The sequence below is a fragment of the Halichoeres trimaculatus genome, unplaced genomic scaffold (genome assembly GCF_033239565.1).
Source record: "Halichoeres trimaculatus isolate MK-OKI-2021-1 unplaced genomic scaffold, fHalTri1.1 fHalTri1_scaffold_16, whole genome shotgun sequence".
Classification (NCBI taxonomy): Eukaryota; Metazoa; Chordata; class Actinopteri; order Labriformes; family Labridae; genus Halichoeres; species Halichoeres trimaculatus.
In genome coordinates, this window is record NW_027437194.1 from 5189214 (window position 1) to 5312299 (window position 123086).

The 123086-nt window shown below is 39.3% G+C and overlaps 1 protein-coding gene across 22 annotated transcripts; it reads right to left on the reverse strand.

The window, feature by feature from the left end:
• Positions 1 to 9249: 9249 nt before the first annotated feature.
• Positions 9250 to 116054, reverse strand: fnbp1b (formin binding protein 1b). Of its 22 annotated transcripts, XM_074689768.1 has the most exons (21): positions 115744 to 116053; positions 84307 to 84422; positions 75252 to 75308; positions 73093 to 73240; positions 61177 to 61239; positions 58476 to 58580; positions 53193 to 53207; positions 47517 to 47645; positions 44319 to 44465; positions 38284 to 38469; positions 36792 to 36980; positions 30898 to 30990; positions 27359 to 27373; positions 27047 to 27082; positions 23567 to 23676; positions 21399 to 21531; positions 19320 to 19438; positions 19022 to 19191; positions 16730 to 16888; positions 15924 to 15974; positions 9250 to 13308 (listed from the first exon to the last, which is right to left on the reverse strand). In XM_074689768.1, the coding sequence occupies exons 1-20, from the start codon at positions 115765 to 115767 to the stop codon at positions 15964 to 15966; spliced, it is 2025 nt and encodes a 674-aa protein (XP_074545869.1). In that variant the 5' UTR covers positions 115768 to 116053; the 3' UTR covers positions 9250 to 13308; positions 15924 to 15963. The 22 variants fall into 22 exon arrangements, with proteins under 22 accessions (XP_074545869.1, XP_074545870.1, XP_074545872.1 ...); XM_074689769.1 differs by lacking the exon at positions 15924 to 15974 and having other exon boundaries at positions 115744 to 116052; XM_074689771.1 differs by lacking the exons at positions 9250 to 13308; positions 15924 to 15974 and having other exon boundaries at positions 16211 to 16888; positions 36792 to 36950; positions 115744 to 116054.
• Positions 116055 to 123086: the final 7032 nt, after the last annotated feature.

Sequence of the window (123086 nt, forward strand, 5' to 3'; positions counted from 1 at the left end):
ATACCACAGTTTAAGAGTACGCTACATAAAATATTTTTTAGGTGCATTAAGTCTTCGGGAATATAAACATTTATCTGGACCTAACTAACTGGTCATGTGTCCTTCCGCGCAGAGCTAGTGCGCTCCGCCCCCCCTCCTCCTTTCAGCTGTAAGGAATGTAAACAAGCTATGCTTCGGCACCGGTTGTAGCCTCATGAAAGTTTGATCAAGTATTGTAATTATTAATTTTTACTTTATTATTACTTTTTGATTTTAGTTCTTGTAGGCAGAGAAAATAGCCTTTGAATTTGGTACAGTCTCTCCCTGTTAGCGTCTATTTCCTCGTCACCATCGATTACAGTTTGTATCTTACTGAGGGAGAGGAGACAACTTTCTACTGTATCTAATGTCCTTAGTTGTCACATAGAGCTCATACAACCCCACTTCAAAAAAACTGAACTATCCCTTTAAACAAAGACTAAAATAGATGAATTAAATAAATAATTAAAAAAAAATCCTGAACAAAAAATTGCAATGTGAAATTGTGAAACAAAAAACCTGATACTCCAATAAAACTTTAATTTCAATCCCTAATAAATCGCCTATTTACTGTCATAACTCTAGTTTATTTAAGTTCCATGAAAAAACACTAAAGCAAAATTTCAATGTGTTTCCTCTCAGAAAAGGGGGAAAAATGTATCAAAAATCAGGATCACTAAGCGGCTGTTTTTATGACAGTGATTTTAGGAAGGAAAGCAAACGTTTTGTTTGGCCTCTTAATTACATGGAAACAGCGTTTCAGCTGACCTAAAACGCAAACTTTTGAAAACAGCCTCCAAAGTGGATTTTTTCTGGAACCCTGCTGCCACCGTTGCCGTGTAAACATAAGCCTGCGTTTTCAGTGAAAATGCTGACATCATGCTCCACTTTGTGCAGACTACCGTGTTGTGCTTGTGCTGCTCAATCTGCTGAATCTGCTGACTGTCTTTCAACAAAATGAGCATCTGTTGCTCCACTTCTGCTCTCAGCATTCACCAATACACCAGATGATCGGCCCAACTCTACGTCAGTGGACATCTACCAAAAGCTGCTCCTGGACAAAACAGTTATAGTGCCAACTACAGGTCTGGCATGCTTACTACAGCGTTTCCAGTCCCCCAGAGTTTCCACGTAAACACAGATTATTTTCACTCCAATTCAGCATTTTTGGATGAAAGTTGTTGTGTAAACGGGGGCCAAAGATTGCTGAAGATTGCAGGAGGGAATGAAAAAAGTCAAAACAATGATAAGCCAAAACAAACAGACCAAGAGTCTACAACTCTCTTCTTCCTGGAAGACACCAAAAAAAAAGACACAGATACCCACACAATCTGTCACTGCTGGACCATACAGAGTATATTTAGGATTTTGTTGAAATCTTTAAATGAAAGACCAATGTTTTATTTATGTTGTCCAGTAGGAAGAAGGGGGTAAAAGGAAAAAAGGAGACAAACAAAGGGATACTTTACTTCTGCATATGCTCTGTTTTACTACCTATTGAAATTTGGCTTTTAAAAGAAATACGTGTTTCTTGACACGTCGATGTTACTGATGTCTGGAAATCAAAGATGAAGCTGTAACAAGCCAGTCCAAAGATGTATTCCAGGCTTAGTTTGACATTTCCATCACAAGGACTGAACCATATTGTTTCTTAATTTAATTACTCATACTTTATTTGTGCTACAAGGACTGGGCAAGAGATCATCAGTGAGGGAGTTTGATCCAGGGTCCTGGCAGCCCAACGTGACTCTAAATCAGCTTCAGAAATTCAATTACACTGCAAAATCAAATTCAGTCCAGGAGAAAAAGAAGTTGTGAACAAACCTTTTGTCCCTTAAAACACATTTAGGGCATGAAGTTGAACCTGTTGATGCATTTCACAGGCGGACACCCAACCCCCCTTCCAGGTTCCTTAATGACGGGGCAAACTGGGCCGACCTCCAGAGGTGTGCTTTCCCCATCAACCGCCTGCTCTGCCTCACACCACACCAGATAGGAACACACCGTAATGGAACAGACTGAAACCAGCAGGTAGAACACATCACTGAGACCTGCCAAAGAAAAAAACTCTTCCAACCTGAAAACAGGGCGCTGGATTTTTACCAGCAGTTTTATCGACTGACTGAAAAAGACAAACGAACTGAAAGCAGCAGTTTAAATTCAATATTCGAGTCTTTAACACACATTTTAGTGATTCCTCCTCTTTTATCTTTGAGGAAAAGTTGGTTGAGAAAAACATTTTTCAGGAACTTTCCAAGAACTCTGCCAGGTCAGCCAAGATCTTTCTGATCTTGGCTTCAGGAGCAGCTCAAATCTCCGTCATCAGACCAAGTCCAAGGAAAGAGTCGTCCTCAGGGAGTTTGTATGATTCATTTCCAAGTGAGGTATACTTACATCACGAGTTTGGTATAATTAGGCGTAATAATTTTTTAAGTGTGGACGCTTTGACTGTAAGCCAGGAAGCTAAAGGAAGGCCCCAGCTCCACCTCTTTGCCTCATCGAAGGTCGATTCTGAAGTCAGGTGGAGTCGACCTTTCCATTATGACAACCTGCTCTGCCCATATATGGGCATATGGGTGGCCTAATAGCGGAGTTGTAAAAGTGTTTATTTAGGTACCTTGAGGGAAAATGGGGCTTGCTGAAAAGTTTGGGGATGGAGACCCTCCCTTTTTCTTAGTGTTTGTACAACACATACTAAAAACTGCCATTCCAAATCCCTAGTAATGCGTTTGGGGATTTACAAAACTTTGATTTTGACTGTCCATACAAAAATGACAAAACAGGGATTTAGGTGACACCTGCCCATCTCCCAGAGACATCTACCAGTCTCTCACAGATACCTTCCAACCGCTCACTGACACCTGCCAATCTCCCAGAGATATTTGCAAGTCTCTCAGCAACAAGTGCCAATCTCTAACCAGTACCTGCCAATTTCCAAGAGACATCTGCCAGTCCCTGAGCGACACGTGCCAATCTCTCACAGATATCTGCCAATTTCTCAGCAACCAGTATCCCAGCAACTCCCGCTAAATGCACACCAACACCTGCCAGCCAATCTGCTAGAGGCATATGCCAATCTCTCAGCGATACCTGTAAATCTCTCACCAATACCAGCCAATCCATCCCTGACACCTGCCAATCTCCCATAGATATCTGCCAATCTCTCAGCAACCAGTACCCCAGCAACCCCCGCTGGATGCCAGTCGACACCTGCCAATCTCTCACAGACACAGGCCAATCTTAAAAGAGGCATCTGCCAATCTCTCGGCGATGTCTATAAATCTCTAACCAATACCTGCTGATGTCTCACAAGCACCTGCCCATCTCTTAACAACACCTGACAGTCTCTTACCGACACCAGCCAATCTCCAAGAGGTATCTACCAATCTCTCTGCGATACCTGTAAACTTTTCACTAATTCCTGCCAATATCTCACTTTTACCTGCCAATCTGTCACTGGCACCTTCCCATATCTGAGCAACATCAACTAATATTTCAGTAACTCCTGCTAAAAGCTCAGCAACACCTGCCACTCCCTGACTGATATCTACCAATCTCCCTGGGTTTCCTCTTAGTCTCTGAGAAACACCTGCCAATCTCTCACCAATATCAGTCAATCCCTTACCAACACCTGCCAATTTTCCATCCCCCAATCTCTCAGCAGTATCTGCCAATCTCTCCCCGATACCTGTCAATGTCTTACCAATACCAGCCGATCCCTCAGTGACACCTGCCAATCTCCCACAGATATCTGCCAATCTCTCAGCAACCAGTATCCCAGCAACTACTGCTAAATGCTCACCAACACCAGCCAATCTCCAAGAGGCATCTGACAATCTCTCAGCGATAACTGCCAATCCCTCTGCAATACCTGTAAATCTCTCACACATACCTACCAATGTTTCAACAGCACCTGCCCATCTCCTAGAGACATCTACCAATCCCTCACTGGAACCTACTTATATCCAAGCAACATCAACCGATATTTCAGTAACTCCTAAAAATAGCTCAGCAACACCTGCCACCCCCTGACTGATATCTACCAATCTCCCAGGGTTTCCTCCTAGTCTCTGAGAAACACCAGCCAATCTCTCACCAATACCAGTCAATCCCTCACCAACACCTGCCAATTTTCCAGAGATATCAGCCAATCTCTGAACACCTGCCAGTTTCCCAGCAACTCCCGATAAATGCTCACAGACACCTGCCAATCTCCAAGAGGCATCTGCCAGTCTCTGAGCAATACCAGCCAGTCTCTCGGCAATGCCTTTAAATCTCTCACTAATACCTGCCAATGTCTCACCAGCACCTGCCCATCTTTCAGAAACATCTACCAATCTCCCACTGGCACCTTCATATATCTGGGCAACATCAACTCCAATTTAGTAACTTTAGCCAATCCGTAACCAATATCTACCAATCTCCCAGAGATTTCTGCCAGTCTCTGAGCAACACCTGCCAGTCTCTCACCGGCACCTGCCAATCTCCAAGAGATATCTGCCAATCTCCCAGAGATAAATCTGTCAATCTCTCAGCAACCAGTATCCCAGCAACTCCCGCTAAATGCCCACCGACACCTGCCAATCTCTCACCGACATCTACCAATCTCTCTGCGATACCTGCCAATCCCTCACCAATACCAGCCAATCGCTCAAGGACACCTGCCAATCTCCCAGCAACCAGTATCCCAGCAACCTCAGCTAAATGCTCACCGACACCAGCCAATCTCCTAGAGACATCAACCAATCCCTCACCGGTACCTGCCAATCTGTAACTGGCACCTTCCCCTATCCAGGCAACATCAACCAATACTTCATTGCTCAGCGACACCTGCCAGTCTCTCACTGGTACCTGTCAATCTCTTACTGACACCTGCTTATCTATCACCATCTACCATTCTCTCGGTGACTCCCGCTTATCGATCAGCAAAATCTTTGCTTTTGCACGTTCAAACACCTCAGTTTTTAGTGATCTTTACGTTTATATGTGTCTGAAAGGCCAAAGCAGAGAATTACCCAAATACTTGTTTGCGTGTTCCCAGGCTGTGTCCATGTTTTTACCAGTCAAAAGTAAATATTGAACCAGATTTGTGTTACTGTGGTTACTGTAATGACATCAAACTCTGCTTTGTAGAACAAGCTTCTGCTTCACTCAGCTCTGCTTGGTTTATTTATGAAGCCGCTGACTGTGGAATCAGAAATATAACATGAATTAATAAATAAAACTGGTAAAAAAAAGCTGAGCACATTAGTTATCTCTGCCTGTAAAGAACAATACCCAGTGGAGGAGGCAGCTGTTTAAGAGTGCAGCCACATCGTGAAGCTGAAGGCAGAGATCATTAGTCTGATCTGTGTGTGCCTCGAGTTACAAAGAGCAAATCATTTTAATGAAAACGATGAGCATCTCAACAGGTGAAACAGGCTTAAAAGACTTCCTGCGAAGGTGTGAATGATCTGTCAGCGGCTGGACCTCGCTCATGAGTCTGCAGGGATTCTTCTCAGACGGATCTGGGGCCTGAGGATGGATCAGTCTGAAGTGGGTTTAATCAGACGGGCGCTCTCTGAGAGAGTTTGCTGCTTCGTGATGACCTGTTCATCTGCAGAACAGATGAAGAAAATGGCTTTAGGTGTGGGACGATGAAAATGTCTCAATCAGGCTTTGATTTCATTACCAGTCTGCTTGTTCTTGTGGTGTTTTGTCTTCTGCAGCCCTCTTACTCATGTCTGCTCGTCTCTTTCATCCCTCTGGTGTTTATTGCAGCACTTCAAAGATGCTGCACATGTTTGCAAACGTCCCCACAAAGTTTAAATACTGCAAGAAAATTTAAATATTCATTCTGCCCTTGTTTGATTTAATAAAAGATGAGGGATGACAGAGGAAATTTGCCATTCTCAGCTCACTTTTGCAAATAATTTAAATTGATGAGTCGACAGCCGTTGCCAAGTAAACCAATTTAGAAAGCAAAAGTGAAAGTAGCTCAAGAAGAAACCGGCCCCTCAGGATTCACAGAGGCATTTCGTTTGCTTTTGCTGTTTCCAAACTGTAGAACAAACAGCGCAGATTGTTGGGTCCAAGGGAGCAAAGGCCAATTAGGCTGTTTGAGAGCGTGCTGGAGGAGGTGAGCGCCGCATCTGCAACACAGCATGCGCCTGCATATTTCTGTGGGGCAACTGGGACTGATCACAGCTGCAGCTCAGTGGGCCAGAATCAATTGGCAACCCAGATCTGTCGGCAGTCCGGATCGATACTATGTGACCGCTGCGCCGTGTGCAATCTAACGACTGTAAAGCGGTCAGTGAGAAAAATGACAAGAAGGATATCTCCAGGGAGGCTTTTATTGAGGCTAAGAGATGCATTAAAACGCCAGGAGGGAGACGCAAATAAAGGCCATCAGAATCCAAACACTCAGAGAGCTATTTCAGTGTGTGTGTGAGTTTAAGTGTGTGTGTGTTTGGGGGGGAAATGTTGGAGTTCTGCATAATTAATCGCCTCTGGAAGTTTTTCGTGTCAGTCCCTAAAAAGTGCTGCATTGTCAGAGAAAAAAAAAAGGATGAAAAGAAAAAAAGGAACAGAAGCAAGAACTGGATACTTTCCTGAAAGAGGCGAAGCAAGAACTTGAGTGGAATGTGACTGCCACCTAATGGCCAGGAGAGGAACTACAGGCCGTTCACATGAAGTCACAACCTGCCTCAAAAGTAGATCCAACTCCAGATCAAGGTAAACTTTGTGTTTTTATTTTGCTGAACACTTGTTTTTCTTTTTGTGGCAACCTGCCCTGATCACATAAGACAAAAATATATCACCCTAAAATCTATAAATCGTAAATTTTCTCTTCTTTCTTTTCTTTGTGCTTTTCTTTGCATTGATCAAACTATGGTGAGTAAAGTTTGAAGTTTCACAAAATAGTTCTTAAAAATTCTGAGACACTGTCTTTAATGAGCAAAAGGTGGAAGGAGTAAGAAATAAACATCGGATAGTCCAGCAAAAATCTAGTGATGCTTTAGTTTCTTTTGAAGATCATAAAGTAGAAATTGTTCCATGTAATCTCAATTTTAATCCCTGTTTTAAGATTTTTTTTTTAATCTTTCTTTTACCTCCTTTACACAGATATACTATAAAATGTGAGCTTTTCAAAAATGAAATTAAAACCCTGTAATTATCTTTTTTTTTTTTGTATAAGTTCATTGGTTCAGTTGGATAAACCCTGGATGTGTTCTTCAGAACTATATTGCAAACCTGCAGTAAGAAAAAAAAAAGTTTGATTTATGGCCCTTTGTACAAACTTAAAGCAACTAACGTACTGATGACTCCCAAAAAGTAACACTGAGGTAAACTACAAACCAAGAGTATTAAAAAATTTGTGTGACAAAGACCATGACAGTTGTTATGACGTAGATAAAAACAACAAGAAGTCTGTACTCCTTTTTTTCCCCAAAAAATGTTGATTGTGCTTGAGTATGAGAGTAGGGATCAAACTTTAAAAACTTTAAAAAATGCTATTCTTAAATTCTGAGAAATGCATTGTTTATGATATTCAACATATATCTGAAATAAACAAATATTTAACAGTTCCAGTGTGGTACGCAAAAAGAACAAGATAACTGATGACTCACTGATGTCCAGAACCATTAGTCATATGTACCGTTATGGAACAGCCCATTCCGCCAAAGAGTTAGCCAAATACCTCCTGCAAAAAATTCAGCCAATTGACTAATTGCACCATTTCAGTAGGTGCATCAGGTGCAGAACAACATATATGTGAGGGGACTGAACATGCATACTCCTCAGAAACAGAGGTAAAATAAAATAATCTGTCTCCTAAGTCTAAATTTTCTGTGTAAATTTAAAACATGGTCATACTTTTCCAAAGGGTTCATTTGATCCCTACAGTCTGTTTTCTTTGGATATTTTTTCTTCAATTGTAAGGCATGACCATGACACCCGCCACCTTTTTTCCTCCCCACACTTTTTTAATTTAATTTTTGGCTTTAAATTTGAAGTCATACATGTTTATATAGATGAAATAAAAGAGACATTAAAATAATAAATAAATAGTGAAAAGCTAACAAAATAAAATGAAAAAAAAAACAATAATAATTTATCATAAGAAAAAAAGCAATTATTTTATTACTAAATTATTATATAGATTTATTTAAAAAAAATAATGATAATAACAATGATAATTTAATAATAATTTAACAATAAAACTAAAGATTAAAAAATAAAGTAACAATAAACAAAAAAAACATGTAAAAAAAATAAATAAATAAGACACATACCATCTTTAAAATAGTGTAACAGGTGCAGTAAATCTGCCCTTTAGAGCCTGTGGTGGTGGGGGTCTGCTGCCATTAAATTCAATGCTCTGTTGGAGTTTTAACCTGGCTCATGACTGCTCAACAACTTCTTTTGTTGTTTTGCTATGTTTTATTATTTTGATGGCATTACTACAAAATTTTGTTTAATCCCAAATTGGCTGGACGCATATGTGGGCCTTGGTATTCCCGCTTGGAGAAACATTATTTGCACTTTTCAGTTTGTTTTGATGTTGTTTCCCTGCTTTTATTTTATTTATTTACATTTTTTTTTTACAGGGCCTGGTTGTGAAAAACTCTTATCCATAAGGGTGACGCATGATTGGTTAATTTTGCCTACCTAGAGATCGGTTTCATGCTCCAAAATAAAGCTGTGCAGACTTCGATGATGACGTGGTCACTGACTGACATCAGTTTAAAAAGTTGCGCCTGTATGCTTAGCTCTTAGGTGGTTGCTTAGGTACCTTCGTGATATTTTAAAGTGCATGTCAACTAATTCTTGTGAGGTGTAATTTGCAAAGTAGTGTTAACATTTTCCATCACAGCAGCTACAGAAGCTTCACTATGTATAGTGTACTGGAAGGGTCAAAAAAGGCACTGGATTAGAAGTAATAACGTGTTTATTCCAGATCTGATTAATATTAGTCATTGAAGAAAACTGGAGGATTACCAGTAATAAAATTAACATACCACTCAAATATATGCCGAAGAGATGGGAAATCTTTTTAATTAAATTTGTTTGATTAAATCACACGACATGATCAGTCTTCATGCATTTTTCACCCTCATAAACGTAGAATTAATAATCGTGTGTAATAACTCCTGCAGCTACTAATGATAGATGCTGTGGGATCCTGGCTCTTTATCCCGTCTAAATTCCCAGGAGAAGGAAAACAAAGACACAAATAGCTGCTCATTAACTTTCAGGCATATTTAATTGGCACAGTAAACACAATACAAAGTATTCAGTGCTCCAAAAACACAAGCATGGGCTACCAAATGGAACACAAACAAAAAAGTGCAAAAAACACACCATTTGGTAGACCTTTACAAAGGAAAGGAAGTCTTACTTTGCAAAGCAGATAAAGTAATGGTAAGACTCTCAATAGTTAAAATAGATGCTTTTCCTTTTTAAACTTTATTTATATATTCATATATACTCTCTCTAATTCCAACGTGCCATTTTCCTCTGTACAGGCAGGTTAATCCGGGGCATCAACTAAAAGGTTTGTGGTGTTTGAAATTACATACACTGCCTTTAAAGTGTTGACCTGAGCCTCATTGGGCTCGTCGACTGAATAAAACAAGGGGCGTATCAAAGCAAAGGTGGTACTAATGAGCTTGATTTAACTGGGGTATGATCATTCCTTCCATCAAAAGTCCAAAGTCATTTACTCCATCGTTCCTCCACATTCATACAAATGCTGCATCAGATGGATATTTAAAAATGGCTTCATCCACACGTGTCATTGTTACTCATATTTGCATTCAAGCAGAATAAGCTACAACACAGATCTCCAGCTTTAAAATACTAGTAAATAAAAAGCAAAGGAAGCTGAAAGTCAACTCATCATCATCAAAAGTATAAAACAGAAATGTTAAAATCACGTACATTATGTGCCGTTGAGCAGGAAAAAGGGGATCAGTGGACACAATTTCTATCTTTGATTACAAAAAAATCTCAAATTTGCCCCCAAACTTTTGAGATAATCACATCTTAATCCTTTCACCAGCGTCATTCTTTTTCTTTGAGAACCCAGTTAAGGCCCACAACAGGTGATTCTGGGTCACATCTCAGTCACAAACTCACAGGTAAAACGTAGATCACAGTATATTTTCATATACAGTAGACAGTTAAAGTGGACCATCCTTAAAACATCAGGTGTAAAATAGTCATACACACATGGAGGCCATTTTTCTCTCAGGGTGGGAGGTGTAAATGCTTACAAAGTCAGACTGCATTCTAAGTTGTACTTTTATAATAACCAAGAAGTGGCTAAATGCTAATGTTAGCTAATAACTCACTCCCAAGTACCAAAAGCAAAATCACAGCTATCATTCATTGCTAACATTATAACTGTCAAGGAATTGAAGCTGTTCCTATTTCAGTATATTACATTAGCTTACTATGATGTTAGCCAGGAAGTGAATGCTATGCTAGGCTAATGTCGAAATGATAAGCTTGGGAAAGTATTTCATATTAGCTACTTAAAAAGTGCTAGCATTAGCATTCAAAGAATTTCTGACAAAAACTGCTAGCTAGCTGGCTGTCACAACATTAACATCACCAAACTGTAATGTTAGCTAGGTAGCAGTTTAATGCTAACATCATATTGCAGTATATTACATTAGCTCACTATGATGTTAGCCAGGAAGTGAATGCTATGCCAGGCTAATGTTGAAAAAATAATAATAAAATTAAATAATGACCATATCTAAGCTTGGCAAAGTATTTCATGTTAGCTACTTAAAACGTGCTAGCATTAGCATTCAAAGAATTTTTGTCAAAAACTGCTAAAAAACTGTAATGTTAGCTAGGTAGCAGTTTATTGCTAACATCTGCAGATGACTCCTTGAGCACACACAGCAAGGCTCAACAAAGCTCGCAGCTAACATTAGCATACAAGCTACTACAAGCCAAAAAAGTTAAAACAGAAATTTATAGCAGTGGTTAACAGGGATCCCAGTGAACAAATAAGTTAGCTTTACCATAAGCTAGCTACTCCTAATTTACACAGGGAAACTAACCATCAAAAATCGAATTAATATAAAACTGTAAGGTAAAAAAAAAAAAGCTTAGATTTAAAAAAAATAAAAAAAATCTCAGAAAAAGTGGTAGTTTCAAGCTAAACAACAAATTTGATGAGTCATTGTGTAATGACTACTACTAACTGCAAAGCTGAATCATATTTTGCTATGAGTTTCACTTCATGGGTTAAATGCGTAACACTAAACAGGTGAGTTAGCTTAGCAGTTGTTAGCAAACATCAGAAATTATCTGAAAATAGGGCCAATTCGTAAAACCCCAAAAAAATCCACGACTCGTTTTACGTCATAACTGTTAGTTCAATTCCTGGCTAACATTACTAACATATTATTGACACTAAGCTAAGCTATTGTCTGAAAATGCTGTAGCACAGGTAAATTTGTAAGCTACAAACAGCTAAGTCACAAGCGCTAATGTTAGCACTAGAGTAATTTTGTGCTACTATTTCAGCTAGCTAGGTTACATTACTGTTAAACAGGTCTTAATTTATCTTATTGCATTGTGAAAAGTTGTAATGTTAGCAAGGAAGTAGCTTGATCTTTAGGCTAGCCGAGTTACAAATGCTAATGTTAGCATTTAACCAATTTTGGCTGATTTCTCTCAGATTTACTTTTGTTTGAAGAAACAGCAGCATAAAATAAAAAGCTAAGCTAATGAGTTCAAACCCCCACCCTGAGAAAAATGGCTTCCATGTGGATAAGTGATAAGTTTTACATTTTTTGCTGAACTGTTGCTGCTTGAAATGAGTGTAGGCGTCTCCACAGGGTGATTAACGGTAAACTAACAACTTGCATTAGACACTCTGATGAAAAACATACAATACTAACATTTTTACTTACATACTGTACTGTGTATTTAACAGTAAAACAAACGCACAAGACCTACCTATGCAAAAAAAAAAAAAAAGTCATTCAGAAAAACAACATTTCAGGTCCCTATTGTCCTTTTCTGACAGTTCAGAGATTAAACCGGGGAACACTGGGGGGAGGAGATCACTCACTCGCTGTTAAAAACAGGACAACATGCTTTCTGAGACAGAAAAAAAAAAAGATAAAATAAAATGAACCACAGGCACTGAACCCAAACAGTAGCATTCAGGTTAATTCAAACAGTGAGACCAGGCAATGAGGGTTAACGTAACAGAAAGGCTGGACGAAGCTGACCACACATCCCCCCTAAACAACACCTCCACCGGGTTGTTAGCAGAGGGGGGCGAGGAGGAAGACAGGGCAAGCATGCAGCACACCGCAACGCTGAGAGGCCCCCCCGCACCCTGAGCTAAAGCAGCACAAGGAGCTGCTAGAGGAAGGGGGGAGGGACTGTGGAGGTGAGGAAAGGGGGGTGGTCAGAGAGAGGAACAGACAGACAAGAAGTCACAGGACAAGCAATGGATCCATCTGTTTTCCTCTGGGCTGGTTCAGGATATGTGAAAGGGGGTGTGGACTTTAAACACAAACAGGCATTCACATAAAAACACATGAAACAGAAGCATGTAGCCTTTAGATAAATGAGTAGCACCTCACTTCTTCATTATCCAGTTGGTTGAAACCTGTAAATATGTATTTCAGAGGAAGGTGAAGATGAGGGTTTCAGAGCTCCAGATGAAGGAAGGGTTAATGTCTCTTTCACACACACACTGCTGCATGAAAGGTGTTTGAGGGTGGCTCCTGCTGGTCCCCGTCCTGTCTCTGACCACACCCTTCGCCTTGTGTGTGTGTGAGCGTGTGTGTGTGTGGGTAAAAAGTGAGGATAAAGAGAAGTGGCACAGCCAGAAGGGGGAGGAAGGGGGCACGTTCAGAGCGAGGAAGCCGACAGCCGCAGTCAAAGCTGAGCGCGGTGCAAGCGGAGTTAGTTCCATTAAGAAGCAAAAGCTTTGCTGAGAAACAACAAAAAAGCAAATTGAATACTGTGGTTGTGACTGCTGTATGGGTGTTAAGAATGGAAAAAGGTTATGAGCTCTAAATTTAGATGGATTTCTCCCAACTGTTGCTTCACGTTGCAGAGTTTCTGCACAGGGAAAGCAACAACTCTGATGAGTGTTCTAAAAATCGGCCGTCTATGTTTTTTTTGTTGATTTTTTGTTTAAAGTTTGGGGTCATCTTTCACTTTCTCTCTCTGACTCTGTGAGCGCGCGAGGAACGTGGTGGTGTTTTCTCCGAGGCTGCTTGCCCTGCCATTCCTCAGCCAGCCTCTCACACTTTTAGGAATCTGCAAGTCAAAAAAAAGGGGAAAACAAACAAAAAAAGTGAAAGGAATTAAAGTTAGAAAGTTCTTACATTGCAGGAATTTCAGTTAAAGACAGACAGAGGAAGACAGAACCCATTGTAACCCATGTATGTATGAAATAACTTCAAAGGAATTAATCTGTCTAACCAATAAATAAACTTGGATTCAGCTAGGGCTGCAACAACGAATTAATAAAATCAATAAAAATGGTTAAAAGTGTCGCTAAACAAGTCGTTAAAAGTGTCGTTTAAAGTCTTCAGTTTCTTTGTCTTCTTCCTTTTTGTCAGATTTTTTAGCGGTTAGCAACTAGCTGAAGGTGCATTACCGCCACCTACTGGACTGGAGTGTAGATTACCTTAGCTGCATGAGGGAAACAAGTAAACACCCAAATGCTGGCAGAGCCGGAGAAGTTGTTTGTCCAAAAAATACCAGAGTTTGGAAGTATCTCACGAGTGATTCTATAATTAGGGGAACATTTCAGGTATACAAAAAGGTGAAAAAAAATGTGTGTGTGTTTTTTTTTTTTACTTAATTCATTAGTAAGCGAGCTTAAGCTCCAATGATTTTTAAAATATTTAAGTAACCAAAAAAAATTTGGATCCTAATTTTGTCAACTGTGTGGTGGACAAAAAACGTGGCTCCCTAGAAACGTTCCTCATCATTTATATCACAGTTAAGCCAAATTTAAAAGAATATAATAACATAATTATTAAAATTGCGGTTGACAATTTCTCCATTTTTAATCATGCTTGCCCAGACATCTATAATAAGAACAGCAGAAAATGTTGGTAACGAACAGTTAATGCGCCCCATGTACAGAAAATCATCCTGATGAAATATTGATGAGGAGGAGCTGAAACATGACACACTTTCTTCAAGGTTCACACCAAAAAGGATGAGACCTCAGCTGATTTAAGTCATGTGACTTTGGAGCAAACCATTGCCGATTTATAGGGTTTTTTTCAATGGGTAACATGGTTGACGCTCATTTCTCGGACACACATAAAATAAATCTTTTCTCTCCCACTCTCTCTCCTCTATCTGTCTTTCTAACCCCAACACAGTCGAGGCAGATGTCTTTCTAACATGAGTCTGGTTCTGTCCGAGGTTTCTGCCTGTTAAAGGGAAGTTTTTCCTCTCCATTGTAACTTGCTAAATATTTCAAAGTCCTGTACTCATGGTGGATTAAGATAAGATAAGACTCCTTATCTTGACTTGATGTTGGGTCACTGCTAATAAAATTTTATTTACATTTACAGGTCTAGACCTGAAAATGTTTTTGTAAAGTGTCTTGAGATAACGTTTGTTAAGCTTTAGCGCTATACAAATAAAGACTGACTGATTGATTGATTGATTGATTGAATTATTTTATCTGTATCTAAATTCTTTGTCATATTCTAATGATTATTTTAAACAACTAATACTGACAATAATTTTCAGGAATATGTATTCTAGTGATAATTTTGAAGAACAAACTTGACATTTGAGACATCGGGAAGCACAAAAACTGCAAATTCCAACACATAATTTCTATTTTTAGCCAAACTAATGAGGAACCTGTCAACTTTTTGTACTAAATGAAAGTGAATTTTCACCCAAATGACCCACTGTAAAATTGGTTATTGCTTTAAATTAATAATAAGTAAAATTGACAAGTTTACCCTATAGACACGAAATGTACCCTTTTATTATAGAATCACTTTTACTCTGAGTAAAAGCACAAAGCGTGTTAACTGCAACATTTGCAAAAATGACCTTGCATGTCATGGCAGTAAAATGCAAACATGTTGGGCTCGTGCATGGTTTATCTTTTAGGACTCGTTTTGTCTTTTTATCATATCGAGAGAGGAGGAGAGTTCATTAAACTTATGTTAGCATTAGCGTTAGCAGCTACAGACAGTGTTAGGGCCCACCAAGTTTTTAATCTGATGACATAACTGTGCTTTATTCCTATTATTTTGCCCAAACAGTTGATTTTGTAAGTGACAATACATTTATGTCATTTGTTATGCTTTATAAATGTAGCATCTGGTCAGTTTAATCATGTTCAAATATGTTGTTTCTTTGTATATATCTTTAAGCAAACAACAGTCATCAACTAAATAACAACACACGTTTGGTTTTACTAACTTTCCAATCATGCATTCTTATCCTGTTTTTTCGATTAATTGATTAATCGTAAAAATAATCGTCAAAATAATCGATTACTTAAATAATCATTAGTTGCAGCCCTAGATTCAGCCTCTCATTTGTCACATGCCACATCATAATATTCTCTCAAAACCTGATTTGAACCTCTCTTTTTCAAAGCTACAAGATGCACAAAGTGTATTTACATCCTCGAATGAACAACCCCATGCTGTGCCAACAACAAGCCGTCAAAGCTGATTAAAAGGAAGCTAAACAAAGGCTTATGTAATGAGTTATGAAAGAAATGATTTCTGAGTCGAAGCCAGTCTTTAAAAGTAGCACAGAATGTCTCGTTGTTGTCGTAGCCAGGTGGAATGACACACCATGCTTTCACGGTTCAGACACCCATGCAGAAAAACAACCACAAATCTTTTCAAGTCCAGCTCGGTGTGTCAGCCGATTCTCACCATCGAGCTCAGTACAGACAACTCTCACTCCTGTATTCCTCTACCACAGGGCTGGAGAAACAAAAGGACCACAATATCCCAACACTATCATTATCGAAAAGTGGATAAAAAAGAAAGAAATCATTTAAAGAAGGTTTGGAGTCACGAGTTGATCAATCGTCTAATCAGAGATTATCACAAGTTTTCTTGAAACAGCACTACGATTACTCTACTGCAAGCAACTTTAGGGAAACAGGGGGAGTGTTTTTGTTTTATTTTTTACTTTTTCCCTACAAAAATATTTGTATTTATATATATACACACTAAGCATGCTTTGTTTTCAGGTACAACAAAAACACACAAGCTCCTGAATCTGATGATTCAAGTTGTTGCTTGATGATTACACATTCTGCTTTTCCCGCCCAAATATATTATTAATCCAGCTACTGATTGAAAGCAGACAGTAATTTAAAATATAAACAAAAGAAAAAGTATAAAAAAGATCAAATACTGTGTCTCAGTGTTTGAAATGTACATGTGATCATTGTCAAATAATGCTAAGCGCAAAATGACCACTAGGTGGCACAAGAGTGACTAAAAAGTGAGGATCCAGAAACTTCCTTCCACATTTTTTCAACCCATATTTTTTGTTCAGAGCTCAGAAATAAAAGCACATTTTCACACATCATCTGCCCGACGGTCAGAGGCACGATGGACCAGAAACAATGAGTGTGTATCTTTTCTGAGCTAACAGCGACATCCATTTTTTTGTTTTTAAACCACTGTCACAAACGCACAGCTGCTCAGTTAAATGTATGTCATAGCACCTTTGGCATTTGTTTCCAAAAAGACCTCGACGTAGGACGTGGGGACGTATCCCTCCTCGTCTTCGTTCCTGCGCACTCGTGTCCAGCCGTCTCCTTTGTCTTCCTCTATGACGTACAACAGCTCGCCTTCTGCCACGGCGATGGTGCCCTCGTTATGACCTGAGGAGGGAAACACAGGAAGGAAAACACAGGCTGGATCATAATCTACTATTAACAGATTATTTTTAATCATTTCTGTCATGTATAGTCCTGAAAAACCTGAAGAATGAGGCTGTTTCCCATTTCAAACATCATTAAAGCTGAGTGAAACATTGCTTGTTTCAACATGCAACTCCTCAGTAAGGAAAGTCACTATTGGCTGTCCCGGAAGTCACCAAAAGCCACTAAATTTTGCTGCTGTTTGGGCTCCGTAGGAGAGAGAAATAACCTGGGAGATACAGAAAGCAGGTAAAACACAACATCATAAATATGTTTACAACTACAAATTAACTTTCTTCTGTCCATTCTTGTTTTATCAGTGTCTAAATATCAACCCTCCTCCTTTATCTGAGCTGGGGACTGGCAGAAGTGACCATAATGAGACACACACTTGCGTGACTGCCTGTGTTTTGGGTAGGGGAGGAATTCACACACGCTGACCATTGAGGAGATCAAAACGCGCTTTAACCTCAGATTCTCCAAACTCCAGAAGAGTTGCAAGAGTTGTCGTCTTAAAAAAAAAAAACTCGCTAGAGGGGTCTGAAAAGTCATAAAACGTAGCAGCAAAGTCTCTTAGTTGGCAACAATCAGTCGTGGTTTAATCCTCCACTTTCTTACCCTTACACTGGATCTAAAGTAGGGCTGCAACGACGAATCCATAAAATCGATAAAAATCAATTAGTAACAACATTTTTCCATAATTGATGCTCTGTGCTGCACCTTTGCTGTTTTAGTTTGTCTTCTGTTTATTTGTCTTCTTCCTTTTTGTTGGATTATTAAGCAGTTGGACACTAGCTGAAGGTGCATTACCGCCACCTACTGGACAGGAGTGTAGATTACAGAAAATTCCAGAGTTTGGGAGAATTTCACACTGAGTAAAAGTACACAGCATGGTAATTGACAAAAATAACCTTGGATGGCTCGGCAGTACGACTGCAATGACCCAACACTTAAAACGCAAACATGATGGACTCATCGATAACAAGCCAGGAGCTCACTGTGAGATTAGTAGCTAAAAAATCCCACATACACTCCTTTTATATGTTGTGAAATGCATGGTATGTCTTCTAGAACTCGTTTCGTCTTTTTTTTTTAAATCATCTCCTCATTTGAAAACCACCAGGAGTTCATTAAACCAATGTTAGCATTAGCATTAGATGCTACAGACAGTGGTAGGGCAGAGGGGGTGAACTGTTTGACCTGAAGGTGAAAAGACTGAGGACACATTTTTATTTATTTGCCTTTTTTGGCCCACTTAATTTTTAATCAGATGATATAACAATATGTTTTCTGTTATTTTGCCCAGACTGTTGATTCTTTACGTGACAATACATTCATGTCATTTGTTACACTTTATAAATGTAGCATCTGGTCTGCTTAATAATGTTCAAATATGTTGTTTCTTTGTATATATCTTTAAGCAAACAATAGTCATCAAATTAAATCACAACTCGATTAATCGTAAATCTTATCATCAGAGTAATCGATTACTAAAATAATCGTTAGTCGCAGCTCTAATCTAAAGTGCTCCCAGACAGCAGAACGCAACAACGCCACTGGTAAACCCTCCAACTCAATCTTCTCTGCTCGTCATGTAAATAACACAGACGCTTCCCCACAAAGTGTCCTGCTTTACTCCTTCTCCTCGAGGAACACATGCTTACGATCCGAGCTACATACTCGCTTTAAACTGAGTAACAAAATGAAGAAAAGAGAATAACATTTCTACATTTAATGTTTGATTTTTTAGGATAAGAGAGTAGGGAATCCCCGAGTTTCCTCCACTCTGCATTTAGCTGCTCTAGTCCATCTTAATAATTTGTGTCCAGCACTTGAATCATCAGGGAAACTCTTATTATTACTTTAAAATCATCCACCAGAGGAATATTCTTCCATCCATCCATCCTCCACCTCTGCACATTTCTCTTCTTAGAGGTCACGACCCTCCTCCTCCTCATCAGGAGCAATCAAACTCCTCCACCCTGCATCTGGGGAATCATCAGCTCCCTGTTCAGCACATTTCCAGATTGAACTCAGCAGCTGCTGCACATCAATAAAAGCCTTTAATATGTGTTCATGTGTGGTTGATGTTACCTTCGAATGGATACAAGGCTTTGCAGGTCCCGATGGTGGGCAGGGTCTCCTCATCGTCAAACTCGTCATCGAACTCCGGCGTGGTGGACGTGGGGGGATTGGGAGCGGGGTTGATGTTGGCTTTGACCTGAGTCTCTGAATTCTGCTCCTCGGTGTAGCTGCCATCCGGGCTGCTCAAAGGCCAACACACACACAGTAAATACACTGTGAAAACATACATAGTCTTCTTCCAAAGACGCAGAGTGTGTGGTGTCTCTGTGCGGAGGCGTTTGGTTGTTTTCATCCGAGTATAACATACCTCTCTCTGTCCTGTGCACAGTTGTTGCTCACTGCTGTGTTGTTCTGGGTCTCGTAGATACTTCGACGCTGTGTGTCACTCTTTGATGGCATCCGCTCCTCCACTTCTGCTAACCAGCCCTGAAACACACACACGAACACACACACAGAGCTCAGTGTAACAGCTCAGTTGTTTCAGTTGATTCTGATTGGCTGCTGTGAGTCAGCTACTTCCTGATAAATCATTTGTTTGTCTTTCTGAGTTCCCATGCCAGCAACATCAGCCTGAAACGACTCATGGCTACAGACGTGTGCAGACTGTTGGTTTACAATGTCCTGCATCATGTTAACGTCTGGGTACAACTGTCGGGTTATGCTCGACTTATTGGTTGAATATAAAGATGGACGACAAGGCAGCTCCTCAAATAGAAGCTAAAGCATTTGAAGCTTCCGGACTGACTTTGTCAAATAGTTTATGTCAAGTTTTTGCATGATTTTATCTCTGGTTTATGTTCAGATGTTCATTTTTTAGTCAAGTGTAGCTTGAATTTGTTATTTTTATGCTAAATAATTAGTCCAACACTCTGATTGACAAAGAAGGAACAGAAAGGTTAAAGAGGCATCAACTCCAAGAATCTGTTATGCTGTGGAACCTGACCCTGGTCTTGGGAATTTGTTATCTTAACGATAAAAAAAGTCAACTTTTAAAGAAATAATCCTGCTAAATTGTCTCCCACGTGCCTCTATACATGTGTGTCAGTGTCTGTGTCTACCTCAAACCCCCTCCTCTGCCTGAATGTTGATTTTTTTGGTTGTATCAGGACGTTTCTGGGCAGAGATTAAGCATGTTTATATCAGCCAATCGCAGCGCACCCAGTGAACAAGTGACTTTGCGTGTTGATTAGCGAGTGGAAGAAGCTAATCAGAGCACCTACGTTAGTGGACGTAGCACGGAGAAAGAAAAACAACCAAAGTGAAACGAAACGCCGAACAGATTAAGCTTTTTCCAAAACGAGGGTGAAGCTTGGCTCGGCTTTCACTTGCTTTCAGGAACTTGGAGAGCAAAACAGGATGAACAGCAACACAAGTTAGCTTTCTGCTAACCAGGTTTGTGTCAAATACCGTGATTAGCGTGTGCTAACATGCTAAGTCTGGTGCGCGGCTCTTGAGTTTCTCCCACAAAGAAATGAGATGCTACATGTGGTTTCTGGGCTAGTGAGTATGTTCATGTAGTCATGGTCAGAGGCTGTGGGTGTGGGCTGCTGCTGGCACTGAGCCAAGGAGGAGGAGCCCAGTTTGAATGTTGTGTTTGCTAACAATTAACAAAAATTTCAGCAGACCCTAACTTTAACTTGTAAATAATGTAAAATAACTACCTTTTGTCAACAAAATGCCATGCTATTGACTTTAAATCTTACCAGTATACTGTTAGCGTTCTAAACCTATAACAAAAAGTAAGATAATGGTTGTCTAGCAGATTATTTCTTTGTTGTAACAATGCTTTATGAGGATAAATCATATAGGAAAGTCTGTTTATTCCCTTTTAAATGAAGCCTCATTTGTAAAGAACATACATTTGTGGGGTGAGCAGCAGAGCTGAGTTGGGGGTTGCACCTATGAAATTTTGCCAAATCTTCTCTTTGCCAATGCAAAACTGTTCAAACCAAATTGAAATGTGGCAGATGTTTAAATTGTTGAGTACCAAAAATTAATTCCCTTGCATCTACTTGTAATAATTCCAGGTATTCGTCAAACCTCTTTGTCAAAACACAGAGAAACTGATCAGTGGTCTTATTTTTGCTGTTAGTCGAAAATTTTGGTATTGGAGTCTCAGAGCTCTACTAGGTGTGAATTTTCAGGAAGTTAGCTTATAGCTGACTTTCTAACAGCCTGTGTCTTTGTTCGCCTTCTCCCTGCACAGAGCTGCAGTCAGCTCTCTTCTCCTAATATGGACGAGACGCAGATTTCTTTGGAGCTTCCCCAGCTGGAGATGTGTGTTTGAGCTCCTCATTATTTACCATCTCATATAAACCAAACAAAAACGCTCCGCCAACACTAACACTGGCTCCAAAGCGAGAGCTCGCACAGGCCACAAACTCACCTCAAATTTCTGAACTTCTAACTGCAGCTTTTCAATGGTCTGACTGATTTCCGAAAGCCGGGGGTCGACACTGGCCGGGTCTCCCATCTGAGGGTTCTTCACGTACACGTCTTTCATCTTGGTCAGAGCATCTCTGGGGAAACAAATCAAAAAAGTTAGATCAAATCCAGAAAGGAAACCTCCAATTTAACTTCTGTTGAAATGAGAAAAAGCTCCAAAAAGCAAAAAGATGAAGACAAAGATTTAGAAAACTGGCTTCTTTACAACAATCTCTGATAAAATGTTTTTGCAGCAGAACGCAAAGGCATCATCACATCTTCTGTTTGTTGATGACGTCAGTGTAACATTTTTTTCTACGAATACATGCAGGTGTCACAATAAATTGGATATCAAGTTATTCAAACAATAGGTGTCAGTTTGTAAAAATCAATAATATGGTGTCATATTTGAGAAATTAACTTGTGGTGTTCCACAAGGTCCAGTTTTGGGACCTAAGTCATTGAGACTTTATTCAAATGTTATTTGTTAAGTATTTAACAAATTGAAAATTACAATTTTTGCAGATGACACGAATTTATTTTGCTCAGGAGCAGCCCGCTTGTGAAAGATGCCTTGTGCTCTCAGCCCAGCGTGGCTCCAAATCTCTAGCCAGACTCTTCTCCTCTGTTGTTCCCAAATGGTGGAATGAATTACCTAAGTCTATACGATCCACAGAGTCCCTTTCTACTTTAAGAGATGTCTGAAGACTCATCTGTTCAGGGAACACTTAGGCCCTTAATCTGAGCCTTCTCCTACATTATTCTACATTATTAAAAAAAAGGATTCTTGCACTTGATGGCAGCACCTGCAGCTAAATAACTTGTAGCACTTTTGTCCCACTAACTAGGTTTTCCCTCTGTCTAGATTCTTGCTTGTGTTGTACATCGCTTTGGACAAAAGCGTCTGCTTAATGAAACTGTAGAACTGTAGAACATTAAAGAATTGTTGGCAACAGTAGAAAAGGAGTTGCTCATGTTAAAAGAATGGTTTGATATGAATAAGGTAGTAAATGAAAATGAAAAAAAAAATGTATGGTGTTTGGTGGTATTTGGACTAACTGTAAAATGAAATCAACACTAAATGAATTTGAAATTAAAAGAGTATGTGAAACTAAATTCTTGGGAGTAATTTTAGGTCATAAACTTGGTTAGAAGACAAATATAGAATATATAAATAAGAAATCATATAAATCTATTGTTATTATCTTTAACCTCCTAGGACCCAGCGTCCACATATGTGGACATTACATTTCTGCCTCTCAGACCCATGATACTTCATTTTTTAAAACTTTGACCGATTAGCCACATTTAGGGAGACTGCCCACATCACAACATTACACCTATTTTAGGGAAAAAACTATGTATTTACATACAGTAACACCACTTACAAACAACTAATAGAGAACTCATAACACAAATAATCAAATTTCCCGTAAAAAGACCCAATTTAGTTGTTGTCCTTATTAGGTCTTACTTATCCCAAATAGCAAGGTGAATTAAAAATTGCACTCGAGATAAAAGCTTGCGTCTTAAGAGGATAAAACAAGAGATATATTGAATAAGAAATGTCAGCATCTATTGTATCTATCACTTATAATGCCCTATATGTCATATTTAGGGCTGCACCAATCCCAATTTTCCGGCCAATACCGATCTTTAAAAAGCCTGACCTGCTGATACCGATATATATTTTTTATTTTTCATAATTGACAGCATATACCTTCAATGTTGCAATCTTATTTTAATGAAAATCAGTCCTGAGTTTTAGTTCTCACAGCAAAACACAACAATGGCTGGCTGTCAGACCTTCCTGGAGGTTTAAAGGTTCAGTTTTTTCCAGTTTCATATGTAAGGATGGGCCAATCACTGATCCCCCAAAATTAAGGAAATCTCCATGGATCCATCGGCCAACAGATTGATTGGTGCATGTCTAGTCATATTGTGTTGAGTTTTGGGGGAATACATACATAACATTTATAGATCCTACAAGTAGACTCCAGAAAACAGTTATAAGAATAATATATAAAGCTTCCTATCATGAAACTACCAATAAATTGTTTATAGAGTCTCGCTCCTTCAAATTCTTAAACTTAACATCATTAGACATACTATTTTTGAGCAAAAATCTACCTCTGGTCCATTTCTTTCTGAATATCTCTGTTGAGCTCGTCCAGCTTGCCCTGCAGCTTCTTCCTCCTCTGCTCTGGTGGAAGGTGGCTGAAGTCCTCAGGTCCAGAGCCCTGAGGCAACAACAAGGAAGGAGAGGAAAGAGCAAACAAAATCAGATGAAGAGATGTGCCCTAAGATGAACCAAAGCTTCTTTCATTATCCAGTATTTGTTGTGCTGCTGGTTTCATAGGGATGTTGTCTAGTCAGGTGCAGTATCTCCCTGTTTCCTCAGACCCTGTGAGGTAAGACTCATAAGACTCAGGGATAAATGAGTTAGAAGTTGTATTGAGCTCCAATGATTCACTTGAAGAAGATACTGCAGCCGCTTTCTAACACAATGAGAGTTTGGATCTGTCTGCGTGTAGACACTTGAGGCCTTTCACCTATTCAGTTACTTCCTCTAATCTGGTGCGCTCTATGACTTTATCATAAATGTAATACAGTATATGATGCTAATGCTCAGATCCTGTTTCAGAGCGAGCTGACTAATGGGTGTTGGAGCTGTCTGTACTGTGCGTTCTCGAGAGTTGAAGCTCGTTGATCCTGCCAGGTGTCATATTTCCTGGTGAGGAGGTTTTCAGTCTGAGCTGATGACTCATGCTTCTCGGCAGGCTTTCAAACCTTCTGTGGACATGATGGATCAGGGTGTCGAATCTGTAGCTTTGCTAGCTGCTAGCTTGCGCGTGGGGGGTCTAAAAGTGTTCAAAACAAAACATATGATCCCTCTCGTCATTAGTTTTATATAATTAAGTTCCACATCTACAAGTTTTAACTTAAGACTTACTCATAAAACAATGGATGATGTGACTGCTCCAAAAAGTGAAGCCAAAATCCATGAATCATTATTTACTGATAAAACTTGTTTTTCATGACTTTTAACATGGAAGTTAATCACGTGTGTGGAATAATTTGATATATAATAATAATAATAAATATAATAAAAGCATAAGGAGGAAATCAAGGAATAAAATTAAAACTTCTCACCACAGGGGGGCGCCAATGTGCTTTAATAAAATGGATAGCAGTTACGAGGGTCTCTTTTGTGGGAATTTGATTTAAAAGTGGTATTTAGCAAATTTTAGTTTATTTTTTAAGTAAAACAGAACAAAAAAAAGGGGGAAACTGTGTTTTTGTACTCTGGTCCTATCACTAGACTGAACAGGTGAAGGCCTGATTGGATCTTTTCGAGCTGGGTTACAGCGGCACCACAGGATGTAAAAACTGCTGGAGCTAAGGGGACTGGACTGGACTGGACTGGACTGGACTGGAGGTCAGGATTCACTGCACATGAAGCCAGGTCAAACACAGCAGCTAGGTTACCATGGCAACCTTACCCCTTCTCCCTGCACCATGGCGCAACACTTACCGGGCATGCAAGATAACAAAAACGGTGTAAATCATCATGCAGAGTCATGCGGCTCTCTCAGAGCAGACATCGTGTATTAGTGATCACACATGCTTCAATTTTCTATTCAACCCAGTACAATAAAAACACTAAAAACTAGACGACCCAACTAAAACTACACACATTCATTCATTTTGTTTATCTGATTCATTAGAGAGGATGCTAATTTATTGAATGCTTCTGTCTGGATTCAGATATTGATTGATAAAATTTATTAGAAGAATTTTTTTTTTTAATTATTATTATTATCATTATTATTGTTATTATTATTATTATTATTATTATTATTATTATTACTATTATTATAAAAATATTTATTTAATTAATTTAATTTATTTTATTTTCCTTCTTAAGTTTAGTTTTGAGTTTACTGCTCACGTCTTAATGACAAAAAATCAAGCTAGTAGGTGGTTAGCTTAACTTAGCTCAACACTGTGACTTGCAACTGGAGGAAAAGGCTTAAACACCCCTTTCAGAAGATTTTTTAAGGGTTTTTTAAAGATTTTTTTTGGCAAAAAAAGTCAGTTGGGTTTCAGAGACAGTGTTAGAGATGCTTTGGAAACACATTTCTCTCTTTAATTTAGCAAATTTTCTTGGTAGTTTTAAGTTTTATTTTTTAAAAAAAGGACTGAAATGTGAAACATATTAAAATTAATAATTGGTAACATTTTTGTCCACAGAAGGCGCCAAAATTATACCATACTGAAAGATTTTCAGAGAAGCTTTAAGATGAAGTTTTTATCTTTTTTACTCTTAAAGTGTTTCCAGACACAATGCTAGATCAAAATCAGTTGTTTTTCTTGTTTTCTTGATACTTTTTATTTTATTCCCTTATGTTTTTGTTTTTAAACTTCTATTGTTTATAATAGATGCCAGTCTTCAATAGGAAATTTAGCACACTCATTCTGGTCATGCAGTAAGCTGTAAGTGTTTTGAAAAACATCTTTTGTTTTTTGTCTAAGGCTTTTGGAAAATGTTGGAAACCTTGGAGCTGCTAGCTCCTTCCCTTTTACGGACATGTATGAAAAAAGCTGTTTTGTTTTGAATGGTGGTTGCAAAATAACTGATACTACGAGTGTGGAGGACGGACAGTGTCCACCTTTGAACTGTAGCTGCGAGAAATAGTGAACATTTGCTCAAGTTTCTTAAGGAAAATAATTTTATCATGTGTCTTAACTGTGACATCTTACAGAGGGTTAGTGCCTTAGTGTTTTTCTGTTTTTTTTTTTTTTTTTTTTTTTTTTTCAAATACATGCTTTCTTTGTTTCTTATGGTTTTTTTTAATTCCCTTCTGGGTGGGGGTGGAAAGGCTTCTTTTTTTAGTTTTGCTTTTTTTGTAGTTTTTTTATATATATATTTTAAAATATATATATATATATATATATAAATATATCTTCTAAAAAATCCATAAATATGTGTTTTCTTTGTTCCTTAGGTTTTTTTTAATTACCTTCTGGGTGGGGTTGGAAAGGCTTCTTCTTTTAGTTTTGCTGTTTTTTTGTGTAGGTTTTTTTTTTTCTATATTTGAAAAAAATAAAAAAATAAATATGTCTTCCAAAAAAAGTCTATTTAAAAAAAAAAATTACATTTCTATACTTAATTGTTTTTTAAATCTACACTGTAGGAAGAGAGGAACAGTATTTTAATTTTTCTGCATGTCCTTCTATGTTTAGAAAATTGACAATAAAAACCTTTGACTCTTGAATCTGCGAGCTCAAGTGTCATATTTAGCATTTAAATTTGACATTGATATGGAACTCTAAGCAGGAAAATTAATACATTAATTGATTCAATTTATTTCTGTATCAGAGTTGATTGATTTAATATTCAGTGGAGATCTGCAATCAGCTCAGGTCTCTCACAGTAACTTCTTTCAACATCATAAAACTAGCATGCAGTGTAAAGAAATCAGTGATCAATCACTACATAACGTCAGGTTAGTATTATGTTAAAGTTTCACATTTATCCAGACAGACAGGAGGACTACCAGACAGACTAAGAGACAGACGGATCAAACATGGAGTAAATCGGATCACCTCAATGAGATTCCGGACGTGGGAATTGAGTGTGATCTGCACCACAGAGACCAAAGACACAGTTGGGGAGAGACGTGAACACAACCACGACATAAAAATAAAACAAAAAATTAAAACACAAATGAGACAAAGACATGAGTCTGGGGTTCATCGTTGTGTCACAGCGAAAAAATTACAAACTCAAAATCCCAAATGAACAAAACAAGGTCAAACGGCGTACACAACGTTATTGACACAGTGTTACACGGGAGGACGTGACATGCGTGATATGGTCATGCCGCTACGGTCATGCAGCTACACGGTCATGCTTACCAGCTTGAGAGAAAGCTTCATGTGGGAGGGGGAGAGGAGGAGAGAGAAATGGCGATGAGCAGGAGAGAAAAGAGACAACAGATAAAAGTCAGCATCAGGAGAAAACTGCAGCCATTGGTTTCATTTTCCTTTAAAAACAATTTGTTCAAACGCTGATTGTGTCAACTCTGCCAAACTTCACCATGCAAGGAAAAGAGCGTAAACACGCAGAAGCTCAAGATGTTTGTCTTGTGTCAGTTATTTAAAGAAAGCTTCAGCACTCTTTATCCAATAAAGTGAAGTTTAACATTTCTAGTCGGATGGATTAATGAAGAATGAGTCGGCAAAAACACCAACCTACTGCACAAGCATGAAGTAAAGAAAGAGGGAGAGGGATGAAGGGAAAGGTGGAGAAAGAAGTAGAGGAAGAGTGGGTGCAACAGGGATAAATGTGCCCTTTACTTCTTCATCTTCCTTTTTGCTGCCAGTACAGGGAAAGTGACAGCAGAGGGCGCTAAAAGCATGTGTCAGCAGATCCAAACGTTGACATGGAGGCAGATACAGACAAGCTAAAGAGACGCTTTAAAACCAGACAAAGAAAATCTTCATTTAGAAATAAGAGGCTAAACGAAGGCTGAGAATCATTAACTGAAAAGGCAAAAAGAGGGAAAGAAGGAAAGGCGTAAAACTATTTTTCTCAAAGATTTCTGTGAGGATTCAGTTAACTCCTGATCACAGGGGAAAGAGTAAAGAGCAGTTCAACAACCGGGGGCTGGTAGAGCTGCAGCAGATGACTGGTAATCCTGTTAGAGGCTCACAGGCTGGTGCACTGAGGTGCTCGGCTCACTCAGTCCACTAATCGAGTCATCCACCTGGAACGGCCTGTTGCTGTCTGTGACACCCTGTGATCCTCACTCTCACCACTGAGTTATTCTCACAAACAAAACACCAAGACAGACGGCTCTGACGGAGAGGAAGGGTACGATCTGTGGAGCTTCCTCTTTGACTCTGAGATCCAGCTCAGGCCTTTACAGCATTTTTACAGTTTGATGCAGCTTTGGCAGCACTATGACAAAAGTATCCTCAGCAATAAAAGTCACAATAAAACTCCAAAGAACTTTAACTTAATCGTCAACAATTCAACTGCCTTTGTTTCCCACAGAGTCTTATAGATTTTAAAACAAACTGTGGCACCAAGCTCTTGTTAAGTCGAGATAAGTTTACAGAGAAAAGGCCTGGGAGATTTCTGTTAGCACAAACATACTAAACAGTAACGAGCTGAGGGATTTGACATGATTTTATTGATACCAGTGCAATGACTGATCAAACTCTACATGGATACCCTTCACTGCTCTGCTTAGCCAACAAAAACCTCATTGACCTGTGGCGTACAGCGTCAAACATAAACTGTTTTAATATTGAATGAAACATTGTAAGCTTGAATGTCAGTTAAACTCAATTTAAAAACAAAACGAAACATGATTTTTTTCACGTAACTTGACTTCATTGTTTGAGCTTAGGGAGCAAACATCATCAGCGCTGAGGTCGAGAGCCAAAAGATCTGATACTTGCTGAAGAGCATCCTCACCCACTGTTGTATTGCTGCGTTCCATTTGTACTCAGAAGATCGGAACTTCCAAGTTCCGAATAGGAACGCCCCCCAAGGTTGGAATTTCCGACTTGTAAGTCGGAGCACCTACACTATCCCTGAGTTCCCAGTAGGAAATTCCGAGTTCAGAAGTAAACAGTTATTAAGCTCCTGTTATATTCTTTGTATTTTAAAATTCCTGACTAGTGTTTGTCGCAAAAAGTCAGCGGTATAGTTTAATACAATGTTTAGAAATACTGCTGTTAAAGCAAGTTTTTCCAACTTGCCAACTGAACGCTGAACTCGGAGATGATGTCACTCCTACTCTAGACTTCTGAGTACAAATGGAACACAGCGTAAGGACGTGACTTTTACCAAGATGTAGGTTTGTTTTAGAAGCAACCAAATGGAGAATGGGTCTTCAACTCTACTATTCTGTGTTTGAGACAACTTTTTTTAAGAATACCAAATGACAAGGGAAAGTATTTATTTATTTAAATAAAATACAAAGAGGCATGATTCCTCAAAAGTGATCCATCCATTATCTTGTGTTTCGTTAGCTGTGCTTTGTCTCTTTTTGTACTTCCTGTCTGTAACTTTGTGTTTTTGCCGCTGCCTGTCTTGGCCAGGTCTCCCTTGAAAAAGAGGTTTTTAATCTCAATGGGACATTACTGGTTAAATAAAGGTCAAATAAATAAATAAATAAAAATCAATATTTATAAGTAGGTAGAGCTATTATTTGAAACATGACGTGTTTACGTGCTACTCCTGGTTATGTCCTACCAGCGCTCATCTACCAGCTACAACCTCACCAAGCAGAGCTAACGCAACCTCCCTTCATATTATCTATTTTTGACTGACAAATTATAGTTACCAACTTATGTTCCTGAACAAAAAAGTGGGTTGTTTGTCATTTTTGATAAAGATTTTTAGTTTTCTGGCTCAAGTTTGGGTCCAAAAACATAGAATTAGCTTGAAACTCCTCACTTTGGTTCAGAACGGTGAAGCATAGGAAATCTGAAGGGGAAAGAGATCCTGGGTAGTTTCCTGATCTTTCATGGCAGCACTGTATGAAAAAGTTAGACTCTTAAATATCACTTATAAAGTCATCACAGTGCCACTAATGTTAAGGGAACAGTTAGGCATTTCGTTTTAACTGGTTCTGGATTCTTTTCCCTAAATGAGATATCTCACGACACCAAGGTTGAAACTATCAGATAAATTCTGAGTCAGGAAACCAAAATTAAAATCTGGTTCTTGAAAGTTCAAGCTGTCGTCCTCAGATGTACAGGAACTAAGCCAGACACACACAGATATACAGGTATATATTTCAGCCCAACAAACATTGCACACCAGCACAAAGAAAGCCCTGCAGGGGTGAATTCTGGGAACTGTAGGCCGAACCCAGACCCAAAGTGTGACCAACACCTCCTGTTGAACTGAACCAGGAGGAGGTGATGGCTGTGTCAGAGGAATCCTCACACCCATAATCCTCCTCTGCCTCAGGTGCTTGTGACACTTTGTGAATTGACCCCTTGTAGATGCTCAGTAGACGGGGGAAGGAGGGAGGGGGGGCAGGGGGCGGGGCTTAATCAGCTGCAGGGATGACAAGCAACAAATCTCAAGCTGATACATGTGATGTTGGATGAAGTCATCACCTCGTCCGCTCATTCGTCCTGAATCTACACGTGGTAAAGCCATGTGACCAGCTCCCGGAAAACCACACACACACTCAGTCACACACACACACACACACATTAGCCTCCTTTGTGGGAAAATTTGCCTCGTTAATTCTGAAGAACATCCTCATCAGACGAATCGACGTCCCCCACAATTGAGTTATCGTTAATGAGGCTACTGCGTGTGCTAATCACACACACACACCCAAACACATTCAGTATGCTCCCCTCCAACACACACCTGCTCACACACAATCCTACCACCCCGTTAAATCCGTCACTCACACACTTACAACATATTGCCTTGCTTCGAAAGCATATGTGGGTCGACCCAGAGTCCTCTTCATGAGCTCTTTGTGCCGACTGAGCGAGCGCGGGGATTGCTGCTGTGGTGGTTATCAGAGAGAATACAGCTTCGTCAGTGACTCTCTTACAGATCTTAAACTCTACACGTTCTTAATTAACTCCCTATACATGGATGCTTTCGGCTCGAGCAGACAACACACACGAACAGCTGCTGTGGATGGATGAGACAGCTAAAGTGCACCGCTGAAAGGTTCTCCTGCAGGGGGTCGACATGCCTCCACTGAGCGCCGAGACACGGGACACCACCTCCTCTGGCACGACTGATCTAATCCTTAACGTGATACTGTGTTCGCTTTGCAGGAGGTGGGAGGGTATAACATCAGATTTATTTCATCAAAGCAGTTTTATGAATGTGGAATAATTACCAATCAAAAGCAGGGTTTTAGAAAGACTTAAAATTCAAGTTTCCTCTGGGGAAATGCGGAAAAATAAAACAACAACCTGGGCTCAAAGCTCTTAAAGCTCCAGTGAGAGGCTTTTATCTTTTTATGACGGACTGAAATAAATACTGATTTCCCATTTTAACCTATGAAAGTAACCAAGGTATGCAGAAAGATTGACTATTACTGCATTATTAATTTAATGCATGTGAACGCTGCCACCTGTAGGTGTCAGGTGAGGCGACAGCCGCCTTTTTTTACATTGTTAACGGGAAATACTCCTAGTTCTTGAATGTTTTTATTGATAAAAGAGCAGGATGAGATTTTTAGGTGGAAAAATGTACAAGTTAAAGTACAAGATCAGTTTAGGGATCAAGTTCATTGCTTCGGCCACAGGGTGGCACCAAAATCAATGCATACAAAAAATCTCTTACAGGAGCTGTCATACTGTTTTAGCAAATTTTTGGTCTTTCCTGCAAGTAAATGAGCTTCCAAAAATACCCAGGTCTTATATTTTAGACCAGGAGTCTGCAACCTTTACTTACACAAGAGCCATTTTGGCTCAGCTTAAAGTCTTGTGGATAATTGTTAAAATAATAAGTTTTTTAATTATAAAAATGTACATTTGATGTCTTTGTTTTTCATTTCAATAAATGCCCAAATATTTTTTAAGAAATTGAAAATTTGAGCTTTTATAAATGTTTTAAATTTGCAAAATTTATGAAGTTTCAATTAGTTCAACTTCAAGTATTTGCAATATCAAAAAATTTATATATATAAAAAATGTGCAAAAATTCTAAAAAAAATGCCAAAAAATATAAATTATAAAAATTTGCAAAATTTAAACAAAGTATTTTCAAAATTTTTCTTTATTCTTGAATAATTGTAAAAATGTAAAAATAAATAATTAAATAAAATTTGCATTTTTTTATTTCAAAAAATTGAATTTAAATAAATTAAAAAATGCAAAAAAAATAATAATAATAAAAAAATGACATTTGGAAATTCTTCAAAAAGAGTTTTAGGGGAAAAAAATTCTAAAAAAAAGCCAAAAAAAATGAAATAAAAAAAAAACTGCAAAAATTGATTAAAAATATAAAAGTTTTTAAATAATATGCAAAAAAATCTCAAAAAGAATATGAAAGCTCTATTGCAAGTTGTGATGCATATTCAGTTCAACACAATTTTAAGGCATATTTTTATGAAGTGACAAAATCTTTAATCATCAATACCCTCTCTAAAAAAACGAAAATTCTTTATTTTAGTCATGTTTCTTTTAAAGCTGCAAGGAGCCAAAGAACTGCATGAGGCTCTGGAGCTGCAGGTTGCAGACCCTTGCTTCAGACCAACAAAGAAGCCCTTCTGCTCTATCAAATGTACACTAAGCACACGCTTCATATAAGAGTTTTCTGTAGCAGCCAAAAAAACAAGGCATGTGTTATTTACATCTCAGGCTTTTGTTATTAAAATTAAATACACTCTTGTTTGTTTCATTTCATCTAAAAAGGGAGACTCCTGCATTAAAATGAGCCGAGTGATACTGGTGATATTTTCCAAGTCGGCTTAGTTTCAGCAGACAGATCCGGGGCAGTTTGTAAAGAGGCCAACGAATTACAATCAGCCATTCAGAGGCATTAACTCCTGTCTGAGTCAGTAAGGCGGTGGGGTAGCTGTCCCCAAAAGACCTGTCATTACTTTATCAGATTAATCATGCACCTTCTGCTTCCTCTTAATGAGGCAGACGTGATCTAAAAAGGGGCAGATGAAGGGACGCACCGACATACGACATAACGAGTCTGGAGTAGTTGGATGAAAAGTGTATATTTCTCTATGAAAGAAGCTTAAATTAAGTTGTTTTTAAAATCCTTAGAGTGAATCTGCGCTCACTTTAGTAATGTGACAATGATTAAGATGAATGGGGTTTTCCTGGCCCTGGATCAATCGGTGCATCCCTTAAAAAAGTGTGCTCTACATCAAACATCTATAAACATAAAAAGCTCGGACAGATCTCTGCTATGAGACATGAAAATATGCACAGAGATATAAAATGTGTTCACATGAAACATGGATAAAGGTGTACAGATAAAACTTCTCACACACTCTGCTGAACTTTTACCTGTGCTGTAAATGTTACACACACTTTTATGTGTTTACTCAACAACAATACATGATTTAACTCTATTTTATCACTTCACTCAGGAGCTGTTTCAGCACTTCCGCTTTCAGAAACGTGCACTTCCTGCTCTGAAAAATACACACTTCCCCTTTCTTTGAGCGACCTTCAATCATTTCCTCTACAGTACGCTCGCTCAGGGGACTGTCGCACCCACAGTATTGTTCAGACATGATGATAGCTCCAATTCAAACTTTGAGTAACTGCTGCCCTTTCAAAATACGAGCAGCAGAGACTATATTTGTGGACTCCGGAAGGAACACGTGAGCTAGCGCCCGTTCCTGAGGTCAGAAAGGGATGGAGGGTGTAACGGGAAAACATGCCTCTCCTCTCCTGCCCTCACAGCCCGGCAACCCTGTCACAATCACACAGTGGATGTCGGAGAGATAACCAGTGATGACACCCACCAGGACCCTGGGCTGGTGCAGATAACGCCACCCTGCACGATGCTGTCTAAAATTATTCCTCACGCTACATGGAGTGACTCAGCCAGCCTGATGCCACGAAATCAACTCATATTTTACTCATATTGTAAAAATGAAACCAGTCTGCATCAAACTATTCTTGTTTAATCATGAAAAAACTGCCACCAAGTCTCTAAACTCCATGTCATCTGTGCGCGTTTAGATCAGGGTAGTAGAGCATCTTAGCAAGACAGCAGTAGCTACTGGCTCTAGCTAGCAGCAGATGGCTGTAGATGGCTACATGTTCACATCTCTGATCCAAACTTTAAGTCAAGTGATGTGATGTTTAATCAAATCTTCACTGACATCACACTAGCTAGCTGAAAGCTCATTGGCTGCCCTCTGCCCAACCTGGAAGACATCTCCACATCCTGCTTCCTCAGGAAAACCAAGGCCATCACAGGAGATCCCTCACACCCTGCGTACCCCTGTTTGATCTGCTGCCCTCTTAAAGAGATGCTGCTGGTTTTTCCTTTGGGTCACACAAATTGCAAACACCCACTAACACTGACTCACTAACTCACCTACCTTATAGCAAAATCAAGAAGCGACCCTAAATATTTCGTCTTTTTCCTTTATACATTTTTATTTACTCTTTTTTACTAATTTAAATTCTTATAGATTTTTATATTTATGTATTGTAAATTTATATTTATACACAGTACACAATGGCTCTATGGGAGCACCATAAAGTGTGTTGTACCTTAACAGTGCAATGCCAATACAGGATATTCTATTCTATTCTGTTCTATAAACTGATATCAAAGGGTCTATTTAACATAATGGCTCACAATTGTAAAGAAAAAATGTTTTGTTGAACTTAATATGAGCCACATTCACCTGACCAGTCCAGAAAAATGTCTTGTTTCAAGTTATTTAAAGGTAAAAATGAGGCCCAGAATTGCTTGTAACAGGGAAAAAAAATATGCAAACAAAAAAAAACCCAACTAGAATAATATCTTATAATATAAGTAACTTTTCTCTTGTTCCATTGCAAGATTTTTTGAACTAACAGCAATTCAGACATTATTTACGTAAAACAAGACACTTTTCTAGACTGGTCAGGTGAATGTGGCTCGGATTAAGTCTAAAAAGACATTTCTACTGAAAATAAGGCAAAAACACTTGCTAAGATTTCTGTTTTTTCCAGTGTGGGTACTTTAGAGAAAAAAGACTGTCTTATATTTAAAATAAAGTGCCTAAAAAATATTTTATATTAAAATGGAAATCTTAAGCCAGCCTGTTTGAAGTGATCTAGTGTTTCCCCTATTTTGGATGCAGGGGCTGAAATAATGGTATAACAGTTACATCTGTGAGAGCCTAAAATGAGCCTGACAGGCATCTGTATGGTTCCTGATATAGGATGTTTTAAAGATCATAGAGAGCAGAAAAAAGTGTTTTATAATTAGAAAATGATGAAATTACATTGTTTGTTTAGCAGAGTTAGCTCTACAGCACCACAGCTTGTTTAATTTAAAAAACAGAAGCCTTCTTGGGCTTCTTGTTCTTCAGAGTGTTATAGGAGAAACATATCCTTCATGCTACACCCAACTATCACTATCACTAGTATTAATTGAGGATAAGTAGCCAGGGTTCACCCGTTTAATTTATTTAACTGGTATTTATTCATTCAGATTAAAACCTGGCATCCTGTTGGCACATTGGTTATACACGGCATTATCTGTTTTTAATGTGCGTTACCTGTCTTCAAGTGCAATACCTGTTTAATACAGTTCATTTCACACAGTATGATCTAATACATTTTAATGAGGGCAATATCTGTTTAATTTCATTACACCAAGTGCAATATCTGTCTGATTTAATTTAATCTATGTTATTTATAATTAAGAATCTGTTTAATATAGTTCACAAGGTGCAATATCTGTTAAACATAGTCAACTTACCTTGTGTTATATCTCTTAATTTAAATAGCTTTATCTCTTTATCTGGTTTATCTGGTTCAGTACTTTTTGCCGTTTTGGCACTTAAAGCTGCTCTATCACTTATTTTATCTTTTTTTTTATTTGATGACTCTTTTTCATCTTATTTTCCAGCTGCTGTACTCTGTTAAAAGCAATGTCAACACCAAATTTCCCCCCTGGGATTAATTAAGGATTTCTGATTCTGATATCAACCTGTTTCCTGCCCTAACCGTCCCACCCTCTCTGAGTAAAGGCACAAAAAGCCACAGAAAAACTTTGAAAAGCTCAGGAATTCATTTCACAACATTAACTTCTGAGATTTCTTGCCCAAAATGTTTTTCCCGAGTCAGTATCAGGCTCAGAAACTCATGTCCTACATGGTTCTTCTCTTCCTCACTTGGTATGGATGAGATCAGATCACTGATGGTTGAATCTGTCGTATATTCATTTGCAACAGAAAACAACAAACGCGCTGCCTCCAGCATCGACTGCAGAGAAAAGTGCGCAGGGAGCATCTGCAGTCTCCATGCTACTGCCAAGACTCTGGGCGTCTCGCTAATCAAAGGGGAAGGTGGGAAAGAGGAGGGACTGTCAGTGTGAGCACAGAGTTAATGTGAAGGATGAAGGGACAGGATGGAGAGACTGTTGGTGAGTCGGACGGATGGATTCAGAGTTACGCGCTACATGCTAGAGGAGCGACACACAGGAGGCTGAGCACTGTATGAGTGAAGGTCAGAGCTCGGAAATCAACAGGTGGTGGAAATAAAGTCTGTTTTTGGAATTAAGACGCTTTCTGAGGTGTGTTTTCTTCACCCATACAGTGCAGCAGGTGTAGAGACACACACGCACACGTGCACAAAGCTGCTGGACACACACACTTACCCCTCGCCTCAGGCTCCGGAGGCAGTGCATTTTGGGTTTGGAGGCCATGAAGTCGTTGAGGCGGTGGGAGAGGGGCTCCTTTTGCTGCTTGGGAGATTGGGAGTCGTTGGGAACAGTAGAGGGTGAGGGCGGGGATGTGGCTGGGGGGGCAGGTGGGGGCTGGTGGGGGGACGTTAACAGGGACATAAGCTACCAGTAAGAGAGGGGAGCCGTGACGGAGAGGAGGAAGAAAAAAGGAGGAGGAAAAACATGGAAGAAGAAGAAGAAGGAGAATAAAAAGGGGCGAGAATCCAACAGAAAAAAAAAGACAAAGGAGGAAAAAGGAGGGAACACAAAACGAAATAAATAAGCCTCCTACAAATATTAAAAAATAAACACACAACAAAACCCAAACAGATGTAAAAGACAACCAAAGGAACACCAAATCGTCAGTTGTTTTAAAATGTCAAACATAAAAAACTGTTAAATAATAATCCAAACAAAAAACAGAGTGAGTAGGAAGCGTCAAATGTGTTAAAGCAAGCGGCGGCGACAAAGCGGACAGCGAGATTCAGTCAAAGCGCATGCAGGCTTCCAGTTTGGAAAGCCTTTTTCTTTTTTTTTAACCTCGACACATGCAAGCCAGGACGAGTAGCTCCTCACATCCCTGAGGAGACCAGCCGCTGAGTTTCAGGTCAGCGTCAGAGAAGTTTAATTCATTAGCCCTGTCCTGCTACATGTGACTGCATTATTCATCAGCATGCATGGGCGAGATCTAAAAACGTTTTTTTTGCAACACACAGAGGAGGAAAAATCACAAAAAGCCTGATTCTGGGAGGCAGTTTGATGCTTTTACACTCAATTATGAGAAAAGTTTTTAAGTGTGTTGGTTGTCAGTTCATGCATGTTTGACACAGTGGCCACTTCCTGTCCAAAAACCGTCGAGGATTTCTCATCTAGCATTACACACACTGGCTTCCAGCCCTTTCCTCCCCCAAACACACCCAATTACTCATTCATGCATCGGCCTATTTCAACACCAACAGTGCCACCAGCCCATAAGACAGTCAGAGATCAGTTTGGAAAAAGCTTCGACGCCAGGAAACGATTATTTCAGATTGAGTAAAAGTCTGCCGCTTGAGTCCATCCACAGGATGAAAGTAGAAATGCATTAGTGTTGGTTACAGAAGAAGGGAGGCTCCCAATATTGGTGAGGGTGATTGCCGGGGAGGGGGGAGAACGGGTGGCGAATAATAAAAACAAGAAAAATGGCAACAGTAACAAGAACTAGCAAGAAACTTCTTAAAGAAATTAACTTAAAGATCTTTACAAAAATGAAATGTCACACTGAACACATATATTCTCAAAGTATCACAAGACAACAGGACTTAAAATGGGTACATCCCCTCCCGAGGTCCAAAGTGACCTCCAAGTGAGAAAAATCCAGTGAAAAGGAAATGTCAGCGAGGCGCTGCTGCGTGTTCAGGTGTGAATATGTGCACTCATGTGTTACCTTGTTCTTGTTCTTAATGAAAGGCCACAGTTTGCCTTTGCTCTTGCCCGGAGGTTTCTCCTTGCCCTCTTTGGACAGGCTGGTTTCAGACACCGCTCTCTTCATGGCCTGGCCGTAGTCTTCGAACTCAACGTCACCCGGGGGCTCAAAGCCAGACTTATAGGACTCCACCACCTGCTTCGAGTCCTAGAGGGAGGAGGAGATTGGTATCAGTTAGACACATCCTTATTCTTGATACATAGGTATATGCAACTCTTAGATCATCACTTCCAAAGAGTACAGTAAGGAGTTGTGCCCAGGTCAACCTCAAGCATTTCTGTGAATGTTAAATACGTTTTTCTTGTGTTTTATTTTTTAATATATTCACTTCAAAAAACCTGAAATCTTATCAAGTTTTTTGTCTCATCTAAAGTGAAAAATGTCTTGTTCCACTTGATATACAACTTATCAATCCAGAATGTCTTGTTTTAAGTTATTCAAAGACAGAATGAGGTCTGAATTGCTCATAACAAAAACTTCTAATGGTACAAGAAATATTTGCTCAAAAATTTGCTGAAGACTAGAAAAAGTCTTAATACAAGTAACTTTTTTTTTACTCCAGTGGCAGATTTTTTTTGTTACAAACAATTCAGACCTCATTTTTGTCTTTCAATAACTTAAAATAAGACATTTTTCTGGACTGGTCCGGTGAATGTGGCTCACACATTAGATATTTTACACTAAAAATAAGATTTCAGTTTTTCCAATATTTGACCTCATTCAGAACAATTTTACAAAGAAAGCATGAAAAATGAGGATGTCCTCACCCCTCCCAGATAAAAAACAACTGACTGTCCCTCAACAAAAAACATAAAACAAAACCCAGTTTGGATACTTCTCCTCTGCCATTGTTGTTGACAAAGTTAATATCAGAATTCCCGCCTCTTCTTTGTTTCTGATTGGCCAAGAAGAAGTGACTGTGACGAGAGCAGCCAGTTTAAAAAAAGTTAGAGCTCTTAAGTTTCATCCTGGAGTCTTCAACCTGCTTCATTTGTTGCCTTTAAGTCCTGCCCACCATTCATGGAGGTTCATGGAGAGATGCAAGGAAATAAAAAGAGGGGATAAGTAAGTTTGTTTTAGGAGAAATGAGACACCCTTTGTTTAGGGTGCAAATTATTTTAGTGATGATGACGTCAGCTGATCATCATTGGATCAACTGTCAGTGAAACCTATGTTTAAATATATCTAAAAATAAGAATGTCAAAACCCTTTATCTTTGTGTTTTACCATTAAAATGTGTCATTAGATTTTATTTATTAATTATTTAGCCGATATCCAGTGGGTTTATGATCGTAAGCCTTGAATCATATTTAGAAAACCTAGTTTGTAATATTCAGGATCACTCGATGTGTTATTTATTAGATAGGTGTTTTTTTTCTGAGGCTGTTCTCTCAGGAATTTCATTCTCTTCATGGAGATAAAGAAAAAAAATACTTATGCGTTTCATTTTTTACTCTTTGTGTTTTGGACTGTATGAAATATTTAGTTAGGGGATTAATCTGACAAAATAAAAAGTAGCAAAACTGCATGAATTTTCACGTCTCCTCTCTCGTTGCTTCTCCCGTTTTTACTCCTCTCCTCTCGATCCTCTGTCCTCTGAGCGATCTCCATTGGGATTCATCCTTTGAGATTTTCTTATGGCTGAAAAACACTGAACTTCCAGTACATGGTTAATGGATTGGTTTAAAAAATTTTTAAAAAACAAAGCCAGTATTTTAAAATCACAAGGCCTTCAAAATAAAGTTGATGTTATCTGGTTTTGGCAGCAATCTTAGGAATTGTTACAATCAACTCTGTGTCAAAAACAAACACGAGTAATAAGATATAACATTTGTGCTACTATAAAAAGTCCTCACAGTGTTGGACTTTGGGGTCCCACAGAGACCAAATGTGGCTCTGCTCTCAACTTGAAGGGTTTTGATTTTATTTCTGTTGCCTGTCTTCCATCCCTGACTCTGACAGTGACCACAGTATCTCTAAAAGTGCTGCTGCAGGCTACTGGAAAGATAAGCTGTGTCCTCTTTGAAGCTTTTTTTGACTCAGGCTGGAGTGCAGTGAGATAACACCGAGATTTACTGAATCTGCTTTTGATTATTCAGTTTTTAAATAGTGATACACTCTTTATTTTTCTCCCCTGTCTTTGAACATGAATGGGAAAATGACAACTCAAAGCAGAAGGGGGATGTCTGTTGTTTAGATTGGCTTTATCAGCAAGTCTGAAGATAAGATAGAGGACAATAGAGGCCGTGTGACTCTCTTGTTTACGGTCGTTTTTGACTGATAGCGGCCCATGGATGCGTCATGAGAAGGAAAGAGAGCAAGGCTGTCGTTCTTCAGTTTGTGACCCACTGAAGCAAGAGGAAAAGACCCAAATCTGTCAGGCAGGAGTTATGACAAAAGCAGCGAACACAGCCAGGGTCGTCAGACACAGGAAGGAGAGCATTAATCAAGCGCAGCAGCGAGCATCGTCCTATCTGCGCTGATAAGAGCCGGGGGTCTGGTTGGAGTCGGGGCGAAGGGGGTCAGAAGTCTGCAGCTGCTCAATGTACACATGAGAGGAGAGTGTGAGAGGAAGACAGACGGAGGGAGAGGAGGAGGAAGGAGCATGTGATGTGTTGTTCCCTGATGTTGTTTACTGCAGCAGACAGTCACAGGCTGGAGCCATCTCCCTGGAGCTGAGCCACACACTCAAACACACACTCACACACACACACACACACACACACACACACACACACACACACACACACACACACACACACACACACACACACTTTGCTATGCCTGAGGATAGTCTTGCTTTTTGTCACACGGCAGCCAGCCAAAATGTGACAGCTCCATGTATCACTCAGCTCGTTGTGTCTTTTAAGGAGGCGAATGCTGTCTCCTATTTGAAAATCCAAACAATAACAGTCGTTTGACAGGAGTTCACATCAGCTCAGTGGAAGTTTATAAAGTGACAAAACAACGGCTCCTCAAACTACAGGAAATAAAAAGAGATTCAACTTCCTCCTACTCTTAAAAACAGGTGCAATCACTTTTGGTAGACTGGGTTACTCTCCTTATGAAACACTTTAATAACCCGGGAATAAATGACTAACGCTCAAAAGGAAATAAGTCATGAGTGCATGTGGAAACGTCTTTTGGCAACAAAAAGCCCTGGGAGTTGTTGAGTGAAGCTTTACAATGTGTGTGTCCGTCAGAGCCTCGCTGCAATTTACAGATACAATCCAGGCAACGAAAGCTGGATTTGTGATTCCCATTTTGTGTCAGTTAACGTTAATTTATGCTGTATTTTTGGGTTAAATCGTTCCTTAAATGACAAAATCTCTAAATATTAGCATTGCTTTGTCTGTTTCTTGTAATTTTTTCGTCTCTTTTTCGTCATCTTTGTATTTGGAGTGGATTATTACTTTGTATTTGTCTAGAGATCCTACATGTAACCATGGTGGCATTCTTTACATGTGAAATCAGCTGTTAACAGCCTGTAACATGTCAATGCTAACTGGTGCAAGGCCGGATGTTCCCCACAAGGTGAGGAGAAGGAGGTGAGGACGACGTGCTGGTTCTCAGGTGTGAGCTAAAAAGTGACGACTTACCTGTCCTTCAATCCATCGTTATTGGGAACGTAAGATTTATCTCCATTAAGATGGACGAGCTAGCCATGCTAACCCAGCAACAAAGGGAATACCAGAAGGCAGAGTAGCATCATGTTATTCACAGATATAGCTAACGGAGATAATATCAGACACCAACGCCACATTGGAAGAGCTTCACCTGCTGTGAGCAGACAGGATCCAGGAGACAGAGACTGAACAGACTGCTGAAGAAGCTCAGTCCTGGACCCTGTGGAGGTGGAGCCTGGCTGACTGGACAATGATGGACAAGCTGTCAGCATCTATTTTCTTATGGAGCTTTTTGCACTTTCTTTATACTTTCTTACTTTTGTTTTCTTGATTGCTGCTGTGACTTCAATTTCGTTGTACTTGTTACAATGACAATAAAGTTTTATTCTATTCTATTTATGCTGTATTTTTGGGTTAAATCATTCCTTAAATGTTGGCATTTTTCATTCAGCTATATTTTTCATAACTGAAACATTTTTGTCTTTCTGTGATTATAGGCGTTGTGCTAGCTTAAACTGAGGCTAACCCAGTTTTCCAAATAAGGGGGTACTCAGGCACAAGCAGCTGTAGCTGTGCTGTATAAAGTATTTGATAATAACTTTACTTAAATACCGTTGCAGTGACTATACATCTATTAGTTATACAGTACATGGGTCAATCCACTGTATACTGTAAAGTGAATCATATAGAGGCTTTCGTAGCTTACAGGCTTTACATTGTGAGTTTTCCCGGCGTTAGAATCAGGAACAAATAAATGTCAGGATATGATTTCTGGCCACATGTTGATGTTCATGGACCCCTGGTTCTTTGGTAGCTTTAACAAATCAATGTCAAGTCCAACTGTCCTCAGTATTCATAATCATGTTTACTGCCGCTCTACACAATGCTAAGAGAGGTTTGTTTTGCTACCCAGTCCGACTAAAGTGGGCGTGTCCTTGAGGGGAAGTGACATAAACTACACTGTAATTCAATTAAGGCCCTGTTTACACATAAATGCTAAATGCAGCGAGAATGCAGTGGAATAAAATCTGTGTTTACATGGAAACACTGAGGGACTGGAAATCGCTGTAGTAAGCATGCCAGGCCTGTAGTTGGCCCTAAAACTGTCTTGTCCTGAAGCAGCTTTTGGTAGATCTCCACTGAAGTAGAGTTGGGCTGATCATCTGGGGGGCGTCTCAAAGCGATAATATGAAGCCTCCTCTCTCCTCTCTCCTCCGCGGCACTGGAAATACTTTCTGAGTCTCCATTTTGAAGACTGTCCCAAAATGATTATTGTGCTCAGAGGAGAGAGGAGAGAGGAGCTATGATCGAGGAAACACGAGAGCTGGTTTTGCAGAAGTCTTTTCACTGACAGACATGCCCCCATATGAAATATCACTCTCTGATTGGACGCTGCAGTGGCTCAGACTTCACCACATGAAACTATACAAACACAGCGAAGTTTAATGAGAGGGAAAAGACGAGCTGAGGATGGGCACTGAGGATCGTACAGAATTATATTATAAAGCTGAGATTCAAAAGTGTTTGTTGTGAGTTTAAAGCTCAAAATACTGAACACAACCATCATAAATTCAATATAACTGCTGTCGTGTAAACAGCCTCAACACAAAAACCACCATCCCTCCTTTAGCCAAAGATAATGACGCCAGTTGTGTCAGACATGAGAAACACAACAACAGCATAAAAAATCAACTAGCTGTATTATTTATTTATTTATTCATTTGTTTTATGTTTGTCTTTCCTGTTTCAGAATCCTGTCTGTGCTCTGTTAAACTCAATCACTGGTGGCAGCCATGACAGGCAGAGGAATAACTGAGCAGAAACCACCAGAAATAAACTTATTTGTGGTCTGGTTTGTTTTAGTAGATCATATGGACAGAGTAAATCTGTAGTCATGTAAATTAAAAACAGGAGAATATTTATCTTGATTCCTTGTCAAAGACTCACAAATGCAGCAACCGCTTAAGAAATCAGATGCATAATCTGTCGTTTAAAAACAGTTACCAGAAAAGGTTTAAAAAGTCAGACTTAGTCAGGATCTTTCTTGTATCTCACTGTTTTTCTTGTGGTTAACACACATTTTGAGTCATTTTCCTCAGGTATTCTCTCAGTTTACAAACCTGTCCTCCTACGGCCGTTTATCCTTCACAGGTCAGCTGTTTTATCTACAACATACCCCCCAAGAGGAACATCCCACTGCCCCACTTGTGGGTTTAACTGAGAGCCTAATCGGCAGCGTGTGGGCTGTGACTGACACCCGGGCTGAGTGAGTAATGTGTCCCATATGGTGGTGTCGCTGTGTGTATGTGTGTGTCCCTGTGTGTGTGTGTGCCCCCATGTGTGTGTGTGTGTCTCAGTCTCTATACTCACAGTCTTGGGCTCGATGGATTCGGCAGCTTTCGTCATGCCGTCTAAACATTTCCCCACGATGGGCAGGACTTGGCGGTCCACGTCTGCGAACGTCTTCATGCACACTCCTAACCTCTCGATTCGTCTCTCCTCCATGTCTTGAAGTTTCTAAATTAAAAACAAAGGTGTGTGTGTGTCAAAAGACTGGGTCTATGAAGAAAGATAATCCTTAGTCTTAGATCTAAAATAATCCAGTTTCAGGTGACCTTGTAGCTCGGACGAGGATAAATTTATACCACAGTAATTTTTGGTTCCTTCTTACAATAAACAGCGTGAGAAAATTAAAAACTGACGATGTATTCCTTTAAAAACTGTAAATTGATCTGTTTTCCCCAAATGAGTCACATTTTGTCCATCAAATCTTGATTCTTTGTTTTTATTTCTGTCCCTTTTATTAAAAGCAGACGACTGAGAAACTGATATCGTTGCCAAGTCTCAGAAAACAGGAAAAAGAAAAATAGTCCGTCTTAATTTTTTATGAGTTGACTCATCATCAGAGGACTCCTCTTCTTGGTGAAGGCACAGAATGGAGCAGCTTGATGTTTTAAATCAGTGTTTTTTCAGTGCCTTGATAATGCAAAAAGCTGACACTTATTTATTTTTTATCAGCCTTACTTTTTTTGGTGTGGAAATAATTAGGTTTTGGTGTTACACAAGTTTTTTTAAACCAAGAATCTAGTCAAAATTGTTAAAATAATCTACTGAATTACATAAAAAGTTGTATGAAACACTTTGTGGTGGCTGCAGCTGAATTTGTTTAACTTGGGATCACAACTAGAAGCTAAGAATGACACTAATTAACTCATTCACTGCCATCAGCGTCTTTAGACGTCAATGCGATTACAACCGTTGGCGGAGCTTGTCAATCAAAATCACGCTTGAAAACTATTGTGGGTGAGAGCGGTGTGCTCTTTGGATGAGAGCTCAGCATGGATATTTTCTCTGCTTGTGACAGACGCCTGGTGCTCCCAGCCCAGCACGGCTCCAAATCTCTAGCCAGACTCTTCTCCTCCGTTGATCCCAAATGGTGGAATGAATTACCAAACTCTATACGATCCACAGAGTCCCTTTCTACTTTAAGAGATGTCTGAAGACTCATCTATTCAGGGAACATTTAGACCCTTAATCTGAGCCTTCTCCTCTTTGTCCTCAGGGGTAGAATGAGTCAGAAGGTCGAGGACCCAGCTCTTAGTGAATTTTCAACATTAATCACTGACTGTTGTGGTTAGTTGGCTACATTATTCTACATTATTTGAAAAAAAAAAACTTCAATAACTAAGTTCTTATGCTGTATGTCGCTTTGGACAAAAGTGTCTGCTAAATGAAACTATAGAACTGTATGACGGAGGCATAGCGAGACACTGCAAGTCAGAAAGTTCAGGCAGCTCATGGTCCAACTGAGGATGTGTCGAGGTAGTTCAGAGAGAAAGAGCGGCGCCATCACGAGAAAAGACAAAGATTATGGAGAGGATCAAAGGATGAAGCGCTCCAGACCAGTGGCGGCTGCTGGTCAGTCAAGGAGGGGAAGCTCAGTTTTCCTGGCCTACATCATAAAATTGTTTATTCAATTAAACATAAATTCTAACCTCTGTTCCTTTTCAAGAAAATGATCTGTCACCCTGTCGTAGCAACCAGGTGTTTTTTCCAGGGATTTTACCAGTGTTGTCTCAACACTCGTCGTCGTTTTTAAGAAAGGTAAACTTGCTGGGGATTGATAAAGCCTCCAGATCTGTCCAGAACAACTCAGAAGATGCTCTGGTGGAGGGTTATACTTCAAGATCGCTGACTGGCTCATTTCACGGTCAATCAAAAAGGGATTCAGCCTCAGACAGATCATCCAATCATCATGCAGAAGCCCAGCGTCCAGCCCAGCCCACTGCCTCATAGACCCCCAGAGACGCTGAGCGTCCAATGGGTGGGGCAAAGCCCAGCGTTTATCCAATGACCGTCCAGTTTCCACAGTGGAACAACCCACTCTACGCTTCCCCGCTGAAGTCAGAAGACGCTCAGCGTCCGACTGTGTTAAAGCGCTGAGACGCTGCGGGGATGAATGAGAAGGAGGTGGAGCCAGTTACCTGTGATAGGAGCTGATTCTGAACTAAAGATGAAGGAATTCTAGCTCAGATTTTCTCAATAAAATCTACACACAGCAGTAGATATCACCACTTTTTTGGGGGAAATTTTAGGGGAAGCTGAGCTTCACTTGCAGTCTTAGAGCAATCGCCACTGCACCAGTCAAACGAGATCAACAAAGGTATGTTTTGTCTGTTTTTTTATCAAAAACAGGAAGAGACACATAAAAGAAGAGAGTCCACTCTTCTTAGGTAGTTTTGGTGTTTACATAGGCGTAGAAAAAAATATTATTTGGGTCTTGAAAGATTGTTCAAGATGCTCTGGAAATGGCTGGCCAATAAGTTAAAAGGGGTTTGAGGACTATAGGATGACGTTGATTGCAGTGACACCTGTGGAAGAAATCGGTAGTATTTCTTCAATGAATGTAGCGCTACAAGCTTCTGATCCAAACAAACGATGGATAATAAGAAATAACATTAAACATAACCACTTTTGGCCTTAACAATCTCACTTAGAATCATGGATTATCGACAGGCAGATATATAAAAGTGAGACTGTCTCTAGAGCTGGTGTTACAAGTTTTTGTGTCCAGCAAACAGCTGAAAGTTACGAGGAACTCCACTCAGACGTGCCTTCACAGATAAACCGATGAACTGTGAAAAAGGAGAACCAGCAGTGGACGGTCTGGTTCAGCCGTTGAGAGGTTTTATTCTTCTGCTCATTTTCATAAAATCTCCATCAGCGCCTCACAGCGCCTGTGTTACATTTTGAGAGACTGCGAGGTTGGAATCACAAAATAACTGCACTCTAAATAATGATGCCTTTTTACCCTCAGTGTTTCCCGTATGTTCAGGTTATTTTTAGCGCTGACCCACAGGGGGTTGAGGGCGGCTGCATTGAATTCATAAGCCAACTCGTGACTGCACATGAATGCTACATCCTGGCAGACTCCTCAATCTGTCGACACTTTTAGATACATTTTGAAAGACGGTGAAGATAAAACTAAAAAAAAAACACATTGCATAAATACACACTGTTTACTCAAGAAACACAGATTTCAATATGTTGCACTGCTGTCGTATTCACCTGAAATATGTTTGGGATAACTGTGAAGTAATGTTCGTTCTGCTCCTGGTTGAACTTCTGCAGGAAGGCGGAGTAATCGCCCTTACTGTCAGCCGCCATCTGGTGCCTCATCTGAGCTTGTTGTCGTGCCTGAGGAGGAAAAAACACACACAAAGATGCACATCAAAGACACGCTCACATCAGTAAACTTCAGTCTCTCCTGATTAACACACACACATAAGGGTAACACACTCACACACACACATTCAGAGCGTAAAAACCAACACAAGTTGACATTTTTGTGCTTATGCGTTCATGTGCGCACATGTAAATAAACACAGGACTCGGCCACAGGTGCAAACTGCGGTCAGGCAGCTGCAGCAGCCGCGGGCGACAGACTTCAGTGTAAGTGGGCCAGGACGAACAGATAAAAGGAGGAACAACAGGCCGCAGAACGAAGGGATTGGGATTTTGATTGCCGGCCCAGTCTGGCCAATCTCTGCTGTTGATAATGTTGATTATTTTTAAGCTCGCTGAGTCTCAGGGCAGGAGAGGCAGGAGAGGCAGGAGAGGCAGGCAGTCAGAAACGCAGCAGGAGCAGCCTATTACAGATCCAAGGCAAGCAGATGGAGATGAGATTATCTCAGCGAGACAGCATGTGGGGTGTGTTTATATGTGTGCAGAGAGTGTGTGTGTGTCTGTGTGTGTGTTGTTAAGTACTCATATCTGTTTCCTCTCTCCCCTTTAGATCTGAGGCCTGTCCAGACATAAATAGTGTTTTCATTGGGTCAGATTTAGCACGGGGTCACCTCATGAACCCCCGACCGGAACTGTTAAATCTGAATGAAATTTGGAGGACCAAAACTATATATATATATATATATATATATATATATATATATATATATATATATATATATATATATATATATATATATATATATATATATATATATATATATATATATATATTTGTAATTACATTAATTTATAAATGAATAAATAATAAACAATAAAAATAAAAGTAAAAATAAATAAAACATAAATATGGAAATAGAATTGAATTAATTAAACATCAATAAATAAGTAAATAAAAATTCTTTGCTCTCACATAGCCACATAAAATTAATAAATATGAAAGCAGAGCTTTTATTGACTTAGTCATTATTTAATTTTATTTCCACATTTATTTTTGTATTTTTTCACTTTTATTTAATTACTTGCGTTTATATTTTTTTATTTTAATTTTTGTATTTATTTTAACTTTCATTTATTATTTCATTTTGGCAGTTCTAAAAATCCAAACAAAAAAATGTGGCAAAACTGCAAAAGTCTAACTAAAACAACCAGAAACTGGAACAAATCTTTAATGATTGAAATTTTATGACATGAATTTAATGAGCAGGTATTTTCCTTTTGGATCACTGCTCTTGTTTGGCGCTTAGTTGTCTTTAAATATTAAAATAATATTAATATTGTTATTCCTAAACAGTTTCCATTTGATTTAATACTAAATACTTTAATTCCAAATGATAAAACTTCTTTTTTTAAGGTTAAAATTCTTCATTAAGCATCAAATTCTTCGTAATTGTCTAAATAATAAAGGCACCTATGAAACATGTTATCCATTTATAGTACATTTTCTGTATTGTTCAGGTTTTATTTACTACTTGTAGACGCTAATGGCACCGATTCTTTTGTGAACCTTGGAAATAAACTTTAATTCACATCAAATTTTTGAGACTGGCTTTGCTGTTAGGTTTTGTTATTATCTACAATTTATTTGTTTATTCATAAGGAAAGCCATTCTCTTTCCCAACCAGTAAGTAAGTCATGCTTGCTTTTTTCAAAAAGCACAACTGAGAAACTTAAGCAAGTTTTCCTGCAATGTGTTATCAGTGTATGCCAGAAGCTGTCCTCACAACCTGGGTTTAAACTCCCAAAACCGAAATTTTGAAATTCAAACAATTCTTTTTATGCATTATTTCCAGAAAAAACAGCAAACCAGACTCAATAAGAGCCACATTCACCTGACAAGTGCAGAATAGGGTCTTATGTAAAGACAATGTGAGACAAGCTTAATGCTTTAAGTGAGTAAAACAGGTTTACTTAATAAGAATTTTTTAATATAAGAAACTAAACCTGTTGTTTTTTTCTTACACCATTGGCTTTTTCTTGTCTTGTCAGGTGACTGTGGCTTGCATCAACTAAAAAAATGCTTTAAGTATTATTTAAACATAAATAAAATAAACGGCATATTTTACGCCTGGGACGATGCACTCTTCTTCCAATTCAATTCTACAATATTTGGGGGTGCCGATTTGATCTAAATTGCAATTCTTCGATATGTCTAATATCCGTGATTTTAGTTCCCTTTTTTTTTAAACTAGACCATGTGATAAAGTTAAGTGATGACTTACAGACTTTTTTAGGAGCCATATTTTTTAAAAAATGAGGATCACATGGGAGTCAGTTTGCATCGTTGATTCTCTGAGATTATTTAATCTCTAACTTTGGGCTTTGATAGGACAGTTTAAGTGAGCAGGAAATGTGAGGACAGAATGGGCTGGGGGTCATTCAATCCTATGACCAGCTAAAGAGAACTGTAGCAACGTTCTGGTCTTCTAGTGAGAGTTTTGCAAAGCATGAAGCATTTTTTCCTCTTTTGTTGTTTCTTTTTCTTCTTTTGGGACCTGACTTTAACCGTGCATGTACGGGGCAATGGTGGGAACACAACTCTGATCTGTCGTGGTCCTGGGGGAAACATTAAAAAGACTTCATCCAATTTCACCCACACACCAATCAGAGGCAGAGCTCAGTCTCCCACACACACTCTGTCTCTCACACACACACACGTGTAAGTAACAGATGTCATATTTGGGAGTAAAAAAGCGGACATCAGAGCAGACACACTCATCAGACACAAAGGTATGTTATTTCCAGCACGGGGGGGGTGACAGTTAATACTGGGTGGAAAATGATCGTCACACATTCAAAAATGAGAAATCCAGAGAAAAGTGAAAAAGCACGTGTGATAGAGCAGCTGGTTGGAGTCTACAGCGTGCCTGTCTGTGAGCAGTGAGCAGTGAGTGTGCAGTCACAGCATTGTGGCTCGTTGCATGCAAAGTGTGCAGAGTGTTTGGAATCGATAACGGTGTTCGTCGCTGTCATGGCAACTTGGCAAAACAACAAAACCTTGGAGCAAGCTGCTGAGTCTGCAGATGCATCACTTCCTGTTGCCACTTCCTGGAAATAACCAGATTTATTCCTTCCTGTATGTATCTGTATGTATTTCTGTCAGTGTGCTGTTCACCCTTCTTTAGGGAAACCACCAACAATTATCTCATTGTTTTAAATTTATATACGGCCATCTATTGATGAATCTTTGACAAAAGTTTGATTAATCAAAAGTCAGATCGCTAAGAATTCTCATCACAACTTACAAGCTAGCAGCACTTTTTTTGTTCTTGCTACACTAAATACTGATGAATGATACAGCAATGTATCCTGGTCCTTGTGTTGATATACGGCTCCGTGTCAATATTTGGATTGGTCTTCAAACCGTTTCTCTGTGTCGAAATGACTCACCGCACCACTACTCCATGATTAATAACATCAAAGATGCTGTGAGGGGGATCTGTTTTAATTAGACTGCTATCGCCACCTTCTGGCCCGGAGTCTCACGCACACTGTCGTGAAGACGTGACTTTCAAGGCATGCGTTTGTTTTGGAACAAATTTTCTTTGTGTCTTTGTTATCGGATACAACGCCAAGAGGTAAGGCACTATTATTCAAACTGTGACAACAAGCAAACACTGTAAGTTTGTACCGTAGTTTAGGAGCCAGCTATATTTAGAGAAACTGGTGCTCTAAAACAGTGTTTCTCAAACTTTTTTCAGTAATGTACCCCCTATAATATGTCTTTTTCTAGCAAGTACCCCCTAACAAGCCCAAAGCAGTTTTGGATGGAAAAAATGGTGTAAAACACAGCGCTGTACAATTAGTTTCTGTTGGATAAAGTACTCAGTTTAAGTTTACTATGTTTTGAATCATCTACCAATCAAGAGCTAACGTAACCTCACTTTTCTTTTATTGATAGACTCTCAAGTTTGAACAGACCACTGCAGAATAACTGCTGACTGTGGGTTGGAAGTCAACATTAGCACAGTTTAGCCCCTGTGTTATACAGTTATACAGCCCAAGCTAAAGGCTAATTAGCCTTTAGCTCGTGCTCTATCTCTCTCCTGTTTATCTTTCTTCTGCTCTTCTGTCCTTTTTCTGTCTGACAGTTAGGCTCCAGTGTCCACTATCTTGGGATGGGTACCTTTCACATTTGAAAGAGGCCCAGTACCTGGCAAGCAGCACCGGTACTCAACAGTACCAATTTTCAGTACTTTTTGGTGTTTATGTGGTAAAAAATATCAATTTGTTAAATACAAAAATATAAAACAAATTCAATTTAACATATTTATTCTTCAATATATAACCTTGCAAAGCTGTGTTTATGTCCAGCATGAAAAATAACCTACTCTTCCACTCCCTCACAGTCACAAGAATTAGGTACCTTAACATGGAACCTTTTGATTTTACATGAACGGTACCTGGTGCCAAGCAGAGCAAACGTAACCTCACTCTTCATTTTATTGATAGACTCTAAAGTTTGAACAGACCACTGCAGAATAACTGCTGACTGTGGGTTGGAATCAACATTAGCACAAACAGTTTAGCCCTTTAAGCCTTTAGCTTGTGCTCTATCTCTCTCCTGTTTATCTTTCTTCTGATCTTCTGTCCTTTTTCTGTCTGACAGCTAGGCTCCAGTGTCCACCATCACTACAAAATTAATAACAGAAATCGTTTTCAGCAGAGCAAATCACAGATATCTTTTCTCTCTACTTAACTTTATCACTTGGTGGGTTGTTGTCATAGAGATCTAGACGTGCTTTAAATGAATCCGATCGAGAAGCTACAAAGACGTATTTCAAAACAATGCATGTTGGTGCTAATAATCTCATTTTTAAGTGTGGAGAAGTCTGTCAGGTGTATATCTAGAAGAGAGACTTTTGCAAGATCACTTAGAAACTCCCCACAGCTCCTTTAACGAGACTAACGTGTAAAGTCAACTCTTGGAGAAGTTGATGAAAAGTATCAGAAATAACAGCAGGGTGTTAGTAAGTTGTGAGAAGAAGCTAAGAGATGTGAGAGGTGAGAGGTGAGTCACTTGATCTGAGCGCTGAGATGAGAAGACAGGAGGCACTTCAGTCAGCAAAGAGGTTTACTCACAGTCCTACGTAACAATTATGTTCAAGCTTATTGACATACGGAGGATGGGTTTCTAGATGCTACTAGCTAAAGTGGAGTGGAAACAGACTGGAAAAGATTGGCCTGCAGCATAAACGAACATGAGGATGAGGAACAAAGAGAAAATCTGAATGAAGGCTCATATGAAAACTGTCATCTTACGCAACATATTCAGAATTTCTCCCACATAAGACTTCTTACATCACACATAGAAACCTCGAGCAGGGAGACAGCGAGACAGGCCACTGTACGTGGAGCGGATCACAAAACCAGACAGGACAGGGCGTGTTAGCAGTGACCCGGTCGAGGCTGTGTGTGTGCGAGTGTGTGTTGAGACAGGAGTCGAGACAGTGTGTGTTCCCACAGATATCACAGGCTCTCCCTCTGAGCTGGACCTACCTTGTGGGAACTTCGCTTCAAGGCATGGCATTGAATAAATATACAAACACACACAAACAAGAAAGAGGATTGTTAGCCGTTTCCAGCTAAACAACAAGTTGCCATAGATACACTTCCTGGACCACCAGGCGTGTCATCACCCAGAGGGGGAAGTTGGTATCAGGGAAAACAAACAAAACAGCACTAAAACACTGGTTTCTCTATCAGAGCAGTCACAACACGAGTGAAGAGGACAGTGTTTGGTTTTTCAACACCACTCTGACTTAGGATCTCTGTGACTGTGTGTGTGTGTGTGTGAGGGCTGGGGGCCCGTAAAGAGTGGCGACAGGCTCTGTGGATATCATGGCTGTGAATCCAAACCCTAAATTACGGGGTTCGTCTGCCAGAGGAGGAGAGGGAGCGGTTTGAGGTTTTCTCCAGCAGCAGAGGAGAAACCGCAGCACCTCAGCTCAACAAACAGAAGCTTTTAGCCTCACGTTTCAGACAGATGCTGCTCATGGAGAATAAGGAAATACAGATTTGGTGGTTTATATTTATTCTTACTGACAAGTAGCTTAAATGTGAAGCTAATTCATTCCTACAGTGACTTTGCTTCTGTTGAAACACCAACACTTAAAAACTTTAACAAGCTGTGTCCACTAACGCTAATTGTTTCTATTTAAAACCATTTTCAGTGTCATTAAACATCTTCAGTGTCAGTTTAAAGGTTCAACTGCCAAGTTTTTAATCTTCATTTCTTGATCAGTGGCCAATCAAAATCAAGTATTATACCTCAAACAGTTTGAAAGCCGGTTTGTTTCTCTTTAAATGGTGCAACAAGTGTCAGAAACAAGTATTTGTGTGATGAGCAGCAGAGCTGGATATGTGAGTTGCTGTTGGAGCCCGATTTGTAATAATAATAATAATAATAATAATAATACAATAATAATAATAATAATAATAATAATAATAATAATAATAATAATAATAATAATAATAATAATACAATAATAATAATAATAATAATAATAATAATAATAATAATAATAGTAATAATAAGAATAAGAATAACAATAGAATAAACAATAATACATTTACTTTTAACTCACTTTTAATTTTTGTAGAAATCTCAAAGTGCTACATAAAAAAAATAATTTAAAAAAATCATGATTTTAACAGCAACCTTAAATTTGATAGAAATAAAAAAAATGTAAACCAAAAAGTGACAAATTGTCAAAATTTGGACAAAAAGCTATCACATTCTGGTTTCGATCGGTTAGGTGTTACAAATCAGGCTCCAAAAGTTGCACCCATGAAAAATTTGCCGAACCTTTTCTGCCAATGCCCAACATCATTTTTCCATTGTCTCTTGTGTGCCATTATTTGGTGAACTGAATGAATAAAGTCTGAAAAATGACCAGGGATTAGGGTCACATTAAAAAAACAAAAGAATTTAACGGCATTAATCTAATAATTTTATTTGAATAAAGTCATAAATTAATGAGAAAGAACTCATTATCTTCGTCCATAGCTAGGCTACGAGAAGAGCAGAAGCCACCTGTAAATTATTTCATCTTTTTGGCACATCAACATAGCATTGTCATTTGTATAAGGACCTTAAGAAGAAGAAGCAAGAAACTGGGACTTTTCCAGAAACTTTCGTAAAGTTAGAAAGTTTTTTAATGATTAAGCTTTCTGTGGAACATTACTTTTACTAAGCCAATGCTCTACTTTCCTCATTTTTATACAGATAACCTAGCCAAAAACTTAACAATGAATTTATTCCCATAAATTTATGAGATTATTCTTGTAAATCCAAAGGGATGGGTACCTTTCACATCTGAAATGATATGGTACAAATGCCCTGTACCTGGCAGCCAGTATCTGTACTAAACGGTACCAATTTTTGGTACTTTTGTGTGATTATGTGATAATAAATGTTAATCTGTTGAATAATAAAATCTCAAAATTTCTCAATCTTATTTCTCAAAATATAACTTTGCAAAAGTGCGTTCATGTCCAGTAGGAAAATCGCCTACTCTTCCACTCTCACAGTTATGACTGTTTGATTGTACTTGAATGGGCACCCGGCACTACAGACAAATAAAGTACCTATCCCTTAAAATCTATGACTTAATTCTTGTAGATTTAAGTGATTAATCTCGTAAATTTCCTTTTTTTTCTTCCTTTGCGTTTTTCGTGGTCCTAATCCTGTCGTACTAAAGAAACAACACTTTCTGACAATTCTACACTTTATTCATTTACCAACCTCAACATCAGTGGCAACAGCAGAATGAGCTGCTAAGATCTACCAAAAACAAACCCCCTAATTTTTTGTGATTAGCTTATGAAGCATTCAAAGCTTTTAAAACACATCACAGTTTTTAACAAGGCTGGAAGATGTGCTGTGAGACAGCTTTTGTAACTTCACTGAGGTCGTGGTCAGTGTCAAAATAGCATTAGTGGACACAAACCTTCACACTCAAACAAACAGAAGTTGTGTCTCGTCACCTCTTCCTGAACCGTGGCTTGGTCGTCACATGAAGTCTATTTATCGTCTCTCTAAGAATGACATTTGATTTCTGCTTAACTTTCATTATTATGAGATACACGAAATGGGAAACGCTTACACTTAATTCTGACGGCTATTCAACTTTAACACCGAGCACAGCGAAGAGGCATAAACGCAGCACAAGCTTCAAAAACCACAGACACCTAAGTTTGGAGCTTAAAACAGACACGCTGACTTCCTTTCCTCTGTCACACACAGTTTAAACTCTCATTAAGAAATCACAGGTGGTTGAACTGATGATACAGACACAGTTTGACACGAGTCATTAAAGTATCTGTTTCAAAACAACAAATATGAAAAGGAATCAAAGATATATGGTAAGAAAATACATTTATCTCTCACAGTTGAACCATTTCTCTCATCTTAGTTTCTTCTTTTATAAACGACTAAAGACATTTTTTTTCTTACCCCATTGGCAACAAGCATCATTTTCCCTTTCAATTACTTGAAATAAGACATTTTTTCTTTTAAAAACTGTCGATTGAAGTGGCTCATATTAGGCCAAATGTGACATTTTTCCTTGATAGATGAGATAAATACTTGTTTTGATTTCAGTTTTTGCCAAGAATCATCCCTACAAAAATCAGTGGCACAGTTGGGCCCCCCTAACCAAAAAAATCTGGTTACGCCCCTGCTTATCTAAGAGAGATACACAGCAGAAATCCAAAGAAGAACTGAAAATATAAGAAAGTGTTATTTTTGTAAAAATTGTCTTATCCAAATTCAACTGAAAAGTCCAGTAAATGTTTTATTTTTAGTTATTAAAAGAAAAAAAATATGTTTAACAAAGTACTTTTTCGGTTTCTTTTATTAAAGGTCCCATATTATGCAAAAATCACTGTATTAAGTCTTTTAGTGAAATTTGTGGGTCTTTGGCTTTCCTCCCAGCCCACAAAATGTGATATTTAATGACAAAACCTGAACTTAGTAGTGCTTGTGAATGTAAAATCCTGACCTACAACGAGCTGTTTGGAATTTCCGGGGTTTGCCGACGTCAGCGATTCCTTTTTTTGACCAATCAGGAGCAAGTCTGACCTGATTGGTCCACCGGAGCAGATATTCGTGAACCTCCTCTACGCTGCTGGAGATAAATCTCTCCAGTTTTTGCAGCGGGGAGGAGAATGCCAAAGTTGAAGAACCATCACTGCTCTGTTTTAGGCTGTAAACAGCCACATAGTTCCATGCACAAGCTCCCCATCTCGGAAGAAGACAAGATTAAGTGGCTAGAGTTCATTTATGAGGGAAATGTTCCAGCTACACTCAGTAAAACTGTGCATGTGTGTGCTAGTCACTTCACGGCCGACTGCTTTTCCAACTTTGGACAGTCCAACAGAGGGCTAGCCAATAGACTGGTCCTGAATCCAGGCCCATTACCAACCATCCTCCAACAAACCTGGGACCCTGGAAATGTGAGTATTTTAAATGCTGTGTGCTGTGGAGCAGATGGAAGAGCTTTTCCTCAGTGTCCCCCCTGTCTCTGTGTTAGCTTCAGGATGCTAACTTTAGCTGCTGTTAGCCTGTTGTTTTAGCCTGTAATGTTATGGTAAACGAGCTTCGCTGTTTTCTAAACGTTGTGCACTCGGAGCTCGTGGCGCCGCTCTCAGTGACGTGGAAGAGCGGGGCGGTATCAGCGGTGGCTCATTTACATATGAAGGCCACGCCCACTAAATCAGAGCTTTCTGAACAGAGGGGCTATGAGAGCCTGGAAACAATGCTGCTGTGCTTGATTTATTGGCTTTTTGGACCAAAACATGTTACCACCATTTCATGTGTCTTTTAATTCACAGAAAGATTTTTGTGTTAGAGAATATCAAAGTGAGAACTGGAGTCAGTGCAATAATGACTCAATCATTGATTCTGGAGAACTGGAAAGCACTAAAAGAACAAAACTGGGTCAAGTATGAGCCTCTTTAAGCTTCACAAATAAACTTTAGCTTTTCTAAACAGTTTCCAAATCTGTTCCACAAAGGCGTCAGTGGAAAGATTTTCTTTTAATTTCCCTTGAAAGAGAAGAAAATGAAGGATAGCGTAATCTGGATGTTAAAATAATGATGTGGTTGTTTGATCTGATGCAGTCTAAGTGGTACATCTGTGTCCGGATGTTCGCTCTTGTAAGGATAATTTTCAGGATCAAAGAATCTGGTGTGTTAACTCTCACTGGTTTCTTGACTTGCTGTTCCGGCTCTTTCCAGTTGAGCCCACTGCAGCCCTGTGGCTGTGCGTCCAGAGCGCAGAGAGACTCTTTCTTTCAGCCTAAATTTGCATAATAATCGGCTCTGAACTGTGTCAACTCTGAGCCCGAGTTCTGCTCCAGCAGCTGATGAAACAGCAGGAGCACGCGCTGCTGACCCATGATGCCTTGCGGGCGTGGGAGCTGTGTGGTTTCCAGGCTGAAATTTGGAGGGGCTCATTTAATTGGTTATGACAACAGGAAATGACATCAACATTGAGCCCAGAGGGGGTGAATGTGGTGTGTGAGTCCTGGAAATTTGGTGCATGAATTCATGTATGGATTTAATTTTCATAAATTGAGATTCTTTGGTTTAGGAAACACACAGCGCTCTGTTGCTAAGGCTCACAGCACACGAGGACTCACGGCTGCTATCAGCTTTGTTTATCAGCAGATAAAAGTCCAAAAGTAAAACAAAACAGTGAAAGAAAAAAAGAAGAAAGGGTGCTCGGTGATAGAGTGAGGAAGGCCAGGCGTGTGATTGGACTGAGATGACACATACCTTCTCCACGTCAGCCTTAGTCACGTTAATGTCAGCATCCATCTTCTCAAAGTACTGCTGTGCTCTGTCGGCCTCTTTGCAGTCCCTCTCAAACCTTCGTTTACACTGAAAAGATAAAAAACACACACATGTAACTCAAATGAAGCCATAAATTGACTTTTAAATAGGCTTCGTAATGAACGTCATAACATGAACATATACGTCATATCAGTTTCAGACTCAGCATTGTGCCACAGAGGTCAGTTTATGCTGCTGACACAGCCATGGGGTTTGTCAAAGTCTGCAGCCTGCAGATTAAACAAATGTTCATAGTGGTCATTTGTGTACAGAAAAACAAGCATTCATCCAACCCTCTTTCGACCCCTCGATGTGAACAATCAGTGTTTGTTGGGCCAGCGTGCACTCTGAACTATGCCTATCTGCCTCACACACAAAGGGAGCATTGAATGGGCAGCGGAGTTTGAGGAGGACAAGGCAGTTATGCATCTCTCTCACACTCTTTCTGTCCCCCGTCAAAGGGGCCAGGCGGAGATAAGGAGTGGTTCTGCGTTAGCGCCTTTACTTAAACAAATAAAACAATCCTTATCTCATCTGTGTTTCCTGTTTTATGTTTTTTAGAAAGCTTGAAACTCTACGTTCTATGAATTCAACAAGTAGTCCATACAATCCTATTTAAGTAGTTAAACCTGTATCTTTTAACAAAGAGGAAACATCCTTTTTAAGATAAAACTTTGTCTTTGGTTATTTTTTTTTACTTGTTGTAAAAGAGACCAAAATTTAAAACAATGCATTTTAATGACTAACAAAAGCAATCTAAACCATTAGGAAAATACTGTTTTTTTTTTGTTTTTTTTTTGTAATTTTGAATTTTGAATGCTAACAGCTGCTACAACGGGGGTAGGTACAAAACAGTGAAGAAATACACTTTTCTGCTTTTTCAAACTGCAAGTGGCTTTATCGTCAGGAAATACCGCCCGAACATGTCCTGGAAAAGACCTTATCATTTTGACCACAGGGGGGTGCCAAAACCAACACAAGCAGAAAGTTCCTCACAGGAGCTTTAACATACAGATTTTGAACAGTCATCACACAAAGCTTATGATTCCAGGACATACAACATGAAATGTGATATCTGTGTCATAATTAACCTTCAATGTTGGAAGTGCTGTCATTTAATGGTTACATACTTATCTATTTTGAATTTTTTATGATCAAATTTCCTTTTTATTAAATGAAAAATAAGGATCAGATCAGATCAAATCTATTCATGGTGCTACACAACATTCACATTTATGTTACCACAACGTTTAGACAGCTCATCTGCTTTGCATCTGATTGATTAAATATATTTATTTGTTCATTTTAAATCAAATTTCACTTTTATCAGTACTTAAGCTTCTGTTTTACGTATTCAGTTATGTTATTTTCAGGCTGTTAAAAATCTGTACTGTTTCCTTTTCCCCACTTTTATGCAAGTTTTGTTTTATGCAGCTGTTCATTTCATTTATTGGCAATTCTTACAATTACTGCATCTCTGATTTGTGCATTTTTTATACTCATTTGTCTTTTAAGGTTTAAGAAAAGGAGTACCTCAGGGTAGGGATGCACTCATATGAAAATTTGGCAGAAACCGATATCAATATTGGTTAAAAAAAAAAAAGAAAAAAAGAGAGAGATCTAAGATGATGCGTCGGTGTAGTTCAGAGAGAAAGAGCGGTGCAATGGTGAGAAAAGACGACCATGGAGAGGATCAAAGGATGGAGCACCCAAGACGAAAAGGATCTAAAAAGAGTATTTGTTGTCTGTTTTTTGGATCAAAAACAGGAAGAGAGACATAAAAGAAGAGAGTCCACTCTTTTTAGGTAGATTTGGTCTTTACATAGTCAGAGAAAACAAGATTATTTGGGTCTTGAAAGATCGTTCAAGATGCTCTGAAAATGGCTAGCAGCCAATTAGTTTTTTTTTTTGTTGTGAATCCCCACCTCAGGGTTTTATGCTTGGTCCTCTATTATTTTGTTTTCATTTAGAAACATGGTTTACTGCCTAATAAACCTGCTCCCTCTGCTGTAATCATCATGTCCACATTGTGTGCTTTAGGATTATGCAGCTCTAATGTTGATGCCCGGTAATTAAACTTTATAAACAATGGATAGATTAACAACAAATAGACTGGATCACTACTTGTTGTGTATGGTGTTCTCTATTGAAATCCAGATTACAGACCATGTTGTCTCGATGAAAGCTGGACTTTGAAACAAAGCAAAGACGGGGACTTTTTTCTGTTTTTCAAAATCCAAATGCTGTGTTGACATTTAGAATGGCCATCAATTTTCTCAGTTTTCTTATAGATCCACTGTAAACAACACTTTCAGCATCAACAAAAGTTCATAAAGGTCATTTTAGGCATGAAACTGCTACTGGCTACTTCCTGGATGGTGAGTTCTTTGTTTGTCAGATTCTATTTCAGCTAAAGTCTTTTTTTTTTTTTTTATAAAGTAAAAACAGAGGACCCCAAGGAAGCATTTTTCGATTTTGAAATCTTCAGAAAATGAAGTTTGATTAAATCCAACTGCATCATTTTGGAAACAATATCAAAACTATGTGGTAATAAGGTGAAGTTCTTCTTTTTAAGTGTTGTGTATTGTCACCAGCTAAAACCAGCGTGTGAATTTCAGTACTGCTTATGAAGATGTTGACTTACTGATTCCAGCTGTTTCCACGAGCTCTCGATGTGCTGCTGTGCCTTACGCCCATCATGGAAATGCTGCGAGACAGAGAGAAAAGAGGAAACATTATCCCCCTGTTCAGAAGCTGAGAGGATTCAGAAACAGGTGAACTTGACCTTGAGCATCATGAGGATGATAAATGAGAAGCAGCTGGAATGAGCCACACGAGTAAACCATTAAATATAAAACATTATGATTATTACTCACAGTGGGACAGGGGAGTATTAGCGTCAGCGCTGAAAGTAGGGCAAATACTGCAGCTGCATTAAAAATGAAGACCATATAACCCATGAGCTTAACCGTGCCAGATCTGTACAAACTCAAGCAAATGGCTTTAAGTATATTTGATTAAAGATCAACCAGATTGAGGCCCCCAGAGGTCTGCACATGTGCACCCCAGCTGTTGGTTTTTAAGCTTCTTCTATAGGAATAATAAAAGACTTCCACATACTCTAAAACCTAACTTTAAAGAATGTATTTATAAAAAAAAGATACTGGCAGCATCTGGAGGTACGGGCCTGTGTCATTAGTGACAGTCTGAATGTAAACATTGTGAGATAATAACTGTAAACCTCTTGGCATCATTATTCAAAGCATGACAGTTTTACCCTCATTTCTCTTGCATATCATCACCCACAAACTTTTTCTTATTCGACTGCCTTTGTTTCTTTTAATTTTTCATCTCTGCATTCGAAGTGGATCATTATTTTGTTGGTCGTGGACACCAAACTGGTTTTGTCTACAGTGATATATTTTACTATTTTTTGTCCTGTGTTTGTCTGGAGATCCTACATGTAACCATGGCAGCATTGTTTACATGTGCAATCAGCTGTTAGCAGCCTGTAGCGTGTCAATGCTAACTGGTGCTAGGCCAGATGTTTCCCACAAAGTGAGGAGAAGGAGGTAAAGATGACATGTTGGTTCTCAGGTGTGAGCTAAGAAGTGACGACATGGACCTGTCCTTCCATCCATCGTTATTAGGAACGTAAGATCTATCTCAAATAAGATGGACAAGCTAGCCATGCTAACCCAGCAACAGAGGGAATACCAGAAGGCAGAGTAGCATCATGCTAGTCACAGACATGGCTAACAGAGCTAACACCAGACACCAACGCCACATGTGAAGAGCTTCACCTGCGGTGAGCAGACAGGATCCAGGAGACAGAGACTGAACAGACTGCTGAAGAAGCTCAGTCCTGGACCCTGTGGAGGTGGAGGCTGGCTGACTGGACAATGATGGATTTTCTTATGCTATCTCTATTCACTTTCTTTCTAAACTTTTGTTTTCTTGATTGCTGCTGTGACTCCTGAATTTCTCCTCTGGGATAAATAAAGTATTTTCTATTCTAATCTCAAATTCTAATTCAGGATCGGCTACCTATAGCTACCTATATCTCCCCTCTTATTCTGTCTTCATACCCAAAGCTGGGTTTGTATGTTATGTTTAAATGTAAAGCAATGAATCTACACTACAAAAATGAAGTTAAAAAAAAGCAACAGTTGTGTCTGCGATGAATAAAAAGGAAGTAAAATATCAGGAAGATGACAGTTACAACTGTTTAAGTAGATACTACACAACAAAGCTTCAGTTACTGAGGAGGAAATAGGATACGATATGAATTCAGATTCCAGTGAGCGTACCATCAGATAAAAACAAAACCACAGGCGCTCAGACAGCGCAGTCGAGGGAGACACAGACTTGGCAAGTGTGACATTGAAGTCCAGACTAGGTGACAGCTGCAGGTCTGGACTCATACAGCACACACAGTACACACTGTGTGGTTTTATAAACCGCCTCACTTGGCCTATATCCCTGCAGGGGAGCAGGGCACGGGGCCCAGAGGCAGAGCATATCTCTGCACAGCGCTACGTGGAGCACAGCCAGATCCTGTGGAAACACAGAGGATGAATTTTACACCTCTGATTGGCTTCCTCACAAAGCTTCAGTTTTTTTTTAATTTTAAGTCTTTAAAGAATCCAAAAAGTCAACTCAAAATGGAAATCACACACACAAGAAACTTGACTATCAATGAGGTAACCCCTGGTTACAGAGGCTGCGGAAGTAGCTGAGCTGAATATCGATGCTGCCATTGAATAACAAACCGGGTCTTTTATACAGATTTGAAAGCTTGAGGTAGAGGAACTCAGCATTCTGTGGATTTTCTCATCCACACAAACCCACTCGGTGAAATTCACGAGAACCGTAAGCTGAATCTCATCTGAGGAGTTAGTGAGAAAGTGAGAACGCGGTCTGGTTCACCTCAGATACTCGCACTTCTCTTTTCCCAAAGGGAAGCAGAGCAGAAACAGGAAGTGTTCCAGTGTTTCAGAGGAAGTATTTGAGCTCAAACAGAAACGGGACAGTGTGGAGCCCCCGTTGAAGTGACGTGTTACGAGGCATTTTGAGGGGGTTGGTTTGATTCCTGCTAAAAACCTGACCTTCACTTCCTGTTTGATACGATCAAGTCTCGCTAAATGATGATAAGACAAAGCGAGGACACCTTACAGCCTTTCTGAAACATCACACAGATGCAGCCTGGATGACATCACCGTTTCTGTGCAGCCAAATATTTGTCTCCATAACAACATATCTGAAAAATATCCCGCATCCCCGGCTGGCTGCATCAACAAATCTTCAATCACCGAGAAGATAAACAAACTACAGTGACACTCTTTCCCAAACACCTCCAGCAGATTAACCGAGATCTTAGCAGGAGGATGAAGGAGGAGATAAAACGACTTCACTTTCTGACACGATGAAAACGAGAGTGAGTCAACGCACATCTGTGACACAGGTGGTGAAGATGCAGATGTTCTGCAGCTTGTTTATCAAACGTAGGAAAGGGAATGGAAAATGTGATAAGATTAGAAGAAACGACAAATCTTGTATTTGTTTAAAAAGCGTGGCACAAGACTTTTCTTTCTTTAATTAACTCATGCTTGTTGACAAGGGATGCATGATTCGGTGCTTTAAATACAGCAAATTTCTCTTCAGGTATAGAGGGATTATTTGTTTATCAACAACGCCGGGTGTGTGCGCAACTTGGGTGCAGAAGCACTGCAGAGTATAATGGTTTGTCAACTGACGTGGAGGAGTTAACCACCAAAAAAAACATTTTTAAACTAAATATCAACACTTATATGGATGTTAAACATCTCCTTGGTTTGCGAAATAGCAGCAAAAGGAGAGATATTAGGTGGACAGACATTTTTAGCTGAAAAATCCCACGATGCTCATGATTGCATCATCCGTGGACACTTGCCAGACTGTGACAGACCAGGATGTAAACGTGTGTCAATAAATCAGAAACCCTCCCAGACCAAAAAAGCACACAGACTGCTGAGTCTGAGACCCAGTTCATAATTAAAGAACCAGAAAACTACGTCTAGTGTTAATTATTTACCCACAGACGTCTCTGGTGTTTCAGTGTAAAATGTGACCCTGTTAACTGGTGACTCTCGGCCGTTAATCACTGATACTGTCAACTGAGAGTCACCAGTTAGCATGGTCGCTATTAACTCCAAAACACCGGTTGCTCTGTGACGGTCAAAACTTGATAGAAGTTGCCTCTGTTGTATGGTATCATTTCTAACAAACTGACCAAAGGACAATCATACATTTTTATGCTAATAACAGCTTGTATTAAGTCTGTAAAAAACTCAAACTCATCTGAAGGAATGAAGCTAAATGCAGCTTCTATGGTAAAGATGTGTCCGCATCTTTATGATGACATTTATGATGACTGATAATCCCTCCATACAAAAAAGTGAAAAAAAGTGCTTTTTCTGCTTTATATTATTATTATTTTTTGCAAAAAATATATTAAAAATATATTAACTGTCTGATCCACAAGCCGCTTTTGGTAGATCTCCACCAAAGTAGAGTTGAGCCAGTCATCTGGTGTATTGCGGAATACTAAGTGCAGATTCAGCAGCACAAGCACAACACGGTAGTTTGTGATGGTCGCAACAACGGTACTGTTGTCCTGTTGTATGCGCTTGCGCGACGCAGAGTGTGACGTCAGCGTTTCCACTGAAAACGCCGGCTTGCTGTTTACACAGCAGCGGCGTCAGCAGCCTTTTAGAAAAATCTCACTCTGAAAGCCTTTTTCAAAAGTTTGCATTTCAGGTCGGTGGAAACCCCGTTTCTGTGTAAGCGCAAGGCTGAAACGCAACAAAACTTTTGCGTTTCAGCCTAAAACCGTTGTCGTGTAAACGGCCTCTTAGTGATGCCAACACAGTCAACATTTCCTCCATATTTTGTCCCTTGTGCTAACTGCAGACCCTAAACATGCCACCACCTGACCTCCATCAGCTCATATTTCTGCTCCTTTTCTTCACAGTTTGGTCTTTATAACATCTTCAGTAAGAACAGTAGAAAATGTTGGTAACGAACAATTTATGCACCCCATGTACAGACGATCATTCTGATGAAATATTGATGAGGAGGAGCTGAAACATGACACACTTTTCTCAAGGTTCACACCAAAAAGGATGGGACCTCACTTGATTCAAGCCATGTGACTTTGGAGCAAACCATTGCTGATTTATAGGGTTTTTTTCATTAATAACACAGTTGACACAGATTTCTCCGACACAAAGTGGATTATTTTATCTGTATAGAGTAATAAACACAAACATGCATTCTAGTGTTAATTTTGAGAAGCAAACGACATTTGAGAAAAATCGGACAGCACAGAAACTGCGAACTCCAATATTTAGTAAATTGATAAGTTTACCCCGTGGATTTGAAATATACCCCTAATTATAGAATAACTTTGGTATGAAATGTACAAATAAATCTATTATTAAATAGATGATCCACACTCTCAGTTTTTGTCATTTGGTTCTCTTAAAGTCCAGACTCCCTCCTCCCCTCCTGGAGCAGCTCTGATACCAGCTGTGACACGTGGAAAACAAGCAGGTGGGGAAATACTTGGACCTCTGTAGCTGAAATCTATCAACTGAGAAGGTCGAGCTCACAAACTCTACTCCAACCAGAATATTCCTACTCTCACGATATAATTACAAACCTGGATAATGTGAGTTTAGTGAGTGAAAACTGAGTCCATGGACTCCTGATGCAAACGTTCGATGAGTCGTAAGAAAGGCGAAAACTTTTCTAATCTGCCTCTCTCTGTTCCAGTACCGTTCCTTCACCAGACAGAGTTGATGTGAGACAGACACCCTCTGGCCTCGCTGAGTGTGTGTGACTTAGATCCTGTGTGACTCATAAGCTTTCCTCCACACAAAACTTTGTAATCTGAGAGCTGAAGGATTCCTTTTTTTATTTTCTATTTCAGCTCCGTTTGACGTGGCTGATTCAACAACTCCTTTTTATTTTCTGTGGCGCACCGCACCAAATTCTGGCATCAGACTCAAAAAACTACAATTCTTTAGCAAAAAACTGTAAGTTTCCGTTAGCATAGGCTCTGTTAGCATGCTAATCCAGTAGGCTGAACAACATGAATGTTTGCAGACTGGAGCAGGTGAGAGCAGCTTTAAATAACCAGTTGTTACAAAGAAATGTAAATCATGAGCGGTGGTGACGATAGCAGCGGTGTTGTGACATTTGTCTCATTTATTTATAAAGATGCACCGACCGCAGAGCTCAGAGAAGGTGAGGAGACAATTTTAAGTTGACTCGACCGCCACAGGCAGATAAGAATCCTAGTGGTTAGGGCTGAAAATAAATAAATTCATTAGTCTCAAAGTCTTTTTGAACTAATTTTGCGATTTGAAAATTGCTTTCTATTACATTGCGATGTCTGTTTCAATTCAACCAATTTTTCAGCCTTAATTCAGGTCCCCTTTTTTTCTGAAAAGTTTCGTTTTCATCAGTTATAAGAGATTAAAAATTAGGTTTTACGTCACGTTTAACAATGATTGACAGCTGACGTGTATTTTTTTTGTAAAATATGTCAGGAGGTAGATACTTCGCAGACTCTGGCTGCACAACGGCTGCCAATGGCAGCAACTGTGACAGGGAAATTTTGTCTTTAAAGGCAGAGCCACGCTGTCCAATCTATAGACAGTCAATGGGTGGCACAAAGACAAAGGAAGTCAATAGCAACTCTTTCTCAGTGTTTGACGTCACATCACTGACATTTGAATTAACACAAAACTACATAATTTAGCAGGCTTGAGGATTTCTGTCAAATTCTGTCACGGCAGCTAGGCTCATATCCTTGAATATTAAGCAACAAACAATGGTTTATATTTCAGATAAAAAAAATTTTAAGGCCAACATCGTTAGGGATGGATACCTTTCACATTTGAAACAATACAGTACCGATGCCCAGTACCTGGCAATCGGTACCAGTACTCTACAGTACCAAGTTTCGGTACTTCGTTGTGTTTATGTGGTAAAAAAATATCAATTTGTTTAATAATGAAATTTATTTTTTTCTTAATTTAACACAATTATTCTTCAGTATATAACCTTTCAATGCTGTGCTCATTTCTAGCATAGAAAATCACCTACTGTTCCCCTCCCTTACAGTCAAAAGGATACATTTAGGAAGGATACTTTACGTGAATCGATACCCGGTACTTTTGCCAGAATTCGATCAGCACCTATAAAAGTACCTAATTTGGTACCCATCCCTAAACATCGTCCAATTCTGGAAAGGGAACTTCTTACTTAAAAAAAAACAAGTGGAGCACCAGGATAAAGGCTTGTGGTGAATTAGCTTGCATACTCTCAGATGCCCTGCGTTTATTGTGATACATTAAAAAAAAAAAAATCCACTGTCCCGCCAGTGGTCTCGCCTCGGCCTTCCCCACTACCCCTCTCACGTCAGCTAGCTGCTCAGCTACCGAAGCGTCATGGAGCCAGAGAAGACCGAAACCAGGAAGCTGTTACTGTTACCCTCCACAGGGAAGGGAAGAAAACAAAAAAGTTTTGAGGAAAAGGCTGAAGCAAGGGAGAATTATGAGCGATACAGGTGCCAACAGAGACTGAATATTGGTGAAATGTACAACCGGTGGAAAAAGCTGCAGAGGGATTTGAGACTGAAGACTGACGCAGAGACAGCTGAGTTTCTGTTGAACAGGTAATGATTTTGTTTACCACAGTGGGAGACGTCAGCTGAATAACTCTGATTAGTCTGTGCCTATCCTGGCTAATGACTGAACGCTGCTGGTTGGAATGGGTCGGCTCTGCTCTGCTCTGATCAGCTGGCAGTGGCAACGCCAGACCCGCTTCACCCCGCTAATTTACAGTTTTGCGTTGGTCCAATCGAAAATGCTACCACCGTGTGTTACAAGGGGGATGACTGTTGTGTTTGTTACATTTTCTGCCGGACGGCTTTTAAAGAAATACAAGAACAAAAATCACCTCCCGTTGCCGGCCAGAAGAACAAAAACTAAACCCCAAAACAGACGTACCAATGTACACACACTCACACACACACGTTTCCACACTGGGTGATCTCTTAGTCATTCATTGACGTGACTTGGTTCATAGGTATGTGCACCTGCAGTCCTGCACAGTTGTCAGCACACATACAATCATAGGACTCTATATATAACCACAGATCACAGAGAAAGTAGAGACCAGAGCGTCGTTAAAACCTCTTCAGACTTTTTCTCCTCATGTCAAAAGCGTTAGGCATCCATTCATTCAGAGTAATATCGTGCTCTGGACAGAAAATCCACCACTTGACTTTTCCTCCGTGTCTCCTGTTTGTCTGTTTACTCAACACACGAGGGCATGTGAGGCCTCTCCAGAGAGACGTGCTGTTCCTTCGCTCTTACACCATTTTCCTCTTGACCTCCAGGAGATGAATGAAAACCCACCTTAACAGGTTTTATCGAGTATTAAGCTTTTCTGCTGACTTTCCAGTAAATGTAACGCTTATTTCCACAGACAGCCGGCTGAGTAAGATGTGTCCTTTTTTCTTTTTCGCTGGCTGGTTGAACATGCCACAATGTCACAAGACGCCTTCCTCTGGCGGATGAAGTTATGAGCTGCGCTGTGGGTGCAGAGGAGGACGCTCAGATCACTTTAGTAACACGTGTTGATACATGTGGTGAATACAGTCACATTTATCAGTGTTACAGCCAGCTCAGGAATGTAGAGATGATACCTTAGCCTTGGCCTGTGCTGACCAAACACCTTATTATGATTCCTCAGCACAATGACAGACTACTGAGGCTTAGGCTCTTCATCCCATATTAACCCACAGCAACAGCTCAAATCTAATCAAAAGAGCCGTCATGAAACACTTTGCATTGAAAAGCATGACTCGTACAGCCAGGTTCCTTTTTCTTCAAAAACAACTCTGGGCTCATATTGGGTAAAAATCCTTTAAGACGGCATTCTTGGCCTCACCTCTTTGCCACCCTGAGCAGAGCTTAACCAGGGGTTCACTCAGGGAAACGGTAAAAAAACAAGCCGGGTACAGTTGCGTAACAAACCCTACATGAGAAACTAATGAGGTATTATTCTTCTGTTCCTCCTGGTTTGTCGTGGGGATTTCACCTGTCCAATAAGCTTCCTGTAAATACAGGAGTGGGAGACCCTGACCCTCCTGTTCTAATCCTGCTGTCTTGGTCTGCTTGAACAGCTTAGTCTGAAATGAAGACCAATTTAATGAACCAACAACAGAAGAGGGAAAACAGAGGATAGTTTGATTCTGCTCATGTTGAAGGGAGTTCTCCTTCATTTCAAATCCAGGCTCTATTCTGTTTCTAGTCTAGATAACGAATTAATAAAAATGTTGAAGTCGAAGTCTGTTAGCCAAAAAGAGATGAGAAGTTTGGGGAGTAGAAAGTGGGAGACATGTAGCAAAGGGTCCTGGGTGGGAGCTGAACCATAGACTGTAAAAAAATGGACGTCATCTTCCTTGGCTCGAAGTGAGGTCTCCACAAAAACTGTTCCCCCTGGTGGCTGGCTGCAGTATAGGTTAAAAAATCCATCTCCCCAGTCATTCCAGATGGGCTGTGGTCAAACTTTAAAAAAATAATACACCTCTTAGAAATGTTTCTCACGTCTGATTGTTGCGGTGATTTGAAGATATCATTTGGCTGCGTTGTATTCAAGTCCTCTTTTTTTCTGAAAAGTTTCGTTTTCATTACTTATACAAGGTTAAATAACAAGGCTTTACGTAACGTTTAACGATGATTGACAGCTGACGTTCTTGTGTATTTTTTGGGGGGATTGTAAAACATGTTCGGAGGTAGAGTCAAGAAGTGATTAGACTCTCATAAGAAAAAAAATAACGACTATTATTGTCACCCAGCTCCACTCAAGTCTCCCAGAATCCCTCATCGTCCCTACTGCGCAGACTCTGGCTACACCACTGCTACAATGGCGGCGCCTGTGACAGGGGTATTTTGGCTTCAAAACCGTACAATGGTAAATGGCGGAGCAGTTAATGAGCTGAACCTGTGACCTCTGGGACGAGGATGCCCCGCTATCAGTACTCAACAGTTCTTCAATTCAGACAATTCAGAATCATTCTTCAATTTATAAACTTGCAATGCTCTGTTCATGTCCAGCATGGAAAAGCGGCTACTACTTAGAGTCACAAGGATGTGTTTAGGTACCTAAACATGGTACCTTTTGATTTTACGTGAATCAGAACTCGGTACTACAAACGGGATTTTGTCGGTACCTTTAAAAGTACCTAATTTGGTACCCATCCATAATCAGAGCTCATCCTTAAAACACAAAGCCATTAACAAACAAAACAGGAAGTCCAGTTAGAGGTAGATTAGCAAGTCTCGTGTTTTAAAGAGCAAAAACTGAGCAAAGCGTTGGTTCAGGTTTAGCCTGTTTATCAGGGCTGGGACTTTGACTGCGAGTCCAGTTTCAGGATTCATTCAGGGGATCTGACATCTCAACTTTTTTTCCAACCTAGTTTATAAATAAAGACTGAAATGAAGGACTTAAATTTAAGAAAAACTACTTTTGAACAAAAACATCACAATTTAAAATTGTCAAAAAATTACTTCAATACATTGTTTTTTTTATTCCAACCCTACTGCTTACTCTTCTGGTCTTCCTGCAAATCACTTAGCAGGGTGGGACACACCTCCACCCCAGCTCCTCCTTTCATACAATGTCTAATTTTACCGGCGTAGATTTTGCTAATTTTTGCTGCTGCTTTCCCTGCAATGGCTGTTCATGTATTCACATGAAAGAAAGGGGAGGTGTGGCCTCCCCATATTACACTTTGGCCTTCCATGGGCATGTGGAAGAGCAGGACACACCCAGAACGGAGTGATACCACCAAATACAATATATTGGATGCAAATAATGCCTGCAAGTGACAAAATAAGGAACTTTAGTTTGTGTTCATTTCTCAGCAGGTTGAAGCAATCCACTGATAAATCTCGAAGACCACAAGTTATGCAAAACCGAGGACTTCCAGTCAGACACCACCATGACGGCCACAAAGGGGAAGAGCTCCCGACTGAACCAGAGTAATTAGAGTAATACTCCCATAAAACCAAAGAAGAACTTTCTAAATAAAAGCTTACAAGGTACTGAGCAGTAAACGATAGAAAAAGAAACAGGAGTCGGGAAGGAAACAAGACGCAACAACCTAAGCTAAAAGTAGCTAGCTAACAGTGCGAGGAGTTCAGCAAGCTATGTTGGAGAAATGACCGACATGGGTCTGATTCTGCAAGAATTGAGAGGGTTTCGAAAACAGATGAAAGAATAACTCCTAGAGGATAGGTGGGGCCACAGCCGCCAGAAGATAACCAAGTTTCTAAGTTATGCAAAACTAAGTCTGAAGTTTGAATATTGTGGAGTTTTCTTTCTTCAGGACAGACTCACAAAGTGACCTTTAGTTTTACAACCCCTTCCAGCACATGAACAACTCAAAGAGTATCGTTTTCTATGATTCATGAGTGTTAAAAGCACAAGTTTGTGGGTAATAAAAGCATAATGAGGGTATTCACTCTACAAGACACTGTTCTGATTCAGATCTGATTAACGTTTGATAAAATGATCCTCTGTTCTGAACAGATACTGGATTTTATCAGCCCGTGGTACAAAGGGAAATCCCCCCTCACACACAGCTTATTTAAGAGAGGCAAACACATGACAATTTCATGATACGAGCAGCTGAAAACAGGGGGATTCTCTATGAAGAGAGAATGAGAGGCTTGTAGCAGAAGAAAAGAGGAAAAGAGGAGGAAGTGTGCAGAGAAATGAAGAGGAAGAGAGATGTCAGGGGAGCATCCTGCAGACAGAGTCTATCTTAACGCCACAGAGGGAGGATAATACGCCAAATGAGACTGAATCAGCGCCACGGGGGAAACCAGGTCTGCAGGGGTTTGAAGCTCTGGAAATCCCCTTAAAACTGCATCTTAAATCAGAATATATCTCTACTTCCTGTAGTCACAAAAGAAGCATCTCCTCTAAAAAAGCAGGGGCGCTGTGCCTTTGAGCGGCCTTCTGGTTTCTGGTTTTCCACTCCAGTTCCCTCAGCTGGACTTCCATGACACAACAATCCATGACAGACTTTCAAGCGAGTCATTTCTTCCAGCTTGTTAGTTTCTCTCCCTCCTCATCCACCAGCTCTTTAAATTTCACATGCACCACTCTGTTATCTCTGAATCATGTGCTGCATGAAAAGTGACTTCATCATTTAAGGACAGCGTGTGGTTCACCATTTCTCTGTAAGCCGGTTTGAACAGAGAGAAATACGCAGGAAATGATCCAGAGGGGAGGACTCTGCTCCATAAAAAGGACTCCTCGGTCACGTTTCGCTCTTCTGGGGAGCCTTTGGGTGTTTCTATATTTGCTCAGCGGTGACCTCAGTTGGCGCTGAACAGAGTACGCAGCGAGAGCAGGTTGCAGAGCCCTTTTCCTACTCACTACAGTGAATGTTAATCCCAGCACAAAACAGATAAAGTAAAAAAAGTGATCTTACCGATTTCCTCTCTGCCTTGATCTCCTGTAGATAGCGCGAAAGCTCGCTGATGATTTGAGCCGTCAAGTTCTCTGCTATGACTTCATGCTGACCCGCATAGTCGTTTAATTCATTGAGCGTCGTCAGGAAGGCTCGACAGAAGGTGTACCTGGGTAGACACCAGACAGTGACAGTCAAGACAGAAGAAAATGACTCAAAACAAGAGAAATTAAAGGAATAGTTCAACATTTAAGGATTTATCTGAATCCTATTTCATAAAATTCTCTCTGACCACAAAAACTTTGCCTACTGCCACCTCTAAAACTTGGGATTTAAAGGGAAACTCCGGTTTTTTGACACCTGGACCTTATTTATAGGTGTGTGCATGCTCATATACTCACTCAGACAAACATTGTGCAGCTCAGAGTCCTTCAGAAGTTATTTAGATCCAACCGATTTTAGACGCACTTAGCGGGGGCCACGGCAAGGGAGCTTCAGCGCGGAACATAATCTCTGCAAAATCGCTCAATTCAGCTATATTTTTTCATCCATCGCCAGTGTTATCATAAAGTCAGCTCGTCTACTGTCTTCAGACTACAACTTTGAGTTTGACGGTTGTCCATACCGGTTTGGTCTGGATCTGGATGGAGCCTTCTGTCTAGGGATGTCCCGATCTGAAACACTGATCGGTATCGGCACTCAATGTGGCTATTTTGGGAGGATCAGATGGCATCGGATTTCATTATGTGATCAGGACCGATCCAGTTTTCATGTGTCTTTAGCACTGTCCTGCTTTACACCTGCTGTAAATCAAACCAAGTTGCAAACATGTCCGCTGTGTTGGACTACTTCTCTTTGAAAAGCTATGACGGTAAAGTGAGTGTTCCTTGAGGAGGTACCAACAGGGCTCACTTTAATACAACAAATATGATTCGTCATTTACAACAGAATCACTCAACAGAGTACAGGATTTACCAATCGAACCAATCAGAGCAGTACCACCAGAAAAAGTGGGGGGCAGTGTCTAGGGATGGGTACCTTTCACATTTGAAACGATACGGTCCTGATGCCCGGTACCTGGCAATCGGTATCGGTACTCAACGGTACCAATTTTCGGTACTTTTTTGTGCTTATGTGGTAAAAAATATCAATTTTTTAAATAATAGAATATAAAAAAAAAAATCAACTTAACATACTTATTCTTCAGTATATAACCTTAAAATGCTGTGTTCATGCCCACCATGGAAAATTGCCTTCTCATCCATGCCATCACAGTCACAAAGATGCATCTAGGTACCTAAACATGGTACCTTTTGATTTTACATGAATCGGTACCCGGTACTTTTGACAGAATTCAGTCGGTACCTATAAAAGTACCTGATTCGGTACCCATCCCTAGCAGTGTCACTGTCTATCCAATACGTAGCTTTGGTGAAACACGAAGAAGAAATAACAATGAAGGATCTTTTGCAATGTATTTAACAGCCTCCCTAACCAACGCTGCCTCCTAGGGGTGGGAGGGGAAATCAGAAATCAATATCTCAAGATTTTTTGTTTGACAATATCAAAATTGGTATTCTTTGTCAAATGTTTTTTTTTTTCAAATTCAAATTCTTAATTTCAGTCTTTATTTATAAACTGAATAAGAAAAAAGTTTCCACTTTTCTCCAGCAGAGGGCGAAATGTTTCTCTCTGACTTACGTGATGTGCAATTTATGGGAAAATATGTCTCCTGACAAAGTCAGTAGACATAATCATCATCATTTAACTCTTTCATGGTCTGGTTTTAAAAAGGCAAACTGTAAATTGCATAAATCATAAATATCAAGGAATCACAATTTAGATCCAATCACCCTAAAAATCAAAACAAAATCAAATCATGAGAATAGCATATCGCCCCACTCCTACTGCCTCCATTTTGGTCTTTAATGCTCGCGGTACATTAGCAAAACTCCTCCACAGTCGCCTTGTTTGTTTTTGAGTTTTTTGGTGTCATAATTTTTTGACTCTGGGCTGCCCCCCCCGGTGGATGTATTGGTTAACTACAATAACGTAAAGGATGCATGGAAGTTTGTGAGCAGTGATAGTTACATCGTTTGAAAAGGACGTAAACATTTTTGTACAACAAGATTTTTCCCAAAACGCTATGCATCCTTTCATTTTTTCTCTGTCCAACTTACTTGCTCTCTTCCTCTTCTCTTGAGTTCTTCTTGGGTTGATACTTCTTTGATAAATTCCTGTGAAAACAAAGAATTCAGCTTAGTCAGACATGTCTTTCAGAAGCTTTCCTGAGAGCACACAAGATAGTGCACCATCACCCATTATATTTCCCTGACACTGCCCCGATGGACCTGCCAAAGGATCATCCAGTACACCACTCAATCCAGCAGAGTGCTTTTTTCCTCCCTCTTCTTCATCCCCCTCTTCCTCTCTTCAGGTCATAAATCATCGCCTCCAGGAGCGAGCACTCAGAGGCAGTCACCAGAAACAGGCATGCCTTTCTTATTCTGCCGCTGCCCTTCTTATGACTCAAGCTGCACGTTCGTGGCACGAGATGAGTTCAGGTCAAATGACGCACGCTGCTGGGTTAGGATAAATAATCCACAGGATGTGTCTGGATATTTTAACAGTTATGATTGTGTCTCCTCTTCTTTCGAGCAGCTGCTGTGTTCTTTGACAGGTAACACTTCAACATGTCAGGTTTGTTTCATCGTGACAGCGTGACACTCGCCTACAAATGTTGCTGATGCTGTGTTTGAGGCTACTCTGTCAATAAAACATAATGACCTGCTCTGTGAGTGGATGGATCTGAAGCATGTTGTTTGCTCCAGCCTCAGGGATCCTGGGAACAATTTAGGAGCAGTTTGTAAAAAACTGAGGTTATCAAGACCAAAAGCAATGGGATCATTTTTGTTTCACGTTTTGTTTTCGTCATCTTTCGTCGTCTTTTAGTGACAGATTAAGGTTTAACTCTTGCTTCCCGGCTCTATGGGGGTAAAGGCTTTTTAACCATATAACAACAACAACATTCTGAGACAAAATCGAGATATCTGAGCCCAAAACAAACCTTTCAGCCACAAAGAAGTGTCTATAAACATTTAACTAGAGTAAAGATTCGTGTTTCCTCAGGTCTGTCAAGAGGACAAGTAAACAATTTATATGACTTTTCTGAAAACAGAGGTTGGACTGAGCATCTCTGAAGCAGTTAGTGGTTGGTTTGTCATTAAAATTGAACTTTTCAACTTGGGGAAATACACAAAATGTTTATTCTTCTTTTTCCTTTCTTTCGTTTTTTTTTTAGTTGCAGGAAACATCCTTATTTTTCTTTTTGGAGTTCACAAAAATATCTGTGTTTTTTTCTAGTGCTCAGCTTTAATGTGTGTCACTACCTTTAATTAAGGGTCAAATTTACTGTCCCACTGGTAAATTTTCAGAATAAGAGTAGGGATGAGCATCTGGTGTGGATACGGCAGGTAAAATTGGCACAAAAAAAAAGAGATGGTGCAATCTTTTGGCACTTAAAGCTGGGGTATTGTGCTTTTTAAAGGCTTTGAATTGTCTCTCTTGTACCCCTTAGTAGCTTTAACTGATTAACAGCTTAAAGAAATATATACAATTTTAATTTTCACACTGATGTTTTAGAAAATACTCTTTCAGGCCCCCCTGCTCCACCAACCCCCTTATCTCTGATTGGACAGTCCTCTTGAGTGCTCTTAGGGACCTTGGTGTTTGAGGCCCGCCCCTTCAACATGTCATGAACCAATTACGAGATCCTTATGTAAAGACTTCATTAGGGCTGCAACGATGAAGATTTGTCTTCTGTTTATATGTCTTCTTCCTTTGTGACGAATTATTTAGCGGTTGGCAACTAGCTGAAGGTGCATTAACGCCACCTACTGGACTGGAGTGTAGATTATCTGGGCTGCAGGGCTGTATGCGTCACATGTAAACAGATCAGCGTGGCAGAGACGAAGCCGAGCCGGCAGGTGAGTTTAAGTTGCAACATTTGATAAAATGACCTTTGATGGCACGGCAGTGCAACTGCAATGATCCAGCTCTAAAACACAAACATGCTCATCAATGACGAGCTGGGAGCTCAACCGCAAAGTGAGGAGCTACAAAATCCCACATACACTCTTTTTATATGTTGTGAAATGCATGGTGTGTCTTTCAGGATTTGTTTTGTCTTTCCATTAAATCATCACCCTGTTTGAAAACCACAAGGAGTTCATTAAACTAACATTAGCGTTAGCTGCTACAGATAGTGGTAGCGCAAGGGGTTGAACTGTTTGACCTGCAGGTGAAAAGACTGAGGACACATTTTTATTCATTTACCTTTTTGGCCCACTAAGTTCTTAATATGATGACATAACAATATTTTTTCTGTTATTTTGCCCGAACTGTTGATTCTTTAAGTGACAATAAATTCATGTTGTTTGTTTAACTTTATAAATGTAGCATCTGATCAGCTTTAACTATGCTCATATATGTTGTTTCTTTGAATATAAAAACAATAGTCAAACAATAGTCATCAACTAAAATAACAATATATGTTTGGTTTTTGCAAGTTTAACTAATACGGATTCTCATTCTTTATTTTACGATTAATCGATTAATCGATTAATCGATTAATCGATTAATCGTAAATTTAATCGTCAAAGTAATCGATTACTAAAATAATTGTTGGTTGCAGCCCTAGACTTCATCATTTCAGCAAGTCTTGTAAAAATCCAGTAAAGATTTTATGCATTTTTTAACTGTTTTGAGCAGCTGACAGACAGATTCAGAGATTTTTACAACATATGAACATGTAGCAGTTCAAATTTACATATTTAATCTACGTCCAGCATAGTTACTTTATATCCATATTCGACATAAAAGATAGCATAATATCCCCTCTTTAAGGAAGCTGTTTTATACCCTTTACTGATGTGTGTGTTTCCATTAACTTACTAATAAAGATGTCTGTTTAATGAAACATTTACAGAGAATAAATGCAAAAAACTAGCAACAGTACCCTGCTCCCTTGTTGGACACAGATGGGAAATACAGATCGCCGTGGTTACGTGTTCAAATAAGTGATAAAATATCTGATGCATGTGTTCAAGGACAAAATCCATGCAATGTGTCTGCGCTCCATCCAGATCTGCTCCTCTACAACCCCCCACCCCTACGCATCTCCTCCCTTGTGGTGTTTGCACTGTTGCTAGGCAGATCTGTCTATCTTGTCCTTCTCACTCTGTCTCTAATTATAGGTCTGGTTCCCACTCACTCAGTCAGATGTCAAATGCCAGACTCTGTTTGCCCACTAACCTCGATAAATTAAAAAAAATCACACAAAAATAGGCCAGTAGTTTATTCCTAATTAAAGGGATTAAACAAGCACGCGTGTCTGTGTCTGGTGATTACTTCTGTCTCTTTGTACTCTTTGAGAGCTACACACCAGGTGAGACTTTAACCGCCATAACCACGGCAGAGACAGACACATTCTTTCACCCTCACTCCTCTGGTTTCCTTTGTTCGCAGGACTTTATTCCCACTGTGTTATGGATTATGCCAGACTGGGATTTGGGGGAGGAGGAGGAGGAATTAATGCATCACCCTACTATGACTAGACTGAAGCATTGTGCATGTTTACACCAATTCAGGGGGAGAGGATTATTGGTGGATTAGTGCAAAGTGTGGTTGGCAGGAGGGTAGAAATAGTACAAATCAGAGTCATAGTGATAGATGGTACTAAACTCAAGGATTGGAGTGATTAAAACAGTTGTTATAGCAGATATCTGACATTTTATGGCTTCAAACCTTTTACTGTTGTTGTCGGTCGGCTAAGGCTGTATGTTTTTAAGCTTTTCAATTATCTGATAGATTTAACCTCTTGTGCTTAGCGATTTTATTTCTGAAACTTTGCATTGAGTTGAACTGAATTGGATGTCAGCTTCTGAACATCCTTTATGCCAAAGGGGTTTATCAATGATTACTACGCTCTAAATGGGACACTCCTTTTTTTAGCCATTTTCTAAGCAGCAATGTGGCCTCTTAAAGCAGGAAGATAAAGGCTGAAACTGGCCCCAATTTTAAGTATGAAACTATCCTCGGGAAATTTGGTTTGATAAAATGTTTCTTTAAAGATGCTAAGGGGAGTCTCATACACACCCTGTGATGAAAATGGGACTTCTAACCAGGAGTGTGTTTCTTTTGGAACAAATTTTCTGTGTTCAAGCCAACTTTTTACCGGATACAATGCAACAAGGTAAGGTATTTATCTGTACAGTTAAGGCTGATTTATGCTTGACACATCCGTGGGGTCCATGTGGCTTTGTGTAGACAAATGATGTCATTTTGGCACCTACACCCCCTTGAGTAGTCCTTTTCATACGGCAAATTTCCTCGCCATGCACACCTTAAAATTTCTAACATGCCGAACACAGATCAGCAGACAAGATGGCAGAAGAACGGGATCTCCTAGTGGTTGAAGTGCAGAAATACAGGCATCTGTATGACTCTTCACACAGAGATCACTGTGATAACCCAGTTGTAAATAATTCATGGTGTGACAAATATGCAAATGTGTTGTAAACAAAGGCAAACTTCTTCAACTCTCATTTAGTACTCTGGTAGATGTATGTTTGTGGTACACCACCCCCTGCAGTGTGTGTATCACTTCCGCGCACCACGTTCACGCGGTAAGCATAACACAGCCTTTACGTAGCGCTGTTGCTTGAAACGTGACAACAAGCAAACGTAAGTCCTTATCGTACGTCAATAGCCAGCTATGTGTAGCGCAACTAGCAGCCTGGTGCTAGGACATATCTGTAGGCTAACGTGACAACAAGCAAACTATCAGTTCGTACAGTAGGTTAGTAGCCGCCCATATGTTACTGGCAGCATGGTGCTGTGAGATGTATCTATAACGTATAACGTTAGTGAATCCTGGTTATGTCCTGCCAGTCATCTACCAATCAGAGCAAACGTAACCTCACTCTTCATTTTATTGATAGACTCTCAAGTTTGAACAGACCACTGCAGAATAACTGCTAGCTGTGAGTTGGAATGAACATTAGCACAAACAGTTTAGCCCTTTTAGCCTTTAGCTCGTGCTCTATCTCTCTCCTGTTTATCTTTCTTCTTCTCTTCTGTCATTTTTCTGTCTGACAGTTAGGCTCCAGTATCCACCATCACTACAAAATTAATCACAGAAATCGTTTTAAGTAGAGAAAAACACGGATCTCTCTTCTCACTACCAAACTTTGTCAGCTGGTGTGGTGTTGTCATAGAGACTTAGATCCCATATTTCTCAACCCGATCAGGAAGCTATGAAGTAGCATTTCAAAATAACCTAAATTGGCGCTGGCAATCTAGTTTTAAAGTGTGGATAACGATCAGGCATGTATCTAGAAGAGATCACTTAGAAACTCCTCACAGCCTCTTTAATGTATGAAAAATCCCTCTTTTCAGAGTTTTGCTTGCAAAATGAATCAATTCTGAAAATAGTTTCCAATCATCCTGACCGCTGTCTTATTGATTCAATCAACTCACAGAGGCAGCATTAGCGAAACCAGGGCTGTAATGCTTGAACCTCTAAAGGAGACAGCACGGTTATAAAGTTTGTCAGCTCACTTGTTGCTCTTTCCTGAGGAAGTCTGGTGTTTTTAAGAACAGAAGCAAAAGTCTCCCAACAACACTAATGACAGTAAAGAGGAGCAGATCAAAGGGCTAATTTGATTACTTTGTCAGCTCCAGCAGCTCTGCTCTTCCTCAGGTTAAAGTGAGCCTGTTAGATTAAACCTGCTTTCATGAGCTAAGTTGATTATAGAGGATAACTAGTCCTGAAGAATGGTCAGAGAGCACAGAGACACTGAAGAAGGTCTGTGTGTCAGGAGCACAGGAAAACCCTCTGACTCAAGCTGTCCTGATGTCCCACTTCTTGCCTGTTTGTGGCGATTTGCCAATGTCCGTGCACATGTGTGTGTGTCAGTTTGACACGGGGTCTTCAGGCTGGGGCTGAAAACATCCGCACCATCTGTGAGACCTGAAGTTCAACAATAGCAAACCTGACACAGAAATGTGTCTGCCTCTGTCTCTTTAGTCAAACATACTGTTCGCAGCTGCTCAATACCTAAACTATGGGATGTGTGTATGTGTGTGTGTGTGTGTTCAAATCTCTGATTACACATGCTTGAGTGTGACTGAGTGTGTGGTTTGTGGTGCTTCTGCAGCCCCACTAAAGTGGATGTTCAAAGAAAGGAAGTTTTTAACACTTCTGCAAAAGCTTCATATTTCAAGACCAAATGTATTGTTTCAGTCAAACCAGAAGTGAGCAACTTGCACACTTACCAGCATCGTTCAAGTGACTTTTTGACAACTACAGATCAATTTTAAATTCAGGAAGTCTGATTTTTATGTCAGAAAATTACTAAAAGGACAAAAATATTGAGCTTAATCAGTTTTTTTACAAGTCAACATATATGTCTTCACCCTATTAAAATAATGGCCTAAGTCATTTTTTGACGAAAAGAAGTTTTTGGCTTAAATCACCTCTGGATAACGCTGACCATCTCAGGTAAAATCTTTAGCTAAAAGGATCATGCTCTGTCAAGAGGGTGACTTAGGCCATTTTATTTCCAGCCTAAGTCAAAATTTTGGATTATTTAGGATTAAATGTGTGAATTTGGGCGCTTTAATGAGCTTTCATGATGGCGGCTGCTTCAAGAAGAAACCGAAACTTAAGTGCAGAAGAAGCTGTAAACATGCTTCTTGAATTAGTTTCTACTGGTAAGTGATTATGTTCACTATCATAAAGGCTAGGGTATAATGTTGGGAATTTAGTCTAAATTTCACAAGTTAAAGTTTAAGTATAAATTTAGCTACTTCTTACTAGCTACCTATTCCTGGCTAGCCCACTTATTTCTGTCACCAAACATTAATGAGCACAAGGCAATAATACCCCTCAAAGTTTTAACGGAGGTGTATGAGTATGCCAACTCAGTGTATGATTGGCCTGACATTTGTTCAGTTTAGTTTGGAGTTATTAACATTTTGAGTTTGTTTTATGGAATTAAAGGACGGTTAATGGTCAGGTTTCAAAAAGCTGTGAAAACTCCTGAATCTCTTGAGATTTCTTTCAAGTCCTCCTAGAAGCAGATATTAATTCAGCAGTACAGATTTCTGGAAATGGATCTGTAGGTTAAATAGTAAATTTGTAATCTTCATTGGTTTTTGCTTCTTCATTTGTTGGAGGATGTGTACTTTTCTTATCGTATGTGTTGTACACAACAAGAGGTATCAACCGATTCTTGTAAGGGTTGATTCGCTTGTAAATGGTAGTTACTCTGTGTAAGAGTTATTCTTTGTTGATTTACATCAATGTGTTTCACATTTTTTTCTTCTTTGTGTTGTTTGTAAGTTGCATTTACTCTGTATAAAAGTTATTCTCTGTTTAATTAAGCCGCGTTTCCACCAAGCAGTCTGGTTCGGTTCAGTCTGGTTTGGCATAGTTTGGTATAGTTAAGCCTGATCCTGTTTGCGTTTCCACAGCAAACTGTGCCCACTCGTGGTGGGCGGCGTTTAAGCTGGATGCCGAAAGCCGCAGCTGTTAAACAATAGCCTGACGACTTAGCAGCGCGACACAGTTTACCCCGCTAATAAATCCAACGAAGAAAAACTCGACACAGTAAACAAAGAGCACAGATGGAAGACATGCAGCATTTTATCCTCTCTGTGATTGGCATGTAGCTCTTTGATACAAAGTGCAATCAAGCTTTGTTTCAGAGAAGACAGTGTGCCGCCAGGAGAAATGCAGCCGCTGTTGCACGGTAAGTGACGATTCTTTCGACCAATCAACGGTCTGCAGTGTTGTAGCTCCACCTTCTGAGAGCGGATCGGTTCAGCACCCATACGAAAGGGTCCCAAAAAGTGGGACGGCTCATCTCAGTTATTTGGAGATCTGTTCCAGGATCAGTCAGTGGAAACGCCACAAAATGCAAGCACGCCATACCAAGATGAACCGAACCGATCTGCTTGATGGAAACGCGGCTTAACATTAATGTGCTTCAGTGAGTCGGGGCAGGGTCATATATGCTGTAGCTTCCTCCTGTCCCTTCTCAAACATTCTAGGAATGAATACATATTCATATTCATTACTCTTAGGATTGGCGCTCTTGGGCAACAAAGTGTGTGGTTTGTTTTCTACTTGCAATCTGCAAATGTTTGAGATAAATAACTCAGTCAAATCAAATCAAAACTGGATGTTGGAAATGGGTTAAGTTCAATAAAAAAGCAGCAAACAAGACCTGGAGAAGCAAGAAAAAATGACTTGGGACGTTATTTTAATAGGGTGACGATCTACTTCAGACTAAAGTGTGCACAGTTCACATGCTCGTATGAGCTAATGCATGCATGTAAACACAGATTACTAGTCCTATTATCTCAAGCTGACTTAAATCCAAAATAAGGACTGCTGTGCTCTGAGGATCAGTAGTGAAGGGTTACCATGTAAATAACTAGCTGGTATTGGCTGCTCCCTATAAAGTGGGGGTTTATTTGGGGGGAGGGGGTCAATACTTAGAGCATTAGCCATATTGCTAGTCCTCTTTAAAGATGAGGATTATGGATTTTGCAGGGTATCTCCCACTGTGCTTGGATAAGGCTGGTTGGAGAATGGATCCTTTAAGTGCTCGACTGCTCATGCTCCCATTACTGCCTTAAAAAAAAAATCACTGACTGCACCAAAACAGAGTTACAGTGGGGAGAAGTGGAGGGGGCGGGGCTTACACTTGTTGGAGGAGAAAAAAAATCTGGGTCAGACCTGGGGTTGATAATGCTGATGCCTTGTAGTCTCTATGGAAACACACGCTCCACCCCATCCCCCCACAACCTGACTTCCTCTTGCCTGAAGCAGAAGCTCGCAACAACAACAGACAGCGTGTACGCAGGAAACAGAGAGAGGGAAGCAGACAGAGACTTTGGTGGAGGAAAAAAAAACACAGAAGACAGAGAATGGCTCATTTAGCTCCACACCTAGCATCAGGCTAACACGCCTTCCTGAATCACTGCTTCACTTTTCCTCCACAGGGAAAGCAGAGGTCACGGTCGGCTCATAATGAGCTTGCAAGGATCCAATCTCTTGTTTCAAGGACACTTCACTAGGTCAAACCCTGCCGTACGAGGAAGGGGGTTTCTTTCTCCAAGCCACCTGGAGGGAAACAGTCAAACTGGATCCACTCAAGTACTCACCTAATTTGTTTTGCATAGTTGGTTTCGATCTCTGATCTCTCCTTGACAAATTTGGTGTACTTCTCCAAATACTCGATCCCCCACTGTGTATGCTTCTCCAAGTTGTCAAACTGATCCTGCAGGAGAGAAGAAAGCACAGTGATTAAATTAATGTGTCATTTCTCCTATCATGATCAAAAATGTGACAGAGAGCAAATGGCACATATCAAACCCTGATAAGGATTTTATTGTGGGCGCTTTTCCTGTGTCAGAAGGAAATGCATCAGCAATCAAGACTGTTGCAGACTAATCATCTGCATATTTATTTTACAGCACAGAATTCACTTTTTAGTAACCACCTGTAAACAAATACTCTACAGTTTTGGATTACAATATGAGCATTCTCAATAAACGCACCCCAGAGTCTTGATTTTCTACTGTTGGGGCCCTACTGGTTGTCCAATATTATAAGGGTTGGTTTCAAAAATATGCTTTAAACTTGTCAGAACAACATGTTTTAATGCGTAGTTTGCATTTCTGTTGGTGTCATAGGATTTTATATGACATTTCTACCATTTTTTAACCAATTAAAGAATCTTTCTCATTAAACTGTCCAGTATTTTAACCACAAAAGCATGAAAAGTAGTAAATAATTCAGCTTCCTACAAGTTATGGCAGTGTACTGATGAAATAAGTTTGTTATAAAGTATAATCTTAAAGTATCTTTAAAATAGTTCATTTCTGAACTTGATAAAATGGGTTTTGTTGGACTGAGCGAGTCAGTATCTCTGCAACTGGGTCAGTTGGTTTGAAATCATTTCAAATTTCTCTGTTTTTTTTTTACAGTGTTGCAGGCTGAGGAAATCATATTAATGGTATCATTTTAAAGAAAAATCAGACTTTTTATGAGAAACATTGGTTACACCAATTGACGTTTAGCAATTTTACAAACTGAACATGCCTTTCAGCCATTTTGACCGAGCCGCAACCTCTGGTCTAAGAATATGAGACAATGCTGAAGTGCCTAAATCTGCTGTTTCTTGAGTGACCGCTTGAGGCTGGCTCCGGAAGTACAGGAAATAACATACACACCAAGTCAAAACAGAATTTAACCTATTTACAGTCTGGTTCAAAAAATGTCTCCTGTCTGAGTCGCTAATTTTACTATCCACACACACTGTACGGGGGGTGAAATTTTTTCTGACTCAGCAGTTAAAAGGATATTAAGATCGCAAGCTCGCCCAATAAGAGGCACAGCTCAGGGTCATGTGACCGACAATCACCCTATAGCTGTATGCAAAGCCCTTGCCACTACCAATATGGCCGCTATAGCTGATGTGCTTCATTTACTGTTTCAGAAACAGATGGGTGACGTCGGGGAGACTACGTCCATGTTTTATACAGTCTATGGTTTTGACATTTGTGGTCGTCTTTGATGTGTTTATGGACAGAAAGGTATAAGAGGAGGGACGGAGACTGGGGAAAATAGTGGTATCCTAATGGGTACACGCTTCAACATGAGTAAGCCAACAGTTGTTTATAAAGGGCAAATCTGTTGAATTAACACAAAGGAAACTTTTTTTCAATCCTGTGCACTCTCCACTCTCCCTGTGAGTTTAATTACGAACAAACAAATTATTTCTTAACTAGCAGGTGCACATTATAACGATTAAGCCTGGTCTATATTTCTACGTCAAAACAACAACGTAGTTTATGCTTTGGTTTCCTGTAGCCAGTGTCCACCTCTTCTCAAATGTAACCACACGATGAAAGACAACGGCAAGCCCTGTGATTGGTCAGGTGGGCAAGATCGTGTTTCTTGTATTGACAACATTTCCGAACTTGCAGCACATCAGCTGTACATTTCATCTTTTCAGATGTCCCCTCCTGTTCTTCATTGTAAGACTTGGGGTATGGTCATTTAATCAACACCAAGTATAATACACTTAGAATTATAGATGTCCTGATCCGATCGGTCATGCTTTACAGCTGCTGTAAATCAAACCACGTTGCAAACATGTCCGCTGTGTGGGACTACTTCTCTTTGGAAAGTAATGATAGTAAAACAGCGTCTGGCAATATTTGTAAAGTGACTGTTCCTCGAAAAGGGCTTGGTTTAATACAACAAATATGATTTATTATTAACAGCTAGGGATGTTCAGATCAGATCACGATCACGGAAATCAGAGCTGATTACGACGTTACAGACTCAATCGAAATCAGACATTACATCACTTTGCTGCAGTCACACCATTGGTTGAATGCTATGGAGGCATTGTGACCGTAGAAGCAGCGTTAGCTCCAATCAGCCAGACAAGTTAGCGTTCTTTAAACACTAAAAGTTCAACCTGTTAGCAGCATCAAAATGTACCGTTGTACATTGCTCTGGTCGTTACCGGCAACCGTTTTTTGGTGTTAATAGTGACCATGCTAACTGGTGACTCAGAAGTGAGTACAGCTTAAAGCTGGGGCTGAAATGTATTGGATCGGGACTCGTTACAGGCAGATACTCAAAATCAAATCATGACTCAGACTCAGTGGCAAGAAAACCTGATCGGGACATCTCTATTTACAATAGAATCAGAGAAAGGTAGTGTTATCGGTCGGTATCTGCAATACATATCATGAAAAATTGGAGTCAGTCAAAAACTCTACTTAAAATCACTGTAGAAAAACAGTAGACAGACACATTGTGGGACTGGCAACAGCCAATCAAACCGACGACACTACCCTCACTGCAGACACATTAGCCACTACGGCGTGTGATCAACCTGGAAGTAAAACCAGGCTTTAGATAGAGGCCTCAGCATGATGGCTAATCTATCACAACATTTTGATGCAGTCAAGCTAACTATTAGATTGGCTTAGATAACTGGTAATAAGAAATTTTGAGTTAATTGGTGTCAGCACTCCAGAGTATCTGCCATCTCTCACACGCTCTTCCCATATTTGTCCTTATTCCATATTGTGCAGCTTTGCGCTTGATGTGTTGTGACCCTTCAACCAGAGCAGTCAGGCATAAATGTGTCATTCAATGTGTTATTCACAGCCAGTAATCACAGAGATGGATGCAGCCTCATATAGTTCAAACAGAAGCATGTCACTATGTCAAATGCCAGGACTTTGACGAACACAGAGGTAAAAGTCTGAAGAGTTGGTTTCTTATCTGTATTCTGAACTATCGGCTTTAAAAACGGCAAACTCTAAGTCTGATAACCAAACACAGCTGTTCAAGCTGAGCTCATTATTCACATCTAGACCGGTGAAGGAAAAAGTGAGCTGCTGCTTGGCTTTAAATTTAGCAGAAGAAAGCTCTCCATCTGGAAGAAGAATTAACACAGACACATCGAAGCTTAAGAAACCCAAACAAAATCAACCTTCGTGTAGCTCCAGCAGCCTCCCATCCTCTCCTCTCCCATGTCTGGATGCCCCCTTTAGTCCTGCTTCCTCCTGCACCACACCTTAACTGTGAGAAGTGTCGTCTCGAGACGACCTCGCAAAGTGCTCTCAGACTGCTCGACGCGTCTCCGCACTGAAAGCTTCTTCGTATCATAGGAAGTGGTTGTGGTGACGAATGCAGTGAGATATATTCAGTCTTTGCAACACTTTCAGGTAGCTCTAAAAGTAGGTAGTTAACTTGTAACCTCAGCAGCGCATGCAGAAACATCAAGTTAAAATACACTCAAGGTGCAGCTGTTTTAAGCTTATTCTGTTTGATATAATCACTGAGGTCGCTTCAAAAGAGCAGGCCCGCATTAAAAAAGTCCTAATTGAAGCACTCAAACGCAACAATGGGGATTACTCAGAGTGAGAGGAGCTCTGCAGTGAGCATTGTTAGACTCTTTCACTCATCAACAAGCCACTCAAGAGAAGAATAAGAAGATAAAACAACAAAAGAGCTGACATGACGTGCTGGAGAAACTCATCTTTGTGTATTTGTCTTTCCTCGTCATTTTTTCCCCTTTACAAACAGCTTCTTTCCACTTTAACGCTAAAAGCAGCGCGCTAGCTCTCAGGCCTGTGTGCCAATTAAAAGAATCAAGCTGCACTCACTCCATTATCACAAGAAGCAGGCACAAAGCTTTCCTGGAAGAAAGCATGCAGACCAGCAGTGTGCAATCACAATACCCCCACACTCCTCCACACGCATAACTCAGATTACCCTTTTCTGCAGGGGCACCATCTTATCCGGCGTGTCTCCGTGAGGAATGTGTACCCTTTTGAACCATCCAAATCCAGAAAATGTCCAAGCAAAACCAAAGGCTGAGGTCAGGCTACAGGAGGCAGCCACAGGAGACCATCTCCCAGGTATCCAAAGCGGAGAGAGTGAAGATTGTGTGTGGGAGCTGGGAACAATGTCCGCTGACCCCACTCCCACACAAAAACAAAGACACAGAAAAGAAACAAGAAAAGTAGTTCCCGGTTGTTTGTGCAGGAATCCCAGAGATGAGCCAGAGAGGGAGCACAGCGACACAGAAACCGGTTCACTCCAAATCTGAGGCCGGGGCTGCCTGCAGCAGTCAGGCTGAATGCTCCATCAGGCGTAAGGTGGAGTAAGTGGGATGAGAGGAGGACAGAGAGGAAAACAGAGGGGGGAGGTTTGAAAGGAGTCGAACTGACAGTAGAGGCGGGATTACATGGGAGGAGATTACTTTAAACAGAGGAGGGGGCTCCTCTGCACCGCTATGACCCCTTAAACTCTTCACTTTGGTTTATCGTAAATCCACAAAAACACACTTAAAGTAAAGATTATGATCTGCAGCATGATGAGTCACTCCACACTCCAAGCTCATGAATCTTTGCTGGTATCAAATGAGACGAGGAGGTGATACGGAGCCTGGACTAAAATGGAAAAGTCATAAACAAAAGCTTCGACTGCAGAGGAGGGAGCAGATTAATGAATTATGAATTAGAGTGAAGCCAATGTCAGAGACAACAACACATTATGAGAAAGTGTGTCAGACAAGAGTACAAAGTCTTGTAGTCTATTTGCACTTACACCGACCTCCAGCTTTGACGACAGGCTGCAGAGAGGGTCCTGAATATTCTGAGCATTTTGTAAGAAATTTATGACACGCAGTGGTACAACTTAGAGGTTCAGGTAGATTTACACCTGACTTTTAAGGAGAAATACGACAATATGCTATTCTCGCCATTCGTTTCTATTACAATTTTTGGGTGCAGATTTGATTTTTACTGAAAATCTTGGATATTTACAACTTTTAGTTTGCTTTCTTAACATAAGACCATGTAAAAAAGTTAAATGATACTGATAATGTCTACAGACTATATCAGGAGCCGTATTTTCCCATAAAATGCACTTCACGTGAGTCAGAGATAAACATTTTGCCCTCTGCTGGAAAAAAGTGGTAACTTTCCTTCCGATTCTTAACAAAGACAGAAATAAAGAATTTGGAAAAAAAAAATTGACAAAAAAATCCCAATTTTGATATTGCCAAACAAGAAATCCCAATATATGGTATAGCCATTTCTCTCCCACCCCTAACATATTCTATTCATAGTCACTAATCTAGGGATGCACAATAATTTCGGACAGTTATCGGTATCGGTCGATATTGGCCTTAAAATAAAATACCAGATATTGGTCAACACGCAAAAATCTACCGATATGATAAGCTGATAAAATAATGGGCTGAATACCATGTGAAAAAGTAGAATGATGATGTCTACAGTTGTGGCCAGAAGTTTTGAGAATGGCACAAACGTTTGCTGCCTCAGTTGTTATGGAGGTAACTTGTCAGGGTTGGGGCAATATGCTCTTCTTCTGATTCAGGATTCGGGTCTTTGATGATTTTTGGTGTACTGATTGAATCTAAACTCCTATTCTTTGATATTTCAGTTTTTTTGTAATTTTTAGTTTGCTTTTTTAAAACCAGACCATGTGAAACAGTTGAATGATGAAGACGATCTACTATCTGGAGCCATATTTTTCCTAAATATGCACATCAACTGTGAGTCAGAAATTAACGTATCACCCTCTGCTGGAAAAAGTCATTTTTAGAATTCTGATTTGAGTAGGGATGGGAATTTCGACTAATTTCCTAGCCGACTAGTCTCAAATTTTATTTGCGACTAGTCGACTAGTCTATAAAAAAGAAAACTTGCAATTTAATACACATATTAAGTTAAAAGTTTTAAATGCAAATGTGTATTTAGGAGCTATTTTAGCCCAAACATTCAGGACAAACTGTTAATTTAAATTTGATTGATGTAACAACAACTGACTGAATAAAGTTGAACAAATTAAAGAGAAATCCACTTCTGATGCGTTTGCCAATGCAATGCATGGCATTTATTATGAATTCTGTTTCAGTATGAAACTTGGATGCAGCAGCATGACAATTCCAAATATACAACATAGTAGCCTAGAATAGAATTTCCCTGAAAACCCTAGCACTTAAAGTGATATTCCGGGATGGAACAAGTTGGGTCCTATCACAAGGTTTAGGGCAGAAATTACCCCTACAGCAGTGTTTTTGTTCAGCAGAAGCCCAGAGCGCTCACACCAAACACCCCCTCCCTGCTCCTCTGCCGGTTTCTGCTACCTCCGCAGATAGCCATATAGCCACAGCTGGCTACGAGGCGCTCGCAGCTTAGTGCATCAGTCCGCGCGCGCAGCGTGCCAAATATAAACAAACGCAGGTAGTCTGCCAGGACGAAGAGACACGATGAGAACTAGAGCCTTATTTAGCGGTGTTTTTGTGTGACCGAGCCCGGTCTCACCATCTCCGCCCTGCAGGTCAACATCGAGGTGTCTACTATGGATGTGGTTTCTCATCGCTCCGGTAGAGTGGTTATAAGCGAGTGTCTGCTTACACAGCCGACAGGCGACCTTGTGGTCATCTGCTGCGTCGAAATACTGACAAACTGCTGATTTTCTTGCGCGGTAGCCCCACTTCACCTTTCCAAACTTTCTTCCCCAAACTTCGATGCCCTGCCCCCTACGTGACGTGTGGGGGGAGCATGGGGGGAGGGGAGAAGGAGCAGTTCTCTCCCTGTCTGCTCCCCCTGTATATAAAGCAGCCGAAGCAGAAGCGTGCAGCGATTAACCGACTAGTAAAATACTAAACGTTTAATAAATGAGTAGGCGGTTAAACGATTAAACGACTAGTCGCGCACATCCCTAGATTTGAGTATCTTAAAACAAAAAATCTTGTTACTTGGGTGAATCTCTTTTTTCTCTCACCCCTTCAAGTCCTATTACCTCTAGAGTTTGACGAGCAAAATCATTCCCTGTCGTGTAAAAATGACTTTTGTGAAAACCAAAATTTGTGCCATTCTCAATACTCTTGGCCACGACTGTACAGACTTTGTCACATGTGAGTCTGTTTTTAGGATGTATTTAGGCGATCAGACATCTCACCTTTTTTTCCAACTCAGCAAATAAAAACTAAAATGATGGATTTCAATTTGAAAAAAAAAAAAAAAAAGATGTGTTATCTAAAAACTAAGATTTAAAATTGTGAAACAAAAACCCACGATACTATTATACGTAGATTTTTTCTCCCACCCTTATAAAGCCGTGTTTCCACCAAGCAGTCTGGTTCGGTTCAGTACAGTTTGGCACGGTTTGGTCCAGTTAAGCCTGATCCTGTTTGCGTTTCCACAGCAAAACTCTTCCCTCTCGTGGCAGGCGGCTTGTAAGCTGGACCCCGCTAATAAATCCAACGAAGAAGAAAAACGCGACGCAGTAAACAAAGAGCACAGATGGAAGACATGCAGCATTTCGTCCTCTCTGTGATTGACATGTAGCTCTTTGATAAAGAGTGCAATCAAGCTTTGTTTCAGTGAAGGAGAAATTCAGCCGCTGTCGGGGTAAGTGACGATTCTTTTGACCAATCAACGGTCTGCAAAGTTGTAGCTCTACCTTCCGAGAGCGGATCGGTTCAGTCTGGCACCCATACAAAAGATTCCCAAACATTGGGACGGCTTGTCTCTGTTATTTGGGGATCTGTCCCGGGATAAGTCAGTGCCGCCGTCTCAGTATGCCGTGCATTTTGTGGAAACACGGCTCAAGTTGACATCTTTAGGTCTCCTTAAGTGTTCCCTACAGAAAAATGGGGGATGGGCGAACACTCTTCTTTTTAATGAAAAGATTTAAAGAAATGCAACCCATGAATCCCACCCTACTTGTACCAATCAAAGGAACAGGAAATTATGATAATTTGTCTCTAGTCTCGTCTAGTCAGACAGCTTTATATGATTCTCATTAGTCCAAATGTGTTCCCACACTCACAGAAATTCACAGATTCTTCCATTTTACAAGTAGTAAACAAACAGGATGATTTCTGAGTATAATTCTTTGAGGAACTGGTTGGTTTGATACTCCTCAAACACCTCAGTGAATAAGTTACAACAACTTCATCGCTGAGCATTATCATAAGTAGCAGCTGCAACTGATGATGGAGTTTCTATTTTTGTTTCTTTATGAAATGATCGTCACAGTAAGAAGAGGTAAACACAACATTTCATTTCCCCGACTTAACCACTGTGAAACAGCAGGACGCCTCTTTGTGATGTGTCTATTCTGAGACATATTTCTATAGTGGAGAAAAACAAACGTCAAAAATCTAAAAATGATTCACCCTCCAGTTACATAAGTTAGCGTGTGTGTGCTCTGCATGCAAATTAAACAGCGCCAGGCTCTCTGTCACAGTTGGCTGAACAGTTACTCGACTCATTTTTAAACCTGCAAAGGAATTTGTGTGAAGCCTTCTCCCATGTATGGGCCCCGTGCTGAAAGACTAATAACTCCTGCTCCAACTCTAGACGCGGCCTCTGACACCTGACCTTGTTCCTGCAGGAGGGAGAGCACGGGGGATCCCTTCAGGAAGCGAACCAGCCCAGTTCTGCTTGTTATTTCAGGACACAATCCCACTTACTCCGATTCATGTGCTATTGTGGTAGTACATGAAAGAAAACAAACTGAACAGCGCAGCTAAATATTTTTTATTATCCGGGAAATTGGGGAGCAGGGTCAAATGGAGAACAAAGGAGAATAAGCAGTTACTAAAAATATAAGTGTAGGCTGCGTTTGTGCTGGAGGAAAACAAATACGAGCCTGTTTAAGGATCAGTCTCCTGACCTCAACCCTTCCCAACTGGTGATGGAGATTATTGTGCAGTTTAATGTATTAGACTGCTGGTTAAGCTGAAATAATGCACATTATTTAGCTTAGCAACGACATTACAGGTCCTATTGACAGCAGCTGTTTTCCTCTGACATCACATTCAAGTTAAAAAACTGTATAAAATGGCTAACCTGAAAATGATCAAAGCTATTTGATTCAACAGCTAGCTGTAATCAGCCCATTTATCAACTAAAGACATTTGAGAGCTCATTAGCGCTAATGGCTAACAAGTAGCATTCAATCAATTCATCATTAGCTTGACAGTAAACTTGTAAATACAATTTTTAGCAAGTTTTTGCCCTTTTTTCCTAATATTTGACAATATATAATAATAATGTTAGCTAAGAAGTGACTAGCAGCCATTGTTAGCTCATTTCTAGTGGAAGCTAATTCTGGCATTAAAGCAATTCATAGCTAACTTTACTGTTAGCTTGCTTAGCTAAAAATACAGCCGCATTCAGCCCCTTATGATGAGTTAAATATATACTATTTAGATCTCATATGCTACTACCAGCTAAATCCCAGTTGTTAGCATTAGCATTTAACCAATTCCTTGCCATCCTAACTGTAAACTTGCTTTTAAAATCTGTGGCAAGACATGTTGTACTGTTTGACATTATAATACAATAATGTAAGACAAGAAATGCCTGAAAGCGCTTGTTAGCTGATGTCTTGTGGTAGCTAATTCTAGCATTAAACTGATTGCTAGATAACATTACATAAGCTTGATTAGCCACAGGCTATCATTTATAGCAACACTAATAAAAACAGATGTAAGCCAAGAAGTGTATAGTATGACGATATTAAACGATGTTACCTAAAAAGTATCTAACAGCTATATTAGCTAGCGTCTGGTGGCAGCTAATTCTTAGCAAAATTTAATGCTAGCATGCTAAGCAAATTATATGCCTCATTTTGAACAGATGGTTACACCTCCATATGATGATGTCAACAAAGAAGAGTACTGTGCCATATCAAATGTTAATGTTAGCTTAAAAATGACTGACAGCTGTTGTTAGCTTATTTTAGCATCAAATCCATCTCAGCTAACTTAACTGTTAGCATGCTTTGCCACAATGTAATTGACTTTATATATTTCAGAAATCAAGAATTATACCAGCATTTTCTAAACTGAAATGCTTTCCTCTGAAACAAACTACAGTATCTAAATGAAGACAATAAACTATTCACTTTTTTAAATTATTTGGTGCTATTTCAGCCCACGTACTCTTTACAGTCTGGGGTCTTCTTCAGAAAATTTTTGTGATGCATGTGGATGCATTTGCCTCGGAACCAAAATAGAGGCATTTTAATTTGTCTTCCTGTTTTTATATTTTATTCCACAGGGAGCAGCACAGAGCAGTAAAACCACAGCTATTATAACACTATGACAAAACTTGTTTCTGATCCCCAGATGGGTCCCCATACACAAACTCTGGAATAAACGTTCTGTATCTGTCTTAAAATTCCTTACGTACACACAGGTTCTCCTAACAATGCACCTGTCAACCTGCAGGAAAGCAGAAAACAAAAAAAATAACCTTCCCCACAGTTGTCACAGTTACAGGATGAAGAGATGACACAGGAATTTGCAAAAACATATCAAGAGATCTAAGCTAACATCAAAAAGAAAAGGAAGAGACATACTTTACAACAAGCACCAGCCCTGTTCCTCCTGGGGTTATTTCTTGCATTATTACAACCTTAGCACCTCTGCAGAGGTCACTTTACTGCTCTGGTGATCACAGCAAAAATCAATAGGCTGTTAAAAATACAAGAGTAGAAAAAAAAACGTGTGGTTCCTTTCGGTAGACTGAAAAGAAAATTAACAGGAAATAGCTGATCAAGAAGATCTAAGATGATTTTAATAAAAGAGGCAGAAGATCATTAAGTAGATTTCATTAATGTGACTGGTGGTGTTAGAGAGTTTTCTGACTCCAAAAACAGCTTGGGGAAAAAAAAAAAAACAAATTTGTAGCTTTACGTTTTAAATCTAACTCTAAAAATTCAACTATTCCTGACAATCTGTAGTCAGATTAAGTTATTTTGAAAAGTTTTGTATCAATTGTTGAACAAAATGCAGTACTGCGACTTCAGTTCTTGGCTTCCAGATTGTGTCTCCCTCATATGAAACTTATTGAGGCAAAGAAAAGCAGACGTCACGCCAGAGTAGGGGGGATCCAGCAGAGAGGAGAGGACAGATGTTCTGCTGGAGGGGGGACAATAGGACAAGAAGCCTTGGGATGCTTTTGTCCTTTTGTCATGAGTTAGGACAGCAGATTAGACCCGGGTGAACAGGCTACTGCTGACAAAAATCTGAGAATAATGAAACCAATGATGAGCATGCACAGGCCTGGAGTCTATTGATTGTTCCAGAGTGGAAATTTGTGACTTAAGTGCTGATTGTATTGCACCTCCATAAGTCTACTGAGTGGTTTCATGTTTCTTTTACTCTACTATCTTTAAGAAACTGAGCTGCACCTGAATGTCACTGGGACACAGTCTCCAAAAAAACTGTGCTTTTGACTAAAACTACAAAATAAAACAAAGTTATACTTTAATCACTGTTTTTAACAATATTCCAGGGTTGAAGAATACCAGGGGGCTGTGAACTGAGCTGGCACTAGACTTGTTTTCTTGTAGGAGTCTTTTGGGTTCACAAGGTGTGTAAAAGTAAGCAAATTACCTAAACACTGAAAAAATTAAGTGGCTTCTTGATTTTACTTGGCGCCTCTACTTTGCTCTTTGCTGATGAGGCTTAAGGAGGCTGCTAGCTGAGCTGCTAAACCTACTCAGGCCTAACTTGCTGTTTGGTATGTTATTTGTTTATGAGGTGTGTCACAGATGCTTGATGACATAAAAACTGAAAACAGACAAGAAGAGCCTTTGATGCTCTTTTTGATGAGGCTTTAGGGGGCTGCAAGCTGATCTGACACTAGATTTTTTTTCTTGTGGGAGTCTTTTAGGTTCACCAGGTGTGCAAAAGAAAGGCAATTTAGCTGAACACTGAAAAATAATTGGTGGCTCCTTGATTTAAATTGGAGCCTCTACTTGCTCTTTGCTGATGAGGCCTTAGGAGGCTGCTAGCTGAGCTGCCAATGGACTCAGCCTTGACTAGCTTTTGGGTGTCTTATTTGATTATAAGGTGTGTCACAGATGGCTTGCCACATTAAGACTGAAAAAAGACAAGAAGAGCCTTTGGTGCTCTTTTGGAAGAGGCCACAGGGGGCTGCAAGCTGAGCTGACACCAGAATGTTTTCTTGTAGGGGTCCTTTAGGTTCTCAAGGTGTGCAAAAGTAAGCAAATTACCTAAACACTGAAAAAATTGAGTGACTTCTTGATTTTACTCAGTGCCTGTACTTTGCTCTTTGCTGATGAGGCCTTAGGAGGCTGCAAGCTGAGCTATCAATTAACTTAGCTTTAACTTGCTTAAGGAGGACTTTTTTGTTTACACAGATGCTTGATGACATAAAGACTGAAAAAAAACAAGAAGAGCCTTTGATTCTCTTTTTGATGAGGCCTCAAGGGGCTGCGAGCTGAGCTGATGCTGGATTTGTTTTCTTGTAGGAGTCTTTTAGGTGCACAAGGTGTGCAAAAGAAGGAAGATTACCTGAACACTGAAAACATGTGTGACTGATATGGAGTCTCTATTTGCTCTTTGCTGATTAGTACTATGGAGGCTGCGAGCTGAGCTGCCAACTGACTTAGCCTAAACTTGCTTAAGGGGGACTTTTTTGTTTATAAGGTGTGTCACGGATGCTTAGTGACAATAAGACTAAAGCAGACAAGAAGAGCCTTTGATGGCCTTTTGATAAGGCCTCAAGGGGCTGCGAGCTGAGCTGACACCAGACTTAGGCCCAACTTGCTTATCCATGTCTTCTTATTTTTATTGGAGCTTCATTGGCTAACAGAGATTAAACTGCTGTGAGAAAGGGAGGTGTGAGGAGGAATGAAACTGTTTTCCAGACTTGGTGTCCTTCCACATTGAACAATTAGCCAAAAGTGAAATTCTTGTGGAAATAGCCCTTCCTCATCAAATCAAACAAAATGGCTGGATACCCTGGAGGCAAACCAGAGAGATGATTCAGAGCAGACCCAGTGAGATCTACAGTCGCTGCTCAATGCAGCTCTTCACTGACTCTCCCATCAGTGGGCGTCTAGCAGCTAGAGCAAATATTTAGTGGGAGATGCCAAACCCTCTTTGAAACACACACTGAGCTTTGTGTAAGACAGTGGGGCAGAACAATGCTCCAGTAGCCCGGTGTAACCTCTGTGTTGGAGAGGAGTCACAGGGAAATGAACAGTATAGCCTCCAACACTCGAACAAACTCATAAATGAAGACTGATGATCATGTGCTTAGCTTCCTCAGCTGTTTTTCTTTGGGTTATTAAAGGTTGAGAAGGATTTTTTTCAGGCCCCTGTGCACCCAGCCAGATGAGGATTTATCCAACAAAGGAAAACAAATGCTTTCTTCGTGTGAAATGCTCAGAAGACAAAACAGGAAGGAAATCTAAGTTCAAATTTAAGAATATCATGTTTTTGTCATGTTGGATAACGACCTACAACTCATTATCTTTCACTACCAGTCCTGTGAAAGAACACACAAGCTAACACACACATGTCCAGGCTAAAACACACACTCATGCCAACCTTCTTCAAAATATGAACAGCTGCTTGGCCCTGTGTGCGACTTCATGTGTACGAGCTCTTGTTTGCATGCCGTGTAGATATGAATAGAAACAACGCCTCTGCTGGTCTGAAATTTAAGAATGTGTGTTGGCGTGCGCACACGTGTATCATCCTCCTGTGCTCATAAAACACTTTTTTTTTTCTTTCACTCTGAGGGCTCTGCATGTGCTGCACCCTGGTTGCTTTTAAACCACTCTACATGTGTGAGTAGTCCTTTCACTCGATGAAGATATAAAGCTTGCTACGGCTGGTGGAGCAACAGGAAATTGCTGCCTGTCAACGGTGAGTCACAGTAACTGGAAGGGTGGTCAAGTCATTCATGGACATAAAGAAGAAACTCAAACTGCAAGAGCCCTCTAATGACTTCTTTATTTTACAGCGTGTCAGCCCTTTAGTCATACCACTGTCCAATGGTTTAAGCTAACGATGTCCCACAACTGGAAACAACAAGTCCAACATTCTCTCAAACATTAACATTAGCTTGGTGCTTCAGGTAGTTTCTCTTTTGGCCCACAAAGGGGCGCTGGAAATTTCAACCAGCTCAGCCTCCTTGATGCCCTATTTCAGTGTGAGTAATGCTAGCAGAAGACACAAAGAATTCCTGAGCATGTGGTCACATTTCGGAAGCAGTGAGTAGGAGTGTAACTGATTCAACATCATAGATGATAGACAGACTAACAATGAAAGGCTATTGTTGACTTGGTGCAAAACCTGTCTTAGTAAACAACAAGAAAAAATGCACTAGAGGCACTAGAGACATCATAAGTGAGGTGCAAAGTCACGTAACTTCAGCAGGTGTATTAATAAGAGCTTGAATAAACTCATTGATAGGATTGTAAGATATTTTTGGGGTAAGAAATAATGCTAAAACTCTTGCAAGAAACAAAGTTTGGTTGTATCTGGCGCCCCCTGTGGACAAAGTGGTACATCTCAACATTCTGTTGATATAAGGATAAGTGGTGTTTCTTGAAGAAAAATCTTATCCTGCTTTCTTCCGTCTAATGCAATGCTAACTTTGAATCTTGGTTGTAGAAATAACAGAAAAAATGAATGTAAATTAACAACTAATAAAAACAGAATAAGTTGTAAGTATAAGTTGTAAGGATCTCCCATCTGGTCAATGACTAGGGGTGGGTACCTTTTACGTATGAAACAATATGGTACAGATGCCCAGTACCTGACAGTTGGTATTCAATGGTTCAAATTTTTGGTACTTGTCTGTGTGTTAATGTGGTAAAAAGTATTAATTTGTTTAATAAAATATCAAAGTTTTTCCAATGTAACATATTTATTTCTCAAAATATAAACTTGCAATGCTGTGTTCATGTTCAGTATGGAAAATCGCCTACTTTTCCACTCCTGTCACAGTCACAAGGATGTGTTAAGGTATCAAAACGTGGTACCATTTCATTTTATGTGAATCGATACATGGTACAACAGACGGATTTGGTTTGTACGTAAAAAAATAACATTGCTTGGCCCCCTACAGGCCTCCAAACTGCTGACCAATCAGAGGGCAGGGGGTTTGTGGAGCTGGGAGCCTTAAAGAGACAGCAGCTAAAAATGAAGATGGACTGAAACACGGCTTTTCCAAAACAACAGTTTTAGAAATGTTCTTTTTTTGTTTTCTTTTCTTTTTTTTTAGCTTTGAAACATGCAAAACTACAGCAGAGATACCAGAGAGACGGTATCAGACTTTTAAAAAAGTATCATACCCCCTCTTTAAAAATGACCTTTGAGAATTTTTTAGCAGCTTTCCATATTATCTTGCCTGCTTTTTTGGTAAAAACAATTCACCTGAAGAAATTTTAGATTGTTTCATCAACCGTTTAAAAAAATAAATGCTGGATACTGTGATGATTTTAGAAGGAGGGAAGGTAATGAAATTTAGCATACCCATTTGACAGCCTTAGCACAGTGCTCTTTGTTGCTCTTGCCAAATTGAACCTGAATGTTTTTAATGCAGACACTGATTCTTCAAGAAGCTCTGCTCACTTACAGCACTCGTCATCTTCATTTGCCACAGCACCTGCAGGTACTCTTCACACGGCGTCAGCTCTTCCCTGCGCTCTTCCTTGTCCGCTATCACAGAATAAACACTGTCCAGGAAAATGAAAAACTCACTTTTTCGGCGCAGCATGTTCACAGTTTTCATGTGACAAAAAAATAGCATAAAGTACGAGGTTAATCCACGTTTGAGGAGTTAGACAGACACGCTTAAGTAACAAGTCCTGGTTAGATGAGTGTTTGCAGCTTCAGGGTCTGGGATACAGTAACTGCACAGACTTGAACTACTTCAGCCACCCAATAGGACGCCAACATGCTATGGATTAATCCTATTGACCACCAAACACACATGACTCTTTGTTCTTCCAGAGAAAGTTTTGTTCTTATTTTACAGAAGAAAAGCTCTTTAACTCTTATGCAACACACTCTGGATTTAACAAAAACTTTGAACTCAAGAATTAACCTTACATGAGTCAAATGGTGGGATAATTTATATCACTGTCATCATTACAACATACAGAGCTGATGGTTTTTGGCACGACAAGGCAAGTTTATTCTTAAAGCACAGCTAAAATAAAATAAAATCATAACATAAAACATTAAATAATGGATTTATTTAATTAAAAGAGAGGAGTGCAGATAAAATACTTTCAGGTGTATGGTTAGCTACACAGGACTGTTTTCAGCACCTTACCTTTACCTTAATTAGCATTTTATGGGTATGGACAGTTGAAGAAAGAGGGATTCACTAAAAAATATAATCCTTGATGGTGAATTTGTTTATTTTTTGACCAGTTTTATGATTTTTATATTTAAAGAAAAAATGTAAAAAAGCTTGAATTTAAGTAGTCCAAGTTAACTGTGCTTGGAGAGGATTGCGAAAAATAAATAAATTAATCAATTAATTAATTAATCAAAGAAAATAAACAAATATTTAATTAATTAATTAAAATAAATTACAAATAAATTACAAATAAATAAATATATAAGTTAACAAAACAGAATTTAGTAGAGACTTATTTTTAATGAAAATTTAACACTTAGATTTATTATCAATAGCTCAATCAATTATCAAAAACTACAGAAATCATTAAGCCATTAAAACTGAACACTTTCAGGTTATTTCTGTATTTCTTTAGTGGGATGCTGATGTAGAAATTTAATCTTTTTAATACATTTTGACTTTTTTTGTCAACAAAAGTTGCACAATTCACAAAAAATACCCCAATGCAGCCACTAATTTTTGAATAAAGGATGCACCATTAACTGTATTTAGGGTGAACAGCATGAACGAATTTGAAGCCAAATCACTTCCACTCTACCTCCAACATATTTTACAATCCCCGAAAAAAATACACAAGAACGGCAGCTGTCAATCATCATGAAACGTGACGTAAAGCCTTGTTTTTAACCTGGTATAACTGCTAAAATGAAACTTTTCAGACTGACAATATCTTCTATCACCAAAACAAATGGACGTGACAAACATTTCTACCAGGTGTATTAATTTTTTAAAGTTTGACCACAGCCCATCTGGAATGACTGGGGAGATAGATTTTTTGACCTAAACTGCAGCCAGCCACCAGGGGGAGCAGTTTTTGTGGAGACCTTCGAGCAGAGCTAGATGACGTCCTTTTTTTTTTTACAGTCTATGGGATGCACTGATTCAACTTTTGAAGTCCCAACACCAACATGATACCTTGGCTTTGGTATCAGACGGTATCACACCAATAAATAATCAGTTTACACTTTTAATTGAAGAATACTGTGATCTTTCATCATCAATATTTTTTGGCAAATCAGGGGACAAATTTTGAATCTTTGCGCTCTCCGATAGTAATATCAGTATCATTCTCAGAGGTTTAGGTCACAGTTGAGCTGTGTTGTTGTCCATGAAGTAAACATGGCTGTAAATGATAGCTCTGCACAGACGTTCATTATAAGTTGAAAAGCTAGGACGTGGATCTGGTGAATCCGGGGCCACGGCTCTCAAGCTGCCATGACATGTCTCGTGTGAATTCTTCAACCACCATCATTCGAGTGTAATAACTACATGTTCTCATGAAGTGGATGGAAATACTGCCTTGCAGATTGCTACGCTGCCTTGCCAATAGGTGTCAGTCTTTGGAGATAATCATACTGCTGATGAGCGATGACGGAGCTCACTGTGAAGAGGAAGAAAAAAATCACACAGGAAGAAACAGCAGCAGGGTGTAATTAAGCCTGCTGGCAGACGTGATGCCAGTAAATGAGAGAGTAGATCAAACATATTTGTGTTTCATGTTTTACACTCAGACTGTCGGGCTCGATTAGAGCTTCAGATCAGAAATAGATCTGTGTGACACCCTGCCCTTCTTCTGTCAGAGTCATGTCAGGCTTTTCCTCTCACACTGAATACTCCTGCTCTCACTGCTGCTACAGGTTGATGAGATCAGATCTATCTTCAACAGGAAGGACTCCATCCTGATACGAGCCCGCCACGTGTTACATAACTGGCTCATCTCTAACCGAGTGGTTTTCTGGAGAACACAGAGGGGGGATGTTTCGTTGCCGAGTAACAAGAAGTTATTGTCTGCCTGAACGTAAACACCTGGGGGCACCAGAAGCTCAATCAAGAGTGAAAAGCAATAACAGAAGATGCTGTTTGGCATTGGCAGAGAAGATACAGAGAATTTTTCATGGGTTTAAGCCACAAACTTACAAATGTGGCACCATTGAAAAAGTATGAACCAGCTTTCCAAAAATATGAATTTATTTAACTGGAAACCATTGGATTATAGATTTAAACTGTCTTGAATAATTTAATGTCAATTCTTGAACATGTATGTTTTTTTAATGCTCATTGCTCTGGGAGTTTTTCAGGGCGTTTTTTTCATCTTCTGTGAAATGTGTGGCACCGCTTCTGCTCCACCCTGAATGTCTCATTTCATTTCAGGATATGAGTAAAGATGGTGGGGTTTTTTTTCAGAAGCCTCTTCATACCGCGGGCAGAATAACCGCCGTCTTCTCAGTTAGATCTCTGCGTGCGTGCCAACTCTGATTGCTCATGTAGCAGGTGCAGGGGGTAGCACCTATTATGAAAGATGTCTATAGTTACTTAAGCAAAGGCCTCGCTAGAAGATGTGATGGGTGTGGTTTGAAATTATAGAAGTCAGTGGCAGAATAAGCTGTTTGGAGAAGATTTGGCAAATTTTTAAAGGGAGGAACCCACAAATTTAGCTCTGCTGCTCATTCCACAGATGAATCTTCCTTAAAAGGGAAATGAACTTTCTAGGGGGGTGAATTGTAAGAACCTAACGATACGGTTATATCACGATATCACTATATTGTATATATTATTCTACACAGTTAACTATTTGATTAAACACAAATTTTCTATTTTATTGTGTTTGAAATAATGAAAGTCAGATGCAGTATTTCATAAATACACTTAACTTGGAAGCATAAAGTTTGTCACTTGAACTACTGAGACATTAAATTAGTGCAGCAAAAAGTTATTGTTTGAAAGATGTGGCCAGTTGGTGAAACTGATAAATGTCACTTGGGAAAAATGTGATATTGCCCAAAACACAACTATGATTATCATTTTATCAGTCTACTACACTGTAAAAATTAAACTTTAAATGATTTTAAACTAACTGACCCCAGAACAGAGAGAAAACATTGATGTTTACGGCATCAAAACCCACATCATCAAGTTTAGAAATAAAATATCTTGAATATACTTTGAGATTATATTTATTAGAGGTGTGAAAAAATATTGATTCAGAAGTATATGATAAAATATCGACATTTTAACTCTTAATACCAATATTTTTGTTAAAATAAAAGTTCATATTCTAGGTAAGTTGGAAGTGCAAAAAGTCTTCCATACCTCCACTGCCATAGATGGCGCCAAAGAGCTACTCGGCTGTATGTTGCCTATAAACTGTAAGATAATCTGTATTCTTGGGTCAGTGAGTTTAAAATCATTTTAAGTTTTAATTTTTCAGTGTAGTAGACTGATAAATTAATAATCATAGTCATTTTTTGTGCAATATTGTTTTTTTATGAGTAATATTGGGTACACCGACATTTATCAGTTTCACCAACCGACCACGTCTTTCAGACAATAATTTTTGCAACGTAAGTTTAATGTCACAGTAGTTTAAGTGACAAACTTGATGCACTTTATGTTTTCAAGTTAAGTGTTTTTATGAAACTCTGCATCTGACTTTCATTATTTCAAACAAAATAAAATATAAAAGCTGTTATTAATTTAAAAAGTTAACTGTTTAGAATATCGCAATATTGTGATATCGTCATATTATCGTATCATGACCCAAGTACCGTGGTGTGTAGCTTATCGAGAGGCTCTTGCCAATACTCAACATACAACAGAGTAGCTCTTCGGCGCCATCTACCGCAGTGGAGGAACAGAAGACATATTGTACTTTCAACTAGTGCTGCACGATTTGGGGAAAAGGTGCGATTTGCGATTAGGTGGACAATATTGCGATTACGATTGTGCTTACGATTGAATAAAAAAAGTTGTGTCATGATGAGTCTACAGACTTTCTTGGTTATCATGGAGAAAAATCTGAATTGCATGTCCTGACATTGCGATTGCGATATCCTCTTTTGCGATTACGTAACTGCATGTGCTGACATTGCGATTGCGATAATCGTGCAGCCCTACCTTCAACTCACCTAAAATATGAATTTTTACTTTAACAAAAACATTGATATTGAGAGTTGAATACCAATATTTTATTACAGGTCAAAGTATCGCGATAAATTGCTGTATCAATATTTTTCACACCTTTAAAACTTTCCAAGGTTATGAGATTTATTGACAAGGAGAGTTGTTACAACAAAGAAATAATCTCCCAAACTCAAATTTCTTTACTTTCAAGTCTATATCCCTGTCCTCATGCCCCACATACTGCCCTATAATAAGTAGCAGCTAAATTAAAGATATTTCAGCTACATCTAAAAGGTTTCTGCAGATTTTGAAGCAGTAAAAAGAAGAAAGAAGAAACTGAGAGACTCCTTTTGTTTTTACAAAAATCTTGCACACTAAACCGTGGGTATTTCTAACAAGCTTGTTTTGGAGTCAATCTACATAATCACACAAAGAAAATCACAAGAGAGCTGAAAATGACTCAGTGTGATGAAGCCGTAAAAAAAACAACAAATGAGAAAAGATAAAAAAAAGAGGCAACGAGTGGGCAGGAATAAAACACTGGACCTATCTTCAGCGATGAGATTATTTCCAAGCAGTGGGAGACGATAAGTGTGCAGCTGCACGAGCCAGCTTTTTATTACAGCTTTGATTCACTTCACATCAAGCAGCCGTAAAGTAAATGCTAAGAAAGGTTCACATGGTTCAGAACATGTGCGCTGACCACATGTGGTCCCTTTAATATGAGGAGATTTGAGAAAGCTCAATAACAGACCAATACCGACTCACAGGCAGCGAACCCACCACGGCCAGGCCTGTGAAACCTCCCAGGGCCAGATGGAGAACTGGGAAACAAAGCCGTTACAACGTACGCTGGCATCTTCAGCACATGATAAAACAAACACACAGTGTTGGTTATATCAAAGCTTTCTCATCTATTTGCTCTGAGGGAGCAAAAACACTGACTGTGGAAAATCACTTCACAGGGGTGAAATCTGCACATATAAAATAATGAAAAACTTATTTGTGTTCTTACAGACTTCATGTCATCATTTGCATCAGATCGCATTGAATTACAGCTGCTTTGTTTACTACACTCACAGCACAGTCTGCAGCAGACATGGGGAGATATTCTTACTCAGCTATGAATAAGAGATGAGAGCCTTTACATATTCATAATCATGCATGACTTGTTCAATACCCCCACCAAAATATTTATTTTTTATAGCAGCTGTGTTTCACTGTGACAGGATGCATTTCCATCTCAGTATTAGCAGTTTTCTTCAAGTTTAGGCGGTGGAAGCAACTAAATGTGAGCAGAACTGGAACTCAGTGCAACGTTTCGTGCAATGTCATATCCTTACATATCCTATTGCAGCCTTATACGGTAAATACATGCAGGAAATTATCATGATAATATCAGTTGGTACCACCACCGAGCTTCAACCATAGACTGTATAAAACAAGTTCATAGTCTCCAGAATGTTTGTTTCTAACACAGATATTTAAAGCCTAATGTTGGCTGGTTGTCATACTGAAAATGCCAAACTCAACCTAGTTTAATTCGAGATTGAATGAGGCGGAGAGACACACCTTTTGCCCCTTAGCTTACCACTACAGGGTGCCCACCTGTCAGTTACATCAACCATGCCCTATATGGGCAAAGCTCATCATTTAATAACTTCAAATTAACTAATTATCCCTCGCACACAGTGTTCTGATAGAGAAATGAAGAACTCAACCTAATTAAGTGATAAGCTCCAGTTGGTAGAAATGAAGCCATGTAGAAGTACAAAAAAAGGCCGATAAGGTAGTAACAATATACACACCAAGCCAAAAAAGCCGACTTCTATCAGCACACACTTTACAGGAAGTGATTTCTTTTAATAACTCAGCAGTTTAGAAGATATTAAGATCATGAGTTTAACCAATCAGAGGCACAGCTCAGCTGACTGACAGGCGGGCAACCCTGTCGCTGTTAGTGTGGAGGCTCAAAGCCCACCTCATTTCCAATATGGCCCCTGCTGACTTGTGGCTTCTAAACCCACCAAGCAGTCCAGTTAAGATCAGTACGGTTTGGTACAGGTTGCTTCAGACAAGCCTGGTCCTGTTTGTGTTTCCACATCCAAACATGCCCTCTCATGGCAGGCAGCGTGTATGCTGGACGCCAATAGCCACACCAGTTAAATAACAGCGTGACGCCATAGCAGCATGGCACAGTAGACAAAGAGCAAACATGGGAGACATCCAGCATCTTATTTGTGATTTCCATGTGGCTCCTTGTTGCAAAACGCAATTAAGCTTTGTTTCAGGGAAGGTTGTGTGCCGTGAGTAGAAATACAGCAGCCGCTGTCGCACAGGAAGTGACGATCCTTTTGACCAATCAACGGTCTGCAGTGTTGTCGCTCCACCTTTCGTGACCAGCTCGGTTCAGACTGGCATCCCTACAGAAGGGTCCAAAAAGTGGGACGGCTCGTCTCAGTTATTTGGGGATCTGTCCCGGGATTAGTCAGTGGAAACGCCATGAATTGCGTGTCATGCCGAACCAAAGTGAACTGCTTGGTGGAAACGAGGCTAACGAGACGTTTCCGAAACAAATAAGTGATATTGCAACAACCATTTCCCCGTTTTATATAGTTTATGAGACCAATACTGTTTTTAAAGCAGGAGGTAAAAAATTTAGGTTTCCAATGTTTTTTCAGCTACCCCCAAGTGGACACCTGATGAACTGCAACTTCCACACTGACTTCATATTCTGAAACTGGAAGCTGCTGCTTGACTTCAGAGCACAGGTGACGAGAGGTGAAGCAAAACAACACTTCTTTTAAAAATACAGATGCAAACCATCTTCCTAGAGCACCAAGAGTTTCGGAAAAGTAAGCGCAAAAAAAATATCGGCACAAACTAAATAAAAAACAGGAGCAACCACCCAAAGGTAAAGATGCTAACGAGATGAATAGCTAGCCTTTGAGCATGGCAAAAGGCACTGATATCAGTTTGGGTCAAGTTCATATCGGCAAACTGTGCCTCTAAATGTCTAAATATCTTTAGAATTCATACCTTTTTCTTCAGTAAGATGCCCGTTTTGCTCATGAACCAGACATTTTTGCTTTGTTTAGCTTTTATTCTGATGCTACAAGTATGTATAAGCCTCAGGGTTTTGTCTACAAAGGTGAACAGTTATAGGCTTGAAAGCGTTTGTCCTCTTAATGGAGATGTTGCAGAGAAAGATCCTGCTCTATGTTCATCGCCCTTTAAAGTCGTAAAACAGCGCAGGCAATCTCCTCGCGAGTGTTCCTCCATTACTCTGTTAAAGAAAAATCAATGCAGCCTCAGAACAAAATGACACTTGCAGTATCAAGTGCAATGTAGCAGCAATTAGCAGAACATGGAAGGCCATGAGGCTCAGGTGACAGTAAATCAGAGCTCGTGTGACTGAGACCTGACAGGAGAATAATTCCTACTGTCTCAGCTTTGATTAGAGGCTTTACAAAAAACAGAAGAGCCGTGACTAAAGATTAGAGGCTGCAACCATCGTGGTGGGAAGGACTGAGTCACCTTTCAGGGACAAGATGACAAAATAGCTCAGAATGCAGCTTTTCTTTGTTCTGAGGAAGTAGAGGGACAACACATGCCCAGAAAATGCTCCTTCCAGGACATCTCTGTTAATCTTTGGTCTAAAAAACCTCAAGAAGTAAGAATCCCTACATTTGGTAACCTCTTAAATATTTGACTTTGCTCTACAAATATTTTACTGATGAACTGATTGAAGGAGAAACTGCAGCACAGGTCTGAGGGATTAATTTTCAGATGCACAACTACTCAAAATCTAGGTACTTTCCAAACTGTAATTCATGAAAACATCCCCTAAACTTCAACCAAACACTGCTCATTAACAGCACACATCAATGCTTATTGTAATTCACTTCTGGTGTCACTTTGAGCTTTCTTAATTTGACCCTCTGACCTTGTCCTCCTTTCTTTTTGATACCCACCCCCTGTGGTGCAGCCTGAGGCCTACAGATCCAATCCATTCATTACTTTTTCACCACAGTGGAGGTTGAAAGAAAGAGGTGAGGAGTAAAAGGGCTCTGAGTGGTATCACAAAGTCAGCAGGTGGGTAGTGATGAGCAGAAGATTTAATAGGATGGGTTTGGAGTAGCCTACCAACGGTTCAGTTCCTAACCACCCCCCTGAGTCTAACCAGCCCCCTGACAGAAGGAAACAAGCCAGCTCGGGTTTCATTGCAGGAGGTGTCTTGAATGTCAAGTGAACAGCAGGGGGGACAGAGTGGACCCAGGGGGAGTCAGCAGAGAAAAGTGAGGACAACTCTGCCCAGCAGCAGCAGCTAGTTAGGAAATCAAGACAACACTTCCTGAAAATCATTCCTGATGTTTAGGGGTGTTCATGGAAAAATGAACAAAGACGACGAAAGACAAATCAATTTTGTGCAATAAAAAAGCAGTGTTCTCTAACATTGAAAAGGATTTTAGGAATGATGGCTATCAGATTGGTTTTTGTCCTGTACAAGTTGAGCACAGAAGATTTTTTTACTCCAGTAGATCAGCAGGGACAGCGCAGCAACTTTGCAACAGGAGACCAAGGGTCTGCAACCTGTGGCTCTGAGGCCTCATGTGGCTTTTTGACTTCTTGCAGTGGCTCCTTGTAGGATTAGAAAAATATTATTGAGATGAAGAACTTCTATTTTTCTTATAGAGGGTATTGATGATTAAAGATACTAAAGCTAAAGCTTAGTAAAACCATGCATTTAAAACATTTTGTTGAACCGAAAATACATCACCTCTTGCAAGAAAGTTTCCACATTTTTAGAGGACATTGGAAAAAATTAGATTTATTTTTTTTCACATTTTTCAAATCTAAAAAAAAGTTACAAAATTTTGATATTTTTGAAAATATAAAAAAAAAGATTTTCTGCATATTTTTTTTCAAATAATTTTATTTCCTTTAAAAAATGTATTTTTTTGACTTTTTTTCTGGTGAATTAAGCAAATTTTTGAAAACATTTTTTTTTATTTTTTTTAGCGAATTTATAACCTTTAGAAATTCCATAGTTTTTGTAATTTTTGCACATTTTTATTTTCTATTTTGCAAATTTTTGAAATATCACCTTTTGGGAAAAAAAATCAATTGTTGAAATTTAATAAATGTTGTAATTTATCAAATTTATCACAGTATTGATTTTCTTTTTTATATTTGGAAATTTGTTAAATATATATATATATATATATATATATTTATATATATATATATATATATATATATATATATATATATATATATATATATATATATATATATATATATATATATATATATAAAACTAAGACATCACAAGTACAATTTTATAAACACAAAAAACTTCTCCTTTAGATAATTATTCACTAGATTTTTACTTTGTTAAGAATTTTAAACATTTTTTGGTCTGACATTAAAGTAAATTTTGTCGCTCTTTAATGTAATGTAATGTAATGTAATCTAGGTGAGCTGATGCAAAAAGGGTCTTATGAAAGTTGATGTTGCAGACCCCTGGTCTAAGAAGTATTTGATTTAGAAAATACACAAGAAATAGCTTTAAGAGAGTGAAATTTTTAACATTTAAAGACTTTGTGCAGCCTTAACATCCATTTCTGGACTGCTCCATGAATACATTTAAGGAGAGAACATTTTGGATGAAAATAAAAATAAAATGTTTAGTGACTACGACTAGACTGAAATGTTTTAGGTTTTGTTAACTAAAACTACAAAAATGACTGACAGACTAAGAATGAATCTGATACAGGTGCCAGTATTAACACGGACATTAAGCCCATGCTGCCTATTTTAAAGCTTCAGTACATGGAGCCAATCACTGAACCCATAAGTCAAGCAGGCGCTCTGATTATAGACTGCATAACATACAAATGCTGCCTCCGTGATGTCATCCATTTGTTTCTAATAGGCAGTTATGAAGCCCATCATCAGTGGAGACCATATTGAAAATTCTTTTGTTCTATTTTACTTCCTGAAATATCACCTCCTTGGACTAACATGAAACAGCTTTAAATGATGACGGTTACTGAACTTGGATAACGGTCTAAAGTCTCCGACCAAACTGTTTACAGTTCGTACAGTTCTGTACACTTTTTAAAACAAAATTACTGTCATATCTTTAAAAAAGGTGAAATTGTATTTTCATTCACAGATTTCTATATTCAAGAAGTTAAGTAATCCAATCCTATCCTGTTATGATTTTCCCCTACACTCCTGTAAACAATTAAACCGACTTCACACAGTACGTTTCTCCAGCTGTCCCTAAATGGTACAACTGCTCCGTATAATCACACCTCATCCAATGCTGAGCAAACAGAGTCCAGTTCCATAGTGGACCACCCATCCGCAGGTCAACTCACCTTAAGCTGCTGCTCTTTGATAAGAGTTTCAGCCTTGTCCATGATGCCTCTTTAATAAATGATTCGACAGAGAAAGACACTTTTGCATCCAGTGGCGGATGGCGATTAACAGCACTCCTGAGTGAAACAGTTCCTGAAGTAGTGTACAATGAGTTTCCATATTAACCCTTCAGGAGAAGTGAAACGTGTATGATGTGTCATAGTGGAAAGGTGTGGTGGTCTTAAGAGTAGATTGCAGAGGTTGACTCTTAAGTAAGTATGTACTGCTTTTATTTTTTCTTTGACACGTTAACGTTTGGTTTGTGTTGCATCTGCTCTCCTTCCAAGGATATCCACTCCCAAGGAACTGCTCATAAGATGTCGTAGTCAACCAGGCTGATAACTCTCTACATGCCTAACTAACTTAATTAAACATGGTTACTGAGAGCGAAATGCCTCTGTAGTGCGTTATAAATAAGTTATTTATAATTTCATATTTTCTGGCCCTTGTTCCGCTCAGGGACAGTCACATGTTTCACCACATTTCTACTTCCTTCTTCCTAAGTTTGGTTTGTACATAATGACTCTTTTGGAAGGCCTCTCGAGCCCTCCCATACCGTGCATGCATGTGATGCTTCTGCAAAGAGAAGAGAGCTGGCATTTTCAAAGAATGTGACCTTAACTTTTCTATCTTACGCACACTGAAGTACAGGGCATTCTCTGCGTATTTTATCCTACGTTTAAGTTCCTGTCCAATGCTTCTACATGACATTAATATGTGAAACCTCAGAGAGAACAGAGGTTACAAAATCTAGCTCAGCTGTGACTTCACTTCCTGAAATATCACTTTCCTGTTTGCAGCAAGACAACCGGATGAGCGTGACAGAGTGTGCGGTGCATTAGGTGCCTGTTTTTTTTTTAATTCTTCATGTTGCATAATATGATTTCTTTTGGTCATGTATCTCCAGCAGAAGTGGGAAACATCTCCTTGAATGTGGGGAAATGTGGTTTAACTCTATTTATTATTTACAAAAGCTGATTATATTTATGTTTTAGATTGCAGGTCGGACAAACAGAGGCATTGAAAGACTTTATCTGAATTAAACAATTTAATTTTCAACACTATTATGACCCAGATCAATTAATACATAATACAAACAACTCCTTAGTAAAAGAGTTGTGTCATTAGCTATATTAGCTGAACAGTAAAATTAGCTCAACCAACAACTTCCTGCTCTTGCTCTACATAAACTGTGGTTGCCCCCACAGCAACAGCCTGATGTTAGAGTTTGTTTTTAACTGTTTACTCTGATCCAGGACAACAACAACGAAAAAAAAATAAAGCTGCGTTCACCCTCCACTGACAACAGCCACCTGTGGAGTGTTGTCTTTGTTGCTACAGGGCTAAAAAAGCTACAAGTGCCTGGATTTCTTTCAACTTAAGACAAAAAAAACAGGCATCTGGTTGTGATACAGTATTTTCAGCAAAAGCTCAGCCTGTTTAAAAACTTTCAAATCTTTTCCAGACTTATGACATACCTCCAGGCGGTGTATGCTATGCATGAGTACCTGGGCAGACGTCAAACTTTGCAGGAGTAGAGTAAAAACAAACTGACATCACTGGGAAAACACAAAGAATGTGGAGTACTGGTGGTTTGCTCTGTGAACTTTAGACTAGGTAAATTGCTGGAGAATTCACCCCTGTCCCCTCCCTTTTTTTCTTAGAAAGGAAAACCTATCCGTGATTTAACTATCTCCAGACCCCTTCGCTAGGGGTACTCGTAAAATTGACTTTAGAGAGCAGTTTTATCGGGGATATGAAGCGCCTCACTTCACTGCAGGTATTTGGAATCAGGTGAGGTGAAGTTTGTGGGGACCTAACACTTTGAAACCCTTGTAACCTTTCAACTTTGATATCTGAGTAAACAACATAGCTCTCTTTTGCAGGTAGAGATACCAGTGCCTTGTTGAAACTTGCAAGCATCCACTGATATGTTGTTGGGACATCAACACAGGAGGCCCTATGCTGTAAAAACACCAGCATTTCTACTTAATGTATACTGAATGCCGTAACAACAGGGCAGCACTTCTTCCAGGCATCGTGCCAGCACACAGACAGCAGAATGACAACTCATGCGATGCATCATTTCCACAACAAAATAACAGCACGAGACACTGGGACAAAACCTCTGACAACAGGAATTCCACCTCGCCACAACCGCTCATTATCACGTCGTAAAAATAGCTTCACACAGTCCTGTAATCCTGAATATCTGAATGCGTTAGCGACGCGTGGCCTCACCAGGAGGACTCATGTGTCTGAGTATGGGGAAATACCACTGATACAGTGGCTGGCTTGATAAGAGCTACTGTAGGGTTGTAAGGAGTTCAGCAATCCCCAAAAGTGAATACGAGCAGGATAAAAAATGACATCATCAGTGAGGAATTCATAAAAGTAAGGTCAGCAAGTTTCCATGCAGACTTCTATTGTTACTCACCATGAAGGAGAAAGCCTGAAAACCAAATGGAAGACTAGTGACCGGTTAACTGGTGTGATACTAGTGAGGTTTGATACATCTTTGATCAATTACTGAAGCATATAGTTACGCCATCAGGATTAGGGCTGTATGTTTCCAAAGTTATGAATAAAATCCAGATGTATACAGCCTTTTCCAAAATTCCCATATTGCATTTTAGAATCAGTAAAACATTCGGAAAGTGTATGAGTCTGTCTATACGAAATGCTACCTGGGTATACACATTTACTGCTTTTGCTTCCATACAAGTCAAAAGGAAATATTGCTGTTATTTAGCTCCATATTTAGAATAAAAAATCAAAAAGCAGTAACTCATGAGCCATTAGCGCTAATTAGGGATAGACCGATTATCAGTCGGGCCAATCATCCACGCAGATATTCAGCATTTTGAAGCATATTGGCATCAGCCTTTTCTTAAAGGGAACCCTGGCTACCAGAACGTCATTTTCCTAAATGATCAGTGTTTTTACCAGCTACATCAGAACGATAATAAAATCTCTCAAAATATCTTAGTTTGTATAAAATTTGAAAAAATATTTTCACTCGTAAGTCGCCATTGTTGTTTGCGCCGCAATGACGTCTGGGTAGTGACATCATATGGTTGGTCTCAATCTCATATAGGATTTAACCTCACGACGCAAAGTCATGTCGTCATGTCGGAGAAATCCAGACGCACGGCACCAAGCAACCAATCTACGTCATCAATCAAGAATAAAACAATGGCTGAGCCCGTAGGATAGAAACAGTGTTTTAAACTGTACTTTTTTTTGAAAGAAAAATCAATTCTTTATGTCTTTTGATAACAAATTCTTGTTTGAGACAAGCTTTTAAGCATTTTTATGCCTATGTCAGGGTTCCTTTTATTCTGGCGGCCGATAAGAAATTAAATTTAAGACTGTGTTATTTTGGCTTCAATAAAGCTGCACCTCATCTCATTGGTGACGCGCAGAGCCATTTTTGGTAAAACTTGACCTACTGTATAAAACCTTCAGGGAGCTATTTGTTTTTTTAGGTTTTCATTTAAATGTATCAGACGGCTGCTTAGCCTGGGAGCTGTTTGATAAACATATGCTTGGTGTTTAAACAAAGTTAACTGTCGGAGCACATATAATACCCCAAAATCTGTCCCCAATATTCTTTCTTTTATTTCAAATGAATATCGGCCCTGAAAAACATATATCAGTCTATCTTTAATGCAAATTAACCAGGAAGCTAGCTCTGCTATTACCAGATGCAACATTATATAGATCACAATCCTAAGCAGACATGTATTTGTCTATTTTATTTTGTATGTTTTACAGACAAATTATTTCCAGATAATTTCACTTAATCTCTTGGGTAGCACTGGTTAACTGTTCGATAACAAGTTATTTTCAACCATTCTTGAGGACACAAGTTCTGATCAACAGACTTAAAGGCATTCTTGGTAAAAAAAAAAAAAAGATCTAAAATAAGTATTATTTAGGCTACTTTTCATACTGGCTGGAGAGCTGGTACAACTAAGTAAAAAAAACTGAGTGCTTTTTTACCACAACATTTCACAACAGAAGTACCCTTTTGTTTGCAGTTAAAAAAGAGAAGTCAACTAAATCTACTTCCTTTGCTGGATGTGACAATAAAGCGTAGAAACAAACATACTGTCTCAATAACTTGGCTCCATAAGAGGGGCTGTGTTATATTCCAAGGGGGTGTGTACAAAGCGTGGATTGAAATGCCAAAATACAGACTAAAATGGACAGCTAGCCGTAGCCAACTAGGCACATGATGTCATACCAGCAACTGTAACGAGATGTAGCACAAGCCATCGTGCCCAAAATCTATTAAGCCTCCGTGATTAGCGCTACAAATTAGTTGGCTTACGTCACTGGAGCTCAACAGCCCGCACAGCAGCGCATTTCAAACGTTGTTCGAGCGATAAACATGGGTGCAAATACTGCGCCGTGTCACGCGCACGTTTTCATCAGAACCGTTAGTTCGCACGAGATCAATAAAAAGCGATACACAAGTGCACCAAGACTCACCCATAGCTCTGACCCCCAGCTCATGGTTTCAGTACGATGTCCTCGGAATAATCCACAACTCGTATGAGGTGTTTTCAGCACACACACAGCGGCAGATGTGATTTTTTGTGTGTGTGTGTGTGCGCGAGCCTGTCAACCTGCCTCTCTGGAGAATAAAGGGAGGCCTCCAATGATCGTAGATGTTTCTTAAATCAACGTCTCATCCTGTCTGATACAAGATGGCTAGGAGCTGCAGCATAATCTTTCAAACCAGATAGTCTCTCGCTGTGTGCAGCCAGCGCGCGGGCACCCGCTCGATCCAATGACAGCTGCTTCTGCGCGCGCACAAGTAAAGAAACAAGGGGAGGGAAAGAGAGAGGTAGTGGGTGGGGGGTATCTCTGCAGGGTAGTCCCATAAAGCCTTTACAAATATCAGTGTCCACTCACTCACTCACCCGCTACTCCATCTGCATTCAAACTGACGCGAAGCCCTGATTTCAATGCAGGGTTGAGGCTGAGGAATCATAAGAAGGGGGGTTTGAGGGAGGTTCAAAAGGGTCACCACCCATGACAGATGTTTCATTGAACACCCCCTAGGGGTTTAGTAGCCCACTAACTTCTGGGTAACCAATTCTACTTTCTCTTATGTTTTATCTTTTGGGTCTTCTCTTTGTAATCATGAGTGCCACAGACAACACCCTAGATTAGTCCACAGTGGGCACCAAGGTTATAATAGCTTTGGATTTGTCATTATAGTTTAGTTTTAGTTAGTTTTGACATTTTATTTTCCATTACAGTTTAGTTTTAATTAGTTGTAGAGCAGGCATTCTAGTTTTTATCTAGTTTTGATTTTCGCACCAAGGCTTAGTTTTAGTTTTTTTTTTTTTTTTTTTTTTTTACCTTATTAACCAGGTGCATGATTCAAAAAGGTCAGAGTAAATACTTTGTCATACTGTTTATTTTCAAGTCCAACATAGTGCTCACTGCTCAGTCAATGCTGATACTGAACTGTTGGCTGCTGCCTTAAAAACATGAAAATAATATAAACTTAGTATAAAAAATATAAGCATAAATTATATAAAATAATGTTGACATAAATTACATAAAAATAATATTAACATAAATTATTAAAAAAAAAAACAATACAATATGAGCCTCGATAAATAAAAACTTGGACTCTATTGTAACAATTAAACTATTACAGATGCTCTAATTCATTGCTCCACTACGTTTCGCCGCTATGATGGTGCTATACGACACTGGCAACTGCCTAAAACTGTCTAAAATTGGTTGGGAAAATGTGTCTGATTAATTTGAATCCTAAAGGTTATTAATATTGTCAAAAACTATAACTAAGAGAATTTTGTCTATCATTTTAGTTAGTTTCAGTTAGTTTTGTGAACACAAGATACAGTTTTAGTTTACTGATTGTTTTTGTTTTCTTTTCTAGTTTTTATTAGTTAACTGTAATGTATTTTAAATTTTGTTTTTTTTTTTTAGTTTTGTTTTAGTTAACTATTACAGGCACACAAGCCTCAACCTTGCGCACAGGGCGGAGCATGAAGGAACAATATTGAGAAACTTTGAATCAAGCGTGACACAAAGACAAACTTATTTATCACTGCAGGTCTGATGTATCCCATGCGTAATAATGTCTCCAGAACTATATTAATACACTATTTTCAAATAAAGTTATGATAAAATAACAAATTCTAAATGTTTCATTAGAATAATTTTGATATCAAATTAGTTCAATCAAAAATAAATCTGTATTAGTACATTGACCTACATTCAGATATAACATATTTTCCATGTGATAAACTGACATAACCATGATGGTTGTCACAGACCACGTGGGTTATTTTATAGCCTTGAAATGGAGTGGTGATAACTCCTATTTCTATCTTGAGATGATGAAATTGTGCCATTTTTAGTGCCAATCCTGTTGCCACTATAGCTTCAATGACACTGCCATCTAGTGGCTGAAAATGAGAACACCAATCACTGGAGCCTTGCTGGCAAAATTCTTCAAGGATCTCAATTTCTCCATTGACCCAATTGAGTATAGTCTGCAGATGGTTGGACTTGTACAATACTGTGTTGACTACTTTAATAGTAAACATGTCTCTAGTGTAAAACAGTCATGATTAATTACACGTTTTTGCAATCTTTACAAGTGTTTTTACTTGTTATGTTTGTATGATCAGCACTGAATGATCCAAAACATGCTTTCAGGACAGACTAGCAGCTAAGAACAGGAAATACAGTATCCACTTCTCCATGGGCAGGCACTATCTCATATTCCATAACTCCAACCCAGCCTCATTATAGGCATTTGGCATTAACCACAACCCAACATCCATTGGAAAGAATGACAGATATAAAAACTGTCTTAGATTGATAACCTGCAGGCTACAAAACACCCATGCCTGAATAAAGATCGGTATCTTACCGTTATGTGTTGTTTGTCTATACAAAATGTAGATTTTTGGAAAGTATACAGATGCAGGATATGTATTTATATACATTCGCACATTAAGGTCCCAGGGATCTAAATAACGCCACCTGCTGGATGTTTTAATTCCTAAACATCAACTAAAGGGTGATGTTTAAAGGGCCCATTGATAATAAAACATATAGGAGTGTATTTAAAGGGTCAACATGTCTTAAAACAAAGCCTTTAAAATGAAATCTTTTTGGTTCTAAAGATTTTGCTTTGGATTTTTATTATAATTTATTATTTTTATTCCAGAAGTCTTCAGGAGCTGCATTTGTCGACAAAGTTGTCAATCAATAGTCTTATTAAAACATAGTAACTGGTTAAAACCTTGTCTGAAAAATTAACACTTTGAGATTTATCAGTATGATAGAGAAAAAAATGTTTTACTTATTTATTTTTTATTTTATTTATTTATTTATTTATTTATTTTTACATGTCATATGAAGTGTTTCCCTCATGTTTAAACTCCTAGAAACATTTTGGCCAACTGCCTGGATATAAAATTAATCTGTATTAAAAGTGAGGGCATTCTTCTTAACCAGAATACTTTCTCTACTTCTCTCCATTTATCTGAAGAATCAAGGTTCAAATTATTCTGAAATAATTTAATTCGAATCAACAAAATATTTGATGTGACTGGTCTGAGAATTCTTGAAGCAGTTGGAGAAGATATAAAGCTATGGACTCAACTTTCTAACAAACCAAGGAGCAACTTTTTTTCTCAAACTGTAAAAGTTGCATGACTTGTGTGAAGTAATTAAAATTAGGAGTTGTAAAAAAATTAAAATAAAATAGCTAAATAAAAATGTCAAACCACATTCCTGTAGGAGGTGCTCTAGGACCCTTAAAGTGGGAGAAAGAAAGTGAAGTTGTCGCCAAAAGAAATAGTATTTCATCCAAGAATTGAAAAAAAAACAAAAAAAAAACACTAAGTTTTCTGAGTTGACTGAAATATAATAAACAAGCAGTGCAAAGCTATATTTATGAAATGAAAGCACTTTAGCATTTGGGTCAAATTTCAAAAACGATGATGTGCTTCTTTCAGTAGGATGAGTCGCGATTCAAACCTGAGGTTTTCTTGGGTCGACTATTAAAGTTTAGTGAGTTCAGCCACGTGATATACACTACTCCACATCACACCACAGCTCTTACCTCCTGCTTCTGCTTCCCCAGATGACATGACGAGCTCCGCTTTCCCTCAGATCCAACTCACCACCAGATGTTCCTCAGCTGACACCTTGGACTCTCCCTCGGTCTGAATATATTATAAGAAGCCTGATAAAACATCTCCAAATTCAACATCATCCTTTGGCTCCAGAAGTCTCGGACACTGTGCACATTATTGATTCCTCTTGTGCTGAAACATGATGTTTAGCTTCAGAGATTCATGGCTTTCAAAGATGTCCAATTACAACAAACAGTGCAGGACTGTACCTTCAATACACTCCAGATGGGAGACTTTGAGTCCAAAACCTGTTTGTGACCCTGGTTTCTTAATCTCTTTCCCAAGATTTGGTTCTTCCTCATCGAAACCGGTTCCCATCAACATGTAGTCTGTCTGTTTTTCTATGAGCAGTGTTCTTTTGTTCAGTTTGCTTGCTTAATGGGGCTTTGAAAGTCTTCAATGAGTCAGAACAAAGACAGAAAATTGTTCCAGTGTGAAGTGATTTAATTGGTGTAGCTTTATCCTGCAGTCCTCGTGAAATAGACGTTGCTTAATCAAGTGAACTGCACTTTTTGGACTTAAAGCTCTATGAACTATCTATGTTGTCTTTCAAACTCTTGGTCTTAACTTGTTTCCATCCTTACTAACTCCTTATTAAACAGCATGTTTACCTGTTAAACATGAGGATTTCTGTGCCTTAAAGCAGCCACATTTTGAAGCAGTAAAGATAACGAAATCCAAGAGCAGAAAAAGCATTAAGTCATCTAAACATTAGCTTGCCAACCTTTAGCCAACCTAACCTGGGAATGCTTTCAGAGAAGCAACAATTAAGCTAGTACGACATTGTGATGTAAGTTTGAAGGACTTTATTTTACTGATAACATCACAGCTGTGCTAAATTGTAATATAATACGCAAGGTGATACATTTTGAATGTTATTTTAAGTATCTAAAATGTATTAAAAGACGACATAAAGCTACAGATAGGTGGGGCTAGTCAACCAGCAGAGGGCGCTAATGTTAAACACATTCACAGGACTTCATAGGAAACAGATTATTGTAGATTGCAAACAATATTTACACAACTGAAGCAGAAATTAGTGGCTAAGGCTGTCAAGTGAAAACATTAATTCAGCTAAATGTGTAAAATTTAAAAAATGTAGGAATATATGGCTGACTGTATTGGACAGGGAGCGACACAACCTAAATATCTACCAAAGAGTATGAGTTGTAAACAAGCTAATTTTATGTAACCAACTGGATGTTTTGGCAGTTTTGCAGTTTAATCCTTCAGAATTCTCATTAAATGTGCTGAACTTAAACAAAGTACATTTTAACATTAATATAGCTGAGATTACAAATAAGCCACTGTGAATACTAGGACACACCATTACCTCTAAAATAACATTTGCAAAAGAAGTACCTGTCATGTGTCAGATCATCTCATGACACCTGAATTGTTAAGTACACAGCACATGATGCCTTACATTAATCCAAAGTAAACGATGTTGTAATGTATCAATAATTAGCCATTAAGGTCAATGGAGAATGAAAAAGAAGCATTTTGAAGGAAACAATCATGGGGCTTTTTGGGTAATTGAGTGCAAATATCTGTAGGTTGCAGCCTTTTAATGAACCAGTGTGCTGTGCCACACGCTTTACTTTTTTTATGTTTACTGACTCACACACCTGTGTAACACCAACATGCCATACCAGTTCAAAGGCAAACATGGCCACATGATGTTGATCAAAAAAGAGTTTGTCTTTCAGCTGCAGCAGTTTGATGTCCAAACATTTAATTTGGTGAAATTTTGATTCACCAAAAAAAAAAAAAAAGAAACAGGGGACATATGACTAATTTTAATAAACATGCTGTCAAGTTATTTGAATTTCATGGATGTTTGGTGTCAGTATGTCTCGTCATTTCTGAAAGTGTGTTAGTGACATTTGGGTAAAATGCACAAGTGTTCAAGATCAACCTAATGTTCCTATTTCATGTCATTTTATTAAACAATAACAGCTTTTTATGCTTTAGTTTTGGCGTTTCCTTCACTAAATTTGTTTCTACTTCAAAAAACGCAAATTGGATGCTTCTGATGCCAAGTTTAGAGTCAGCCAATGATTAGGATCACTGTACACATTAGATCAGGATTAACAAACTGACTGATCCTAATCTCACAAATCATGTCAAGTGGAGCTCTTCGACATGGCTGAAACTTTGTTGTCAAGGATAGTAGACAGTGTCCGATTATGTCCAAGGATGGGATTATCACTGCTAATCCAATTATATGCGTTGCTCTAATCGGCTGTCATACTGGGATCATTCTGAAGGGGCAGTGAATCTGGTGAGGCCTATTAGAGCAGTTTGGGTGACAGGACACAGTCAATTTAAATAAAATACTCTAATTCAGGTGAAAAAAAATGTTTAAATTAAAAAGAATGTCACTCAATATCAACAAATAAGAATGTGGTTTTTTGATTGATGAGTGTCTTACACAGATATAAACAGAAGCAGCACTTACAAGCCAAATTACAGTCTTACAAGTTATGAAAGGATGAATGCGTATGAGTACAGTTTCAGGAAATTCATGTTTTAACAGATTCATACTTTTAAAGGTGTTTTTTTTAAGTCTAAAGAAACTAGTAGGTTGGTTAATTGACTGACAAAAGCTAAGGCCAGATGGACTGATTATTACAATCTTACCTGTGAATCGTTTTAAAAATCATGACTGGTTAAAAAAAAAGCAGATGTGTAGATGTTTTTGAGGATCAAACTCTGAACAGGTGCCTTTGAATGTAACCACATTTAGAAGCAAATTATTATTAGTATTTATTAGTATTTAGTCGTTTGGGGGCCCAAGGCAAACCCAGTCAATGGGGCCCTCCATGTCCTTGTAACTCATCTTCCTCAGAGCTAGACTGGCCTTCCCTGGGTCCACTGTCTCTTTCCCAGAATCAAGGCATGAGACAGTGCTAATCTTGTACATGGTAACTTAACGCAACTAAATGCATTTCTTCAAGTTCTGTACTTTAGTTTGATTTAGAAAAAAGTGAATACATAATTTAGTCCACTTTGTCCTGGATTTGAAATCTTTTATGGTCAAATGACAGCTTATTTGTCCCACAGTGAGGAATTGACAGAGTAACAGTAACAAACAAGAAAGTATGAAGTGAAAAACATTACAATAGGTAAATACTGAAAAAAATAATTTAGTAAAGAAAAAAATGTAAATATCAAGCACAACATAAAACTGGGAAAAAAATCTACTGAAAGAGGTGATATTTACAGTTACCATACTTTTTGGTACTATTAATGTAAAGTTAATGTATTTTTATTTGACCCCCTGTCCAGTGAGTTATGTATCCAGAAAAGATATTTTGTACAATAATGTTTATCACCAACTCAAAAAGTTTGATTTTGAGAAAACTATCCTGTTTCCTGGGCTGGATAAAGCCCTTAAAATCCTAAAAGTCTTATATGTTTATCTCAGATCTCAGAGCAAAATTGTTTAATTTCCCACTTGGTTGAAAATAAAAAAAAATGGGGGAAAAAAGTTTTTTTTTTGTTTTTTTTTTAGCCCATTGAATAAGAAGGGAGGGGGAGTACCCCAAAACCATCATTAAAGATTAGGCCTTTTGATGTATTTTGAAGCATGTGAAGTAAGTTTTAGAAAAAAGAAATGCTTTCAATTGAAGAGAA

What these genes read in the sequence shown, in the direction of transcription:
- fnbp1b (XM_074689766.1), bottom strand. Translation starts at nt 115,767, where the DNA reads ATGAGCTGGGGGTCAGAGCTATGG. An exon ending in AACTATGCAAAACAAATTAG is followed by an intron (nt 75,309 to 84,306) that starts GTGAGTACTTGA and finishes TTGTTTTCACAG; the next exon opens with GAATTTATCAAAGAAGTATC. An exon ending in AGAGAAGAGGAAGAGAGCAA is followed by an intron (nt 73,241 to 75,251) that starts GTAAGTTGGACA and finishes GTGTCTACCCAG; the next exon opens with GTACACCTTCTGTCGAGCCT.